Source organism: Tachypleus tridentatus, chromosome 1 (assembly GCF_004210375.1).
Source record: "Tachypleus tridentatus isolate NWPU-2018 chromosome 1, ASM421037v1, whole genome shotgun sequence".
Classification (NCBI taxonomy): Eukaryota; Metazoa; Arthropoda; class Merostomata; order Xiphosura; family Limulidae; genus Tachypleus; species Tachypleus tridentatus.
The window spans coordinates 24096797-24234636 of record NC_134825.1 but is presented as its reverse complement, the minus strand read 5'-3'; the positions used below and the strand labels follow the sequence as shown (position 1 = coordinate 24234636).

Genomic DNA, 137840 nt, shown 5'->3' with positions numbered 1-137840 from the left:
GAGGGAAGGCAGCTAGTCGTCACCACCCACCGCCAACTCTTGGGCTACTCTTTTACCAACGAATAGTGGGATTGACCGTCACATTATAACGCCACCACGACTGAAAGGGCAAGCATGTTTAGTGTGACGAGAATTCGAACCCGCGACCCTCGGATTACGAGTCGAATGCCTTAACCACCTGGCCATGCCGGGCCCGGAAGTTTAACGATATTATTCTTCAATGGAAAAGTGTCAGCATACAATGGGGTGTGTAATGATTGAAGTATTGTTTTTAATGCACATTTCAGCAGATCGATGACACTGCATCACTATGCCACGAATTAGGGTTAAAGGCTTGGATATCAAATAAAAATTCGATCTTAACGTTACGGTTAAATTGTGAAAAGCATTTGGTTTCTTTCGTTAAAAGACAACTAAGTGAAAAACAGTAACATCAAGGATCTGTAACATGGAACTGTACTTAACAAGAATGGAACAAAAACAAAGGAAAAAATAAATGTTTTCGTCGATGTTGTAGCAGTACAGACTTTAACAAATTTATTGCAGGAAATTCTATAGATAAATATGTATGTACGTTGTACGTGGGAACTGCCAAACTGTTGAAGGATATGTGGAATTTCATGGCAGAAAGAACATTTAGTAGCTGCTTCTGTCGAACATATCAGAAAGTAGTGTATATTGAAAACAAATAACAACAAAACAACACCTTTACTTCTCGTGGAGATGTATATTTGAGACACCTGAGCAAAACACATAACGGTTTTTGTACTTTTACAGAACTACTAACGTTGCTTTTTGCTTGATAGAGGAAGGCTATCCCTTCTTGAATTGTGAAAGTCGAAGAATAGCCCTGTTCTCAGGGGCTTTCCTGTCATTTTCAATCATGCTTACTGACAGTGCATGAAGAAAAAATCGACTGGTTTGAAAGAAACGGCATTTCCTATACCGTCTGAAAATTTGTAAATGAAAGTGTAATACCCGACGATATATATACATAGAGCTAGTACGTAACTGGATACTGCTTGACATTCGATACTCTCTGATGATATGTGAAGTTCTACTTTGCCACAACAGCTAAAGGCGTGAATGTGTTTCTTCTGAATCTTAAGTATTTATAGCTTAACAGTTTGAGGCTAATATTGGTAATTCTCACAAAACGAAATCTGTTATGCTATGATGTAAATTTCATCACAATTATCATTCCTACTTACATTCAGATTCAAACGTTAAGCCTAATGGAAACTAAGAGTTCAGTGGCTGAATAATAAAGGTTGTTTGTTATTGGTGGCACTTTACAGAATAGCAAACGTTGAAAATGTACGCGTTTGGTTTTTAGCTGTCCAAGTTATTCTGAGCGATAACAAATTTCTGAAACTAAGTAAAGCCATGCTCTATGCTCTATATAGTTTGTTAGACAATTCATGTTAACGTCTTGCGTGTATACAGCGTATAATTCAATCTGTCGGAGACACGGCTTTTAAATCCATATACATATAAGAAAACTTGCTGTATGTAAGACATGAACAATTTCAATGTATTGGCTGTATAATGAACATTACAGGAACTTATTAAGACAGTGCAAAACAGCTGTCAACAAACTAACCTAAATAAACAAACACGTTTTGCAAATATGGGACAAGTAGGTCTCTATGAAAAACACAACGATGAATTACATCGCTCATTAAATACATTTAATTAATATTTGGACGAATGAATATTTATAAGTAAACTCTTCTAGTACCGACAATAGATACATTATAAATTCTTCCAGAAGGAAAGAGTATATACCACATTCTTATTGTGAAAGTAAGGTCCTGTTTGTTTGTTTGTTTTATGTTAAGCACAAAGTTACAAGATGGTCTATCTGTGCTCTGTCCACCATTTCTATGGACTTCTAGTTTTTAGCATTTGTGGCACTGGTGACAAGTCATGTTGGATAATATTTCTCACAAACGGTGTTGGCTGGTTGAAGGAGAGTTTTTGTGCGTTGTTAAGAACAGATATATACAGAGAGCTACACCAAAGACGGGTTTTAGTGTTATAAGTCCCTGAGCCACTGGGACTAGAATGGTGAATTAGCTTGAAACAACAGCTCTCAGCTGATAAAGAGTGTCCAATACAATCTCAATTAGTGATAAGGTGACCACTTGAACAACGTTTTGGAACAACCCAATGTGTGGGTGAATAAATATTTCTAATCGTTATTTTACACCAGAGGTCTCTGCTAACTATATCGAAATAGTATTTTCAACAACGTAATGCTATTACTGTTGATAAGATACACTAAATTGAATATTCAAGGACATAAAACTATTAAATTTTTTTATATTGTTTTGGTAATTTGTAGAACACAGTTTTTAAACGATCGTATTTTTAATGGAGATAAACTGTATCTTATAACCTAAAATAACCAAGCAGAGTCTGCGGTGTGTTAATTATTTTAATAGCAAATTAAGAAGCATATTATTAAGTATGATGAAGCCATTGCTCTGAAATACGTTGATACACTACACTACCTAAATATGCTACTAGGATCATTAAGTATATTAACTATCACTAAGTATGATGAAGCCATTGCTCTGAAATACGTTGATACACTACACTACCTAAACATGTTACTATCATTAAGTATGATGAAGCCATTGCTCTGAAATACGTTGATACACTACACTACCTAAACATGCTACTAGGATCATTAAGTATGATGAAGCCATTGCTCTGAAATACGTTGATACACTACACTACCTAAACATGCTACTCGGATCATTAAGTATGATGAAGCCATTGCTCTGAAATACGTTGATACACTACACTACCTAAACATGCTACTAGGATCATTAAGTATGATGAAGCCATTGCTCTGAAATACGTTGATACACTACACTACCTAAACATGCTACTAGGATCATTAAGTATGATGAAGCCATTGCTCTGAAATACGTTGATACACTACACTACCTAAACATGCTACATTAAGTATGATGAAGCCATTGCTCTGAAATACGTTGATACACTACACTACCTAAACATGCTACTAGGATCATTAAGTATGATGAAGCCATTGCTCTGAAATACGTTGATACACTACACTACCTAAACATGCTACTAGGATCATTAAGTATGATGAAGCCATTGCTCTGAAATACGTTGATACACTACACTACCTAAACATGTTACTATCATTAAGTATGATCGAATAGTGGGATTGATCGTCACATATAACGCCCCTACGGCTGAAATAGCGAGCATGTTTGAACCCGCGACCCTCAGATTACGAGTCGAACGCCTTAATCCACCTGGCCATGCGGGCTCGGACGCATAATGATCATTGGTAGAGTGTTTCATTGCCTCTTAAGGAGAAATGTTTGAGACGATGCACGAGTCCTAGTCTGTAAATATGACTTGACATCTGGGAGACAACAATAGCTCAACATTATCGTTATGACCCTACTATATAATATAACTTCATTATTCATTTATTCAATACCATAACTATTTAATATGGAAATTTAATATCTTATGTGTTACAGTTTAACACCTGAAAAGGAATGTTTCTTGTACTAAAGCATATAAACTGGAGATATATACAAGCCCCACTAATTACTGGTGATACAGATCGACTTCTCTGTTTATATGTTCATACACTATCTCACTAGTATTTCGTAGAAATGACTGTTCTTCATGTTAACCTTAAATGTAAATATTTATTACGTTCATCGCAGTAATTATTTGTGCACGAGTTAAAAGAAATGTATAAAAGTCTATTTATCGGATAACTTACTCGTCTTTCGCGTTATATGAGTGTCTGGTGGTGGTCACTTCGTTTCGATAGAACCAATATCAGGGTACTACCCTGTGACTTATAAGAATATTTGCGAAACGAAATTTGACTTCTACACATCATTAAACTCGTGTTCATAAATCATAATGATGTTGTGAACTAACGCCGCTAGATGACGCTGTCTCTCATGGATTCGTTTATGGATGACCCGGAAGTGAATTTAGCGTAACGTTGTACATATCAGAGTCATAGGAGCGTGGAGAACCATCATAACATGGATGGTAGAATTCATGTTCGTGTCTTTATAGAATAATCCATTCACTTTGTTTTTCTCCTCCATTCGAGGAATTTTCTAAAGTTTGTTTGTTTTTAAAATTCGCGCAAAGCTACACGAAGGCTATCTGCGCTGGTCATCCCTAAATTTTGCAATGTAAGTCTAGAGGGAAGGCAGCTAGTCATTACCAACCACCGTCAACTCTTGGGCTTCTCTTTTATGAAAAAATAGTGAGATAGATCGTCACCCCTCACGGTTGAAAGGGCAAGCATGTTTGGTGTGACGGGGATTCGAACCCGAGATCTTCAGATTACGAGTGGTGTGCCTTAACTACCTGTCCATGCTAGGCCCGTGTTGAATAAGAAGCTAAATCCGACTGTTTAATAAATTCAAGGCATTTGATTACTAGTTTGCAGTTTAGCTGTATCCATTGATCAACTAGGACGAGATGGTCTTGAATAAGGATGCCACTGTGGTGTATCTAAACGGTATATGTTGTAAGTTGACAGATGCTCGTCTCGGAAGAGGATACGCCCCTTCACTTACAATGCCAACATCAGAACGCCATTATCTGTAAACGAAGATTACGAAACATCTGATTTAAATTCAATATGGTTACAGTAACTGAAAACCTCTTTACAAACACCGGCTTAGTTGGAAACTTCTTTTGATGGCAATTTCTAATAAACACTAAAATTTTAAAATAAAATCGAAAGTTATGTTCCATTTCAACTGTAAATTTTAACACTTAGTATACATTAAATAAGCCATGAGTTAGTATAAACGTTTATTTATAAATCTCTTGTTGCAACTTATAGACGTGTAATTCTACTTGACGTTTGTGATATGACTCCAGAAATTTCTCTCGATCCGTTGTTTGTGAATGTTTGGTATCAGCGCAATGTAGGTTTGTTGCTCTTCATGTTAAACAAAGGAGACAAAATCTCTTTTGTGACACTTCTAATCAAAAGATTTGTGGGAAAGAAGCTACAGTTATAGGAATAGAACTAAAGCTGTTTATGATTTAACCTTCGTGCATTTGATTTTAACTTATTGATAAATTAAATAGCTTAAAAATAAATGACTGTTTAGCTTTTTATGTTATGGGTTATCAGTGTATAGAGTTTGTTCGTTACGAAAAAAAATGCAAAATTCGTAATAAAAATTTTATCATTTTGAACAGTTTGGTTAACCTGGAAGCCATGAGTCGCACAGTAGTTTACTTGATGTTTAAAATGAAAAAAACAACAACAACATAACAACAGACTACTTTCATCGAATATTTGATTTCTTAGTCTGTAAACTAATGAAAACGGTTTGTAGGCAGAATGTAATGTTTACGCGAGACGCACATCACTTTTCCTCAATACTGGCTTTGTGAAAGACGATTTTTTCTTTCCTATATTTTAAAACTAAATGTTTCTTAGAAACATTTGTCACACGATGATAGAGCATGATCCTAAGATTTGTATTTATGTGAATTGTAACATTCTGATGAGTTACGGATTATGTTGCACTCGGTAGATACAAATAACTGAATTGTCGTAAAGTTATTCAGTAACACGTACTATAACAAGCCAAGCATTAATATTTATTTAATTGTAAACAACTTTTATTGCGTTCTGAGCAGTAATAACTAAAATAATAAATTGTTTTACTCTGGTAATGGCGCCAACATTACGATCAGGATACCAGATGAAAATACTCTCAAGACAACAAAGACCTCTCTAGAGAAGTTGGTTTAAATTATCTGAAAAAAAAGTCGTATGTTTGAACTTGTAGATGTTGCTAACTTTGCTGTTCAATCCATAACGAGAAGTCCATTGGATGTTTGGTTGCAGTATGTAATATTTGTAGCCAAACATATTTCAAGTCTTTCCGTTGTAAAGCAAATGCTGCAATGACAGATTTAACTTAGCAACTCTGGTCGTCATTCTGAAGGACTACAACATACTTCATTGTTAAACGATCAAAACTGATATTATGTACTTAAACTATGGTCTCCAACAAGTAATTCAGTAGGTAGTTGTTTTTATTCCAAATAACTGGTCTAAATATAAACCGTTTTTCGTTTGAATGACTTTAGGAAATGCGTCAAGATCGTGTTGGGAGAAAATATATCGTTGTTACGAAGACACGCACTTATGGGTTTATAGATTTTGTTTGTTTGTTTTGGAATTTCGCACAAAGCTACTCGAGGGCTATCTGCGCTAGCCGTCCCTAATTTAGTAGTGTAAGACTAGAGGAAAGGCAACTAGTTATCATCACCCACCGCCAACTCTTGGGCTACTCTTTTACCAACGAATAGTGGGATTGACCGTTACATTATAACGTCCCCGTGGCTGAAAGGACGAGTATGTTTGGCGCGGCGGGGATTCGAACCCGCGACCCTCGGATTACGAGTCGAACACCTTAACCCACCTGGCCATGCTGGGGCCCTATTAAATTTATCTCTTCTAGCACATACCAGTACCATATAGCAACACCTTGTCAGCCTCTAGCTACATAATTAAAACATTCTATGGGGTACCATGACAGTTATTTGAGACTCAATCAAATAGAACCCTTATTACATTCCCTTGAAACAAGTTTATGGTAATTCTAAACAATGATAAATATTCCCACCCTTGTTCATTCAACAGGGATAAATGAAGGTTTACCATAGTGTTGAAATTTACATTCTATAATGGTATGAAATAATTAGTCCCAGAAAGAGGAAAGAATGGCACAATATTCTCTTAACCCTAACACTTTTGCACAGTAGTGTATGTGATCTGAAATTCAAATAATTCTGACACTACAATAGTTTGGCGATATCCATCGGTTCGCTAATAGAGTATTTTAATACGTAAAATTAATATACTATGTATTGCAGTTTGAACAAATGTGTAAGATAATTCGTGGTTTACACGCCCATACACAAGGTGTGAAACCTACGTAATCCTAAAGAAAACTCTTTCTAGTAATAAAGGTATTCAAATTCTAAATATATGTCGTACGCTTCACACTAAGCTTTGTTTGTTTGTTTGGGAATTTCGCACAAAGCTACTCGAGGGCTATCTGTGCTAGCCGTCCCTAATTTATCACTGTAAGACTAGAGGGAAGGCAGCTAGTCATCACCACCCACCGCTAACTCTTGGGCTACTCTTTTACCAACGAATAGTGGGATTGACCGTCACATTATACACCCCCACGGCTGGGAGGGCGAGCGTGTTTAGCGCGACGCGGGCGCGAACCCGCGAATTACGAGTCGCACGCCTTACGCGCTTCGCCATGCCAGGCCTTCTCACACTAAGCAATAGTAACATAGTACAGAATGATTTATCGATTTCGTTTATAACTTATTTAACAGAATTTTACAGACACATATATTCCTTAAGATAGATGTTTTTTCATATCAACTTAAAAATTTATACACAAATGTAACACATGCAAAATTAGGGACGGTTAGCGCAGATAGCTCTCGAGTAGCTTTGCGCGAAATTAAAAAAAACAAACAAACGATGAATTGAATAGTACTCTATAAATAAGTCTTGGTTACAAAAGTATTAAACACTATAAATTAAATTTTGTCATCACGACACTGCCTTCAAATTATAGAAAATTGTCAGTTGCGTTAACGAATTAGCAGTTTTGTTTGTTTGTTTTATTTCGTAAATGTGTGTGTGTATACAGCAATATGTGTAGATATAGTTTGTTATAAACAAAGAAAAACGAAAAAAAACTAAAAACGCTGCAGTAATTATAAGGATCCTAGCGTACAGGCTATATATAATGTGGGATATAAAGTGTACTCTAGATTTAGGATGCGACTGAGAAAATAAAACCCACATTAGAATGGCGGATACACCATCTGTCAGTTTTAATCTCCGTTCGCCAGTCTCACATAAAGAATAATTAAATAATAAATTAAAATAAGCTAGGAAAAGAAATACAAGTTAGGAGGGTGAGATGTGGGTGCTCAAGCCCACAACGTCCCACATCCATATAACCCTTCACTGATGGCAGACAGTTGTGGGCAGGTGACTACTCTCAATGTTAAAAAAAGTAATAAATTAATAAAAAATAAAATAATAATAGGGTACTACAACTTGGGGACAAGTAATTTAAATAAGCTTACCTCCCGAAGTTGGTATTCCAGCCTCTATTAGGATGGTAAGGCACTAATTAGTAGCCCAGTAGACGAATTATACTTGTATGAATGGTTCCAACCAGTTATCTAAACTAGCTAGTATAACTCCCTACTACGGTACATTTTACATCCAACATTATATCTTTCATTCTTATATCTGAAGATCCTTTCAATTGGGGCAGCGTTTTCTATTTATCTTTCTGTTTGTTTATGTTTATAACAAACTAACAACAGTCAGATATTTCGATTTGCTGTTTTTAATGCACTTTCCTATTGATTTTGTTTCGTTTTATTTTACATAAGTCTTCAGTATTAATACTCTTTAGCCACACATACACACGTTAACTTCTTCTGTTACTTTACTTGTAAAAAAATTGTAATACCCCTGGAGAACATCTCTCTGTAAGTTTGTTTATCATTCAAATGTTCTAAAGTTTATTATATCTTTAAACAATACTTAAGTAAGAAAACACATTATGCTGATATAATAATAAAAATAGCCTTATAAAGAGAACAATTTATAAGCATAATACTTTTTTTTTTATTAAAAGTGGAACACACTACAACTATCCATAGAACGCTGGGCTGTCTCCTTCAGATATGATCAGTCCTAAGTGATACAATGTTTATATATTGTTACAAATACAATAGACACAGAGATTAGATATGATGGAAATAGTGTCGGCCACGGGTGACCAGATGTGACCTTTACCTATATCCTGTCACCTACTGACACCATTTTCTTGTGTGCTTTGTCTTTGTAACGATACACTAATTCTTGTGTTACTTCATATCTGAAGGAGACTGGCCAGTGTTCTGTTGAAACATCTAGTACGTTTCACCTTCAATAAAATTTTTCCTTATGCTCATAAACCACTGTTTACCTACTTACTATTAGTCTTAAACAATAATAATAAACACTTTGTTACATTTCTGTTTGAAAATGTTCCATATACCTTAAATTATTGTTGATGCATTTTTTCTTTCATTGGAATACTATCTTCATCTGGGAGAAATTGTCAACCCGTATTTTTTACACGACTACAAATTAAACAAAATCCAGATCACTTCCTTTTGGATTTAAAAAGTTATTACTATTTTATTTGTTTTAAAGATCGATTACTTTTATTTTATTCTTAAAAAAATAATATAAATTTCACATTAAATTCGTGCAAAACGTCTACAGTTTCAATTTCATTTAATTTTTAACTGGGGTAAGTACATCTTCACTCTGAACTTCTAATCCTCGTTTTCATAAAGAATACTTAAATTAATAAAACTTCACTACTGAACCAGAAACATAATCAGGCCCGGCATGGCCAAGCATGTTAAGGCGTGCGACTCGTAATCTGAGGGTCGCGGGTTCGCATCCCCGTCGCGTCAAACATGCTCGCCCTTTCAGCCGTGGGGGCGTTATAATGTGACGGTCAATCCCACTATTCGTTGGTAAAAGAGTAGCCCAAGAGTTGGCGGTGGGTGGTGGTGACTAGCTGCCTTCCCTCTAGTTTTACACTGCTAAATTAGGGACGGCTAGCACAGATAACCTTCGGTAGCTTTGTGCGAAATTAAAAAAAAACAAACAAACAAAGATACATAATCGTAATATCCAATCAGTACTTGTAAATGTAATGATACCACGTGAGACGCTATATCTTTATATGAAAAAGGATATTTATTAATTACAACTCGTGTGCTTGTGTGTTTTCTTATAGCAAAGCTACATTGGGCTATCTGCAGAGCCCAACGAGGGGAATCAAACCCCTGATTTGAGCGTTGTAAGTTCGTAGACATATCGCTGTACTAACGGGGGACAAATTACCACTCCAACCTAGTGAACTTTAATGCTTTGAGTTTTATTATATTAGAAATTAAGTTCGACGTTTATCTAATGTAAAACCTGCATGTGGGAGACAGAATTTGAACAAAGATATAAGTTGTTTTTTTTCAAACAAAAGGTTGGAGATTCAAAACAATCAAATAATGAAGAAAGTGAATAATTATATGAACATTTGCTTAGATTAATATTGGTTTATATAGACAAACAGAATGCCTACAAGTTAGGTTCGCCTGTTACCAAACCTTTCGGATGTGTAATACATTTATGATTCACATATTTATTTACTCATAAAAGTGAATAAGACGTTTCATAAATTTTTCTTTAAACACTTGATTTGAAATTCAAATGGTGACGATTATCAAACAAAACAAGCTATATTGTGTGATATGTGACGTAAAAACTGAAACATTTATAAGAAAAATTCAACATGATTCTATGAACTGTATTTAGTGTGGAAAAGTATTATAACGAAATATTCTTGAGAGTTTATAATCCTATATGAACTAATTATTATAAATTTAAATCACAAACCTTTTTATCTTTAATAAGTAATGATAAGTAACTGAATTATCTGTAACATTCAGATGTTAAAAGTAAATAAAGGTAAATGTAACACAAACGCCAAATTTCATAATTATAGTTGAAAAAATACATATACATAGAATACAGCTGTAAAACACTTGAAATTAAAGGTTTATTAATACATATGCATAGAACACAGCTGTAAAACCCTTGAAATTAAAGGTTTATTGAAATGCTTTAATTAAGTGAAATGAAAATTAATAATTATAAAAAGTCTTAAGTAATAATTCATAATTAAAAACGTCGCTTAATAATTACAAAATTACAGCTAAGTCTAACGTGATTTGAAACGTTCGTAATAACTTATACTTAAAAACTTGTTTATGTTATTACTATGAGTTGTTTTACAAGGTCAGGTAGTTAGGGTGCTAGATTCCCAATCCGAGGGTCGCAGTTCGAATCTTGTCCCACCAAACATACTCGCACTTTCAACTGTGGAGACGTTATAAGTAACGGTCAATCCCACAATTCGTTGATAGAAAATTAGCCCAAGAGCTGGTTGTGGGTGGTGATGACTAACTGTTTTCTTTCTAATTATTCACTGCTAAATTATGGAATGCTGATGCAGGTAGGCTTCGTCTATCTTCCTGCAAATTTCCAAATAAACAAATCCAGATCTGTTTTACAAACCTTTAGCGTATACTAACTGAAAACACTCTTTCTTCTGTGCTGATTTACATTTTTAGCCACGGCATAACGGCTCACAGAAAGGCTCTGATTTGTTGCAAACATAAACTTTTATCTCAGAGCTCCATCATCTCTTGACTTATTTGGTATCCTATTTTAGTTTTGGACTCAAGAGATGAAACACTTTTGCTACACAAAAACTCTCGTAGTTTAATTCACTCTAATCCTGCATAAAATAATTTCATATACCGAGGCTATTGAGGACTCCCTCTTGTTTTTTTTTTTTTTTTAATTGTTTTACGTTTATCAAATATAAGAAAACAGTTTATATTTCAAAATACATAATTTATTTGCTTCTTTTCAGAATTTTAACTCAGTTGTTAACCCTCCTATTATCTGTTTTTTTTTCTCATAAACTACACAGAATTACAAGGTTTTAAAATTTCTGAAGTCTCATGATCAGTATATATCCACAGTAAGTTGAAATATCTGAGTTGTAAGTTACAGAGATCAAACGATTCAACCGTGAACTAATATTGGAGAGATGTGATTGTCTTTCACTCTATCTATAGCACGGATATTACTTAAAACAAAAAATGACACACACAAATTGACAAATAGATAGATAGATAAAGCAACGTTAAGGTAACTGAATTTTATCGACGACTTTTGTAGAAAACTGATAAATAAGTCTTCCTCTTCGGTGACTAACATTAAAAGTTTCATACCAGACGATATTGGCGCTTTCGTAATAATCTTTTTCAGAGACTTAGAAACTATAAGACTTCTCTTCCATTACATACCTACAATAAACATTATAGAACAGACGTCTATAAACATTGTATCCGTGACTTAAATTCGAGTTTGTTTAGAATCGCACAATTTCGTACATCGTAACTATCTTAGTGCTTGATGTATGTTTGAACCGGACATTTAAATACTCTATAACAACTATTTTCCAAATACATTAAATGTTAGGCGCTTTTCTTTTAGCCAAGTGTTTAAGGCACTTGACTCGTAATCCGAGGGTTGCGGGTTCGAATCCACACCAAACATGCTCGTCTTTTCACCCGTGAGGGCGTAATAATGTTACGGTCAATCATACTATTCGTTGGTAAAAGAATAGCCCAAGAGTTGGCGGTGGATGGTGATGACTAGCTACCTTCTCTCTAGTCTTATACTGCTAAATTAGGGACAGTTAGTACAGAAATTCAAAAGAAACCAAACCAAATCATTACTTTGATAGTTAATATATTTCAGATCGTGAAAAAAAACACTTTTCTAAAATATCAACTAGATTATTACGATAACTAAATATTGACTATAGGGCTATCTAAAAGGTACCGTATGTTTGTTTGTTTGAATTTTGCACAAAGCTACTCGAGGGATATCTGTGCTAGCCGTCTTTAATATACCACTGATTCGTTTTATGAGAATAACCTAAGGAAGTTTAGGGTGATATATTCAATATTTGATATATTTCATAGGACATGTGTTTGTAATTAATAATTTTTACCATTCTTCATGAATAACTGATTATTAACCAATTTAACTACTCCTACAAATTATACAGACTAATATTTTTTGTTTTTTGGAATTTCGCACAAAGTTACTCGAGGGCTGTCTGCGCTAGCCGTCCCTAATTTAGCAGTGTAAGGCTAGAGGGAAGGCAGCTAGTCATCACCACCCACCGCCAATTCTTGAGCTATTCTTTTACCAACGAATAGTTGAATTGACCGTCACATTATAACACTCCCCTGGCTGAAAGGACGAGCACGTTTCGTGCGACGGGAATTCGAGCACGCGACCCTCGGATTACGAGTCGAAAGTCTTAACCCACCTGGCCATGGCGGGCCAACTTCACGTGTGGGAAGATGTTGAAGTGCTTCACGAAACATGTTAAACGTTACTTTACATGGTGAGTAGTTTACTAAACGTGATTTTATATATTGAATAATTTACTTTATTATCTATTTTAAAAACATGTGCGTGTGTTAGTGGCACTATAACAAAACATTTAGTGGATGGTGTTAAAAAATAATAAAAGTGCTGAGAGAATATTTATATCTGAAATACACGTTTCCACTCCTTGTGAAAGTTTTACCTTCTCATAATTAGTTTCTAGTCAACAATCACTTTAGGAAATACTTTGAGCAAGTTTAACAACATTTTAAAAGAAACATATCACAAAATTGTTTACATCTCTGAATTTTCACTATCTGTAATTTATCGACAAAAATGTATTTACCATAATTATAAGTTTATTAATGCAAGGCACAGCATTCAAATAATCATAATATTGAGCCTTTTACACAATAGTTTATTTTAATATGTGTGTCTAGTTAAATATATACACCTTTGTTCTGATGCACCATTTTTCGTTAACCACTGCTAGAGTTTAGCATTTACTCTGCTTTGTATTCTTTGTTTCTAGTCAAGCATAAATCTACACAATAGGCTATCTTCGCTCTGTGTATCGCGGAGATTTGAGCCTCAGATTTTGACACTCCAAGTCTGACTTGTTTTTACAAATATATACATGTGTGTGTTTTGGATTGTTCTGACTTGTGTGTGTGTGTGTGTTTTGGATTGTTCTGACTTGTGTGTGTGTGTGTGTTTTGGATTGTTCTGACTTGTGTGTGTGTGTGTTTTGGATTGTTCTGACTTGTGTGTGTGTTATAGATTGTTCTGACTTGTGTGTGTGTTAGATTGTTCTGACTTGTGTGTGTGTGTTTTGGATTGTTCTGACTTGTGTGTGTGTTATAGATTGTTCTGACTTGTGTGTGTGTGTGTTTTGGATTGTTCTGACTTGTGTGTATGTGTTTTAGATTGTTCTGACTTGTGTGTGTGTTTTAGATTGTTCTGACTTGTGTGTATGTGTTTTGGATTGTTCTGACTTGTGTGTGTGTTTTGGATTGTTCGGAATTCTCACATCTCTCTCATTTTCAATTTTAATTTATTTTCAAAGTGTTTTTCTCAACACATAAACCATCTTTATCGCATTCGTAGTTCCATTTTTAAACTGGTGTTACCTGTTATGTGATAGACATTACTATTTTCTTTATATCCATGGCATAGATAAATATATGTGGCTGTTGTAATATCATACAGTTTCTCTCGCCCCTAGTTTCTGCATTCTGGAAGATTTAAAACGCTATCTTACTTTGTCATAAGACGGCTTTCAATCTCATGATACAGATATTCGGTGAGATCTTAGGTTGTTTTGTTTCGTGAAGAACTCTGATACAATTCGTTTCAAGACTTCTGTGGTATAATACTTAAACTATTCGGTGATAAAAAAACGTTTCCATAATTTAAAACTTTTTCTTTCTGAGATCTAGAAGCGTTATCTGATACATTTATTTGCGAATTCAAAGCCATTTTCAGCAGAAGATGTCACGTGATAAAGAAAAACGTCAGTTTCTTTACTCAATAAGGAATAAAATGGTTACAGTTCTAAGCAAGTGAAAATTTTCACACCTTTTTTATTACAATTTCGAATATAAATTATCCTATCCTTCGTTTATAACTGGTTTTTAAGAAATCATACGTCTCACAGATAAACTCAGTAGCAAATATTTTTAAGAAATCATACGTCTCACAGGTTAACTCAGTTGCAAATGTTTTTTTAAGAAATTATACGTCTCACATGTAAACTCAGTTGCAAATATTTTTAAGAAATCGTACGTCTCACAGATAAACTCAGTTGCAAATGTTTTTTTTAAGAAATGAGACGTCTCACAGGTAAACTTAGTTGCAAATGTTTTTAAGAAATCATACGTCTCACAGGTAAACTCAGTTGCAAATTTTTTTCAGAAATCATACGTCTGACAGGTAAACTCAGTTGCAAATGTTTTTTATGAAATCATACGTCTCACATGTAAACTCAGTTGCAAATATTTTTTTAAGAAATCGTACGTCTCACAGATAAACTCAGTTGCAAATGTTTTTTAAGAAACCAGACGTCTCACATATAAACTTAGTTGCAAATGTTTTTAAGAAATCGTACGTCTCACAGAAAAACTCAGTTGCAAATGTTTTTTTTTAAGAAATGAGACGTCTCACAGGTAAACTTAGTTGCAAATGTTTTTAAGAAATCATACGTCTCACAGGTAAACTCAGTTGCAAATGTTTTTTAAGAAATCATACGTCTCACATGTAAACTCAGTTGCAAATATTTTTTAAGAAATCGTACGTCTCATAGATAAACTTAGTTGCAAATGTTTTTAAGAAATCATACGTCTCACATGTAAACTCAGTTGCAAATATTTTTTAAGAAATCGTACGTCTCACAGATAAACTCAGTTGGAAATGTTTTTTTGTAAGAAATGAGACGTCTCACAGGTAAACTTAGTTGCAAATGTTTTTGAGAAATCATACGTCTCGCAGGTAAACTTAGTTGCAAATGTTTTTAAGAAATCATACGTCTCACAGGTAAACTCAGTTGCAAATATTTTTTGAGAAATCGTACGTCTCACAGATGAACTCAGTTGCAAATGTTTTTTAAGAAATCATACGTCTCACAGGTTAACTTAGTTGCAAATGTTTTTAAGAAATCATACGTCTCACAGATAAACTCAGTTGCAAATTTTTTTCAGAAATCATACGTCTGACAGGTAAACTCAGTTGCAAATTTTTTAAAGAAATCATACGTCTCATAGGTAAACTCAGTTGCAAATTTTTTTCAGAAATCATACGTCTCACAGGTAAACTCAGTTGCAAATATTTCCATTTCGAAAAGTTACCGTCATTTTCAAAAAATTGTTTGTTAGGACTTATAGAAACCACAAGGTTAACATAGTGATTTATTCTGCTGCACTATATTTTTCCTTCATGTTTATGTTGCTTTCTACCCTGTATATAAATTCTCCCTTCTAAATAAATTGCCCAAGTATAAATTTTATTTGTTGTAGAATTATACTTTTGAGGGTGGGTCTGTTTTAACGCCAAACTATATGTGACTATCTGTTTTTTTTCCGGAGTCGAGTATCGAACCTAGGATTTTTGCATTACATATCCCTACACCTAATGTTAACCCAGTCGGCTACTTGAGGTGGTGACTTCTACAAAGAAAGGTGTTTTTGATACCTTTCTTTTTCAGTATTCTACAGTTAAAATATATATACAAATGTGTGTGTGTATTGATAGGAGATAAGCTTCTTATGTCTTACGCCTGTTTAGTGAAGCTTATTCTCAATATTAAATGTTATTAAATCCACACTATTACCAGCAGAGAGTCGTGACTTCGATAGAGCTTTTAAAATTTTAAATGTGAAAGTTGTTGATGTTGCCCTGCTACAAACAGACTGTATTTAAGACTGTGAATTATTCAATCTAGCTTCGCTTTCATTTTCTTTATCCTTAAACAAGAAATACAAGTATAGTTATACGACAAATTAAGAAGAAAACAACACATTAAGGTAAATAAACCTTGACGTGATGAGAACTACTTTTTCTCGAATACCTGATACATTTGGGGATACACAAAATTCATTTTCTTCATTACGAAATGTACTATATGATACTTTAAAAGAATCTTAATCGAAAAAAAACGTAGTGCACTTTTATCTATGAGACCATTTATGAGTTCCTTTCAATACCTTTCAGGTAAAAAGAAGTGCTTTTGTAATGGCGTTAATCCGTAATTATTTGTCTTTGTCAGCAGTTAATCAATCAGTTCTTTCTCTCTTCGCATCATGATTGAAAATATATCTTGTAATTCCTAAATCAGTTCTAATCTTTGCTTTCTCCATTAACTAAGTGGTTCTGGATAATTCAGAGAAATTATTATCAATTATTGTGATGTAACAGAAAGAGCTGATAGAATAAATGATTGAAAGGTTTGTCTACAGTTCAGCCATTTAGGTAACTACTTCTCTTGCTCATTATATCAAAAGAATACATAAGACATAGTGAAGGAAACAGGATATTACTGTTCATACCTTTTCCACAGCATCATAACAACGTATTGAAAAAAAAAATTCTTATAAAAATAGTAGATTTTAGTTGAAAGTAAAAAACAAAAGTAAACGTTGTATATTTATTATATCCAGTAAAGGTTGGGTTTAAGAGCCGTTTCTATCCATGGACACATTCGTGGTATGAAAGTATTACTCGTAGTTATGAAGACATCTACTTTCAAGTAATTTATGGATTTTTAATCCCAACTGGATAGACTATTTATCTATGGTTAATTAAGAAGTTTGATTAATGAAAATAAACTGGTAGTCTTTCTTTTCATCACAGCATCTATAAATTAGAGTTAAAAAAAAGAGAAAAGGTTTAATAAGACCTGGGAAAGACCTTGTTAAGAGTTTATGAGTCTATGAAAGGTAAACACCTTATTAATGATTCATTATTTTAAATAAGATAAGAATGAGATATTCATTCTATAGGAAAATGATCTACCTAGTATAAAGATCTGTCATTATTAACATTTATTTCGACAATAGTTTACATCCATGTGCTGCTGGTTTGGTTATAAACATTTTTAGTTTGGTTTGTTTTGAATTTCGAGCATAGCTACTCGAGGCCTACATGTGCAAACCGTCCTTGATTTAACATGATGATGGAATAGAAGAAATGCAGCTAGTCAGCATCACTTATCGCTAACGCTTGGGCTAATATTTTACCAATAAATTGTGGGATTGATCGTGACATTATAACGTCCTGCTGCTGAAAGGGTGAGCACGTTCTGTGCTTGGTATTCGAACCAACCGCAACAGGCGGATTGCATGTCGAGCGCCTTAACCACCAGGCCCCAAACATTTTAGTAGAATATTTAACACTGTTCAGACTCTATTAAGAAGAGATGTTCGACTGTTTGTTTAGCTGTTAAACAGAAAGCTGCACAATGGACTATTTATTCCGCGCCCACCGCGAGTGCCGAAACTTCATTTTTAGCATCATAAGTCCAAACATTTATCACTGAACCACTGGAAGAACTCGATCATATAAAACTGAAAATTAACTTAACCGTTTTGAGCATCTTCTTGTTTCATTTTATTCAACAATACCACAGACATCTATAAAATACAAAATATTTTATGACTCCAGTAGACGGCCCTGCATGGCCAGGTGGGTTAAGGCGTTCGACTCGTAATCCGATGGTCGCGGATTCGAATCCCCGTCGCATGAAACATGCTCGCCCTTTCAGCCGTGGGGACGTTATAATGTGATGGTCAATCCCACTATTCGTTGGTAAAAGAGTAGCCCAAGAGTTGACGGTGGGTGGTAATGACTACCTGCCTTCCCTCTATTCTTACACTGCTAAATTAGGGACGGCTAGCGCAGATAGCCCTCGAGTAGCTTTGCGCGAAATTCAAAACAAACCTATTATACTTTGTACTTTTATGTAACTTACAGTTTCACTTGTGTTATTTGAATAAAAGAAGAAAAAACGAATATAATTTATTTTTAGATTATGTCACGCGAAGAAAAAGGGTAATTATAAGTTTCGAGTTAATTATTTTACACTTTCAAATATTTATTCATTGTCCCTTTGAGGCATTGATAAGCTAGAAAGCTAATAACTTTAAATTTCGGGGATTTTATTTCTTTGGTGGGCACATCATAGATAGCCTAAGGTATAACTCTGTGTTGTACTGCAAGTAAGCACACACACGCTTATTCATGTCATACAGTACAATGAAGAAAGCATACTGGATACAATAGTAATAAGGAAAAAATAAAAATAACACTGGATACAATGGTAATAAGGAAGAAATAAAAAAACACTGGATACAATGGTAATAAGGAAGAAAACGAAAAGCACTGGATACAAAAGTAATAAGGAAGAAAAGAAAAACACTGGATACAATAGTAATAAGAAATAAAACAAAGCATTGGATACAATTGTAGTAAAGAAGAAAACAAAAACACTGGATACAATACTAATAAGGAAGAAAACAAAACACGTTGGATACAATTGTAGTAAAGAAGAAAACAAAAACACTGGATACAATAGTAATGAGAAAGAAAACGAAAAACACTGGATACAATGGTAATAAGAAATAAAACAAAGCACACTGGATACAATTGTAGTAAAGAAGAAAACAAAAACACTGGATACAATGGTAAGGAAGAAAACAAAAAACACTAAATACAATAGTAATAAGGAAGAAAACAAAAACACTGGATACAATAGTAATGAGGAAGTAAACGAAAAACACTGGATACAATGGTAATAAGAAATAAAACAAAGCACATTGGATACAATTGTAGTAAAGAAGAAAACAAAAACACTGGATACAAGAGGAAAAAGGAAGAAAACAAAAAACACTAAATACAGTAGTAATAAGGAAGAAAACAAAAACACTGGATACAATAGTAATAAGGAAGAAAACAAAAAACACTAAATACAATAGTAATAAGGAAGAAAACAAAAACACTGGATACAATAGTAATAAAATCGAAGAAAAATTTAATTTCGCACACCATTTCGGGCTTAAATCCTTCTTCAGGTGATGTTTATTAAAGTCGAATGGACAACTTTCTATTCCGTGTTTTCTTTCTTTTTTAAACGTTGTCTTACAACTTTATATATTTTTTTCTTAACACTATGTGCATAATAATGTCATACAGTAAAACAAATTAGTGTGCGTGCGATTTCTTATTGCAAAGTTACATCGGACTATTTGCTGTCTTCACCGAAGTGAGTCGAACCTTTCATTTTAGCATTTATGTTAGGACAAAATAAACGAGAAACATGGAGATTAACATTGAATTAGATAATGTAATACGTGTGATTAATGAAGCATTATTTTTCATAAGATTTGAAACGTCCATGATACCTGACATTGCACCGTCATATACGGTGAAACCAATTAGTTACATTGCTTAGGGTATCACTTTAAATAAACAGTGATGTAAGAAAAAATTCATTACTAAATGTTCCAAGCAATAGTTTCTAGAGATTTTTAAGTATGCTGAATTTCTGCTCCAACGTAACATAAAATTAAATAAAGCTGAAACTTCAAGTTAAATGTATCAAACAGTCTATTAACAGTGGAGAGAGTACGCTTTTAAGTCATTTACTAATTACCACAGAAACTAGCAAATTGCTTTAATTAAGAAATTTGTCAAACTGAGATAAGTTTTGTACAAAGGAAGCATTGTTAGTATTGTTGGAATTTCTGCCTGTTACTTCAAAATTAAATATATATATCCTATATTAAAACATCTGACAGATCTCTTGCTTGACTAAATACACTTTTATCTATTGAATTTATTATTGATAATTTTAGAAGGACACTTTTCTTGTTCATTTTAATAAAATGCTTCTGAAACGTATGAAACTAGTGATTTTAATAATGCAGTGGAACAAACAAAAGGAAAAATCCGTTAAACATTTATCATTTAAGTGAAAAGTACATCTTATTAAATGACGTTCCGTAATTACTCATCAGATTAGTTTATTAAAACAACTTAAATTTCAACTTTCACTTGCCTTGTACACTATGTTTGGTGACACCTGGTGACGGTGCTCTTACTGAAAGAGAACGAGTCTTCATTATTTCGATTTCCGTTTTTGCCTGATGAGGAATTCGAAAAGCTTTAGTTTATCTGTCAATAACTTAAAGAGAATCAAGTTAAATAGTTAAAAAACAAAACATGAACCTAATTTAATACATCTCACAGACTAAAGACTTCAAACTGCTAGTAACTTTATCAAACTGTTAAGTCTAGTTTTCTACGCAATCTCACCAGTCCTTTTTATCTAGTTTTCTTCACAGAATTCGCCAAACTTTATCTCTGTTCATTTTAGTTCTATTTGCAAAATTTGCTGGTCTTTATCCATATTAACTTTGGTTCTCTTCATGTAATTGTCCAGTTAAGTTGTAATACTCAAAGCGTTACATTTAAACGTTTTAGCCTTATTAAGCCAAGAGAAATGTATATATGTTTAACGACAAATTACTTTCCTCATTTAGTTTTTTTAATTTTAAATGGATCTCCGAAGGGGGAAAATATGTTTCTAGGTTTAGAGTATTGTACAATTACCTGTACAAGAGCTGTGTGCACACAACCACATCTAGTTAACTTAACATCGAAGGCTAGAAGATAGCTAGCACTCACTGCTGACTAATGGGCTACTCTCGTCTCATCGAATAGTGAAATTAGAACGCCCCTGTTATTGCGTAATCTGGGCTCCAAAGTGCGGGGTGCAATTTTGTAACAATGAACTAAATGTCATTAACTCTATTCAAGAATCGGACACGGTAACAACGAGGCATGCGGCCGTCACAATAGCTTCCAAACAAGTATAATTAAGGTATACTGTCTGTATTTTTCCCGTTAGGTGGCGACAGCACTACTTTTAATTTACTACAAAACACTTCTGTCGTATCTTTCTAATCTTACAACTAATTTATTCAAAATAACGTAATTACACATTTCACTGTTATCAACACTATTTCCATAAATTAAGAATTTAATTTAAGATTGTAGATGGTTAAAATACTTATAACAATCATACAATTAGATCCTAGTAGAACATCGATAAATTGAACCACTTAGAAATGGAATTGTATGACATAAACATTAATAAGTAATCTATCATATAAAATTAATACTTAATGAATTATGCTGTTTCATTCAAACTGTTTTAAATATTTTAATATTGTAGTCATATATTTAAGAAAAGGTCATTTGAACGTAAAATAGAATAACAAAAAAATTATTTTGAAATTATAACAGTTTTTCAGGACAAAGTTTGGTTTGAATATCGCGCAAAGCTACTCGAGGGCAATCTAGGCTAACTGTTTCTAATTTAACAGTGTAAAACTAGAGTGAAGGCAGCTAGTCATCACCCCTCCATCGCCAACTCTTCGGCTACTCTTTTACCAACGAATAGTGAGATTGACTGTCACATTATAACATCCCCGCGGGTGAAAGGGCAAGCATGTTTGGTGTGACGGGGAATCGAACTCGCGAACCTCAGATTATGAACGAAGTGCCTTAACCATCTGGTCATACCGAACCTCCAAGACAAGGTTATTCACCAAAAATGTTTATTCCAAACTAAACGAGAAAACTTTTTAATCATTTTTTCTTGAATTTCTCTCAAATTAAATAGTTTATTTTTGTTTGATACATACACTTTTTTTGCTTATTAATAAAGTTCAATAAAACTTCTTATAGAACACTAGAATATCTCTACGTTTTGTGAATATTATTGAAATATTTTACCTACAGTAGTCGCGGGTTCGAATCCCGTCGCACCAAACATGCTCGCTCTTTCAGCCGTGGAGGCATTACGGTCAATTCCACTATTCGTTGGTAAAAGAGTAACCCAAGAGTTGGCGGTGAGTAGTGATGACTAGCTGCCTTCACTCTAGTTTTACACTGCTAAATTAGTGACGGCTAGCACAGACAGCTTTCGTGCAGCTTTATGCGAAATTCAAAAGCAAAGCAAACAAACCAACTTACAGTACAATAACTCTTGTGATACCCAATTGAACTACAAATTAACCATACACCAAACAACCTCCACTCAATGAGTCAACAGTATGTCTGTAGACTAATAACTACTGTTTAAAAAGGGTTTCGATACTCGTCGTGGACATAGCACAGATAGCCACCTGTGTACCTTTGTGCTTATTTACATACAAACAAGTGTTATATGAACAAACTTAAGTTAAATATTTATGTGTAGTTCGAAGAAAGTTGAGAAATAAAAATGCTGCTAATTGTCTCATTGTTTGCAGCAACAGACTTGAATAATAATGCAGTTTTTCTCACGTTGTCCCAAGAATTATTCCTTAATCATAACCAAATCACTGAGTGTGGTATCCGGCATGGCCGGGTGGGTTAAGACGTTCGACTCGTAATCTTAGGGTCTCTGGTTCGAATCCCCGTCGCACCAAACATGCTCGCCCCTTTAGCCGTTGGGGCGTTATAATGTGACGGTCAATCCCACTATTCGTTGGTAAAAGAGTAGCCCAAGAGTTGGCGGTGGGTGGTGATGACTAGCTGCCTTCCGTCTATTCTTAAACTGCTAAATTAGGGGTCGGCCAGCGTAGATAGCCCTGGAGTAGCTTTGCGCGAAATTCAAAAACAAACAAACAAACAAAAAATAACACTGAGTACCGTGTCAAATCTAACGTAGAATATTTTGAACATCAGTATGCTACATTCGCTATAGTCATTATCCTTAAGGTTCTCTTAAGCCTCAGTCATTACGAAAGTGTGTCTGAGACTATATAGCTTTTTAGATGACTTAGATATTCGTTTGAGCCTCACTGTTTAATGTGGTTAGTTATTCTTTATTTTCTATGATTATGATGCACCTTCGTAATAGTTGGTTTCAGTAAGAAACGAATATAAAAATAATAAATTTACTTTAAACTTTGAGTTCATTCAGTTTTTATACAGACACTTTGTAGCTTCAGCGTTACTTTATGTGGTACCTTTAGTAAATATTTCAGTGTTACTTTATGTGGTATCCTTAATAACTATTTCAGTGTTACTTCATGTGGTAACTTTAATGACTATTTCAGAGTTATGTGATATCTTTAATAATTATTTCAGTGTTGCTTCATGTGGTATCTTTAATAACTATTTCAGTGTTACTATATGTGGTATCTTTAATAACTACTGCACCTTATAAAATGGTATCATACTGTAGTGTCATTTTGGTTTAAATAAATTATAGCATGTATAAAAGTTGTTTGATGTACAAAGTATTACCATATGTTACACATTTCGAAATGTTCTTATAACAATTACCTGTAACTTCGTGAATATTGTTTACTGATTTAGTGTCATATGCTGTATAGAAAAACGGTGGTTAATTATTAGAAAAAAAACACGCAAAATGCAGTTAATATTAATGCTGGCTAGATTGAGACTGTTATTAAGACTGCTATATCAAAATTTGTGGTTTGTTTTAATTTTTCGCAAAGTTGTACGAGGGCTATCTGAGTTAGCCGCCCCTAATTTAGCAGTGACAAATTAGAAGGAATGCAACTATTCATCACCACCCACCGCCAACTCTTGGGCTACTGTTTCACAAACGAATAGTGGGATTGACTTTCACGTGATAACACCCCTATGGTTGAAATGGCGCACATATTTGGTGTGGTGGGAATTCAAATGTGCAACCTTTAGATTACGAGCCAAGCGCCATGATTATTTGAGTCATGGAGTGCCTTCTAAAAGCAGCTACGGACACGGTACCAAAACAACAATATACAACCATAAACAATGCATGGAACCAACCAAACAACTATTAACAATGATAAAACAACGAAGGCTATTAAGAAGACTATTCAGGGCAACAGGAAACATTAGAAATAAAATTAGAGCAGAAATTAAACAACTAAAACAAGAAAAATGGGACAACTTCTGCTCTCAACTAAACGAACAAACCGACTCTAGTAAGTTCTGGCCACACTTAAAAAGATTCACAAATGAACCCACGACAAGAAAATACCCTACACTGGAATATAACAACACCTTAGCACAAACCAACAAAGAAAAAGCAGAACCCTTCAAACATCAGTTACAAAACATATTTAAAACACACAATGACTCGGACATGAACAACTATTACTACAATAAAGTAAACAACCACGTAACAAATAACATAGAATTATATAAGCCACACTTTCTAGTCAACATTATAAACAGCAACACTAACAATACATATAACTACAACACCCAACTATTCACCAAAAAAATCACACTAACTGAACTTGAACAAGCAATCAAAAATTCAAAAAACAAAGCACCGGGAAATGATAGAATACAAACAACTCTTCTCAAAAAAGTACTCCAAAATTATTTGACCACCTATTAGCCATACTTAATTTATCTCTATACTCTGGATACATCCCAGTTTTTTGGAAGCAAGCTGATATTTTAATGTTCCACAAAGAAGGAAAACCAGCCAATAAACCAAACAGTTATTGACCAATCAGCCTGACCAGCCGTGTAGGAAAAATTCTTGAAAGAATAATAAGTAATAGACTCTCCACATTTTTGGAGTTTAATTCAAAATTACCAGAAGTACAAAACGGATTTAGAAAATATAGACAAACAACAGATCATTTAATTAGATTAACTGAAACAATAATAAACAGCTTTAGTAAAACAGAATGCACTGTTGCCTGCTTCCTCGATATCGAGAAAACATTCGACACTGTATGGCACAATGGTCTTCGGTTTCGTATGTATGAAATGAGACTACCGCGTGGAATTATTCGCTGGTTATCCAACTTTTTGGAAAACAGAAAATGTAGAATAAACGTAGAAGGAACTTTCTCGGAGTTCTTCACTCCAGAAGCTGGAGTCCCTGAAGGAGGGGTGGTTAGTCCTATTCTATTCATCATGTATGTAAATAATATGCTACTTAAGGACCCAAACCATGGATACACGTCACAGTTCGCTGATGATGTAGAAATTTGGAAAAGTGCCCCAACACCAGAAATAGCAACCACTAACTTACAACCACAACTAAACAGATTATGTAAATACTGCCAAAATATAGAATTAAAATAAACACAGCAAAGACACAATTAGTAATATTTTCAAAGTCTACGAAACATCGAAGAGTTCAACCCCAGACCTACATGAACGGAGAGCTTCTCCAGACTGCTGCTACATGTGCAAAATATTTAGGGTTAACATATGATTCTAAAAATACCTGGATAAAACATGTAAATAACATAAAAACTAAAATATGGCGAAGAATAAACTTTGCTGGGAGTCTAACTCGTAAAAACTATGAAACAACACCAGAAAACATCAGTAAAATATACAAGACATACATTAGACCTGTAATAGACTATGCAGCTCCTGCATGGAATAATGTAAGTGAAAAACAAATACAAACCAAACTCCAAACATTACAAAATACACTAATTACATCAGCGTACAGAGTACCTAAAACCACTTAATCAAAGTTCATGCACAATTACTCAAATACACAAACAATACCAGATAGACTTCTACAGAGTACAATAAAATATTTGGATAAAAATTGGAGAAAAAATGAGTTGTTATGCGAACTGGACAGGTATTGCATATATGATGAAAAGAGACCTGAACACGTCTCTCCGTTAAACTTAAATTAAATTTAAAATAATAATAATAATAATAAAATAGTGCTAAAATAAAACAGACCACCTACGTTCTATACTGATTTAAAAAAAAAGAAAGAGCAATATAAATGGACATTGTCCTGAAAAGGACCAGATTTAAAGTTATGCTATTACTTCAGCCATTTTGTATTTACTCTAAATGTATTAATCAGTCCATTCCAACAAAGTAATGGAAGAAGGAAGAGGTCTAGTGTACCTGACCCTCCTGGGTATACAAATATATATACCCAAACACCTAGAGAGAGAGTCAAGCGCCCTAATCACCTGGCCATGTAGAACCAGTGTTATATCAGAAACATTTATCCAAATTAATCTCCAAAAAATGTATTTCCTTTATGTCGCAAAATACATTTTATGTTATTTGATTTTATATAATTTTAATCATGTTTAATTTTTATTATTATTTCTTCGAATATCAACTATGTCTGTGTTTCATGCAAAACAACTTGAAATGATATAAAAATTATTTAAACTAAGGCGGGAGTTTTATACGAGGTAAAACGTAGTCATATTGTAGTAAAAAATTTGGATAAAATCTGTTAGAGAAGGAATTGAAATAGCAGATGTTTTGTTAACCAGTTCTTGGTAGACTTTATTACGCCAGACACATTTATCTTCAAATAATGATACCAGACTGAAAGGTTTAAATCCTTACCTGTTTGTTCCCAAAATAACTGCAGTGTTATAGAAGTTTCTTTGAGTTTTTCTTTAAGCAAAATATTTAGATCATACTTTACTTACGTGCACTACACAAACTACTCTGTGTGAATCAGTGCAGTTCCGTCAGATCGAGGTCGTAATTTGGATTGACTATGACAGGTGAGGGATTCTTTAGGTCGTACGTTAACATTAAAAACATCGTCACATGATATTTAATATGTTAACCTCTGTTTCTCTATTGTCGGCCCGGCATGGCCAAGCGTGCTAAAGCGTGCGACTCGTAATCTGAGGGTCGCGTGTTCGCATCCCGGTCACGCCAAACATGCTCGCCCTCCCAGCCGTGGTGGCGTTATAATGTGACGGTCAATCTCACTATTCGTTGGTAAAAGAGTAGCCCAAGAGTTGGTGGTGGGTGGTGATGACTAGCTGCCTTCCCTCTAGTCTTACACTGCTAAATTAGGGACGAATAGCACAGGTAGCCCTCGAGTAGCTATGTGCGAAATTCCAAAACAAATAAACAAACAAACAAATTCTCTATCGTCCTCGTGTGTTTCTTTCCCGCTCGCCATTGTGTTAAGATAAAGAATAAATATGTTGTTTGGAGGAACTGAAAACTTCCTGATAAAATGTACTACTTAGTTATACCAAGAGGGTAAACAACTGATCAACGGTACTGCTTTGTTCGTTAAATTTCATTTTAAGACTATTGATCAATTAAGAATGCGCACAATTCAGTTTGGGGGAACTTAATAACTAATTAAGTGAAATTTGTTTAAATTTACAATTATTTAAGTGTCCATAATACACTTACACAAACACAAAGTCCCGGCATGGCCAGATAGTTAAGGCACTGAACTCGTAACCTGAGGGTCGAGAGTTCACATCCCTCTTGCACCGAACATGTTTGCTCTTTCAGCCCTGGAGGTGTTATAATATGAATCTAAATCTCACTGTTTGTTGGTAAAAAAGTAGTCCACGAGTTGGCGGTGGGTGGTGATGAATAGCTGCGTTCCCTCTAATTTTATACTGCTAAATTAGGGACGGCAGATAGCCGTCGAATAGCTTTCCGCGAAATTCAAAAACAAACCTAACAAACAAAGACACACGCATAAAAAAAGCAGTATCTAAGATCTGTTTCTTTGTTTTGAATTTCGCGTAAAGCTACACGAGGACTGACCGCGATAGCCGTCCCTAATTTAGCAGTATAACACTAGAGAAAAGGAAGCTAGTCATGACCACCCAACTCTTGGAATACCTTTTTACCAAAGTATAGTGGGATTGACCGATATACTGTAATGCCCCCACAACTGAAAGGGCGAACATGTTTAATGTGACGAGGATTCGAAACCGCGACTCACAGATTACGAGTCGAGTACCTTAACCACCTGGTCATGCTGGGCTTTTCTAAGATCGGAGTTGGCAAGAAAGTCATAAAGCCAGATTCATAATAAACTTCACTTGATTCACTCTTCATCCTTATTGTTTATATCTTACTTCAAAATCAACTTCATTACAATAAACCGTTTCCCTTTCCTTGTTACTGACTCACTACCGACATTATTATTATTCATTTATAAATGATTGATTAATTTTGTCACAGTTACATTTTAAACGTTACTATAGATTATTGTATTTATTATAGAATAATGGATTTTCGAGTTTGTAATTCATTACGAACGTCCATAATTCCTGACAGAACAAGGAAAGTTCTGCGCTTCAAAGCAACTTTCTAATAACACTGCAGAACAATATTTTGTTATCTGCTACAATGTATAAATTGCACTGCACAACAATATTTTTATATTTGCTACTATATATAAATTACACTGCACAACAATATTTTTGTGTCTGCTACGATGTATAAATTACACTGCACAACAATATTTTTGTATCTACTACGATGTATAAATTACACTGCACAACAATATTTTTGTATCTACTACGATGTATAAATTACACTGCACAACAATATTTTTGTATCTACTACGATCTATAAATTACACTGCACAACAATATTTTTGTATCTGCTACGATGTATAAATTACACTGCACAACAATATTTTTGTATCTGCTACGATGTATAAATTACACTGCACAACAATATTTTTGTATCTGCTACGATGTATAAATTACACTGCACAACAATATTTTTGTATCTACTACGATGTATAAATTACACTGCACAACAATATTTTTGTATCTACTACGATGTATAAATTACACTGCACAACAATATTTTTGTATCTGCTACGATGTATAAATTACACTGCACAACAATATTTTTGTATCTGCTACGATGTATAAATTACACTGCACAACAATATTTTTGTATCTACTACGATGTATAAATTACACTGCACAACAATATTTTTGTATCTACTACGATGTATAAATTACACTGCACAACAATATTACACTGCACAACAATTTTTGTATCTACTACGATGTATAAATTACACTGCACAACAATATTTTTGTATCTGCTACGATGTATAAATTACACTGCACAACAATATTTTTGTATCTGCTACGATGTATAAATTACACTGCACAACAATATTTTTGTATCTACTACGATCTATAAATTACACTGCACAACAATATTTTTGTATCTACTACTATGTATAAATTACACTGCACAACAATATTTTTGTATCTGCTACGATGTATAAATTACACTGCACAACAATATTTTTGTATCTACTACGATGTATAAATTACACTGCACAACAATATTTTTGTATCTGCTACGATGTATAAATTACACTGCACAACAATATTTTTGTATCTACTACGATGTATAAATTACACTGCACAACAATATTTTTGTATCTGCTACGATGTATAAATTACACTGCACAACAATATTTTTGAAAAGTTTTGCTTCCTGAAAAATTTTTGCTCATTGTGACAGGTACCTGGTTGGTATGCACAAGTATAGTTTTGGTTTTGCTTCATCATGTAGGAACTCTGAGAAATAGACAGTTAACTGCTTACCGGCAATAACGTATTTAATTGCGTTTATGTTTTTAATACGCTGTTAAGTTCAACATAATTAAAGGTGTTTTGCTCCTGATTTTCGTTTGTATTAAATGACCGGTGCATCACGTTGCAGTGTCCAACAGTAGTCAGCAAGCATTGACAGATTTCAGTTGTCCTGATATCGTTTTTCCATTGAAGCGAAACTGAAGATTTTCTTGAACACTGTTGGGTGTTCAAGAAGCAAAAACTTTGTTGTCCAATGTATTCATCCCGAATGAAAAATAACGTTATTTGCGAATTACTTTTATTAGTACCAGTACGAAAAATATTGCAGTATGCTCAGAAGGAACAGGCCGTTTTACGGAATGATATTGAGAGATTATATCCATTAATTCTACAGCATGGGTTTGCTTTAAATCAGTAATTTTTTTTGGAGGTATGGGGAGTCAGCTAAAAGTGTTTGAACGAAGTTTTGTAGGCTAAGTGGCAGTAGTGACTGAAATAACATCTGGAAAGTGTGCACCTTTTACGATTATTGTGCAAGTCCACTGCTGTTAATTCGAGTAATAAATGTTTAAAACTGATTATATATTGTACATATATCTTGTCAAGTATATTGAAATGATGTGTTTATTTTGATTCAATTTGCTGATTGTTATTTCACTATTTGCTTTTTCCTTTTCTTATTATTTGTAGACATGAAACGTTAAATTGGGTTTTACTGCCATAGATAGGTCATAACAGTTACTAATTTTGTTACTGTGGTTAAGGTTTTTGTGGCGGTCTGTAGGTCCACATGTGGAAAAATTAAAAAGTACAGTGGAACCCCTCTAAAGCAGCCACCTTCGGGACTGAGACAAACTGGCCACTGTACGTAATTAGGGGGTCTGTAGGTCCACATGTGGAAAAATTAAAAAGACCGCTTTCAAGGGGGTGACCGAATATGAGGGGTGACCGCTTAGAGGGGTTCCACTGTACTATTCCACTGTACTATTCAGATTAAACATCAAAAACCTTATTCACACAAAAGACAAACAGTTATATAAAGGAAGTGTCGTTGCTGTCTCAAACCACAAATCTTTATGATCGTCGTTTTTATTATATTCTATCTTTTTCTTTATTTAGTCCCACCAACGTTATACAATCAACATTTATTAAAGACTTTCCTCTCTAATCTCTCTTAACTAGCAACTTTTTAACCTCATGGATTTTCAAAGAGTACATTCCTTTATATTCTGAAGGATAGATTTTATATCACATCATATAGAACCACACATTGTAGCATCTATATACTTCCTCAGAAAGGGTTTGTTTGTTTGTTTGTTTTGGAATTTCGCACAAAGCTACTCGAGGGCTATCTGTGCTAGCCGTCCCTAATTTAGCAGTGTAAGACTAGAGGGAAGGCAACTAGTCATCACCACCCACCGCCATCTCTTGGGCTACTCTTTTACCAACGAAAAGTGGGATTGACCGTCACGTTATAACGCCCCCACGGCTGGGAGGGCGAGCATGTTTAGCGCGACGCGGGCGCGAACCCGCGACCCTCGGATTACGAGTCGCGCGCCTTACGCGCTTGGCCATGCCGGGCCGTTTTCAGAAAGGGACAATTTTAACATGGTTATCTATAACACTCCTTACATCCATCTAGGTGTGCATTAATACATAATTTTCAAAAAATAACAACACAAATTAGTGTGTTACGATACAAAATAATACGATTAATTGAGAACTTGATATTTTTTATAGCCAGGGGCATGTATAAAACACTTCCCATGTTTAAAATACATAAACATGTTTAATCATATATCCTATATTATCCTTAACCCTCGTCTTTAGCACTGATTTAAATGAGTTCTTGAAACTAAAAAAAAAAAAAGTTTAGTATTTGTTTCCCGTAAATAAAGTATTACATTATCTGTTTTTCATGCCTTCAAGTTTAAGCTGTTTTTGTGTTCTTCTCTAGGAATTATTTAAACAGTTTTATAGTTACAACGTATATGATCTACCTGGAGACGAGACGGGCGCCACCATGTAATTTTTTCCGAGAACCACCGATTACGCATCATCACTCAAGGTGCCCCAACAGTCGGAGGCGATCTCGTACACGATACGTTAAATAATGGCTTGCTACAGAACCCTTTGACGATAAAAGAAATGATGAAAGAACATTATTGATGACAAATATCGTAATAATATAACTTATATTTCGACGACGCATGCGCACACACACAAATGCACATTCACGTAAACGACAATACTAACTTATTACGTTATCTGTAAATGAACAGAAATGGTTTGAAATATTAATACGTATAAACAATAAACCGATATTAATTACATCGCTATTACTCTTTGATATAAATTTAGTTTATCTTACTGATTTATATTTACTCGAAACTAATTGAATTACTTCAATTTTATTAGGTATCAGTGTTGTAAACAAACTCAATGTATCAAACAATTTAATTGCTATGAGATTTTTGTCATTTCTTCTAACGTCTGGTATAAATTTCTCAAATCTCTTAGAAACTATATTTTTTGTACTTACGTATACATACACATATGTACGAGGTTATATGTTGTTGTTGTTTTAAATTAAGCACAAAGCTACACAATGGGCTATCTGTGTTCTGCCCAACACGGGTATCGAAACCCAGTTTTTAGCGTTGTAAGTCCGCAGACATAGCGCTGAGCCACTGGGGGGCAAGGTTATATGTACATGGCACTTCTGTTATCGGGCTATGTTATCAACTTATTGCCATAATAGATAATGATAAGTATATCATTGTAACTCTTTCATAGTATAAAATTCTAATTCATTGTATGAACACACCATCTTTTCATACAATGAAAAAATAGCAAACTTTTCACGCTATAGGTATTTTGTTTTCAATGAACTGATAAATTTACTATACATGTTTACATTATTTTTATTTTTAATTGCAATATAGTTTTAAAATAAATTTATAGACAATTTTTCTACCGAGAAGTACGCTATTTCCCTCTCGGTTAATTGGTTGCTTAAAATCCTTTCTAAGCCTACTAGGGTTAACCTACTTAAGAAATAAAATCAGTACAATACAAAAATAGAGCGCATAAAGTACTAAACACTCAAAATATACATAGAAAACATAATATAAACAGCAAAGTTAGATTGACAGTTGGTGATTTTAATCAATGTAGGTATTAACCCTAATGTTTTTGACTTGGAATGTGATCTCTGGTATGTGAAAGTCACATATGTTTATGTTTGATTTTAAACAAGATAATTGATTCAATGAAAACATAACGTAACCATATAGTCACTAATCAAGAAGTTCTGTTCATGCAGTTTTCTGGTGAATTAAATTGGTTAAAAATTGCCAAAGCTACGAAGAGAAGCCATCGCATTGTCGGGTGGTTAAGGCGATAGACTCATAATCTGAAGGTTGCAGGTTCGAGTTCCCGTTACCAAAGACGCTTACCTTTTCAGGTGTGTAGATATGATAAGATGGCATTCAATTGTACTATTATCTAATCTACACCTGCTAGATTAGGGACGGATATCCCTCATAAAAGGTCGGTATAATTTAAAACTCAACTATGATGAGAGTTGTTATAGTCACCATAATAAATAAGCCACCAAGAACTCGTACTTACAACATATCATTAGAATAAAATATTATTAGTGTATTAAATGGTATTTATGTAAATACACTTCTAGTGGACTAGTCTAGTAAATAGTGCGTGATTAACAATTGTTAATGAGCATGAGGGATTATTGCATGGTGTAAGTTCAACATTAATAGAAGCTAAGTACTTTAAACAATAAAAAGCATCCATACAGGAGAGGGAAAGTGGACAAAGCTGCACCTATCTTATCCCTCCCCACAAGATTCATACCGAAAAATCAATGATGAACTAAACGAGCGAACTTATGAACTTATCAAAATTCTTCTGATGTATCTCCAAAATCCTCTGAAAATTTATGGTAATCGGTGGTAAAATCTGTAAAAGTTTCTTTAAGAACTGACGTACAAAATCAAGATGCCTGATTATGTAAATCTAACTCTCCGTAATAGTTTCTATTCACAAAGTGTGCAGTTACATGATGGATATAAAAATGATACGACATGGTAGTGAAGCTGCTCTTAAGATAAACATCTAGAAACGTATTTGTTTGTTTATGTGAAGTTAAGCACAAAACTACACTATGGGTTGTTCGTACTATGTTCATCGCGGGTATTGAAACCCAGTTTCTAGCGTTGTAAGTCCGCAGACATGCTTAAAAAAAGAAAGAATATAATCGGATATAAGTAATATTTTTATAATTCGTGGAATATGTGTAGGCTTCTTTTATAAATCTTTATCTATTTATTTGTAGCAATAATTTTGTCAGAATCGGGTCAGCACAAAGATATATTTAATAATGCCCAATCAACACGTTATAAAACATTTTTGGTTGCATCTAACCTCGGTGTAAAAACACAACTATTTTGAAAAGCGTCTAATCATTTAAAAAAAATTACGAAAAATATGAATGATCTATCATTAAATTCAACTCAGAAATAAATTAAAACAAAATAATAGATTTGATTACAATTATTATTTGGAATACATACTGCTAGAAACTGAATAGTTGAACATGTTTGTGAATCCTAATGATACGTTTTGAAAAAATAACTTAAAATAAAATATTCTACCTTATAACTCACAATCGTTCAAAAGCAATAGTTTTAGCCTAACTAGCCGAAGAAGATTGTATGGAAACAAATGACACTAAGAGATGTAGTTGAGAAAGATTACGTGGAAACAAATGACACTAAGAGATGTAGCTGAGAAAGATTCCATGGAAACGTAACTGACAAAGATTGCATGGAAAGAAATAACACTAGACACGAAAATGAAATATTAAAGGAGGAATGATGTTCAGCTTTCCAAACTACATCTTCAAATTTGGACAATTTATCACTTTGAATAAAGTACAACATTTTTTCTGTTATGCATAAAAATAATTTTTTTGAACTGATAGAGGGTTGGTGTATTAGTCATTACTATAACTCTTTTTAAATACCCAGTTTGTTATCATGGCCTGTCAAAAGATTGAGTAATTGGTGAATTATTTGGCAGATGCGGTACACTGGTATACTTTTTCTCAGACATGCCAACTTTAATCTTAAGAGCGTGCTTCTGTTACTCTAATTTTCCAGCGATAAAAATCTGCAACCGATAAATCCTGCTACTTGGAGGAATGCTCAAATTACTAGAAAACACTGAAGTTTATCGACCTAGATGAGCTGATGAAACACTCGTGGAGCCCAAAATTGTATCCTTAAATTAGTTAACTTTGGGAGCGAGAGATATGTTTTATGATCCTGTGGTTGTTTTTCAACTAGTTTTAACTTTCTTCATATAAACAAGTCATATAGATGTAATTAACTGGCAAATATACTAGTGAAACGATGGTGCCAGAAATGAAACACTTATTCACTGCAGTTTCAATAACATTACAAATACACGAATCAAAGGAGCAACAATACCTAAACATTTAAGAAATATTCTATAATTATTCTATAAGAAACTACGAAATAAGGAACACATTAAGCCTTGGAAATATAAATATTTCTTTGTAGTTAAGCAAAAAACTATTTAAAGGTTATCTGTGTTGTACCTATCACGGGTATCGAAATCCAGTTTTCAACGTTGTAAGTCTACAGACATAGCGCTGTGCCACTGAGGGGCGGGTATGTGAATATAAGAATATTTTGGAAGCAGTTCATACTTATGTTTTATTAGCCCAGGTAATTGACTTAATATTCAAAGTATTCTAAACTACCACACTCACGTGGTTTTAATAAAGTCAAAGTTGTTAGCTTTAAGTATGAAAAGAGTTTTTACATTATTCAAGATAAATTACAAAGGCTATGAATGAGATAAATGCTATTCGTATAGATTAAGTAATCAACTGAACTATTTAACTGTTAAGAAAATGAACGCTAGATTGCTGGATTGCATTACAACATAGAGTTAGCCATGACTCGGAATCAGTAAAGAAACATAATTTCACACTTCAAGGAAAGTAGACCCTTGTGTTCTGTAATTCGTTCTAATTGTTTTTGTGGTTTATTCTTATGGACTTAGTTCTAAGAATCTCTGACCTCAGGAAGACCTGATTTAAGATTTTGAAATTGTTTTTGTATTATTTCATATAGATATGTTTCTACCCACGTGTGCCAATATTTTCGATATTTTGAGGGTGTGTACTGTTTAAGAAAATGATTTAATCAGCTTCAGAATCTAATATTATCTAAACTATTATTCTGATTGTTCTTAGAAGTTTCCACGTCTGAAACGTAAACTTAAGTCTCGCAATTACACTTTTATTCTGTCAGGTCTTCTTACACGATACGTATATATTTATAAGGTATTTATAGATCTTTATGTAATGCCAGCATATTTTTTCACTTCCTATGACATTTCAGTATGCGAACAGATAAAGACTGTTTTATTCAAAATGCACGAATTAAAGAGAAACTTTAGCTTGAACAAATTCCAAAATATACATAGTATCAAACGATTCCAACATCTTACGTCATCAGAACACGCTGAATAAGAGCAATGACGTTTATTAATCATACCAATACAAGAGCAGTATTAAAAGTTAAGTTCTATACCTGTTAATACCAAATATAGTGAATCCTCCAAATGTTAGGGTTAACGCTTGGTTAGGTTACCATTATAACTGTCAGAAAAATAAACACACTCTTTTCACGTGAGCCAAATTAGGAAGCGAATGTAACGAACAACTGTTCTGACTAAACGGTCGACTTTACTTATAGCTGGATTGTTGGTTCCTCACAAAATAAACATTTCCTCTCCGATACTCTTATTTCTATCTCTCTATCTTAGATTGTTGAAAATGCTCTTCTGAGTGTAAGATGAATACGCTTTCAAGTTTAGTCATAGCTGGACTGTTGGTAGCTTACAGAACAAACAATAGTGGAGCTCACAGAACAAACAATAGTGTAGCTCACAGAACAATCAATATTGTAGCTCACAGAATAAACAATAGTGTAGCTCACAAAACAAACAATAGTGTAGCTCACAGAACAAACAACAGTGTAGCTCACAGAACAAACAATATTGTTTTCTGTTCTAAATCTTCTCTCTACCTAAATTGTCGAAAATACTTTTTATGAAATATTTTCCGAGTACAGAATGAACTTTAATTATTGTTAGTACCTTATACCATACATAAAAAAATATTGGCCAGACGTGACTAAGAAGTTAAGGCACTCAACTTGTAATTTAATGGTCGCGGGATCGAATCCCGGTCGCACTAAACATGCTCGCCCTTTCAGCCATGGAGGCATTATACAGTGAAGATCAATCACACTACTTTAGGGTTAAGAGTAGCCTAAGAGTTGACGGTGGGTGGTGATGACTAGCTACCCTCCCCCTAGTCTTATATTGCTAAATTAGGGACGGCTAGCACAGATAGCCCTCGTGTAGCTTTGCGTGAAATTCAAAAAATAAAATAAATAAATGTTCTATACTTTTCTATATTTATTTTAATCTAGAATTAATAAGAAAATATTACTGGAATGATTAATACTTCTCTTGTTTCGAAGTTTTGTGAATTGTGTATTTACATATGTAAGTATTTTATAAAATACTCGTTTCTGTTTGGACGTTTAAGAAATTAGCACTAAATGTGGTTTTTACTGTATTATCATTAATGTTTGTAATTTGCACCGTTACTGCTGTAGTTTAAATTACAGTTGTTCTTTATTCGTATAGATACCTTTATATATACATATTACGCATATATAATATTTATATGTAGTTTAATTTAGTTTAATATATTTGGTTGTCTTGTACTACACTTATATTTAAGTGCGTTATCATTTGTTAGTTTTGTTCTGAATTACTGAATTGGATTTTCTATCCATGTAATTCGTAACTTACGTGCACAGTTATGTCATTTATTAGGTCTGTTTTGTTTATGCTTGTCTGTTTATATGTCTTTTTGGTTTTCTGTCCATCGACAAATTATTATTCGTATATACATAAAAAAAAAGGGGACCATTTCTATCATTTACAGCAATGACAATAACAAGTCTTCCCATCAATGTACCTCAAATGGCAACACGCTATAATTCATGACGTCACCGTTTGACTGAAGCCTAAAGTGGAGCACGTAACACTGGGAATATCGACTATGTTGAGGCGCTTAGCGCAGTCACAGTTTTCTCGACAGAACTCCTTGAGCCAGCAAAGTGGAACCACACCAGTTCAACAGTCCGGAAAGTCACAAAAGCTCTCTTGACAGGCACTTGGTTGAAACTATTTTGTATAAAACTCTGCATTGATTTTGTCATATGAATTATTGCTACTATTCATAAGTATTGTCTATAATACAATAAGTAGAGTCGATTTAAATCACAACCAACTCACTGAAGGTTCTAAGCAATTAAAAATCTCTCTCTTACAATGCTAACTTTTACACACCTCGTATAGATAAATCTGAAATTACTGAAAAAAACCTGAACTAACCTATAGTCCCACAACCGACCATGGAATGTGACATGTCCGATTGTTTGCCGGTTTCAGCAGGTTCCGTCTACGAAGAGCTAAGCTATAATGAACCAGAGAACCTAACCAAGAACGTTTCCCAAAACGACGAACTTAAGATCTACCATTTTTATCAAGTGAGTAAATTTCTCTTAGCCATTTTAATTTTTATATCAGAGAAAAAAATAATCATAAAATTTATTACAACTTGTATTGCAATAGAAAACAAATACAAAAATACAGATCATGGTCTGAAAGAAAAAAAAAACGAAGTGTTCAGTTCTTTATAAGCTATTAACGTTGGACTCTTAGTAATTTACTATGGCAGGAGGAAAGATAATAGCGCTACTCAAAGTTTTACGAAATCTATAAAACTTTTTTGGTTCTCGTACACATTTCACGAAGTAACAGGAGAATTGAAGCTTTTCACGAATAGACTTGGGACCAAAAGCTTTAAGGACCGAAACAGAAGAAGCCAATAATAAGGGTTAAATGAAGTTTCGAGGTTTCAGAAAAGTGTATTCATTAAGCTATCTTGTATATTTTTATATTAAAAGGCTTTAAACCCAGTACGCAGTTATAACCTCGTGTATATTTACGTATGTCGCGTTTTTACCACATTTAATTTATTATACAGATGAGAATTCTGTATAACTGCATATTAGTACAAAATCATTTATAAATTGTTATAATTATACTTAGCTCTTAAGTAATATATTTACTAAGTTTCTAACATGATAAAACTCAGTTCTAAACTGAGAGTTTTGTTCTATAGCAGTATTATTATACACTAAAAACAATGCCTATGTTTGAGTCATGTTGAACATTTGATTCTAATTTGTTTGATTGCTGTTAAATACTCTGCTATTTTTACCGTTGGTATCGAAACTGAATTTTAGCGTTTGTAAGCCAGAATAATTGCCGCTGAGCCAACGGGAGCCATGTTGAATAACAGTTCTTCTTAAAGAAAGTAGCACAGCGGCATGTCTGTGAACTAGCACTGCTAAAAACTGGGTTTTGATACCCGTTGTGGGCAGAGTACAAATATCCCGTTATGTAGGTTCTTGTTTAGTTTCAAATAATCAGTCTTACAGAAATAACTATTATCTTTGAGTTAATTAACTTTAAAAAATCCTCTGCAACTATGAGTCTATAATATTATGATTGTAATATTAAACTGTTGAATATCTCATATATAATTATCCGATGTATTTTAACAAAGAAGAATTGTTACAAAATGAATTTGTTAACGTTTATGAAATGACAACAAATAGTTTTGAAACGTGATTAATGGTTCCAAAGACAAACTTTGTACTGGAATTAACTCTAGTTTGAGTTGATTTTTATTTGTTTTGTTTTCCTGAGTAACATCTTAGTTAAAGTTATTATATCAGTTGAATTGTGCATACAGGCTCCATCATAAAGCATTTACCCCCTTAAAAACTTCTTACATCATTGTATTTAAAAGTAAAATTCAAAATTATTAAATACAAATAACAACAGTAATATTAATTTCAACTCGCCTCAATGTAAAACAGTAACTACCAAGATACGTTAATTGATATATAGCTTCTTGCAGTATTATAAGTGCAAATCACTATGCACGTTAACCAAGTGAAATACTTGACTTTACAATAATAATACTAAGACGTAAAAACATTCAACTTTATAAACTACTCGAAAAAAAGGTGTAAGACTGTAAGAAAAAAAAGGAAAGAAACTTATTAAATAAGAGTAATTAATAGAAATCTACTGATTTATTGGAACAACAATATTGGAATGAGGCTCCATATATATTTAAAGAAACTCATTACTGTAAGCATCATGTTATCAATATCTCTTTCTGCTTATGTGCATTGTTTTCCCTTTTTAGATTTCGTAGCAGCATTATTGTGCATTTTGTTTGTTAGGGGTTTTGTTTGGAACAATTCCCAAAAACCATAATCAACTAGTTTTTCATCTACGAATGTGATTCGGCAGATGGCGCTACCGTCACATCAGAACTTAATGTACAAAACTCGATATAACATTTTATCATGTTATATCTTATACTTAGAAAAATTGTACTTTATTAGTAAGCTATAGTTTTAGTCGTATTTATTATCGAGATTATATTGTCGTTTACCAGTGACAAATTTATGAGTAATTTGATGGAATATAGAGTTACAAAATTTATAAAGTAATAACATTTTATAACAACACGGAGTGTGAAAAGTGTACATTTCGTAAGGATAGGTCTTGTCTTTGAAACATTTATAATTATTGAATATTCTGGAAGTTTAAAGCAGTCATTTTTTGTATATTATCTTTATACTTCTCCTATAAAATATAGCAGCTACCGAAGTTATATTGCTTATCTTGTATCTATTCTATAACGTTTGGTTTGAGGAGCTCTAAGATCGTGCTTTTTAGATTCCCTTTTGATATTTGTATTAACATCTAACTATTCAAAATTAAAATGTAATTTTCTGTTTAGTTTTCATCAGATCTATAAGTTAATATATCGAGTAGTTACATTATTTTTTTTTATGTACAATGTGAGCAATTAACGGCCTTTGTTGTTTGTGTTTTCATCAATGGTGAGTACGCATCCATATGGTCTGCTTGTCTGTCTTATTATAAAAGCGGAGTTATTAATAAATAATGACTAAATACAATTACACTAATTTCATATTTTTTGCAGTTAATAACATATTATATACGGCATTGTTCCCTCTGGCACTTTCAAATAGACCTCTCACGTGAGAATTTAAATTTCGAGGAAATTTATTTATAAAGGGTATTTTTATGTACGATGCAAATTGTACTTACAAAATACACGATGAATACTTATTATAATCAGCGTCGTTAACTAGAAATTGTGGTCGGTTTAATTACGACGTGAAATAGCTACATTTCGAATTAAATTAATCAAATTCTTCGGATTGTTTTAAATTAAAAACAAAGTTGATTAATCACACGAATGTCACAACTCTTGTTCACATTTTTAAAACGAAAAGAATGCACCTGATATAACGTAACAATATCGGGATATTTCTTAAAAAGTCTTGAAAAAATCAGTTACCCTTCATCACTAGAATATGAGAATACTGACCTGAAAGTGACTTTGGAGCAACTGTTGAGTCGGTTTTACTCTGACACACATTCGACTAGATGAAATCAATACGATAGTTTATAATCATTTACACTGAATATACGTGATACAAGCAGATGTGTTCATGTTCAAAGTTGTCAAACACATCCATCATTTCAGGACAAAGTCAACGTGCGTGTTTAATGTTAATAATTCATTTAATTGGAAACACGTCACACTTACGTGACCAGTTATATCTAAAGGACAACTAAATTTTTTTGATATTGGTGTCTTTGACCTCATTGGGCTGAAGGTGCCTTTGAAGACGATGTTTATTAAACATGTATGATCTGATGCGGTAATACAACCAACACGTGACCTCTGGAGTTATTTTATTGAGAGTTCCAGACAACAAGACAAATTATTGATGCTGAATTTCATTTTCTATCAAAAATAGAAATATATAGCTTCTAAAATTTTGTTGTTTGTTATCATACGTAGGACGAATAGTCCTTGTATTTTTTTGACGAGGTCCATAGTCAGTAGAACGTCCCACTTTTAGTTAGTATAATTAAATAGTATTAATAAAGATTGTTGTTTTTTTATGGCTCGAAACTTAAAATAACACCTTTCAAACATTCTCGTTCCAAACGAGAACTAATGTGATATGATCAACATGGTCAAACTTCAACAAAGAGGAGAAATCTTCGATTTAAATTCAACTCACAATGAACAGGGCATAATGTTAACTGGTTTTGCAAGTCAAAAATATCTTGATCAGGAATTGATGAAATCAGGAGATCAGAGAGCTGAATACACCACATTAATTTACTAAACCGATCAGGCAGGACCAGAGGTTCATTCAAACTCTCTCCGTTTGCTCTAACTATTAAAAAAAAACAGACATTTGTTAACATGACAACATTTCGTTTCTGTACATCATTATATAACATTTTGTTTCTGTACATCATTATATAACATTTTGTTTCTGTACATCATTATATAACATTTCGTTTCTGTACATCATTATATAACATTTTGTTTCTGTACATCATTATATAACATTTCGTTTCTGTACATCATTATATAACATTTCGTTTCTGTACATCATTATATAACATTTCGTTTCTGTACATCATTATATAACATTTCGTTTCTGTACATCATTATATAACATTTTGTTTCTGTACATCATTATATAACATTTTGTTTCTGTACATCATTATATAACATTTCGTTTCTGTACATCATTATATAACATTTCGTTTCTGTACATCATTATATAACATTTCGTTTCTGTACATCATTATATAACATTTTGTTTCTGTACATCATTATATAACATTTCGTTTCTGTACATCATTATATAGATAAAAATTAGTTTTAACTCTTTCCTTAAATGTTGCTTACGAATTAAAATTTTATTTCTCATCTACATATTCCTCATGTGTTATTATCTATTTTATTAAACAGCGTTGTAAAAGTGTTCATAATTATGTTTAAGAAGAAATAAGTTACCGATATTAAAAACAGAATAATAGAAGTAATGCTTACAATGTTGCAAGTTCAATACTTGTACTTACAAAAATAATGAGCAACTGCTAGGAGGCTCAGATTAAAATATATATATATATGTATTAAAGATGTTATAAGTTACTGTTTTGGAAATGTCTCCAAGGGCAAGCCGTCCTTAATTTAGAAATGACAGACTAGATTAAAGGTAACTAGTCAACACTTCCAAGTCTTGGAAGGTTATTTTACCAACGATTAGTGCGATTGGCTGTCATATTATAACGTCCTTATTGCTGAAATGGCGAGCCTGTTTGTTGAAGGGATTCGAACTTTTGACGCGTAAATATAATGAACCGTATATTCTGAAAGCCATATTTGGAGGATGAACCCTGCATAGGATTCAACAACTGGCATGCCATGACATGAGTTGGCATGGTAGTCTTGTTAAAACGAGACATATTTTGATTTATTATATTTCAAACAGACATATGGACACTAATTAGAAAAAAAATATTTTATATACTTTTTATATAGACATTACCCTACGACATAAAAGTGTTTTACAACACATAATTTAACATGTCTGGTAAACTTTAACATGAACGCATCTTAAACTAAATATTGAGTGAACGACTTGATCAGAGACTTAATAATTAACAGACTTAATCCAGAACTGTTTGCCAAAGGGAATGTAAACCAGCTTCGCTTCATAGTCCTTTACACTCACTGAATAGCAGAATCGATTGTCACTTTTATAACGCGCCCATATTTACAACTCCACGTCTCCCCTTCTGTTTTTCCCACTTACGTTAATCTCTCTCTCCTTCAATACGGCTGACCTTCAGAAACGTATTCCTGGCCGTTATATTAGTTCCAATAAATCTGTTTAACTATATTCCTGGATTACATCATTAACTTTGCTGATATAATAACATTTAAGTTTTACTTCTTCGTTTTCTTCGATTCTCCTCGATGGACTCAGCAGATAGCTTCACGTGCTTTTGCTATAATAAAACACAAACAAAGTCGTTCCTTTTACGACTACAACAGTGTATTACATTAACTGACATTTCTATTTACAGCGTAATCAATGTTTTTACCTTAATGTTTAAAAATGAATACTTTGTGCGAAAAAAACGATATATTGATAAAACTTAAACATAGGTGGCGTATTAAACTTTACTATAATGAACTTTAATATACTATTATTTCGAAATATTTTTTTTGTACATACAGAAAAATCAAATGAAGCAAAACTCAATGTTTTATACAGAAAGATGAGTTGGAATATAATTATTCACTTAAACCGATCTGTAATTATAAGCTACAAACTGTATGCTTTTTTCTCATTAATATAAATTATAAACGCAGATACTTTTAGAAAGTAAATCATAGCTACCGCTAACCACTGAATTATCAAAACGACATTGGTCCAGTGTGTGTGACGCAGACATAAATACACATCCTGCAGAATAAAATATAAAAACTTCTTAATTTCAACCAACCATAACGGCAATATAATATAAAACACTTTTTAATTTCAACCAATCATAAAAGCCAAGCCAGTCAGTCTTTAGGTCACACTCAATTTCTCCAAATTTTCCTGACTTACACGAGTCTATCTCTACTGTTTCTCTTACAATACTTCCTCTTTTGATAGCCCGTTCTTAATTTAGTTGAATTTAATCACTAACGCATGCGTAAAGAGCTCCTAACTTTCTCCACTTTCTTTTTGCAAAATGAAAGCCTGTAAGAAGTTTTTATACCAATGATTTATTTAACACTGAGCGTAATTAATATGCCGTTTGTTTTGAAGAGAGCTTTTCGAACGATAGTTGAATATTTACGAGAAATGTGATTTTAAGAAAACTATCGATGTAATGCAATCGATATGATAAAAAAAATATAACTGTGAATGTTGGTAAGAGACATCTCCTAGGTAAAAGAGATCCTGCTCATGATAGGATTTGGATTTCCGAAGCTAGAAACCCCTGTATTTTTCTTATATGTGTTTATGGGTGGAAAACTTGCAAATGCATATTGGAGGATTTAGGTTTGGTAGGCTTTGGTTTCCTGTCATTTTTGACGGGCTTTTAAAGCGGTAGTGTTATGAAAACTCCTGTGGTGGTTCAAAGCGAAGCACTTATCAGAACTTGCATATTATTTTGTTACAAACACGTGTGCATATTGGACTGAAATACTAAAAGATATTTTACGCACTTTCTGAGCAACAAGCACGAATAAGTTATGCTATATTTTAGAGAAACTGCTAACACATGTTCCGGCATTTTATGGACCTAGTGAGTGAAAGTCTCAGTGAGCATGCTATATTTAACAAAGATGCGCTCGTCTGCTCATCTGTTACGGTAAAATAGGATAAGCAACAATGAGTACACGGTTCAGGAAGACGCGTTTAATAAAGCGTTATAGAAAGATACCATACCTTTAACGTCTCTTTAACTTCTACGTGTTTTAAACAAACACTGTTAGGTTTTGAATTCATAAAACGATTATTCAAATTAAAGTTAATTTCGTTTATTTAAATACCGAGAAAAATATTTTTGATTTCCTCAATAGTGGTTTCTCTGCGGCGACACGTATTAATTCTTTACTGAAAAAACAAATTATTTATGTGTCGGATACTTTTTAAGGTGTTTGTTCATAATCATAATTTTCCGGTTAGGACTAATATTAAAATACCAAGAAAATTAAGTGACCAGCATATAAATCGCGTATTGAAGTTGGAATCAACCACTAAAAATAAATAGCTTAGGTCCAAACCCGTGTTTAAAAAAGCTAATTTCCCAATAAATCCATTGAATTGTGTTTTAACTTTTAATTCTAAATGTATCATTTTTAAGCTATATTTAATACTTCTCAATAAATTATTTCACAAATTACAACGTAACCTATTCATAAAGAGATTTATAGAAAATTCCATAATCTTATAAATAATTACTTTCCTAGGACGAAAGATTTTCGTTCTTGGATATCAGAAGAAATGGTCATCCATTAACAAAATTGATTATACCTAACTTATCTGCTTCCCAACTCTGAACTCTAATGTTGCACAAACGTACACACACACACAAAAAAGATGTTTCTCTTCCTAATGGTTAAATTGTCATTACAGCGATGAAAATCAAAATGTTTTATTCTTTTCTATTCTCAGTACGGCTGGTATGGGTATTAAAACTTTATTTACAATAACGTTTCGAACTTACATTTTACTTCAAGTTGGTTTCTTGTATTTTATTTATTACACTGTTTTTCTTTTGTATTACGCAGGCATGTAATTGAAATGTCATTTTTTTAAAAAGTAATATATATAATTAGTCTATGAATATCCTCTTAGACCATGTACAGTGTCAAATATAGAACAACTGGAAATATTTCAAGGGTGCTTTGTTGTAGATTGACCGTTTAATTAATAGCCACAAAAACTCGTGATTTCATTATTGTGATTTAGTAAGTATTTTTACGCATTAGAGCAATTTAGTATTCAAGGTAATAAAGATACTGGCTTTAATGACGCATAGGTTATATAAATCATGTATCAACATGAAAGATGCCTAGTTTCCCTGAATTTTGTAATTTACAAAATTACATACCGTTAAACGTTGTAGAAAAATTCTAAAATGACTCGAAATTTGACGAAATCGTGTGATAGAATTGGAGTAAGACATTATTTTAATTTAAATATAGTTGTTTCAACTAGTGCAGTTCTGTGATTTTTACATATGAGGCTCATTAATACCTTTACAACATACGTACATCTCGATAAGCAATATGCAACGATCATAATTTTTCATACACTTGTTGTTGTTGGTTGTTGGTTTGAATTAAGCACAAAGCTACACAAAGGGCTATCTGTGCTCTGCCCACCACGGGTATCTAAACCCGGTTTTTAGCGTTGTAAGTCTTCAGACATACCGCCGAGCCACTGGGGGCCTTTCGTATATACACACATATATATATATAAATATACCCATACGTACATTTAAATAACGTTACGCGTTATATTTTGTTCAAGAACGTTCTGTACAAATTCTGTAACATCCAGCTAATAATATTAGGCTTAGACTGATAAGAAAATGTAAAACAAAATTTCATGTAAAAAAACAACAACTATTGTTTGGAAGTCTTATTATCATTTCATACAGTTAATTATGTCTTTAGGCCCGGCATGGCCAGGTGGGTTAAGGCGTGCGACTAGTAATCTGAGGGTCGCAGGTTTGCATCCCCGTCGCGCCAAATATGCTCGCCCTTTCAGCCGTGGGAGCGTTATAATGTGACGATCAATCCCACTATTCGTTGGTAAAGGAGTAGCTCAAGAGTTGGCGGTGGGTGGTGATGACTAGCTGCCTTCCCTCTAGTCTTACACTGCTAAATTAGCGACGGCTAGCGCAGATAGGCATCGTGTAGTTCTGCGCGAAATTAAAAAACAAACAAACAAACAGTTACGTCTTATTTACTTGATTCAACACTATAAGTAGCACAACATATGACTCAATATTTTCAGTCGCTGAATATTAAAAGTTATCGCGTATTCAAATTATTTTAATCCCCGTTTGTTTATTTCTTTATAAATTCATTTCAATAAATCAAATAGCTTATATAAACACGAGATTAAAGAAATTAATTTCGCATTATACCTAAGTACATCGTATTTACGTGTGGTTACTTTTTACTTGTTATTACTTAAAAGGCATAAGCAATAATGCCTCCCGCTAGTACAGCGGTAAGTCTACGGATTTATAAAATCAGGAGTTCGATTCCCCTCGGTAACATCAGCAAATGGTCTGATGTGGTTTTGCTATAAAAAAACAACAACACAAGTAATAAAAAGCGGGTGTATTTTAAAATTGCATATGACATTTATATTGTATTGTTCAAATATAGTACTATATAATATGAGCTACTTATACCAAAAAAGGCGTAGAATGGCTCACTGATAGGCTTTTAATAGGCTCCCTATATGAATAACTGCTAACAAAATGAAATTACAAATCAGTTTAATTCCAGTAAACGTCCATGATATTTTTCTTTCATTCTGATTTTGAAGGATCGTTGGTTTGAGTTTCGTGCAACAAAGACTAGAGGGAAGGCAGTTAGTTATCACCAACTGTTCGGCTACTATTTTACCAACGAATAGCAGGATTGACCCTAAACATTATAACGCCCTCACGGCTGAAAGGGCTAGCATGTTTGGTGGAACGGGGATTCGAATCCACAAACCTTAGATTGCGATTCAAAATTCAAACGCCTTAATCACTTGGCCATGCTGGGCCTTCTTTTGTTCTATATCTGTATTTCATTCCTGTATATTATTTAGAAGAATTAAAATGTTCAATATTGACATGAGAACAAAATTCGAATGGTCGACCCTCCGGTTGCGATTCAAGCGCCCTAACCACCTGGCCATGCAAGTCAGACCTTCTTTCATTCTGTTACTATATTTATCCTCTAAAAGCGATTTCTTTGTTTGTTCATTCTAACTGTCAACCATCTCCTCACTTTTTTCATACTTCTCGTTTCTGTACTACCCCACACTCTTACTCCTATTCATACATTTTGTTCTTTGTGGGTACACGTTTCTTTTCAATTTTCTTTCTCTTCTCACGCTTACGTTATCGGTCTTTCTTTTGATATGGTTGACCTGATACATAAATATGTTTACAGTTGGTTCATCAGAGTAATTTGAATAACCTGAAGCTCCTACATACGTTCAACAAACTTCAATTATTCAGTTATGACATATAAAAAAAATTTGTGAAAAATAGCTCTTACAGTTTGTACCAAAATAGAGAGTAGGCAACTCATTGTTATTTTCTAATTATTTTGAAGTTTACAGAGAAATAATGTAGTCTCTCTCAATCTGCACAACTACTCGAGGGCTATCTGTTCTAACTGTTCCTAATTTTGAAACGGTAAACCAGAGGGAGAGCAGCCGATAAACACCATCTAACGCCAGCTTTTAGGCTACTCTTTCACAAATGATAGTGGTATTGACCTTCGAATTGTAACGCCCTCACGGCTGAAAGAACGAGAATGCTCGGTGAGAGAGATTTGGACTCGCGACTGAAGCGCCCTCAGGACCATCAAAGCTATGTCATTCCTATCACTTGAGAAAAACAACTAAATCAATAGATATAATTATATTTATTTTTCTTGTTATCCATATACTCACTGGTGGCAACAATATTGTTTTGATGTTTAATTATAATAAAAATATTGAGAACTTATTTGAAATAACTTTATGAGCAACTTAGATAGAATAACCACCGTATTGGATGAGACTTGGCCCGGCATGGCCTAGCGCGTAAGGCGTGCGACTCGTAATCCGAGGGTCTCGGGTTCGTGCCCGCATCGCGCTAAACATGCTCGCCCTCCCAGCCGTGGGGGTGTATAATGTGACGGTCAATCCCACTATTCGTTGGTAAAAGAGTAGCCCAAGAGTTGGCGGTGGGTGGTGATAACTAGCTGCCTTCCCTCTAGTCTTACACTGCTAAATTAGGAACGGCTAGCACAGATAGACCTCGTGTAGATTTGTGCGAAATTCCAAAACAAACAAAAGCATGAGACTTAATGTCTGTTTTGTCTATTATTATTCTTTACAAACAATGTAAATAAATCTACAAGTAAAATTTCACGATTTACGTTTCGTATATTGATATCAAAGTTAATGTAGGTTAATATATGTAACTGAATAAAATTTATTGTTACAACCACGTATTAATTTTTAATTTTTAAAAACTTTTAAACATCAAATAAACAATGTATAACCTTTTTAGTTTAGGCTTCCATGGCCTCCCAGTACCACAGCGGTATGTCTGCGCAGTCCTACCTCTAGAAACAGGGTTTCGATACCTGTGGGGGGCAGAGCTCAGATAGCCGTTGGAGTAGCTTTGTGCTTAAAAATAAACATAACCTTTAGTAGATTCAGTGATGTCGAGAAAACTCACTTGTAGAGAAATATATACGCAAAAACGGCTCGTTTGGGTTGAGAAAATATTTTACATAGAAGAGCGAACAACGTTTCGACTTTCTTCGGTCATCGTCAGGTTCACATTATAACTAAATCCAGCTGGGGATATTTCGTCTTCGTCATATATCTATTCCTGCTACTACCTCTTTTGCTTATTTATTTATCGTTTCAAAAATATTTTAAGTGAAGCAACACGGAGAAAAATAAAAACAGACGAATATTTAAAACACTGAAACGTGATTTTAGGCCTAACGACGTTGAAACTCAATTTTCTTCAACAACATGACAACTGTTCAGGAAAACTGAAACTTTCTCGTGCAATCGAGTTAAAATACTTCATTATTTTTCAACACTCGCGTATTTAGATACATTTTGAAACATAAAGTCAAGTCAAAGGTAATTTCACTCTCTCTGTTTCTAGAAAGTAGTTATAAAAAAGGTATCAGACGAAATATAAACTTCATTGATGAATAGCGGGAAAATAACATTCTGTAACTGAGACAACCCTAATAAGCATATACTTTAACGTAATATTTCAGTGAATAGAAACGTAGAGTATTGGTAAACAACTATGTTCTTTTAACATATCAAAACTACTAATGAAGACATCTTTTGTTCTACATGTTTATTATTAGATTTTTTTATTTCGTATTATCAAACTCTTGTTAATACAAATAAAATCTCGAAATTTACTGCAACTATGTTTACAAACTAGATTTGTTATCAAGTAAAATAATTCAAATCATAAACTTCTTTTCTCATTTTATCTCTTTTTGAGACTCATTTTCGCTCTCTCTTCTTAATAAATACTTTCTCTATAATGTTCATTCTTTTGCACCGTGAGAAGAAACTGTGTTAATCCGAGAAATTGTATAATGTTGAGGTATGAAATACTGCAAGTAATCTTAATAAATGTGAGGATCTAATTTTAGTTTAAAGAAACTTTCTTAGTGTCGTTAAAGGACTGATTCTGCTATGCGTTGGTTAGTTTGGCGTTTTTTGTTAGTTTACTGAATCTCGGACAAAACTACTCAACAGTTAGGGAGCTGGCGGCCTAACTGTGAAATTAAGATTAGAGTTAAGGCTGCTGTTTAATACTACTTCGCACAAACCGTTGGAGTACTCTTAAACAAAGATTAATGGGATTAACCATCAGTTTATAATGTCCCCTTTGCCGGCTGAAAAGGATAACATGGTTGGTAACAGGATTCGAATCCATTATCATCATTTTGTGAGTCGATCGCTCTGTCTACTACATGACAAGTTTGTCGGCTACACTTTACAAGTGAAAAGTAATACGTTTTATACATAGAGCAGTGGAGCTCCACATCCATGAAAATCAACCCATAATAGGTTGTATAGTTATAGCAGTAGAGCTCCACAACCACGAAAGTCAACCCATAATAGGTTCTATAGTTATAGCAGTGGAGCTCCACAACCATGAAAGTCAACCCATAATAGGTTGTATAGTTATAGCAGTAGAGCTCCACAACCACGAAAGTCAACCCACAATAGGTTCTATAGTTATAGCAGTGGAGCTCCACATCCATGAAAATCAACCCATAAAAGGTTGTATAGTTATAGCAGTAGAGCTCCACAACCACGAAAGTCAACCCACAATAGGTTCTATAGTTATAGCAGTGGAGCTCCACAACCATGAAAGTCAACCCATAATAGGTTGTATAGTTATAGCAGTAGAGCTCCACAACCATGAAAGTCAACCCATAATAGGTTCTATAGCTATATCAGTAGAGCTCAACAACTATGAAAGTCAACCCATAATAGGTTCTATCGTTACAGCAGTGGCGCTCCACAACCATGAAAGTCAATCCAATAATTCACTAATGGAGTACACCCTTATTCTGGTAGACAGCTAAAGTTAGGGATCCATATTTCTGAATCTGGGATCATCTAACCAGATCGTTTAACATACGTGACACGTGATATTAAACAAATATCAAACGTTTCATTTATCTAATTATGTTTCTTATAAGACCGGTAAAATAGTAAAATTGCAATTGACATTAGATATGGTGAATCTTTGAAAGTGTAACTGAAAACGAACAAGGAGAAACGTAGGCTTATTTTAAGTTGTGTATTCAAATAACTCATAATACTGTACGTTTAAAACCATCTCGTTCATCAACAGTGTTACGTAGTAAGTATCAATATAAGATTTGGGTTTCCGCTTACGATTCAAATAACTCACAATACTGACCGCTTAAAACCATCTGGTTAATCAACAGTGTTACGTTGTAAGTATCAATATAAGATTTGAGTTTCGACTTATGATTCAAATAACTCATAATACTGACCGCTTAAACCATCTTGTTAATTAGCAGTGTTACGTAGTGAGTATCAATATAAAATTTTGGTTTTTACTTACCATTCAAATAACTCATAATAATGACTGCTTAAAACTATCTCGTTAATACACAGTGTTACGTAGTAAGTGTCAATATATGATTTGAGTTTCGACTTACGATTCAAATAACTCATAATACTGATTGCTTAAAACCATCTCGTTCATCAACAGTGTTACGTTGTAAGTACAATATAAAATTTTGGTTTCTACTTACGATTCAAATAACTCATAATACTGACCGCTTAAAACCATCTGGTCAATCAACAGTGTTACGTAGTGAGTATCAATGTAAGATTTGGGTTTCTACTTACGATTCAAATAACTCATAATACTGACCGCTTAAAACCATCTCGTTAACCAACACTGTTATGCAGTAAGTATTAATAAAATACTTGGGTTTCCATTTACGAGCTACTTACATGAGAACTACATTCCAGGTTTTACATTGTTTTTCCACCATCACTCTTTCTGCAATTTCGAATAAGAACGTTCTAATGACTCTCTGGTGTATTATGACGTGAATTTCCAAGACGAAATTCATTATCAAATAGCTGCACAAACGTCCACAGTTGTGTAGTCATGCAAGTGACTTCACAGTTACGGTGTTGAATCGTACAGAATGAACTGGTTTCATTCTGCACGGCTTTCAGAAACTTTGCTTATATACGTGTGACGCAAGGTTTTTTTTTCTTGATCTTATTGTATATATATATATATATGTTGGCGTTTGGGAAAACATTGCAGAATTTTCATCTCAAACAACTGATGTTAATATATTATTCTGATAATAGCAGTTCACTGTGGTAATTACACAGTCACCCAAAAATATTTCCATTACATCACCTGGACCATTCTCTGACCTCCTTCGAAAATCTCCACCTCTCTTACTTTACGAACTTTTGTGTTTTGTAAACTTTTTCCGTAGTTTGCTTGTCTTTTGCCTATGTGTATAGAGCGCAGATTCTTCTCTTTTGGTTTATGATTTGTTTGTTTTAAGTGGTCAAGACCTTCGTGAATCAGATACTCAGGTACAGTAACTGAAATATCAACATTATTTTTATCATTCATGCTATAGATAGTTTGGATGAAGGTTCCTGAACGACCACTCTGTGAACTTTGTTAAGGTAGAGTTCTGCTTATGGCGGTCTTACATCCTCGTGGCCAGATGGGTTAAGGAGTTTGGCTCGTAATCCGAGGGTCACGGGTGCGAATCCCCGTCACGCCAAACATGCTCGCTCTTTCAGCCGTGGGGGTGTTATAACGGTCACTTCCACTATTTCGTTGGTAAAAGAGTAGCCCAAGAGTTGGCAGTGGGTGGTGATGACTAGCTGCCTTCCCTCTCGTCTTACACTGCTAAATTAGGGACGGCTAGCACAGATAGCCCTCGAGTAGCTTTGTGCGAAATTCAAAACAAACAAACAAACAAACAAAACAAACATCCTTATATACATGTGCTGAGTTTTTCTTGTCGATTATGTTATTTACAACATGAACCTGGTGTATATTGGAGTTTTGCACCTCTTTATTATTTCGTTACATTCATATCCTCGACAAATTTTTCCACACCTAAGTTAACCCATAATAGCATTGCTCTGTAAAAGTGTCAAGAATTTTCAACGAACCAAGTACGTAGGTGCCAAACATGTTCCTCGTGATGTTATCATATCTCACTCCTACAGTTACATGCTACCGCATTAGTACATATGAATTGTTCCTATAAAATGCAATTAAACTTCTATAAGTTGTTTGTACTTATACTATCCAGGGGTGGCCAAACAGCGGCTTGCGAGGCACATGCGACTCGCGGAAATATGTTGTCTGGGATCTTTTTTTCATCACAATTAATATAAAATGTAAATAAAAAATTTCAAACTTTACAATTATTTACCGGGTATAAAATGAGAATCCACTGGATTAAAATGTAAGTTTAATGTTCATGGGAATTAAATATATTTAAAAATTTAAATCTTAATTTTATTACTAGATATCACTCAGGTATTAAAGAAATTTCGGATCTGCAAGGATTACAGAAGAATTCTGCTGGAGAATCAGTAGTAATACAAGCCGGTGCTGACAATGCTTGTTTTATTGGGCGTGGCTTGCGATCGCGTTATTGTGGCGTGTGTGGCTGTGTTGCGGGCAGTGAATGTAGCGGAGTATTAGTGTGATACTGGGCGCTACAGAGTTTGGTTATGTTGCGCGTGTTGGAGATTATCGTTTCTTTTCACTTTAATTTTTTAGAAGTGTCTGTTGAAATTTTGTGAAGGAAGATGACGTCATCAAATTGTAAGAAACGAAAGTATGAAGATGAAGACAAAAATTTTAAGACAGAATTGGAGGAAAATTTTGCATTCACCGTTAAAGGAGCTAAACCTTTGTGTCTTATCTGCAATGTATTACTCAGTCATTATAAAGCCAGTAACTATAAACGCCACTATGAAGCAACTCACAAAAACATTTCGTCTGATTATCCACCTAAATCAGAATTGCTGAAAAACAACTGTGTTTAAATCATCACTAAAGAGCCAGCATACACTGTTGACAACGTTCAGTAAGGAAGTTGATACACAACTGAAGCTAGTTTTGTTATATCATGGAATATTGCTAATGCTAAACGCCCATATTCTGATGGTGAATTTGTTAAGAAGAATATAGTTGAAGTTGTTGCAGTGTTAGATCCAAATAACACAAAATTTCAGCGACTAATAACACAAACACCAGCTTCACGCTACACTACAGAGATACGTATCTCCAAGATCAGTGATGATGTTGCAGGCAAAATGCAAAATGATTTAAAGAATTCCCTTTGCATTCAGCTTAGCCCTTGATGAATCTACAGACGTACAAGACAACCCACAACTGGCGGTATGTGCTCGTTATGTTTCCTCTGATGTAACTGTGAAAGAAGAGATGTTGAACTTAGTGGCACTAAAAGAAACAACTCGTGGTGTTGACATTAAAAATGTGCTTGACAGAGTCTTAACAAATGCTGATATTCCATTGAATAAACTCATCAGTGTTTCAAGAGATGGAGCACCTGTAATGGTGTGGAAAAATGCAGGATTAATTGCACTTGTGAAAAGTGGTCCCAGCTTTCCAGAGTTTCTTCCTGTTCACTGCATTATTCATTATGAACACTTGGCAGTCAGATACTTCGAGTGTGAAGATGTTATGAAATTTGTCCTTGAAATTGTCAATTTCTTACATTTAAATGAGAAGAACTACTGACAGCTCAAAATTTTATTGAAGAACTTGAGTTTGAGGATAAATCAGGATTTTGAAAACATTCGATATATATATATGTATATGTGTACTTCGTGATTATTCAAACTAATATAAATTAACAGTTCAAAAACTACATACTTGAATAAATATTATTACGTAGATGTATGTCTTAATATTTATATAAAATTTACGTAACAATACGTGCATGTAACAGTAAAAACGTGTGTGTAATATTTGTTAATGTCTTGCGGCTCTCGAACATCTGAAGTTTATCTTTGTGGCTCTTACGTTAAGCAAGTTTGGCCCTCTACTAGTCTATACTTGCAGAGCGTATGAGTAATGTCTCTGATGAAAAACGTGTGCCATTCTACCGTAAGATATAACCTTACTTAAATAATCTTAAGTACTTGTACAGCGTAAGCTTACACATAAAAATACTGTGGAATTACTTGTAGATAGTCTGACTTACAATTTTATAAGATAACGAGCGTAAAAATAAGGAATCAAAGGCACTCATGGAAGGTATAGGCTGTTTGTAAATAAATTGTATACAAAATGTAAGAATATGAACGATGTGTCCTTTGTAAGATTTAATGCGCACTTATATAATACGTCTATGTACAGAATACAATGACTGGCTTTTAAAGTTTTCAGTGAAATTTAACGGGTTTCTATTTTACTCAGGTATATATTATGAAGTGTTTGTTTGTTTGTTTTTTGGAATTTCGCACAAAGCTACTCGAGGGCTATCTGTGCTAGCCGTCCCTAATTTAGCAGTGTAAGACTAGAGGGAAGGCAGCTAGTCATCACCACTCACCGCCAACTCTTGGGCTACTTTTTTACCAACGAATAGTGGGATTGACCGTAACATTATACATCCCCACGGCTGGGAGGGCGAGCATGTTTAGCGCGACGCGGGCGCGAACCCGCGACCCTCGGATTACGGGTCGCACGCCTAACGCGCTCGGCCATGCCAGGCCGTTTTGAAGTGAATATTATTACATATGCTCTAAGGTGTACTTTAAGTAGAGGTAAAGTTCACTGATAAATTGTCTTTTTCTCTTTTTTCTTCCGATAATTATGGAATTTGGAATGTAAGGTGTGAAATTAGTTGGATATGTGGTACAATGAAGTTATTAGAAGCGTGTCTCTACATACATATACTGTGGTGCATACTTAAATAAGATATAGAATGTACCTTTTTAAGGTTTAAGTTGTACTTTGATATCACGTGGACAGTGTTTGTAATAGAAATAGTGTGTGTGTTTTTCTTATAGCAAAACCACATCGGGCTATCTGCTTAGCCCACCGCGGGGAATCGATCACCTGATTTTAGCGTTGTAAATCCGGAGACATACCGCTGTACTAGCGGGGAACGATAGAAATAGAAATGATTATATAGGCTGAACTATCGATGTTGTGGCCTGTATTTATAAAAGGTTTGGTACATACTTATATATATATATAGCACTTGTGACAAATTTAGAGAGTAAACAGACAAGGAAACGCTTAATGGTGAGATTACTACAATGCAGTAATTCGTCAAATAATATATTGAAGCGGAGTAACAACGTAACCCTTGTTCTTACAATGTCATAAGTGCCGATTTCTTACTGAAATGTCTCGGCCTACAAATGTTACTTCCCCCATGTTGACCTTTTCTAAGTTCGATTTCTATCGAAAAGGAAATTGACGACACAAACAGTTAACTGTAATAAGTGGAAGCGTAACCTGACGAGATGCGTTAACGTGTTGTTTTTCCAGTCCCGTTCAGCGTGTAAAATCAGCCTTAATGCGCACGTAATTAGAAATGATCAGAAGAACCAGGAAACGTTCTACTGCTTCCGTGCATGCTGTTGGGTTCACTTAGTGGCCAGCGAACTGTTCTTCTCTTGCCCTGTTGTTCCCGGTAAAATTTCCCACCGCCTTAATCGGTTCAGTCAAGTGACAAAGCTTTCGCGAGGGTTACGTCACCTCGCGAGCTGTAATCAAACCGTTTGAATTTAATTTCAGATCTAATTACTTCCGCTGAGCTCGGATTCGTTCCAAAATAAGGTAATTAGTATTTGTCTGTATAAGCCACACACGCAAATTATAAATTCTAAGCAATTTTTGTGTCAACCAATGAAATGTGGTACACACGTTTATGGTAAACTACAGCATTTATGTTTGTTTACACTTACACACCTATAATTACTAAACACTCTCGACTTACATATTATATACTGTTGCATCCATAATTCTACATGAGCTGAGTCAGTTGACATGCTCATTTAACATTCTCCTGTCATCTTTATAACAATGTAGATTAAAAGTTAATACATATTTACATATAAACATTCAAGACAGTTACTGCACCGAAGCTATCTACTCTAATATTAATTTCACAAGTTATCAATTCATCTGTTATTTTTATTCATATAATATGCAACGATAACTTAAAGTTTCGTGACTTTGTGGGACATAAAATTAACTTGTTTCTTTTTACGTTTCATGGCGTCAAAATTTGTAGTTCATTTTAAAGTATGTTATACATTTTGTAGTGCATATTGATTGTTTTGAATTTCGCGCAAAGCTACACGAGGGTTATCTTCGCTAGTCGTCCCTAATTTAGCAGTGTAATACTAGTGGGAAGGCAGCTAGTCATCACCGCCCACCGCCAACTCTTGGGCTACTCTTTCACCAACGAATAGTGGGATTGACCGTCACATTTTAATGCCCTCACGGCTGAAAGGGCGAGCACGTTTGGTGCGACGGTGATGCGAACCCGCGACCCTCAGATTACGGGTCAAACTTCCTAACCCATATGGCCATGCCGGCCCATCGTATAAATACGAAAGATAATTATAATATACAAAGAAATATATATACAGATTTTCAAACTCCCGTTTTTTCAGTTCGAAGTTTCATTTCAAAGTTGATAATGTCTATATAAATTATACTTCTGCTTGCACTGGAGAAATGTATTCACGAAAATGACTTTACATATGACTTCAAATGTTTTAGTCCCCAGAAAGCACAGAGGTCTGCAGACTTACGAAACTAAAAATCGGCTTTCAATACCCTTGGTAGGTGGATTACGTATAACCCATTGAGTAGTGTTTTGGTTAACTAACGTAAACTAAAACAGAAAGTAAACACACAATGTTTTAATTAAAATATTAATAAGAAGGTTTTTGCATTATAAATTTAACAAATAAACTGCATGATTTGGATTAACAAGTGATAGTGTATGTGTGTATATTTATAAGTTTGTTATAACTTAAAAACAAGCCGAAACAAACGTAAATTAAATAAAACCGCTGGACTAATTGAACAGAATCCCAGGGTACAAAGTATAATGTGGGATTATAAAATGTACCAAACGGTAGTACCTTATTTCATTTCTCTTATTTTTAGTTCAGTTAATTTTTCTTTACTTCATAGAACAGTCACCTGCCCACAACTGTCTTCAGGCAGTGGAAGGTGATATAAATGTGTGACGTTGTGGGCTTGAACACCCACATCTCGCTCTCCTAATTCCTATTTCTATATCTATTTTTGCTTTCTTATTTCTTATGTGAGACTGGCGAACGGAGGCTAAGGCTGGCAGACGGTGTATCCCCACCGAAATATCGGTTCTACTTCTGCAGTCACCTCCAAAACGTAGGATACATTTTATAATACCACATTAAGGCTTTTATTCTATAATCCTTTCAATTAGTCCAGCGTCTTTATTTAATTTATTTTTTGTTTCACTTTTTTCTTTAAGTTACAACAAACTAACATAATTAGTAAGAGGTTTGGATTTGGCCCGGCATGACCAGGTGGCTAAGGCGTTCGACTCGTAATCCGAGGGTCGCGGGTTCGAATCCCCGTCGCCCCAAACGATACAATTAACCAGCTATTTCCAGTATTAGAATGTTTTAATACAAGTCGTCGAATCATTGTTTTTGATTCTTTAAAATAGACATTTAGGCTGACAACGTCTTCTGAGAAATAACTGAAATGAAACATTCTTAAGTACAAGATAATTACTGTTTTCTCAACTACACAACAGCCCATCTGCCCTATGCCTATCGCGGGAAGTCGTACCCCGGAGTTTTAGCAGTGTAAGACGGTAAGATTACCGCTGGCACACATGAAGACTGTAAAAACATATTTGTAGTATTGGAGTGCCTTCTGTAATAAAATAATTAATTAATTTGACCATTTGTAAAATTTTCAACATTCTTTGTTTCGAAAGGCTTGGTTTTTCATTACTTTAAAAAAATGTCATTCTTCCATTGTTGTCAATAACATGTTCCATGTCGAAAATCGTACGGACCGTTTATATTGGTTAGGTCTACTTTTTAAAATCACTTCAGTGGCACAGCGGTATGTCTGCAGACTTACGACGCTAAAACCCAGGATTCGATGCCCGTAGTGGGCAGAGTACCCATAATCCTTTGTGTAGCTTTGTGCTTAATTACAAACGAGCTTTTAAAATCGTTTTAGTATTTCAACTGATAATCACAAGTGAGTATTTATTGAGTAATTTATCGGATTAATTTTTAAGTGTCTTCTTAAAATCACTTATAACTTTTGTTTTGCTCATACGTTAACAACATTAATCACACGAAATCTCAATGCTTTACATTCCACTGGTTAAAGTAATTGTTCTAATATATCCACTGTTTATACAACGAAGCGTCTGTAAAGTCGGTCACTGTTGGAATGATTATATATATATATACTACGTATGTAGGAAACACAGTTTTATCATGATAATCAGATGTGTAAATTACTATAAGTTATCTAGTCTGTGATATTCAGATTAGGTCAGTTATATAGAAACATAAAACAAGTTGTTTGTATTTAAAACATCATAAGAAGTTTAATCTTCATTTCATTCACGTTATTCAAATGATTTTCTTATTACATTGAAAATATTAAAATGAGCTCAGTTTTACCACGTTTTTTCCACATTGTTTAAGTTCTAGTCTTGCAGATTCTTTGGTGTTATGCGGAGAAGCATACTGAAAGAAACAAACACAAGATGTTTACAATGAATTATTATCCCTTTCAAGAGCACGTCCTGTTTCAAGTATTTCTATCAGCTTTCTGAGAATTTAACATATGACATTTTTGTTGGAGGTGACTCTCAAAACGAACACTTGTACAGATCAGATGAACAAGTTCATCGAGTAGAGAACACATATTGTCGATTTATGCACCCAACATCATGTAGGTGGAAACTAATGAAGCTTAAAGCGGCGTAAGAAGCTTAGGTGGGCTTTATTGACTAGAAAGAAAAAAAGGTTTTCTTTTGAAAACAAGATATTTATTTCACCAGAGTCCCATGGGATGTCTTTATGTTCTTCCATCAACTTCTTCTAACAATTATCATCAAAGGTTTCTAATAAATGTATGAAATTTTCATTTAACTTTGCTTCGTCAAACATCGTGCCAAACCTCTCATGTAGTAAAGAAATAAAAAAATTTGTAGTTGCTGATTGTAATTACAAAATTTCTGTTATTGACTTGTTATTATGAATCGGAATACGAAGAAGAGACTCAGGGAGTCTTGTATAATGTACATCTATGTTTTAAGTTATAATTATTTATAGTATGGTTCGTTATGAACTTCAAGTACGCGTGTGTTACCGTTTACAATAGGTCTTACGTGATGATACAATTGTACCGCTGTTGTAAAACAGCAAACACTTGTGAAATAAAGGTGATACCTTCAGAAGTATTCTGAGTTTTTTCTGACACCACTTAGGGCATTAGTGATGATAGATTTTTGTATAATACAACGCAAAATTTAAACCTAAAATTAGAATTTATCAGCTAATATGTTTTAGCTTTAAGCACTAAAAACGTAGAAAACACACAGAGCCAATAAAACAATCTTTAGAATCACATTTCAAGTTAATAACGCGTAATAAATCTTACATATATCACTACCTTCAATCCACATCCTGTTATCTGGTAATGTAAGTGTTTCGTTTTACTGTAGGCGTGGGAAATAAATTTCCATAAGAATCAGAAAAACAGGTGAAAGTAACGTGTAGGTTTAATAGCCAACAAAATATTCACAGCAATCTTTGTATTTACTATCAATGTGGAGATTAAAAGAACAGAATAGGATTGGTGGTTTTAACTGCATCGTTTTATCGGCAATAAAGTCTGTATCTCCAGTTATAAAACGAGATAGTAAGCGACTCATAAGTTCTTTATTTGAGTTATCAAAATTTCTATTTGAAATACGTGAATAAATATTATATGAAAAATAATATTGTAGAAATATGGAACGTTTTGTGTTCTTTTCACTTTAAAATTTCAGTCGTACGTTACAATAAATATGAACATCCGACATCTTAAGAATATAAACGAAAAATGTAGTTTTACTCTCCAATCCATATTACCAATACGGTGGTTGTTATGTTTCAAAAATCATATTTCATTAGTAAGACTACAGGAATGAGAATAATAATATTTCATATCATACAAAGACTAACATAGAATATTTCATAATATACAAAACTAACAATTAATATTTCATATCATACAGACTAACAATTAATATTTCATATCATACAGACTAACAATTAATATTTCATATCATACAAAGACTAACAATTAATATTTCTTATCATACAGACTAATAATTAATATTTCATATCATACAAAGACTAACCATTAATATTTCATATCATATAAAGACTAACAATTAATATTTCATATCATACAAAGACTAACCATTAATATTTCATATCATAAAAAACTAACAATTAATATTTCTTATCATATAGACTAATAATTAATATTTCATATCATACAGACTAACAATTAATATTTCATATCATACAGACTAACAATTAATATTTCATATTATACAAAGACTAACAATTAATATTTCTTATCATACAGACTAATAATTAATATTTCATATCATACAAAGACTAACCATTAATAATTCATATCATACAAAGACTAACAATTAATATTTCATATCATAAAAAACAAACAATTAATATTTCTTATCATACAGACTAACAATTAATATTTCATATCATACAAAACTAACAATTAATATTTCTTATTATACAAGACTAACAATTAATATTTCATATCATATAAAGACTAACAATTAATATTTCATATCATATAAAGATAACAATTAATATATCATATCATATAAAGACTAACAATTAATATTTCATATCATATAAAGATAACAATTAATATTTCATATCATATAAAGACTAACAATTAATATTTCATATCATATAAAGACAAGCAATAATAAATTTCAACTTTTCATTAGTGTTTATCACAATTTTTTCTTGGTATAACTAGCATTCTATTATAGATTTTGCTCCCTTTTTCACAAACCTTTCAGCCATCTACAAATTTTAGGAAAAATAGCACGAAAAAAAAACATTAAGTAAATCTACATGAACACCATAAGTCAATAAGCAGAAAGAACCATGTTACGAAGTAATGCATACACTTGTACATGTATTCAGAATGTAAGCATGGTTTGTAAGAACATCAATAAATCAATTAGTAATTTACAGACTTATGTGAAGTCTAAATACGAACATGCACTGACCTTTAATGTTAGCTAAGATTTCGTGGCATGCTTCAGTTCCCGTAGAGGGACTTGACGCCCACAGAGACGTACACAGAACAGAATAGCTAAATCGTTCTGGGTTATTTGATTCAAAATAAATTGACACGAAACTTATTGAGTTCAATTTTTAGTTGTTGTTTTTCTAATATCGTGCTTTTCTCTTATGAACTTTCCATAATTTTTTTATTTCTAAAATACGTGTCTATTTGTCTTACAGAACACAAATTTATTTTGTACATATACAATTTTACATTGATTCCCAGCTTAACTAATGCCCAGCTTAGAGATTCAACAATAAATATTCAGTGAACTGTCTCCAGTAATCCGCCTTTATACTTATAGATCTGCGTGCAAAGACACAATTTCTATATACTTTATTTGAGTTTAATTTATAGTTTAGACTTTTCCTTAAACAACAATGCCTAAACTTTAGTTCAACTCAATTAATATCAAACAGCATGTATTACTTGAAAAAATAAAATATAGAACTACTATGTTAATGTCAATTGTGTATGTCATCAGCAACATGAATATTTTATATTATTAAACAGTTCTTATAGAACAACTATGTTAATGTCAATTGTGTATGTCATCAGCAACATGAATATTTTATATTATTAAACAGTTCTTATAGAACAACTATGTTAATGTCAATTGTGTATGTCATCAGCAACATGAATATTTTATATTATTAAACAGTTCTTATAGAACAACTATGTTAATGTCAATTGTGTATGTCATCAGCAACATGAATATTTTATATTATTAAACAGTCCTTATAGAACAACTATGTTAATGTCAATTGTGTATGTCATCAGCAATATGAATATTTTATATTATTAAACAGTTCTAAATAAGACATTACATTACTTTCACTATCTTATCTTACTTTCGTCTAGTCTTTATTAAAACTACCGGAATATAAGTGGTTAAAAATGGCCATGTTTAAAGCATTTCCACATCAAACCTTCGTATATATGTGTTAATTTGTTTAATTATAATGTAAAGTATATGTGTTTTTTTCCCTTTCAAGGAAAACGAGTACTTTAAAAGTTTCTGGATTGCCAAAGTATGTGTTGGTTACGGAAATATCTACATGTTCACTTGTGTCTTGATTCTGATAAAACTGAAGACATAGATTAATATCAATCACTGTTTAAAACCAACTTCATTACCTCAGCAAAATGTATTATAAACGCTAAATATTGAAACATTTGTTAACATTAAAGGGTTGAGCCTTAAACAGTTATACATATTACAGGGTCAAGCCGTAAACAGTTTTGAATATTGAAGGTTCGAGCATTAAACAGTTATAAATATTGCTAGGCTGAGCCGAAAGAGTTATAAGTATTAGGGGATCCAGCTGTAAATATTTTTAAATATCAAATGTTTGAGCCGAAAAAAAGTGTTATAAATATTACAGGGTCGAGTCATAAACAGTTATGAATATTACAGCTGTATAAATAATATAAATACGAGGGTAGAAACGTAAACTGCTATAAATATTACAGGGTCGAGCAGTAACGTAGCCGAACATGCTACACATCTTGGATAAGGCCTTGTTTCGGGGAAGACATACATAAAACGAACCCATTTATATAACATTGCGTAGAAAGCAGTCAGCGAATTTCACTTATTACACGTAATTATAATTCATGAAACGGAACCAAATTTCGAGATGTCTTTTTTTATTCTCGTATGTCATGTGCCTAAACGTTTACTGGTAGAACAATTAAAATTTGCTTTGAAAATTTTTCAGTCAAAGCAGCTACAAGGTACCTTTTTTTTTACATACACATGTACAGGGTGGCCCGTAAGTCCCTACCCATCCATATGTTATCATGTTATATTCAATTACGCATGTAATATAATTTTGTTTCTTTTTTGTCAGAGAAACATGGCCGATTTAAGCCCATTTACACTTGAAAATGTCTCACAGAACATGGCGTCGCATAATATTATGCAGCGAGAATGAGGGACAGTACACAGATACACTGGGCATATAAGATATATGGATGTGTAGGGACTTACGGGCCACCCTGTACAGTTCGAAGGCTCAACAATTTCTAAATAAAGAAATATGTCTTTTTCAGCAAGATATTAATCAAAATAATCCTCGAGGCAATAAACGAAACTCTAAAACAAATGTTTCTTTGTCCATTTTTGATGACTAAAGCCTATTATTCCATTTAATAAACAAAACAAAATTTGTGTGTTTCTTTATCCATTACTGATGACTAAAATTTATTATTCCATTCAATAAGCAGACAAAATTTTGTGTGTTTCTTTATCAATTTTTGATGATTAACGCCTATTGTTCCATTTAATGAGCCATACAATATCTTGTTTGTTTCTTTATCCATTATTGATGGCAAAAGCTTATTGTTCCATTCAATAAGCCATACAAAATCTTGTTTGTTTCTTCATCCATTCTTGATGACTAAAGTATATTATTCCATTCAATAAACAAAACAAAATTTGTGTGTTTCTTTATCCATTACTGATGACTAAAATTTATTATTCCATTCAATAAGCCAGACAAAATTTTGTGTTTTTCTTTATCCATTATTGATGACTAAAGCCTATTGTTCTATTCAATAAGCCATACAAAATCTCTGTGGCGATAGATGTTTCTTATTGGCTGTGTTTTCTCTTGCAAGTAGTTCAAAATCGTAGAGAGCTATGCCTAATTCCTTGTCTGTTACCCTTCGTGCTGATAAAGTACCGTTGAGTTTGTTTGTTTATTTCTGAATTTCGCGCAAAGCTACTCGAGAGCTATCTGTGCTAGCCGTCCCTAATTTATCAGTGTAAGACTAGAGGGAAGGCAGCTAGTCATCACCACCCACTACCAACTCTTGGGCTACTCTTTCACCAACGAATAGTGGGATTAACCGTAACATTATAATGCCTTTATGGCTAAAAGGGCGAGCATGTTTTGGGTGACCGGGACTCGAACTCGCGACCCTCGGATTACGAGTCGAACGCCTTAACGCGCGTGGCCATGCCGGGCCCAGTACAGTTGAGAATAAAATATTTCTACTTCCTGAATCGGGTACAGTAAATAGAAACTTAGCTTTTTGTATATTTAATACTAAAATTTATCAAATCTATTGGTCAATTTCAATTTGTGTTGGCCCGGCATGGCCTAACGCGTAAGGCGTGCGACTCGTAATCCGAGAGCCGCGGGTTCGTGCCGCGTCGCGCCACACATGCTCGCCCTCCCAGCCGTGGGGGCGTTATAATGTTACGATCAATCCCACTATTCGTTGGTAAAAGAGTAGCCCAAGAGTTGGCGGTGGGTGGTGATGACTAGCTGCCTTTCCTCTAGTCTTACACTGCTAAATTAGGGACGGCTAGCACAGATAGCCCTCGAGAAGCTTTGTGCGAAATTCCAAAGAACAAAGAACAAACAACTCAAAGCAAGAACATTTCCACATGAAAGGTACACTCGTGTATTGACCCGTTTAAGACATCTACGTTCCTTGTATTTCTTGAAACACAATTACTTTATACCTTTCTCAGTAGACGAAGGCCCAGTATGGCCAAGCGTGTTAAGGCGTTCGACCCGTAATCCGAGGGTGGCGGGTTCGAATCCCGGTCGCACCAAACATGCTCGCCCTTCCAGCCGTGGGGGCGTTATAATGTGACGTTCAATCCCATTATTCGTTGGTAAAAGAGTAGCCCAAGAGTGGGTGGTGATGACTAGCTGCCTTCTCTCTAGTCTTACACTGCTAAATTAGGGACTGCCAGCGCAGATAGCCCTCGAGTAGCTTTGCGCGAAATTCAAAAACAAAAACAATCAGTAGACGAAATATATTTTAGGTTCAGAAAAGTTTGTTTGCTTATACATTCCTAGAACTTTCTATTAATGATGACAAAGTTTCATTAGTCGCCGTAGCCACTCTTCGCATGTATACTTCACAACGTCACCCAAATGTTTAGTAAGAACAACCACTAGAAAATGAACTAACATTTCATAACACGAAGTTAGCAACGAGAGAGAAATCAGTTTACCATAAATATATGTTTAAGATAAAAAAAACAACACATACGATGAACCAATTTACTGTATATTGCTTCCAGCAGTTATTTATAACTGCTCGTTACATATAATTATAACTTACGAGACTGTAACTAGAATTTTAGTTTCTTAATAATATTTAGTACCTACGTAATGAGTTTAAACTTACGCTAGATGAACAAGTGAAACATTCGTTAAAAATTCTTCCGTCGAGGCAACTTTCTGGTTTCTGCTTGAGTAAACACGTGTAACTCAAAAGTTTAAAAAATTCGAAATGAAGACCTGTGTGGCTTAAGTATGTAAGCGAATAATTAAAGATAAAAAATACATTTTTCAATAAACAACGATCTATTGTACACAGTTCTATAAACCAGACCGTTTACAGTCTCAAAACTACAACAAAACATTAAATGACTAAATGTACAGAATGGTCTGGCGTGGTCAAGTGGTTAAGGCACTTGACTCCTTCTCTGATGGTCGAGGGTTCGAATTTTGGTCACAGCAAACATGCTTGACTTTTCAGTTATGGGGACGTTAAAAGTGACGATTAATCCTACTATTCTTTAGTAAAAGAGTAGGCGGTGAGTGGTGATGAATAGCTGCCTTCCCTCTAGTCTTACATTATTAAATTAGGGATGGCTAGCGCAGATAACCTGCGTGAACTTCAAAACAAACGATAAATGCAACTGCTATAACACAGTCCCATACATTCAGTGTGCGTAGCCGTGTTTATTGCACCATTGGCACATGTGAACCATTTTGAAATATACTTTTAACTCCTAAAATTATCGACAGGGTCCATTTGGGCTCCTTATGGTTTTGAAACGTATTTTTCTAATTCATTTATGAATCATATTGTCTTTAACTTTGACAGCAAGATCCATGATAGCACAAAAGTGAACAAAGCATGTTAAATAATGTCAACATTATAATTAATCTCACTAGATATTAACGGGAGGTTTTCTGTATATTTTACAAAATTCGAATCAAATAATTTCACCCGTTTTTGGTCATTTCTTTACAATGAGTGTTATCAGAGGAAAACAGAGATATATGAATTTTATATATTATATATCTACTTTGTACTTTGAGGGTTAATATTATTGTATTTAAGAGATGAGACTTGTTTCTTATCTCCGGAACAGCACAGAAAACGTATTTCTGAGTACCGTACAAATGTAATTTTACTACCTATGAATGAATGTCTACATGTGACTTTTGTTAAGCGTGAAGCATATAATCATGGCCAAAATGTTTCCATACTTTTCCATATTGATGTCAATATCCATGTGCATTGAGTATTTATTGAGTAAATGTCCAAGTAGTAACAGAGAAGATGGAGTTTCATCGGACAAACATGTTCGAGTTGTTATTCTGCTTTGTAAAAATTGGTTTTGAGTATTTATTTTTCAGAACATACATACTCGTCTATTTTGCATAAAAGGGTGTGTTTTTGGTATAATCTGGGTCAAAGCTTTGTTAAGACGGTTTCTCTGTACCTGGCGTAAAGTCATACCTTGTTATTTTCCAGAAGTTATAGAATGTCAAATTATTCGACTGTCCAGAATTTGTATGAAGTAAATTATGATTATTAGAACAGTAGGGTGTATCAAGTACACTGTATCCAGAGTCCTGAAACGTCATTGGACTACAGGAAATGTTGCTCCAGAAATCTCCACTGGTAGATGCTAATAAACTAATGCCCAATATGATGTTTTAATCGGGTTAACACGTCAAGGCCGAAAGACATCTTGCAGCGCCTTACGATAACAATGATATCAATTCACTTATTCCAAGGTATACAGAAGAAGAGTGTGTAGCAGACTGACCAAACACGGTATATACCTGAACCGATATATACCAGAATAGAATTCACTGCTTTTAGCGTGTTATTTGGGCCAAATATCATGTCAATGTACACCTAGGACACTGTCGACATGTCATATTTTTAGACGAATCATGTTTGTGGTTTGTTAAAGTTGATGATGTTTCATCGTATGCCTAGAGAACAGATAATGGAAGAATGTCTTTCCCACAAGAAAAACATAGGAGGTGGTGCAGAAACTGTTTTGGCAGCTGCTCATTCTGGTGGAAAAGCTTCTCTTCATATCCTCTAGAGAAATTTCAATGGCATCTCCAACAGGTATCACATGGAGAAAATATTTCTGCCATGTGCTAGAACACGGCTTGGCAGTAACTTTGTGTTCAAGGTTGACAATGTCACTGCCCGCAGTGAGCATATTGAAAAGGATTATCAACATTTGTACAGAATAACATCACAAGAATAACACTAGGGACACCAAAGTTTATATATTTTAATCCCATTGAGAACTGTTGGACAAAACATAGTCGGAAAAATACGAACCTAGATACAGAACAGCTACTGTAGTTGAGTTGCAGCGCCTTCTAGTGATAAGTTAGAATGGAATCAGGGGGTTTGCATCAATAACAGTATCTACAGCATTTTATTAAAGTACGAACATCAACCGAATACTGAATGTTTAACATTAACTTATGTAAGATTACGGACATTATGTATAATACTGTGTTATTATATTTTATTATTATGTATGTTATGGTACGATTTTGTTATGATAGGTGGGTGAAATGCTGAATTACATATCTCTCTACAAGTATCTGACAAAATTGTTTGTTGCTATAATAAATCATTCATGATGTCTGTAGAAACTGTCTAATTAAACAAAATACATGTGAAAATATTTAATATAGTGTAGGTTTCTCAGTTGAACATTGGTAAGAGTAACTGTATTCCATTTCAATAATTACACTATGTAACACAAATTTTGTTCCTGTATAGTATGTGTTATTTTTTAATTGCTTATGTGTTGTGAAAGTATATAAAATGGCCATGATTCCCTTCAAACTTTGCTTTTGTGACCTGGATAATGAAATTTAGAAATTAACCTATTTTTTATGTAAAAACGGGCAAATTTGTATATTTTCATTTACATAAGGTCTGAATAAAACAACATATGAATTAAGATTTACATGTATTTATATTAAAGTTACACAAAAATGTTTAAAAGTGAGTAGTTTTTCGAGATTTGCGACTGTAATGTAAATCACTTCCACGTATCAGCCCCCAAATATAGTCTACCATCACGTTTTCGTTATACGTTCCCAGATTACAAAAGCAAAGTTTGAAGAGGAAAATAGGTCTTTTCCATTTACTTTAGGCAATTGAGAAATAACATTTTCTGCCCAGGAACAAGAAAAGGTAAAATTTTTGTTACATAGAGTAATGATCATATATGGTACAAAATGTGCAAACATTTTTACCAAGACTGTAGGAACACACAACAACCGTCTAAACCCAGACTTTGCGCCCATTCATTGAAAAACTTTCGATTGATGATTAGCTATGAGATACAGAGATGATAGCTTTTCCTAAAGCGTTCCTAACTCAAAAGAACAATAAATAACATAATGTTAATTAACTGATCTGAAGCTTGTCATTCAGATAATGTATAATGTTTAAATATTTTTTGTAAACACCAAGTTCCCGTTATTTCTAGTCGAATTCACCAAGTAAAATATAAAGTATTTAGACCAGCCAGGAGGCCGTGATTTGTTATTCAAGAAATAGTTCAGCAAAGTTTGTGTTATTTAACTTATACGGTTTGCTGACAATGTTAATAAGTTATGTGTACTGGATTAGCGAGAAGAAGGTAATTTGAATAAGGAGAAGCGATCTGAATATTAAATAATAATAAATTAGTTATAAGCTTCTTAGGTAAGTATGCATCTCCATTAAATAATCGAAATAATAAATACATACCATCAATGGATTTACACAGCTTGAAGCCTTAAAGAAGATTTGTCTGTTAAAGGTTATGTGACAATGACTATACCAGTAAAACATAATTATTTTCTCATTTCGATACAAAGAGTCATTAAAATATAATTAGTAGAAACTAAAGTATTCAGAAAATATGCTTTCTAAGTCAATACTCTAAAATAATTTACTTCATAGGATAAACACTCGACGTAGGACAAAGATGTAAAAGAATTTGAAGCCAGCTTCAATAGCCAGGTTGTCATATATTTGTTTGTAGACTTAATCAAACAAACTCGTATTCAATTTCTTAAACACTCACTTTTAAAAAGTTTGAGCTTTTATTCAATAAGACAAAATGTTACATGACGTAGATTACATTTTCAGGAAGCTTAATTATTACCATGTGCCTCTTATTAAAATAAATTATTTTCATAGAATTACACAAAATATGAATTTCTCATTAGGGTGCCGTATTTCATCTGATGTTCACAAATTCAAATCTTTTGTTGTAAAATGTTGTTAAACAATCTTTATTCATGACTTATATTTTTTAAATAGATATTTTAGTGATGTCTTATCATTGGTAAGCATAAATTTAAAAGCAAGAGATTTTTCTGGTTTGAATTTTTGCGCGAATTGCATGATGGCTACAGCGCTATCTGTTGCTAATTAACAGCGTAAGACCAAAGAGGTTTGGTTTCTTTTGAATTTTCGCCCAAAGCTACACGAGGTCTATCTGCGCTAGCCATCTCTAATTTAGCAGTGTAAGACTAGAGGGAAGGCAGCTAGTCATCACCACCCACCGCCAACTCTTGGGCTACTCTTTTACCAACGAATAGTAGGGTTGGTCGTCACATTATAACGCTCCCACGGCTGAAAGTGCGAGCATGTTTGGTACGACCGGGATTCGAACCCGCGACGTTCGGATTACGAGCTGAACGCCTTGTGCTTGGCCATGCCAGGCCATGCCTAGAATGTAAGAAAAGTTAAATTTTCCGATGAAGGAGAAACTGATAACTGAGTAAAGTTTAAACTTAAAATGAAAACATTTTAGAACATTTGTAAAAGCAAGAGAAATGTTCGGTTGAGGCTTGAGAAAGATTTTTTTTGTCAATTCACCATCACTGTATCCGATATAAAATTAAATATTTACTTCTGCTGATAAGCAGGTTTGCGATAAGATCGTTTAAGTTTGCTTCTACACTTTGGACCGCGTTAACTGCTTACTTGTTTATTATTTCTAATTTCACTTCTTAAAAGTAAAATTGTACCAGAACTTTAGTTTCTCTTTGATCCGAAGGTGCCCCCCACTAGAAGAGCGGTAATTCGACGGACTTACAGCGCTAAAATCAGGGGTTTGATTCCCCTCGGTGGGCTCAGCAGATAGCCCGAAGTGGCTTTGCTACAAGAAAGAAAAAAGCACTCATCAGAAAGTAATTGCTGTATATGTAGTTTTAAACAGCAAAAACACTTTTGTATTGTACTCACATTATTCGTGTTTTGTTTTCTTTAATTACATACGTTCTCAAAAACATTATTTCAAATATGTTAACCAACAACATACCTTTGTGATATGCGACAAAATAATTTTTATGATTCATAGACTTTTTACTCCCCCTTCTAAAAAAAAAGACATTTGTTTGCAACTTTAAGATTTTAGCTAGTTGTAAACTGATTGCTCCGTGTAGCACAGCAGCATATTTTCGTACGTACAACGCAAGAGACCAGGTTTCAAGTCGTTGACAGAACACAGGTAGCCCATTGGATAGCTTTGTGATTCTCCATAGATCATTATAAAAATTGTGATAATTTATCAACTGGTATTCAGTTCCTTTCAAACAGTTTATTTAAGTGGGTAATAGCCACGTGAAATCAGCTTATTTAATGTGACTAAAATGTGGAATATTAATTGAATCCAAGAAGAAAAAAATATAATGTGTGTATTTTTATTCATCAGTTAAAAACCTGAAATATGTATTTCTATGTTTAATCATAACAATGGTTCGTACAGGGAATTTAAGTTTTTGTTTTCGTGAAGGTGGGTTTCTCCATATTAAAAATGTATATATCCATATAATGGACTCTAAACATACAGTGGCTGTAATGAACTAATAATAATAAATTAGTAAAGTAATTAGAATAAAATAGTCGACACCAATTGCAACTCGCTCTGTTAAAATATAACACTTTGTTGTGAGCTATCTGTCCATAGAGTCAATGAATTTCGTTTTCACTTATATTTTCTTAATCTTTCAAGTCAGCACTTTCGAGCTAAGTCCCTTAATCCTTTTACTTATTACAAGAAGTTCAGAAGTTCATGTACCGTTAATTCCCCAGCAGAAGATAAGACATATAATGAATAAATCTTCTCTTACGTCACAGAAGTAACCTTTAGCAGACTGTCAGCAAATCCATTTTTACATAAGGTCTCATGTTTTAACAGCTAAGTACAGAACCTATATCATCAGAGCACTTTGTAGTTTCCAGATATCAGTGATATTTAACATAAAATTTCTCGAAACACCTTTCCGAAGGATATCGTATTTGGTTTGCCAAATATGTAAATGGTTTGACATATTAACCATTTTAAGACTTATTGTTTCGTATCTCAAAGCTATAATTCTCATTTCCTACATTGGATCAGCAGTACGTCTGTACATTTAAGTGCTGAAAATTGCGTTCCGTTGTCATGGTAAGCACAACACAGATCTTTTCAAGATTTCTGTAAATGTAATGCTACAAAAATGCACATTCTAACTCAGGAAAAAGTTAGGACACCCTTCCCTCTAATAGCTTGTGTTACCCTCTTTGGCTGAAATAACTGCAGTGAGACGCTTCTTGTAGCCATCTACCAGTCTCTGACATAGGTCTGGAGAAAGTTTGCCCCACTTCTCAATGCAGAATTCTGTCAGCTGTGAGATGTTTGAGGGTTTCTTGCATCTACAGCCCGTTTCAAGTCACCCCACAGCATCTTCATGTGATTAAAATCTGGGCTTTGACTCGGCCATTCCAGGACTCTCCATTTCTTAGTTTTCAGCAGTCCTTGGTGGATTTATTAGTATGTTTTGGGTCATTGTCGTGTTGCAGGGTCCTGTTTCGCTTCAGCTTTAATTTTCTTGCAGATGGTCTCACATGATCCTCAAGTACCCTCTGATACACAGTAGAATTCATGGTGGATTCTATGATTGTGAGCTGTTCAGGTCCTGCTGCAACAAAGCAGCCCCAAACCATGACACTTCCACCTCCATGCTTCACAAGTGGTATGAGATTCTTTCCTGGAATACTGTATTTGTATAATTCAATTTTAGATTCATCTGTCCAAAGAACATTATTCCAGAAGTCCTGGTCTTTGTCTACATTCTCTTTGGCAAACTTCAGTCTGGCCTTGATGTTTCTCTTAGAAAGCAAAGATTTCCTCCTTGCACACATCCCATGCAAGTTAAACTTGTGCAGTCTCTTTCTGATTGTAGAGGCATGCACTTTCACATCAACAGTAGCCAGAGCCTGCTGTAGGTCCTGTGATGACATGTTAGGGCGTTTGGAGACCTTTTTCAGCATCTTGCAGTCTGCTTTCAGGGTGAACTTGCTTGTACGACCAGACCTGGGCATGTTGGCAGTTGTTTTGAAAGCCCTCCACTTGTTGACTATTTTCCGGACAGTGAAATGGCTGATTTCAAAATCTTTTGGGATCTTTTTAAATCCCTTACCAGGCTCATAAGCTGCTACAATTTTCTTTCTGAAGGCCTCAGACAGCTCTTTTGCTCTCACCATGGTGCTCACTCTCACTTCAACAGTCAGGAGCACACCAAACTAAATGTCTGAGGTTTAAATAGGGCAAGCCTCATTCAAAATGCTGAATAACGATCTTCTAATCATGTGCACCTGGTGTGATACACCTGTGTGTGAGTTCAACCATTTTAAGTGGGAATAAATGTGGGGGTGTCCAAACTTTTTCCTCAGTTAGAATATGCATTTTGGTAGAATTACATTTACAGAAGATCTTGAAAAGTCTTTTCTTCAGTTTTAATTGTTTAGTTATATTCCTATAATCTCTCAGTATTGTTAAAATTGAGATTAAATATCTATATATCCAAAAATGTTACAAAAATACACAGGCTTTCATAGGGTGTCCTAACTTTTACACATGACTGTATATATATATATATATATATGCAGGAAGAAATTAAAGAAGTTAGATTAATTTTAATGTGTTCTAATCAGCAAAAGTGCTTTGTGCTAGTAGTTTCATTCACATTCGAAAATAAAATTGTTAGATTATTAAGTTAATAAGATAATAAATAAAAATGAACAAAATATAGAAAGCTGGCCCGGTATGGCCAAGTGGTTAGGGCACTCAACTCTTACTTTTAGGGTCGCGGGTTCGAATCCCGTCACACCAAAGATACTCACTCTTTTAGCAGTGGGGGCATTATAATGTGACGGTCAATCCCATTACACGTTTGTAAAAGAGTACCCTAGGAGTTGACGGTAGGCGGTGATGACTAGCTGTTTTCCTTTTAGTCATACACTGCTAAACTAGGGACGACTGGAGCAGATAGCCTTCGTGTAGCTTTGCGCGTAATTAAAAAATAAACAAACAAACAATACATAAAGCGATGGAAATCTATAAGAGAAGAATATGTTTTTTGATGATTAAGTAAAACAAAATAAATACCGCTTTGCTTACTGAAGTATGAAGACATAAAAGATAAAAAGAGAAAATCTAATATATTTTTCCAGTAAACTATCAGGGTAGGGTGACAAATATACTTAAGCTTGAAAGGCGAACGTCTAGTGGTTGTCAGTAACCAGTCTGGAGTTATCTAGGGTTAATTACTTTTGTTAGACGTGAGAACTACACGAATAACGAGACAGAAGTGTTGTTCCTGTTTCCCAGACAGTTAGAATCTCTGGAAAACTGTACTCATCTGAAGTGCTGAATTATTTTTGTTTAACGAAAGCAAAGACGATGGAAAACTACGCTAATTACTCTTCGACTTCCAAAGCTGCTCAACTGATGGATGCTTAAAGTAAGCAACAAATTAATCCAATAGGTGTCTAACCTTACAGCACAATGTATGAGCACATTATATAACATAAGACTGATAATAATTTAAAATAAATCTCTGTTTACTGTCCTGCACGGATTTCCAGTAAGGTCAATATGTATAATAACATGTCAATTCGTATGCTTGTGTCCTGAGACCAGATTTTCGCAGTTTTTTCTTTTTTTTTTCCTATATGATTTTTTCCTTAGAATTAAAACATGTTCTTTCGGATGATCCTAATGCAATCAGAATCCAGCGTGCGGCAGTGTAACTGGCGTTCAGATCAAACCTTTCTAAAACTAATTGAAATATTCTAACCTATAACGTATTTTCCTCAAAATACTCTGTGGGAGTTATTAAATGCGAGTCATGTTTTGATTTTGAACTTTCATATTAAGAGAAGCCACCCGGAAGTAATATTTGAGAGTAACACGAGGTAATTTAAGCACTCATAGAGAGTGAGTTTAGAGAACCAGAACCAATGTCGATATGACACGAAATATTATAATTCAATTGGATTGGGCAAGTGTATTGTTTAGTGGAGACTTAGAACATGATTATCATACCAGAGAATGTTGGATATACATTTCTTAACAAGATTCGTAGTAGGCGTTGTTGGAGTAACATTTTTTAAAATATGAATACATTGCAACTTTTATTGGCAGTCTGTTAATAATTTATCGTAGAGCCCACTGTTCTTCTCAAAAGTATGAAATTTACACCACTAGGTGTGCATTTGGGGTAAAAAAATTAAGTAACGTAATTAGCATCTACAATAACACATGGATTTAACCGAAACTAGGTAGGTGGTGTGTGGATATATAGTTGTTTGTTTGTTTTTTGAATTTCGCGCAAAGCTACGTCAGGGCTATCTGCGCTAGCCGTCCCTAATTTAGCAGTGCAAGACTAGAGGGAAGGCAGTTGGTCATCACCACCCACCGCCAACTCTTGGGCTAGTCTTTTATCAACGAATAGTGGGATTGACCGTCACTTTATAATGCCCCCACGGCTGGGAGTTCGAGCATGTTTGGCGCGACAGGGATGCGAACCCGCGACCCTCAGATTACGAATCGCACGCCATAACACGCTTGGCCATGCCAAGCCGTCCCAAAAGTTAATTTTGTATGTGTTGGAATTCAATTGGTAGTTTTATAATTACAAATTTGGTTTGAATTTCATGCAAAGCTACACGAATTTAGCAGTGAAAGACCAGAGGGGAGGCAGTTAATCATCACCACCCGTCGCCAACTCTTGAGCTACTTTTTTACCAACGAATAGTGGGATTGACTGTCACTTTATCAAACTCTTATGGCTAGGATGGTGATTCGAACCCGCGGCCCTTGAACTGGGAGTCGAGTGTCCTAAACATATGGCCACCCCGGCTCATCATTTGAAATTAGGTGTAGTATCCATCCATTTGTGGAATTACTATGTTTTTGACTGAAATCAACTTACTATGCTTGGTTTCTAGGTTCGCTGATTGTGTCAGTTGGATATAGAAAGATTCTTTATTTTTGTTTTTTCTCGTATTTCTTTCGCATCTAATTATTTTTGGATATTCTTGTCTGACAAAAAGACAACCGGTATTACGATATTACCGGTATCTATGGTGAAACTGAATTCAGACATTTCTTGACATTATCGTTTCTCCAATTTGATGAAGTTCACACATTTATTAAGTGCGATCATACTGTGCTGAAGCTTATGTAACTCGTTTGATCTTATGTTGTTTTCATGCGTACTACTAGCCTAAAAGTCAATGTGAAATTATTTTTCTATGTTGCTCCTGAATCCACTACATGTAACTGAGCGAACATGGTACGTATTGGTGTCTTTAGATTAAAGACTAAAACATGTGATAACCATGTGATTAGAAACACATCTGTTCTTCTGAATAAATCTCGTCCTGTTCACTACAGATGATTGGTGTCTTTAGTCTGTTGTGTGTGTGTGTGTTTGCGTTTTCTTATAGCAAAACCAAATCGAGCTGTCTGCTAAGCCCACCGAGGGGAATCGAACCCCTGATTTTAGCGTTGTAAATCCCTAGACGTACCGCTGTTCCAGCGGAGGACTTAGTCTGTTTTAATAAAGGCATTTCGGTAATAATTCCCAAGGAGACCTAAGTTTTGACTTATTTCTTTTGCAGGTTTTAATAGAGTACAAATGTGCTTCAGTGCCTCCTATCACGCGAGTCTTCCCAGCTTTCCTATCCGGATCTTTCTTAGACTGACTTCATGATGATCTGGCGTCACACAGGTAACGCCATGCCAGATCAGATCCTAGAAACTACATCCTGACAGGCTTTTATATTGTAGAAAAAAATACTGTAGAAACTACATCCTGACAGGCTTTTATATTGTAGAAAAAAATACTGAAATTTAAGAACTATTTACGTCTATGTTAGCGAACGAATACATCTAAAATGGGAACGGAAAATTAAAAGAGGAAGTGTTATAAGAGAAAAAATGGATTTGGATTCGTGTGACTCACGAAATCCTGAAAAATCAAAAGTAACTGATCGACCAATCGACACTTGGCTTTTATGATAACGGTTACTAAACAGTAAAAAAGAATTCTTATAGATTTGCACGAGAGAATTTATCTTGTAACTGTTTTTAGATTATTAATTCACGACCATAATAGCGATTGATATTCGAACTCTAACACTTTACCGCTCTAAATCCAGTACTATAAAATTTTTTAGTTAAAAGAGCTTGATATGTTAACTAGAAAATTCCGTAAATTAGAGTATTATTATATGGTAAACATTTTTGTATATTTGCTTGGGAGAAGTCAACGTGTTTCTGTTAGTATAAATACAAAGCTATGCTAATTTAATGAATTGTCATTTCGTCACGATGTGTTTAAAATAAGTGTTAGTTTAACACAGTAATATTCAATTATTCTTTTTAATAAAAGTGTTTTATTCATCATTAAACTACAACGTAAATTATTAGGCACAATAGGGTTAGTTTTGTCTGTTCGTTACATTTTGCCCAAAGTTACTAGAGGGTAATATGCACTAGCCATTTCTACTTCGGAAGTAGCTGTGTGTTTGTTTGATCTTTAGGAAAAAAAAAGTTATCTGTCGTGTCGACCGCGGAGAACCCCGGATTTTAGAGTTGTGAGTCCATTAGCTTACCGCTTTAAAATGATAGACTAAAATAAAGACAACTAACTAATAACATCCACCGTCAATTCTCTGGGTACTCTGATTGATTAATCAATAATAATATCCTCATTGTTGAAAGAGTAACCATGTTAGGTAAAGGGATTCGAACCTGTGAATCATAGATTACGAATCGAATGCTACCTTACCATGCTGGCCAATAAATTTCGATTAATGTTAATAGCGCTAATGACATTAAGACAAACCAAACATTAATTTAAAATACAGTTATGGTTATTTCAGCATTCAAGGCTATGCCATGTTTATGGTTCGAAGCTGTTTTCCCATTATATGAGAAATGCCATATACTTGGGCAAAGTCAAAAGACAATTTGCCCAAACCTGCTCAAAACCAGTTTTATAAGCTTGTTCTTTTACAAGGATGTAATGAGCCAATTCCAAGGATTCCAGTGTTTTCTTTCAACAAACGTAAACCACCACAGTGTTTTAACTAATCTATAGTCTAGTTTTAAACTACCATAAAATTAACCCATTTCGTTTATTATAGTCCTTGACTCTATTTTTTATGTGCAACTCTTATCGGACATTCACAGACCTGAACCTTAATATCTAGCACGAAAATGAGATTCTGTAATCACCGTAGCTTCAAAATTCTCCGTTATTTACAGTTAGTATGAAATCGAGGTTTTACGATCATCCTAACTCCAATATTTCAATATTCAAGCAGTGCTAACTCAACGTTCAGATGTTTTATACGATTTATTTATGAGCCTATTTTCCTTACTATTTATATTTAACATAATCTTTGTAGTCATAATACTTTTATGAGGCATTGTTTATCAAGGTTTGATTCAACAACATATTACAATTCTCTATGGGAAGTCATCTTTCAGGTATGGTACTCAAGTATGAATAATATACTAATGTTTAGGAGTGTACAAAACATGAAATCCCATATTACTTATCACTTCGTTTTTTTACGTTGCAAGTCAGAGAATGAGTAATTATTAAGAGTAGCCCAAGAGTTGGTGGTGGGTGGTGATGACTAGCTCTCCTTTCCTCTCGTCTCACACTGCTATATTAGGGACGGCTAGCACAGATACTTCTCTAGTAGTTTTGCGCGAAATTAAAAAAAGCACAAAACAAGCAATGGATCACTTTACCGTCCAGTAACACCAGAAATAATATGGCTATTTAGTAACTTTCAGATGGCCGATGAGCCCCAGTCCTTTTAAACACTTATACAAAGAATTACAGTGGGTGTATCTGAGATTTGAGAACAAGGGTAATGTATGAGCGCCTCCTATTTGAATTTTTATTTGTTATGGAGTGAACATAAAAACGTGTTATTAGTAAAGACACTTTTCAAATAACTATAAAAGAAGAATGATGAATGAAAACACACAAAGAAAAGTTATAAAAATTAATTATGGTGAAAATTCGTCAAGACAACCATCTCGAATGGCAGGGCTTTAACGATTTTTTTAATCGATGTAAATTTCAACTAAAATAAAAACTTGCCACTTTCACGCAAAGGATACTTAAATGGCTACTGTTTAAGTTTAAAAGCAAATACATAAAATATATATCTATAAAAACTATTTTTGTTTCAGTATGTAACACTGCAAAAATAAATGTTATTTGCCAAGTGTATGCTGAAATAAATGGTTATAAATCCACACATTTCTATATAAAATTTGGACCTAATTATTTATATAAACAATGAAGTACATTCCGGAATTATTTTGTTTTCTAACTTTAACTTATTATATAATTGCAAAAATAAACGATTAATAAAATTTGTTTGTTGGATTTCGTGCAAGGCTACTCAACGGTTATTTATACTAGCTGTCCATAATTTAAGACAACAGATTAGAGGGAAGACAGCTAGTCAACATCATTCGCCTCAAACTTTTGGGTGCTGGCCCGGCGTGGTCAAGCGCGTTAAGGCGTGTGACTCGTAATTTGAGGGTCGCGGGTTCACATCCCCGTCGCGCCAAACATGCTCGCCCTTTCAGCCGTTGGGGCGTTATAATGTGACGGTCAATCCCACTATTCGTTGGTAAAAGAGTAGCCCAAGAGTTGGCGGTGGGTGGTGATGACTAGCTGCCTACCCTCTAGTCTTACACTGCTAAATTAGGGACGGTTAGCACAGTTAGCCCTCGAGTAGCTTTGTACGAAATTTAAAAAATAAACAAACAAACAAACTTTTAGCTTCGCTTACCAACAAAAATGTGATTAAATATCACATTATAACGCTCCGCGGATGAAGAAAAGATCTTATGTTCGATGAAGAGACTCGAACTTACAACCCATAGACTACGAATCAAGTGCCCTAATCAATTAATAAACACATTCTTTTTTTATGAATTCACTTCACAGAAATATCATTTATAGAAGATATTATTGTACATATTGTCAACACTGTCTAAATATTTCAATTTGCTTAATAGAAGAATTGTGTATTATTATTTATACATACTGCGTAAAATTACTTAAGAATAAAAGAAAATATGACATTTATTTTCTAAATGAATAAAGAATAATGAAGTTAATCGGTATTTTCAGATCGAAACACATCTTATTAGGCAAGTAGGCTAAACAACCATGCTGTAGATCTTAGGATTCAGGTCTGACCGTTCATAATTTCAAACTAATGACTTAAAGAAAGAATGTTCGGCATGGGCAGGTAGTTAGCCCAAGAGTTGGCAGTGGGTGGTAATGACTAGCTGCCTTCCCTCTAGTCTTACACTGCTAAATTACTGACGTCTAGCGCAGATAGCCCTCGTGTAGCTTTGCGCGAAATTAAAAAACAAACAAACAAAACGAACAAACATCTGACTAGTTAACGCAACGCACAGTGTGAAAACCATTCACTTACGTAGATATTACACTTTATATCTAATAACTGGAATGAATATTTTCTCTTTAAGGTACCTATAGTTACATCTGAAAGTACAAAGGAATTCGGTATCAAATCGTGACTCGAAACTTCAATCTTCTGTTCCTTCTCGCAGAGGGCGAACCGCTGTGAAAACCAGGATTCGGTATTAATTCATATAAAAGTAAATGCCTTCTTGATGCAAAATCATAACATTTGAGGGTGTGAATACAGAATGACCAACAGGGTCTGCTTTATGTGCAATTAGGTATAATATTGTAGGGTCTGAAGCAACATCATAGTAAATATTCATCGTGAAGTACCAGTGATTTTTGTACTATTAGGTATGATATTGTAGGGTCTGAAGCAACATCATAGCAAATATTCATCCTGAAGTACCAGTGATTTTTGTATTATTAGGTATGATATTGTAGGGTCTGAAGCAACATCATAGCAAATATTCATCTTGAAGTACCAGTGATTTTTGTACTATTAGGTATGATATTGTAGGGTCTGAAGCAACATCATAGCAAATATTCATCTTGAAGTACCAGTGATTTTTGTACTATTAGGTATGATATTGTAGGGTCTGAAGCAACATCGTAGCAAATATTCATCCTGAAGTACCAGTGATTTTTGTACTATTAGGTATAATATTGTAGGGTCTGAAGCAACATCATAGTAAATATTCATCTTGAAGTACCAGTGATTTTTGTACTAGTAGGTATGATATTGTAGGGTCTGAAGCAACATCATAGTAAATATTCATCTTGAAGTACCAGTGATTTTTGTACTATTAGGTATGATATTGTAGGGTCTGAAGCAACATCATAGTAAATATTCATCTTGAAGTACCAGTGATTTTTGTACTATTAGGTATGATATTGTAGGGTCTGAAGCAACATCGTAGTAAATATTCATCCTGAAGTACCAGTGATTTTTCGGTGCATTTTCTCTGATGTTGTACTCCTATAGTTTGGAAATTATTTATTAATTCTTAATGTGTGAAGTCTCTAAAGTATTAATTGGTTGAAGCTCGACTGATACAAGCAGGTAACGATGGAACATGAACCGAGTGTTACAGTGCACTAAAATGAAATGAGATCCAACGAAATAACGTAAAAGCTAATGACAGTCGCCATGAGCTCGACCTTATGAAATATAACATTTAGAACATCATTGCTAAATCGTACAAATGAGTAACTCTGTTATAACAAATTCATCCTCGCACGTTTTGAGACTTCTACTAGCCTGTAATACTAAGTTACGTCACCTGGTTGAGTGTACGACGACAGCCATCATAGAAGCCATTGAAACACTTTGTCTCATCAGTAAAGAGAACTGGATACCAATTACGTATCGCCATCTGAGACAGTTCTGACACCACATTATTTGAGCTTGCTGCTGTAATGGAAGACGTCTTGATCGTTTTATAGAGTAATACGTTACTTTTGATTCTAACTGTCTTGATGGTTATGTATATTGATTTCGAACAGCACACACTAATTAGTCTGTCGAACCAGACTGAGGTGTTGCTTCGTCGAGCGCGTGCCATTTTTGGCATTCTGTATGGCTGTTGGTAGCCTGTTCTTTTTAAGCGCCGACTGTTTATTAGATACCGTGGTGTTCCAAAGTCAACCAACGATAGATCTTTAAGTACACTCACTCGTAGGTTAAAATATTTTTGCCAGGTCGTGAGGCCGATGAGCCATTCTATTTTACTACTTGCAGGAACACAGTCAAACGTTTAAAAACGTTTATTTAGAACATTCTAACGTATTTTCTCAATATAAGAAATGTATATCACGTTTTATGTTTACTGTTCAGTAGTTTAAAGGAAAATGGTTATGATTTATTTTTAACTTTCAAAATTATGAGCGTTTACAAAAATCACAAGCTCTTAAGCTGTTACAGAAAGAAAAAAAGTGCTCAGTAGTTATAAAGGAACTCCTAAATTTAAAATTATTAAATACTCAAATATTATTCCACAAAGAGAACTAAAACTGCATCAGAAACTAGTTCAAAATTATAAGATCTGTTCAAAAGACTTTAAACATGATACAAAGTATTTCGAAATTTTGCTCCGAAGGTGATAAATATGTTTTCCCTCATTCTCAACAAGCACGTGAATCATATCATGAACAGAGTTAATCGATTATGCTCGCAATATCTTACATTCTGATACGCATGTTATTTCATTCAAATCAACAGCCTCGTATAGTTAAAAAACGCAAAAAAAGGCATAGATAGTGTTGTTCGGTATTTCTTAATACTCTTGTGTTTTTCTTATAGCAAAGCCACATCGGGCTGTCTGCTGAGCTTACCAAGGGGAATTGAACCCCTCATTTTAGAGTTGTAAATCAGTAAGCTTACCGCTGTACTAGCGGGGAGCACTTAATACTCAGTGCTTCTGCGGTGAGTTTTTATTTCCACTAGGTTTAGTTTGGTTTGTTTTGAATTTCGCGCAAAGCTACACGGGGGCTATCTGCGTTAGCCATCCCTAATTTAGTAGTGTAAGACTAGAGGGAAGGCAGGTAGTCATCACCACCTACCGCCAACTCTTGGGCTACTCTTTTACCAAAGAATAGTGGGATTGACCGTCACTTTATAACGCCCCCACGGCTGAAAGGGAGAGCTTGTTTGATGTGACGGGGATTCGAGCTAGTAACCCTCAGATTACGAGTCGAGTGCCTTAACCATCGTTACAGCATATTAGTATTAACAACCTGTGTTAAGAAATCAAAAAAAGAAAATTGCTTGAAAAGACAATGTACTCTTCTATCAAGAGAATGTACTCTTCCATCAAGACACTGTTCTCTTCCATCAAGACACTGTTCTTTTCCATCAAGTCAATGTTCTTTTCCATCAAAACAATGTATCCTCCATCAAGACTACGCCTCATCTCTAACTGTGTGATAATTTGAACGCTATCAATGATTTTGGTTTCAGTCATCCGCTTACTCACCGGATTTACTTAAAGTGACTTGTTTTCTCTTTCCTAACTTTAAGATCCTTCTGAGAGGATGAAGGTTTCAGAGTGAAATTAATCTCATAGATAACGTCAACTCATGGGTTGAGGATTAACAAGAGATGTTATTTGGGAAGATCATAAAGGACTTAAAAACACCGCTGTTGCAAGTGCACAGATGCAGAGGGAGTTTATATTAAAAATAAACTATAATTGAACTGATGTATCTTTTCTTCATAGGTCGGGCCACAAACTCTTTTGACTCCCTTTGTATTACAGTTATTCTAAAGAGTAAAAAATCATATTGTTTTACAGCATTTCAGGGATTATTTTCACAAACCTAGAGTAGTCATCTTAGCACTGAGCATTTGTGGTTTCCGTAACAAGGTACATAAATACAGTTTTATTATATTGAATATTTAACATGATTAGTGAAACTTGTTTCCTTTCAACTTATAATTTTATTTCTAATCATCCTTATTGTTTTTGTAACAAGTCATAAAACGAAGAACTTATAACCAAAACAACTTTTAATCAAAATACGTAGTGAATCTATAAATAAAGTTATTAGCGTATTGTATACCAGTTTATAAAGTATAAATACTAGTATTTTCTAGTTACTAGTTATTTTAAAAAAATTGATGTCATCCTAAGAAACGTTTGTTTTTTTTTTTTTGTTATCACATCACTTTTGTTCACTGTTGAATATGCCAAAGCACCATTTCCTAAAGTTGCTTTTAGGTCTTGGTGAATGACTTGTGTCATCCATTTTTTAACAAACCATTTTATCAAGGAAAGAAGTTTGATCTTCTCCACAACGGTTAACACTGCCCACAATCCTTCAAAAATCCTCAACACCTAAAATAAGCTAGTTGAGTACAATACGACACCATATGATCTGAGAGCTTTGGAAAAGTGGATCTTTCATGTTCAGGGGAAAACGGAAAAGGATCTTGCAAAGCAAAGTGTGAGACAATAAAGTTTAAATGACATCATTCACGTTACCATGGAAATGAGGAAGTGTTTAGGGTAGCTTTTAATGTAATGTGATATGTTTTTCTCATTTCAAATGCAATGCTACCGAAATCAAGAATGTTAGACATAAAGAAGCTATAGATGTATTATTATCAAACAGAAAAATAGTCAACAGAAAATAGACTACGTGTTGATAAAGTAAAATACAAATAAGGTGTGAAAACTGAGTGAAAAAGGAGGGTTAAACAGATATAATTAAAATACTATTCGGAAATTATTATAAATATATAATACGTACTGAAAAGATCACGTGCACTGATTGAGAATTCACACTACATGAATAAAAAACAACTTTACTTTTCTAGGAGAGAAGAAATTAATGATCAGAAATCACTAATTATAGGATCCATGGGTTGAACTGTATTTTAAATTTCAATCCAATAGCATTCTCTTATATCTCTGTCGACTCTACTTTTCAAATCGGTCTTAATTCTGATGAAAGTCACATCAATAATAAAGTGACGTAATTGGTTATAGTGTTAACCACTAGGTAAGTGTCTTGGCATGGTCATGTGGTTAGGGTGCTTGACCTGCAATCTGAGAATCACGAGTTCGAATTCCCATCACATCGAACATGCTCGTCCTTTCAGTTGTGGGGTGTCATAATGTGACAGTTAATCCTACTATTCGGTGGTAAAAAGAAGCTCATGAACTGGCGGGCGGTTGGTTGTGATGACTAGCTTTCCTTCCTTCTAATCTTTCACTGCTAAATTAGGGAAGGCAAGCGAAGATAGCTCTTGTGTAGCTTTGTGCGAAATTCAAAAGAAAACAAAAAGAGGAACTGTTTTTAGGTGTTAATAGAAGATTTACTGTTGTGGAAAAGCTCTCTAAAAACCGTTTAGATCTGCCCTACATCTGATGATTGCATTTTTTTTACACTGTATAAGGCAAATGGTATTTTGTGATGTGTGTGTAACTTTAGAAACTTTAATGTGTTTATGGTCGTATCTATCGCAAAAAAAACTAAATTGTTTGTATAAAACTGCAGATTAGACAACGAGCTATATTACATGGATGACAACCGTTCTTTGACGAGGTGTGATTCACTTTTGCACGGACAATGACTTATTTAAGACTTCTCTTCCGGAAGGAGATGACGTGTAGCTTTGCGCAAAAACAAACAAACAATCTTGTAACAAACTCACTCAAAAATATTGTTTACTGGATGGTGGTTCAAGTTATGATTAAAAATTTACCTTCTACTTTTCTCAAAGAAACTAATAATAAAACAATACATTTGTGATGCACTTCACTCCAACAAAATTATGTGCTGTTTTATTAACTTCTATTAAAGGAATTATTCTCCTCTAAATATACCAAACGATATTAAGAAACACTTTATTTTGAAATATTTAAATTTGATGATAAAAATGTATTTGATTGTCTAAATAATGTAAAGGATTCTGTAATATGTTTTGGAATTTCGCACAAAGCTACTCGAGGGCTATCTGTCCCTAATTTAGCAGTGTAAGACTAGAGTGAAGGCAGCTAGTCATCACCACCCACCGCCAACTCTTGGGCTACTCTTTTACCAACGAATAGTGGGATTGACCGTAACATTATAACGCCCCCACGACTGGGAGCATGTTTGGCACGACTCGGGCGCAAACCCGCGACCTTCAGATTACGAAGCGCACGCCTTAACGCGCTAGGACATGCCAGGCCCTCTGTAATATGTACTTACTGCTATAAATTTAATAAGGAATGTATCTAATACAATTTGTTTGCCATTAATCAAGCATAGAGCATTTCCATAGAACGTATGAATTCTTCTAGTGTAAGAATAAGCTTACAAGGCGTGATAATGAAAGTATGCAAGAGACTGAAAGAAGGTTAAAAAAATTCAAATATATAATTAATGTTATACAATACATTCAGAGATAGGAATGGACAAAGTGCTTAATCGTACCAAGGGTATGTGAAGCAGCTAGCTATAAAAACCCAGAAAAAAAGGCATTTGGAGCTTTCTAACTGCTTTTTACTTCAAATATAGTTCAAAATTTTATTTTTTAATTAAACATGTTTAGTATCGGAAATATGTTATCGATGAAGTGTCCTTAGTTATACTGTTTTAAATTTGATTACCTAGAATTTATTTTTTTTCTCGCTAGGTTATATCTACCTCTAGCATTTGGATTCGTTCCTAATCTTGTTTGTTTGTTTTAGAATTTCGCGCAAACCTGCACGAGGGCTATCTGCACTAGCCGTCCCTAATTTACCACTCACCGCCAATTCTTGGGATACTCTTTCACCAATTAATAGTGGGATTTACAGTCACATTATAGCGCTCACACGGCCGAAAGAGCAAGCATATATGGCATAACGGGGAGTTGAACCCGCAACCTTCGGATTACGAGTTGAGCGCCTTATCACCTGACCATATCGGGCAATTCCTAGTGAACTGATAATGGAATATTTGGACTAAAATAACATTTCGACTAGGACTACAGATCTTATGAGAACAGTAGAAATCAAGTTAATTTTGTAACCAGTGAAAACACAATTGACAAACTGTCAAGTAATTTACACATTGGTACCTTGTACCAAAATATATCTTACTGGTTTATTTTCATAAAACCAATGTTTACATTCTTTAAAATAACACAAACACATTAACAAATACTGTATGACGAACTATTCCTTGAAATGATAAATTTACTAATAACTCCATAAAATATCTGGTAATGCTTACCAAACTATATTTAAATTATTCTATTTCACAAGTTAGTTGTAACTTTTTGTATTTTCAAAGATAAAACAAAAACATTAAAAATCAGAAAATATTGTAAGGCGAAGTACTTCTTTGAACAATAAAATGTTAGGAAATTTATTTGGAGAAGAAGTGGCGTATACATAAATACATACATACTAGTTCAAAACATTAATTTGTTAAAGACGAATTTTACGAACTCATTTAGAATTAATACATGCAATTTTGTTTTTCTTAGATTTACTGTTAATGATTTTAATGAACCGATCGAACTATTTTAAAAGTTATAAACTGAAAGTTTTAAAAGTTTATTTTCTCCCAGCATACCTTTTTTTTTTACCTGCCCTAATTTCTGTCAATTATCATAAGGAAGTATGAGATAGTGTGGTAAGTAAATTCCTGATTTGCATCAAGAAAGAATCTAAGAACAGCTTTCTATACGTAAATCTGTAAAAATATCCAGATAAGAGCATGATCAGTAAGGATGCAATTTATTATATAAGACTTGAGATGAAATAAAACAGACTAGAAACAATTATAAAGCAAATAATCCTATATTAAAGTTTTTAGTTCAGGTGCTCGAGTTTCACATCTGTGTTTTTCCCACGTTATTTGTGTGTAATATCATTTCTTTTCATGAGTTTTCATTTTTTTTTTCCTTTCTGAAGTACTTACACGCGATCTAATCTGAATAATACCAGTATTCACCCTATGGAAACATAATATATTGAATTCTTATAATAACTCTCTTAAGTACCTTTTTTCGTTACCGACGTATTAGATCACGCTTTGTAGCATTTTATCAGTGTTATTTAAGGTTCCTCTTCCGAACTTGATTTATTAAAGCAAGTAATTAGCAGCTTGACCGAAATGTTTGGACGGCAAAAGCAAGCTCACTAACTAGTAATTTCGTTTGGCTTAGATATTCGTGTAAAGCTACAGAAGGGTTACCTACCCCAGTCGTCCCTTGTTTTAAACGTATACACCAAAGGAAAGGTAGTCAATCAATAGCGCCCACTGAATAGTGAGATATGATTGACACTCTAATTACGCACACATAGCTTAAAGTGACGAGCGCGATTTTGCTTCAATGGACCACGGATCTTTGGGTCCACATTTCGGCACTCTAACCAACTGGTCACAAACAATAAATATTAAACGATTAACAAAACTGCTCTAATAATATAATGTACCAATAAAACCAGAATCTTAAATAAATTACTTCTTAAAGTGTTTTGTCTCACTTTCTCTACTTTCCATCACTACAAGAACTTATCAACGCCTACAGTGTTGGTGTGTGATTAATAACACACAAAAAATAGTAAGTATTGAAAAACTGGAAACTTAGAGGTTTAATTACTCGCCGTAAAAATATTAGATGAAAAAAGGCTTAATCGATTGTACTTGTGCTGCATACATTTTGCTGTCCCAGACGTGGAGCTGCTTTGTGTTATAACCTCCATAAGGTGTCCTCCATTTATCTTTCTCGTATGATAAAATCCGACTGGGAAGCAATAATACAGATTTTTGCTCGTAACAGAAAATTGACGGATGAAATGAATAACACATCTTTTCTGAACACGATGGCTCCATACATAAGAACGAGTTTACAGATGTGAACCTTAAAATTCTAATAATAATTTTCATTCGATATAAGGAAACAATATGAAAAAAATTAGAATAAGATGAAACTAGTATGTAATTAAGAAATCATTCACTGCCTTTCATTGATAAATTGCTACTCCATTTGCTGCGTTTTATATGATTTTTTTTTCTAAAGCAGATAGGGATATCGTTTTATTTCTCACTTGCTGAGAGTTTCAATACAATAAAAAAAACATTATTTCTGTTTGTTCTGTCTGTCATAAAATACATTAAAATTATTTCAATGTAGTTTTTTTTAGACGATAAGGAATAAGAGAGGAATGAAACTGATTAAGGGTTAACGAACGGGGGCCCGGCATGGTCAATTCGATTCGTAATCCGAGGTCGTGGGTTCGAATCCCGGTCGCACCAAACATGCTCGCCCTTTTAGCCGTGTGGGCGTTATAATGGGATGGTCAATTCCACTATTCGTTGGAAAAAGAGTAGCCCACGAGTTGGCGATGGGTGGTGATGACTAGCTGCCTTCCCTCTAGTCTTACACTGTTAAATTAGGGACGGCTAGCGCAGATAGCCCGCGAGTAGCTTTGCGCGAAATTAAAAAACAAAACAAAAAAAAAACAATTAACGAACGTAAACATACAAAAGATGGCTTGGGTAAATGGTTAGGGCGCCCGACTAGCAATCAGAGAGTCACAGGTTCGAATCCTCCGTCTTACCAAGTACACTCGCCCTTTCAGCCGTGCTGGTGTTATAAATGTTGGTCAATCACACTATTCGTTGTTAAAAAAGTAGCCCAAGAGTTGGCAGTGGGTGGTGATGACTAGTTGTCTTCCGTATAATTTTCCATCGTTAAATTAGGGACGGACGATAATCTTTGAGTAGCCCCAGACGAAATTCACACAAATATGCAACAAATCAGTAGGCTAAAGTGAACTATGTGGACAACGAAATACATTTGTTAATATCCAGCTAATATATGTTTCTAAACTTTGAAGGATCTAGTGTTGTAGCCATTACATATATATTATATTTTTATTATATTCTATTTTAAAATAACGCAATATGACTGATTTTTAAAACGAGGAAATATCAGATTACTGAAGCTTAACTACTTACTGAAGAAACTACTTCTCGTAGGTAAAATTAACTTATCTTATTTGAAGAAGACCTTTCGTCTACCATACGTAGAGGTCCCTAATCTTTGAAAACGACTTTCTGTTCACCACAGAATGTCTATTAACATTGAAAATGGCCTTCTTTTTTACTACAGAAAGTCTATTAAAACAGAAAATGGCATTCTTTTTTACTACAGAAAGTCTATTAAAACTACAAACGACCTTCTATTAGAACCGGAAAGAATCTTTTATTTCCCACAGGAAGCCAATTAAAGCTAGATACGGCCTTTTGTCTAACACAAGCATAAGAAATCCGTTAAAATTCGAAATGACTTTCTGAAATATTACACGTGAAAAGTTTATAATGGTCAGTTTGACAAATCTTGAGAAAAAGGAAAAGTGCTTTTAATATATATATAAGCGTTTCTTAGTTTGAATATTAATTAATGCACTGTTCTTGACGTACTGGGTCATTAGTTCTTAGCAAAATTAAAACAGCAATAAATGATGCCTTTAGAGTTATAAAGCAAAGTTATTTTAAAAGATCTGATACAAATTTGCATAACTAGAGAATAAATTCGACTCTTGTAATAACAATAATAATGAACATAAATACTTTAGAATTTAGAACAATTTTTAATCTATTTCTCTTTTAATATTTAGTAATTTAATAATAGAATAACTAAGAAATGATGTTGCAATAATATAAATATAATTTCCATTAAAATTAGCGCATAACCCTATAAAAATGACGGGACAAGTCCTACAGTCCTCACTCCAAAGTATATCCTAACCTGATATTTTATGGCTAACTGAAAAAAATAAATTTTGTGATATCAAGAATGGCCAATAAAGAGACATAAAAGTGCAGTAGAGAGAGTCAAACGTCAGTAAATTTCTTTGTGAGCTAATCAGAATAAAGATAATTCATGAAATTAATTCGTGACGTATTCATAAAATGATTATTGTCAAAAATCAGTTAGATTACCAAATTCTAATATCTAGAAAAGCCAGAGTATTTTAGTAACATTACACTATAGCAATGGCTTTTATGTTATGTTGCTAAGCAACAATAGTATAACCTAACAATATTGTCGTTAGTCTAAGTACTGAAATTTTAAAATGGAATGATAGACAGTAAAACTAGAAACAAATATTTGTCGATTTATTGAATTAGAGTCTCTATTGATTAAACGTGTTGTGTTTATTAAAGCCGTTGGTGATATAACAGAAAAAAATTCAGAAATGATTTAAGTTTAAAACTGAATCGATATTTTTACTTTCATGATAAATTTTATGCACTTATCTCCAGGCTAGATGATCCAAACACTTACTTCACTTAAAGGGTTTTACTGTAATCCCATAACATACCCGTCACTAGCATCGTAGTAAACAGACAGTAAATGAACTATTCTATCTGGAGAAGTGCAATTTGGTTTTTATGACTCCTCCTATTTCGAGAACTCAAAAGTGATATGGTGTGATACACATATTAAAATTAAAAATAAGAAACAAACATTTATGATTCTGTTTTGTCTAGTTATCACCACCCACCGCCAACTCTTTTACCAACGAATAGTGGGATTGAAGGTCACATTATAACACCTTCATGGCTGCAAGGGCGAGCATATTTGGTGTGACGGGGATTCGAACACGCGACCCTCGGATTAGGAGTCAAACGCCTCAACTCACTTGGCCATGCCGGGCCGTTTTATATTTAACATAATTAGTAGAAAACGTTTATCGTATGTTATGTCATTACATCTATTTTATTGACCTAATTAGATAGAAGTGTTTTAAATTAAGTTAAAACACGAATTAAGTAATAAAATGTATTCCAAAAGATTGATCTCCATCAGTAAACAACGGTTCGTTTACTGACGTACAGTGATAAAATCTGATGTTAGATTTCCGTGGTGGACACAGTAGGTAGTCCAATGTCACTGTTCTAAAACAAACGAACCAACCCAGAGATTGCTTTTGAGTGAAGATTTTGAATTTTAAATATTTCTTAGAGTACTATATCTCCTTGTTTTATCAAGATAACCTTTTTAAAATACTTTGATTTTACTAAATATGGTTTTGTGTTCCATAAAAAAAATTTTTTGTTGATGTATATTTTGGAGATACAAATGATCATCTACGTGTCATAAGTTGAAACATCTTTGTTATTTTAGACAGAGCAACTGACGTTTCTATGGATTCTCTTTGTCATGATCGTTCTGGGAAACGGATGTGTTTTGGTAGCACTGTTGTTGTCTAGCAACAGGAAATCCCGGATGAACTTCTTCATAATGCATCTAGCCATAGCAGGTGAGGCTTGAATTAACGAGTAGTCTCTACTTTATTGAAATGTCGAATTGAGGTTGGTGGCTCATTAGTATATATCAGTTTAAGAGTTATTAGCCACAGAAACCGCTTTGTTACATTTTACTTTGAAGGGTTACACATCAGAATAGATTAAGTTAGTGATATATTAGTTTAATTTTTGTCTTTAATGCAATATATGTTTTTCCCGCAATTTAGGTGGAATTGAAAACATTTTTCTTATCGTATTTTTATCACAGTTTAGAAGACTTGCAAAACACAGTATAATATAACACACTATAAGCTAAAATGAAGTAGGAATCACACTTAAATATCAATAGGTCTGCATAGAAACTTAAGAACATATATTATTGTATTTTCTCATCGCTAAATTTAATACTGTTAGCACCTTATGCACAATAAGTATAGAAACTTTAACTTGACTGTATATCTCAGTAAATATAAAAATGTTCGCCGGTGGGATCTCGTCAAGTCCACACCAAGATGCGGAGCTGGAATGCCCCCTATGGATAAACAGATAGCCCAATGTGGCTTTGCTATAAAAGAAACAAACAAAATGTACGAATAGAGCACGTAAAACCCATTTTACTTAGTACATATATATATATATATATATATAATAATGATATAAACTATTATTGTTGGAGTTAATGTGAAAATACTCATTAGTAGAAAAACTTGTTAGATAACATATCCCCACACTGACATATATATATATATATATATATAAACTAATCCCTGTTGGATTTAGTGTCCACCTTCTCAATCCATCTCTATCCTCTGATATTCTTGTAACTTTCACTGTCCACATTTCCAACAGCCTTCTTATTTCATCACTCCACATTATGACCGGTTTTCCTTTTTTTCTGTTTTCCTCAACACTTTTTTCCACGATGTTTCTCTCCAGGCTGGTTTCGTCTCTTCTTCCGACGTGTTCAAATTATGACAGTTTCTTAGTAATCGTATCTTCCAACGATCTTCTTTCATCATCTTATTTTTCAGAACCTATTTATCCATTTTTTTCTCTCAGTCCACGATGTTCTCTTGACTTCCCATTAAAAGTAGATGGCATCCTAGTGAGCCAACGACAATCCTATGGTAACCCCATCGTATTATCTATCTCATGAAGTCACTAAGAACCAGGACCAAAGCTGTTAAATAATGTGTAATATCTTTTTTCCAGTTTTATTTCTATTTTTAAAAGTACTATCGTTGCCAGAGTATGTTTTATATTTTGCTAAAAACTATTTTGATAATTTATCTACTTTGCGATAAAGCTTCTATGTCTCGTATAACCAATTGCAGGGTTACAACAAGAGCTCTGATGGTTTCATTTAAAGGAAAACTGAGAGACCATATTAGATTTTATATCTTTGCACGAAACCAAAGTATTCGTATATGAACAGAATGTCTGACTTTAAAACAAAAGATAAGCGAGAAACACACTAGTGTTTATTTTTTGAACATGAAAAACACAAAACTATCTGCACATCACACGTCTGATGCGAAAATGATTATAGGGGATATTGTGTCTACCCCCCGTCCCAAATGAAACGAGACTTTCTTCGTAACCAAAAAAATCTTTAAGTACTTTTTCAATGTTAGGCTTAAATTACTTTTTATAAATTAATCACTGTTTAATTTATTTTTAAAGATTTTTTTAAATAAATATTGTTTTTTTTTTTAATTTCGCGCGAAGGTACAGGAGGGCTATCTGCGCTAGCCGTTCCTAATTTAGCAGTGCAAGACTAGAGGGAAGGCACCTAGTCATCACCACCCAACGCCAACTGTTGGGCTACTCTCTTACCAACGAATAGTGGGATTGATCGTTACATTATAACACCCCCACGGCTGAAAGGGCGAGCATGTTTGGTCTGACGGGGATTCGAACCTGCGACCCTCGCATTATGATTCGAACGCCTTAACCCATCCGACCATGTCTGGCCGGAAGGAAAATAATAATATTAAAGCTAATTAACATATTTGATTGTAGTTAAGTTTCCCTACAGCATGTTATAATGATACTCTCTTGAATTATAGTAAAAAGAAAACTGGTAATTGGTTCTTCCTTACTCTAACTCTACTTGTTATTTTCAAACATATTGTATGAAAATAAACGAATAGTTTCCATAAAACACCTATCTGCATAGCTATAGTTTTGTGTGTATATTTTGAAAGCAAGTATTTCTTCTCGTATTACACTTTAGTATATAATTCATAATTTTCACTTAGTTACTTTTGGTTTTCATAATGCATTAGAACATATACATATATCAGGTAAAATTCGCGTTGTTTGAAAATGTAATATTTTTCAACATTTTAGTGAATGAAATAATAAAATTTCTGCATGAAAATTTAAAAAAACAACACACAAACAAACATGAAAAAGAACAAAGCTGAACCCTGGTCACAGTTCTATCTGTTTCAGTTAACGAATCTGAAATGTCATAAAATTTTGTTAATGTATAAATAGAAGGCATTTTAACAATGTCGTTTCGTCGCTTAGTGAGATTTGCAAAGATCATACATTTCATTATGTACCTCTGTCAGCACTGAGATTTACACTTGGTCACACTTATAATTCAACAGTCTATTGATATCCGTGGCTGGCAGAGCAAAGCTAGCTCATTATGTAGTTTTGTACACTATTATAAACAACAACAAATGACATCTGTCAGTGTGATTAGTGTGATGGAAACAAAATTTGGATGAAGCCAGATAAGAAGGGAATTTTCTATGAGTTCTATTACGAAAATGTGATAACGTATCTGGCCATAGCACAGATAGCTCAATATGCTTAATGACAACAGAACCGATAATGCATCGCTTATAAAGGCTACTATGTACGTTACATAGAAGGTTTACACACCAATAACCTAGCTACTATATTTATTTACCTTGACCAATGTGTCATTAACATAATTTCTCTCTTACCTTATGTGTTTGCAACATGAACATAAATTCCCCAGGTTTCTATTTCTTTCTTGCTTCATGTATTACTCTTTGTACAGCCAGTTAGATTCAATTACACCGAAGACTTTGCCTCTCGTGGATGGTCCGGCATGGCCAAGCGTGTTAAGGCGTGCGACTCGTAACCTGAGGGTCGCGGGTTCGCATCCCCGTCGCGCCAAACATGCTCGCCCTTTCAGCTGTGGGGGCGATATAATGTGACGGTCAATCCCACTATTCGTTGGTAAAAGAGTAGCCCAAGAGTTGGCGGTGGGTGGTGATGACTAGCTGCCTTCCCTCTAGTCTTACACTGCTAAATTAGGGACGGCTAGCGCAGATAGCCCTCGAGTAGCTTTGTGCGAAATTCAAAACAAACAAACAAACAAATCGCCTCTCGTGGCATCAATTGTATTAAACAGTGACCTTATTATCGATAAACTAGATAGATCGATGTACCGAATAAAGTCTTTATTTTTGCTCTGGTTTTTGTTTATTGTTACATACAGATAAACACAGTTAGTTTTACTTGTCGTCGACAACATAAACTTTAGAAACATGGATGTACAGAAGAATATATATTTTCAAGCACACGGCCACATCTGCCGAAAACCTTATTACAAACACAAAGATGTAGCGATACTCTATTACACTTCCTATCGATAAAGTAATTAGATCATTTCATAACACAGAAAATGTGCTCACTGTACAGGCAACACAGTGAGAAAGTGAATGAAAGCTCTGTTATCGTAAGAATACGACTGCATGTTGTCAATAATTGCCTATTAGCCAATATTTGGACATGATACGTGCAGTTTCGATGTGACATTCCACACAAGTTGCCATTACCTGCAAAACGCTAGCTCAAGTGTTAACTACAATTGATGTCACTGTGTTATTACGTAATGGTAGGCTTAGGTACTTCGAACTTAAATAAGAATTTTTTTTTCTTTATTCTAAGTATTATTTGCAATTCACCTTTCGATGTGAACTCTCTGAAGCATTTATATTAACATAGGTACAACAAATAGTTCAATATTATATATATAAACTAATATATATTAAATTTAATAACAATATAATTAATAGTTATTTACTTACTATTCACTGGTGTAAATCCCTCATTGAAGACTTATAACGCTTAAATCGAGGCTTTGATACTTGAGGTTGGCACAGCACAGACAGCCCATCAAAAACAACAAGCAAATTTAACGTAGCAGTTAATGTCTCTTTCACTCACGAAACGTTTAAAACATAGAAACTTACGTTATAAGATGCTTGTATACAACCCTAAGCATCGTCGGCACATACGTAATATTTCAAATTACTCTTTAAATACATTTATACAACAGCTATACCCTTTGTAATAATAATAATAAAGAATCCATTATTAACTTTCTAATCAAATGAGCTGTTTTTCTTTAATCACGTGGTATTGTGGTTAGTACGATGGATTATAGATTTGCTGGTCTATCAGTCGAGTTCCGTTAAAGGAGAATTGTTTGTTTTTGAATTTCGCACAAAGCTACTCGAGGGCTGTCTGTGCTAGCCGTCCCTAATTTAGCAGTGTAAGACTAGAGGGAAGGCAACTAGTCATCACCACCCACCGCCAACTCTTGGGCTACTCTTTTACCAACGAACAGTGGGATTGACCGTCACATTATAACGTCCCCACAGCTGAAAGGATGCGAGCATGTTTGGCGCGACGGGAATGTGAACCCGCGACCCTCAGATTACGATATACAAGTAATAAAAGTATAAACCTAGCTTTAAAGCTGAACAAAATAAGAATTTAATTCAAAATTATAGGAGCAAACATAACTGAAAGACGTCCTTTATATTGGTTTTACAAGGACGAAAAAACTGAACCCTTATTGAGATACAAATAATATGTTTTTATGATTCGTTTTGTCATCTTTTAAAAATGATTATTCACAAGAACACTCAGTGTCTACTGCCTTTATTTATCTCTTAGCAAGTTTTATAATTTAATTTATTTTTATTTCTGTAGTATTTTAAAATTTATGGATTATATTTATAGCGTGATTAACCATTTAATTTCATCAACTATTCGAAATTCGAAATATCTTTAGTAATAAAGACATTACAAAAATCGTTTAACTGTCAAATCCCACAATGCCAAGATAGTTTAGAACAGTTTAAGAAGAGTATCACAATATTACGGGTCCGCCATGGCCAGGTAGTTAAGGCACTCGCCTCCAATTTGAGGGTCGCGGGTTCAAATCCTCGTCGCACCAAATATGCTCGCCATTTTAACCGTGAAGGCGTTATAATGTGACGATCAATCCCCCTATTCTTTGGTAAAAGAGTAACCCAAGAGTTTTCGGTGGGTGATAATGACCAGCTGTTTTTCATCTGGACATACACTGTTAAATTAGGGACGGCTAGCGTAGATAGCCCTCGTGTAGCTTTGCGAGATATTTAAAAATATAACATCAGAAAAATATTTTATCGAAAACAAGTGTATTTTGCTAACATCGTATAAACACAATCTATTTGTATAAGACTTTACGCGTTATAAACTTCTCAGAATGACAAATATTTACATAAATTCAAATTAATATAAACCGTCCCCCACTGTAAACGTACACATAAAAGTACTACACCTGTTGTAAATACACAGCTACTCTTGTCATGTGCCTTATAAGCACACAGAACTGCCGTGTAGGACAGAAATTCATACATCATACACTGTGTAAATAGATTCACTTTAGAAACATGCTGTTAGGTTAAAAGAACATAAGTATGTGTGTGAAACAGTTCTTTATGTTACATGCATGAAAAGAAAAAAAGGAACGAAAACATTGTAAACACCAGAGTTCACAGATGAGTGAACTCCACACGTAACAAACGTGCGAGCGAGTAAACAGATCACTGAATCGCCTGCAAACATGTAGATTAAAGTTCACAGATGAGTGAACTTCGAACATAATAAACGTATGAGTAAAGAAACTACTGAAAGAGATTAAAAACATGCAGATCAAAATTTTCGGCACATTTCAGATATAGGGACCAATCTACATAAACACTGGAAATACGTAACTCTCTACACTGGGAACTCGAAGAAATTGTTCGTACAGTAGGAAGTCAAAAGTAAAAATCATTTCATAGAATGTTGGTAAGCGAATAGATTGAACCACTTCATGGAATATAAATACATGTAGAAATAAAAACGTTATATATTGTAAAAATGCGAGACCGAGTTATATACTGTAGATGCATACATGTATGAGAAAGTGTACAACATTTTCAACACACATACTTTCATCTGTTACTACCTCACAGTCGATCACTGGTACGTTTGTAGGCTTAAGAAACTAAAAATCGAGGAAGAGTGCATATAATCCAATGTATTGGTTTCTTTGTTTTCGAATTTTCGCGTAAAGCTACTCGAGGGCTATTTGCGCCAGCAGTCCCTAATTTAGCAGTGTAAGACTAGAGGGAAGGCAGCTAGTCATCACCACCCACCACTAATTATTGGGCTACTCTTTTACCAACGAATAGTGGGATTGACCGTCACATTATAAGCCCCAACGGCTGAAAGGGAGAGCATGTTTGGTGTGAGAGGGATTCGAACCTACGACACTCAGATTGAAAGTCGAGTGCCTTAACCACGTGGCCATGCCAGGTCAGTGTATAGGCTTGTCCGTAACAAAACCGTAACAACTGCTATTCATTGTAACGATTTATTTTACTAATTATATCAAAATATATGAAACTTAAACGTTTCTTTTTGTTAACAGTTTGTTTGTTTGTTTTTGAATTTCGCGCAAAGCTACTCGAGGGCTATTTGTGCCAGCCGTCCCTAATTTAGCAGTGTAAGACTAGAGGGAAAGCAGCTAGTCATCACCACCCACCGCCAACTTCTAGGGTACTCTTTTACCAACGAATAGTGGGATTGGTTATCACATTATAACGCCCCCAATGCTAAAAGGGCAAGCATGTTTAGTGTGACGGGGATTCGAACTCGCGACCCCCAGATTACGATTCGAACGCCGTAACCCACCTGACCACGCCGGGGTCTCTCTTGTTAACAGATCACACAATTTTTTTATTTTTATTAGCATCATTTTTCGATTGATAAGATCCGGAAGAAGCATAAATAGAAGATGGAATTATGAAGCGTCATCTGGGAAAAAAGTTTGACCTAAATGAAATACGAAAAGAATTAATCATGCTGTCAACTAAAATATCAAAATTTAAACTGCAGAAAATGTATATTTGATTTTAATGGTTAAACTAATTTCAAAAAGTTACATTTCTCTTACATCGTGCTCTGTTAAAGAACTGATAAGAGATGAGACACATTACAGACTTCATGTGTCGTAAAGAGAAAAGTAAAATAGTCTGTGAATAATAATTTGATGCGCATAATTAGGTAGTGGTAGGTATTCACTGACAATTACTTTAATAAAAACACGTATGCTATTTTCCTCTGTTGTAAATCTGTACAGAAATAAAGTGTAACCTTCAATTAAGGATTATTCACTTTCCTACTCTATTTGCCTATCTAAAATCCATAGGAACGACTTGCTGTATTTAAATGTAATTTTGTTTACCTATAGAAGAAGTACATTCTCAGCTCATCTTCATGGGTAAGTTATAATTCAGAATGTTTAAGAAACATGGGTCTGAAGATGAGCACAGAATGATGCTAAGGGTAATTCCATTACTTTTCATTATTTCATGAACGCTATTTAATTAATTATTTTTGTTATTCTTTTCAACAAATCGCAGATCAATAGATATTAGCATCTATTTTTCGCTGAGATATACACTGCCTTGCCAAAAATATTCGATCACTGACTATTATTTAATTAACTTTTGTTTTCCTTTTCAACAAATCGCAAATTAATAGATATGAGTGTCTACTTTTTGTTCAAATATACGCCATATTGCCAAAAATATCCGAGTGTTTTTGAACGTTCACGACCTAACATGCTCCATCGAGATCCGCAGTGAGTGAAAGCAGTTAGGTAGATTAGTTCGTTTGTTTGTTTTTGAATTTCGCGCAAAGCAACACGAGAGCTATCTGCGCTAGCCGTCCCTAATTTACCAGTGTAAGACTAGAGGGAAGGCAGCTAGTCATCACCACCCACCACTAACTCTTGGGCTACTCTTTTACCAACGAATAGTGGGATTGATCGTCAAATTATAACGCCCCACGGCTGAAAGGACGAGCATGTTTGACGCGACGGGGATGCGAACCCGCGACCCTCAGATTGCCAGTCGCACTCCTTAACCCATCTGGCCATGCTGGGCCAGGTAGATTAGTAAAATCAAAGTTTCTATGAGACGCCAAAATATTCCGAATTACGTAAATTTGTAAAAAAAACATTATAATGTGCTAACGTACCGATACGTACAATGATAGTATAATGTTTTTGCGCATAATTTGTTGAATATGTAATTACTGTATTTTGTTTTTTCTTATAGCAAAGTCACATTATGCTATCTGTTGTGATCGTCGAGAAGAATCGAACCCCTGATTTTTGCGTTGTAAATCTGTACACGTTCCGATGTACCAGCGGGAGACCTTTGGTAGTGAGATTTTTGGATAATTTCGAACGTAAGAGTTATGTGTTATGAAACATACAGTTCACCGATATTCATGTTAAGATACTCCAACCACTATTTCGATGTCGTCCCTCCTGAATTCACTCACAAATTCGTGAATGAGTGCTTAATAATTCGAGGATGCTTGTTTTATAAAGTTCTGCCCAAAGCTACACGAGGGCTCTCTGCGTTATCCATCTCTGTTTTACTAGTGTAAGACTAGAGGGAAGGCAGCTAATCATCACGACCCACTACCAGCTCTTAGGCTACTCTTTTTACCAACGAATAGGAGAATTGATAGTTACATTATAACGCACTCATGGCTGAAAAAGCAAGCATGTTTGGTGCGACCGCGATTCGAACCCACGATCTAAAGAGTAGGAATCAAGTGCTTCAACCCCCAGACTATATCCGACCAACGTAAGCTAACAGACAAAAACACAGTACATATCAGAGATAGTTGACTTAAGTGTCTATACTGTACAACTGTATCTTTTATTTGTCTATTTTAGGAGTTGGATCATTTGTTTGTGCTTGTCTCTAAATTCCTCGTGAAATTAGAAACGTGATTGCTCTGGAACTTTTAAGTTTGTGCTATGCAGACGTGTCGTATATTTTCAACCAGCGTCAGTGATATAAACATTTCAAAACGTTTCAGTTTATTTAATGTATATGTATTTTTAATATAAACACGTGGTCTGAAATGTCATTGTGACTGTTCCCCTTTGATTGCTTTGTTTCTTTAGTTTTAGTGCACCTTAGTGACACAGCGGTATGTCCGCAGACTTGGACGATAAAAATCAGGTTTCAGTACCATTGTGATATCTCTGCTGACCGTATAGTTTTGCGCGCAAAGTTTGAAATGAAACCAATTAATCATTTTTAAAACGACAAGTTTCAGGAAGTCGGCAACGTATAAAACAAGGAAAGTCACTTGAAATCCCTTGTCTTAGTGAGGGAAACATGCCACGTGATTTTATTGTTATATATTTATAACAAAGCTATTTAGATGAACGACCAATTTCAGCATTTCATGGTTTATTTCAAACTGGTTGAAATCAGCAGTTTATAGAAGTAAAGAGGTAATGTTGTAGTCCCTTTTCACAGTGAAGGAAACAGGTAATGTTGAAGTCCCTTTTCATAGTGAAGGAAACAGACCGAAGACATTAAGTGTTACGTGATCATAGTAAAGCTTATTAGATTATTACAAGAACAGACCGAAGACATTAAGTGTTACGTGATCATAGTAAAGCTTATTAAATTATTACAAGAACAGACCGAAGACATTAAGTGTTACGTGATCATAGTAAAGCTTATTAGATTATTACAAGAACAGACCGAAGACATTAAGTGTTACGTGATCATAGTAAAGCTTATTAGATTATTACAAGAACAGACCGAAGACATTAAGTGTTACGTGATCATAGTAAAGCTTATTAGATTATTACAAGAACAGACCGAAGACATTAAGTGTTACGTGATCATAGTAAAGCTTATTAGATTATTACAAGAACAGACCGAAGACATTAAGTGTTACGTGATCATAGTAAAGCTTATTAGATTATTACAAGAGAGCCTACACTAATGCTTCCTCTTTACTTTCATTTTGAATTTCTCAATAAGACATTTAACAGCATAAAAAATATTCTACTTCGTTTCTTTCAAAGACACCTTTTTGTAATGATTCATTAACGTGAATCAGTGATACTGTCTCCTACCAAATGAAATTTGTAGATTCAAGAACGTCTAACAGCTATGCTGGTAGCTATCGAGGCTTTTCCTGATAATGATAATTTTGCCGTAAACTTTAAGTACTAATTACTGATATTCAACATAGGACCAAGCGCTGCTCAGTTGTTAGAGCGATGGAATATGGAACCGAATTCCAGCGGATCGTGAACACCAAAACTAAATCGTGTTGAGGACGCTTATGTATTATACGAGTGACAGTCAAATCCCACCGTTCGGTCTGAAAATAGCAGTAGAAGATATGATATTGACAAATGCCATATCGTTAGTCTAAAACTTCCAAACTAAGGATAGTTAGCTTAGCGTAGTTTTACCCAAAATACAAATTAACAAACAAACAAATATATATATATATATATACCACATGTACTCATTTTTAGATTTAAATGTTCAAACTTAGTGATGTGATACTGCCATTCATTAGTGTATTGATTCTATATATAAAATTACAATATCAACAATCTTATATCACTCTTTCACTGCCCTTGTTTAATCGAATAGTAGATTTGACTTTGTGACGTATTACAATTTCAAATAGCCTGAAACTGAATTAAATTATCATTTATATTTGGAAGTTCAATATTTACCGATATGTATCCAATTTATTATACTTTCCAATAAGATTGATACGCACAGTGCTCTTTCCTTATAGAAATATATTTCAATATACAAAGAACAATACAATTACAATATTTACAAATAATGATCTATGTATAAAACGTTTACAAATTTAGAAACAAAATTGAGTCTTCTACATGATCCAGAAATATTATCTTATTGAAGGCTCACGATGAACAAATTAATTTCGAATTGATTATGATACAATTCACTTAACCGGGAGCTAGCTAGCTCTGTGTTCTTTTTTTGCCTGACGCAAATCGAGTTTTTCTACAGGTCAAATCATTTGATGTTTTCGTAAAAGTATTAATGTTCGATGTGAATTCACTGAAGTTAAATAGTTTGAAATCTGCATAAACATTCCTGGCCAAAATATAAAGTTCTAGATTAATAAGTGTCAATCACAGTTGTAGCTTCCAAAGTTTATAACTGCAGCAAACCAATAATATAAACTGGGTCTTGATGCGTAACATTAGTTACATTTATACACATTAGAAGAGTTTGTAGAAATTTCAGCCTGCACAACAATATTGATGTTATACTAGTGTTTACACACATTTATATTGTTGGTTCTTGCATTAGAGAATATTTTACAGCTTTAGTGAACATGTAAGAATTCTGCAATACAGATTTAACAATATAAGTTATATACATTTCTAAATACAAATTTAACTTTAAAAACATCGATATTGAAATAGATATATAGTAGTAAATCTAGAATTTGTCCACAAACTCTAGGTTTGAGATAAATAGTTTTAATTCTATACACTTTTATGACGTTTAATATCAAAATTTTGAGAAACATAACTTTTTAATAAACGCCTTTAATAAATACCGCTTTAATTACTTATAAAAATTATTGATCAATTTGTTTATTTCAGATTATAATTAAAAACATGTTTATTGGTGTTCATATATTTTCTATTTTCAAAGTATTTTTAAATTTTGCTATTATATTATGACTATTATACAAAAATTTTGAATTTATAAAAAAACAATTCCTGTTCAAACGACAATGAAACTATAACATTGAAACTGATTCTCGTCTACTGGATATAAATATTTTTCCCAAAAATATTCCTTAATATTTAAGGTTAATATCTCATACAACTTCTAACACCGGTCGTGTAAGACATTTCGGCTAAATTTGTCGCTTATTCGTTTTCACTCTTGTTATGAAAATACGATGTATATCTTCCAATCTTTCATTTCTACCCTTCTTTAGCAACAAACAAACAAGTAGTTTTGTATCAGTTAATTTTGTAAGCCATGTCTGTTTATATCTCACAATGTAATTTGGTTTTTGATTAACAGGTTTACATTCCACGACTCAACCTTTACTGACGTTAAAAGCTTTCACAGTAGATTAATTGTTTTCTAGATGTTCAGTTTATGTCTGGTTTCCTCTGTAGCAATTTCATTGTCGAATGTTGTCTATATGATGGATTAATATCTCCATCGATTCTTATGTACCATATAGTAAAGCCATTGAATTTCATTTTCAGCTTTTGCGTTTCGTTTCTTCTTTATCCTATTTTCATCATTGAGTTTCGCTGATGATCTTTGAACACACAACCTCACAATGGGTCCAAAAAGACTCACTGATTTACTACCTCCATCTGTAAACCAATAAAATCTTATGCAATAATTTGATTTTGCTTCATCCTGTGCTATGTATGTTTCAGATATGACAGTAGGTCTGGTCAGTGTGCTAACGGACATCGTTTGGAGAACCACAGTGGAGTTCCATGTTGGAAATATTGGGTGTAAGATCATCAAATACCTCCAGGTAGATGTCATCACTTTCGATTAATCCTATCAGAACATTACAATCATCTTGTTTTTTAACATTCAATACAAACTTGCTTAACTGTATTTTCTGTAGCTATTTAATTATATATTTTTGGCAAATTGTGATTTAAAAGTTTGCTGGCATTCGACTTATCTGTCTTTTAATACCCAAATGAATTCTTATTTTATCAAGTCCAACATTTTGTTTATGAAATCGTTACACTGTAGTGTCTAAAAGAAGAAACAAAAATAATCATAAAAATCCTACTGTTCAGATTTTATTAATATTTTACAAAAATATCTAATTTTTAATTAATTAGTTTAATTATGTTAAAATGTATTTTGTACACAAAAGGACAACACGAGTTTGGATTGTTTTAGTTCCTGCTAACTTTAAAATTCTTAAGAAAATATTTCAGGTTTAAAACTTCTGTTTTATTTCAGTAGTGTAACAGGTAATGTTGTGCACGCATTTATTAAGTGAAGTAAGCTACTCACTTATATTTTAGTGACGTATTCAGCGTAAATATATATATATATATACATTTAATAAGTATTATCTACAGGAAGGAAAATAAGTTTATTTAATAAATGATACTCTGCAATTAACAAAAATAAAACTGGTTTCTTCATAATATCTTATTTAGAACCAACTATACCAACCATCTCGTACCAGCTGCATGGTAATTTTCCCCGTCTTTTAATTTTTTGTTATTTTGGACGCACAGTTATTCTCCTGGTTCATAACTGGTAAACTTGAAGTTTAACGTGGTAAACATTTGTGCTTTTTGAAATAGTTACTCTCCCCAAATGTTACTGTTCTCAGGAAAAATCTGATAAGCGTAAACACAAAGCTGTATATTATTAAATAAAAAGTAAAACACTTATACAACAAAGGAATTGTATTTGTGGTTTTCTTAGAGCAAAGCCACATGGGGCTATCTGCTCAGCCCACCAAGAGGAATCGAACCCCTGATTTTAGCGTTGTAAATCCGGAGACATAACGCTGTACTAGCGTGGGTGTACAATAAAGAAACATTTAAAATCCAGTAACATTCGTTAGAATGTTTTAAAACAGCCACTGTTTTCAACACATAGAAAAACAAAACATGAAAAATAAACTACGCTATGATAAAGAAACAATTAGAAACCGAGAGACTTTGTTTAAAACAGATAACCTCAAGAAATATCTCGAAGCGTTCTTGGTTCCAAATATTTGTTAACACCGATATGCTGCCTGATATTAAGTGTTAAAATAAAGCCCATAATGTGGTACATTTATTCAAAACTAGGACTTTCAATTAATATAATTCGGATTATTCAAGAGATCTATGTAATGCCCAAATGTGGTATGTATCTAATAATGCACTTGAATCCATACATTTTAGAATGTGGTACGTATCTTATTGAAGTGTTTCAGTTTTCAGTTTTTTTATGTAATACAAACGTGGATACACGTACTTCAACAAAACTCTATCGGTGTTAGTTTTGTCGCACGATTTATCATAAACTGTAACAAAATACATTACTATAATCACTCATTTCTATAGAAAATAGATAACTAATCGCTTGTCTCTTGCTGGTTATTCACTGTAAAATAAATTATTACCATACTTGCAATGTAAATTAAAAGTAATTATGGTTTTAGAACGAAAAAAATTAGAGTTTTTTTTTTTTTTAACTAAGAAAACCGAGATAAACTACAACAGGTATACAGTGCTGGTCATAATGATATGAAACGATAGAGCTTTGGTATGGCTTATAAAATTGCTTATGGAATGTAGTAAGTTAATCAAAATGACAATTTCTTTGAGAGAAAGGAGGGGTGTATTAAAGGAACTTAAGAGGGTCGAGGTGGCTTGTCACATGAAGGATTAGCTTTAACTCATTAACTGACAAGACAAAAGGCACAGTATAAAGAACGTAAATAGAACAATAAGAAAGCACATAAATATAATGACATTATATGGATATTCTTCAGAAAATGATTTCACTACTCTTTTATAAATTCAATCATTATGACAGTTCGTTCCGGAAGCTAACCTTTACTTTAATCAAAAATGACTTAAGTATTCACCGTACACATGAACTATACGTGTAGTTTATGTGACAAAGTACATATAACATTAAAAAGTAATTGGTTTTAAACTAATTACTGCCACAAATAACATAGGGAGCAAAGAGTGTCAAAAGATTAATTAATTATTTTTTTTAATGTTTCGAAAGAAACTTTCAGACGTTCAGAAATAAAAAAAATGTATATTTAGGACACCTGTACCCTATGAACTACTTTTCAGAAGAACTAAATACTAAAGGCACACTGAGAATAATGACATGGTGTAAGGTGTTTTACAAATTATAACAATATATCAAACCTATCTTAAAATGAACCTATGAATATTGCGGGTGTAAACTTGTGTTCTAAAGCAACTGAACCTGTTTGATGAAAAATAGAAAATTATTTAAAGCTTTGGACACAATTGCGATAACCAAAAATGTAACGAACAAGTGGAATTGTTGCTGCTTACTTGCTTGTTTTTGAAATTTATCGCCAATATGTCACAGGTGTCTACTGCAAAGAATCCGTTTCATACGTACGTACAAACAACTGACAGTGGGCTATACTGATAGACATTCCCTTAACGAAATCCCAGCTCCAAAACTCTAAATGTGTAATTTCTGGAGATCTTCTCCATCGAGGTGCTGACCTCTGGTTTTCTCTCTGGAATTACCATTTAACGAAAGTGAAGATAAAATTATTTTGATACCATAGTCGAACTTAACACCAATCTCGTGTGTCGAAGGAAAAAAAATGAAAATAATGCTAGTTGCTATTAAAGCGATTTAGATATGCATTATGCAATGTAGTATAAATTATATTTATGTATGACAATTAGGATTATAAATGGTCTTAGTAAAATTTTGTTTCCTTAAGATGATTAATTTTTATGATGTAGTAATTTTAAATAAATACGTGATTTCCCAAATAGTAATCCTGCATCGTTATCATACGCAAATGTCAAAATGATTTGTTACAATTCATATAAACGAAATAAAATTATTTGTATTTTACGCATAACCATAAATTGAAATACGTGCACAATTATCCAGACATTTTTATACATTTATTACATAGATCTATAAATGTTCAGCAAATCATAAGATCGAAAAACTATTTTTATCAAACCCAAGACTGTATGCTTAAAGAGAAAAAATACTGCAAAATCAGATAAAATAATGATACAAACAACAGAAAGGAAAAACTACATGAAAACATTGTTCCTATAATCTTGTTACAGATTCATTCTGTACGTTATAGGCCAATAATAAATTCTTTATTCGGGATAATCCTATACTTAGAAAAAAATAAACTCCAAATAACAGAATATTCATCTTATTAGGTTTTATCCTCCAGAGATTACTTAAATGAATTGTCGGAATTTTTAGCTCAATTTGGCGTGCGTGAAACGAATTTAGTAACTCTTAAGTTTGTTTGTTGTAGCAGGAACTACAGAAGCTGCCAATCCTTGTTTTTATGTTGAAAATTCCAACCTGTTTTTCTTGTTTTACAGAGTTTCATTTATTTTCGATAAACTAAAACACACCGTATACAGGTACGCGTATTATTTAGTTTCTTTATTTCTATTTGTTTATAAAGCTGGAAAGAATTTTGTCTTTTAGATTCCGCGATATTAGTGAAAAGTGTTAACAATAAATGTGATAGAATATAACATTTATATGTATGATAAATATACAATATACTATCAATATACAATATACTATAAATATACAATATACTATCAATATACAATATTCTACTTTCTGTTCAGAAGTTACATATTTTAATAAGTATAGATATTACAACTGCTTATTTAGTCATATGAAAAGTTACTGTCATAAAAAAAAAATAATTCAGTTAATGACTAGTACTAAATCTATGGAAAACAAGAACAGTAAAGAAACACAAACCATGATAGAACATGAATTTACAGTAATGATAGCCAACTGTTTAATTTTCATGTTCACCTTGTTTTATATTATATTATTTTTCTACTCATCACATTTTTGTGTTCTGTTATTTTTAACGGATATAACACATGTAGTAGTTGGTTTTGATTTTGGTCAACAAATCTTATCTTGTTCCTTTTTTTAATTCCATTCTTTTCCATAAGTTTTGCTTCACAAATAACTACGTTTTTATTTAACTGTGCAACACTTATCCACAGGCTTTCTTAGAATAACGCGTGTTCTAGTTTCTCTAAAGTTTTCTGAATGGGTGAGTCAAGTGTGAAATGAAAAAAATAAAAATTCCAGTAGTCGTAACTTGATAACATGTGTGTGAGTGAATGTATACTTTTTGCATACTTATTGTTTTAATCTTAGTTATAAAAATGTAACTAATAAGTAATACTCATTGCACTTTGTCAATTTTAATCCCAGATTTTAGTTACCTATTCCTCCACGTACGTGCTTGTGGCGCTGAGTATTGACCGTTATGACGCCATTATTAACCCAATGAAGTTCTCAGGAGGATGTAAGAATTTCTATAATATGTTATTTAAATAATAGTAAAGAATTAGCTATAAATTTGTTTCTATATACAAGTGCATGTAAATAAATGTACTATGTCCTACTTTAGAAGTTCAGGTATTAAATAGCAGTATTTTTTCTTCATAAAACTACATGTTGAATTTCGTTTTAGTTGTTTATAAACACGTCATAACATAAGGCTTCACTATTACACTTTTCTTTCTGTATCGATTTGTAACCCTATTAATGTAGGTAAACAATGATAAACTTACAGTTCTCTCCAACAGACACTATACACTACTGGTATATGAAAACACATTAACAATCAGATAATGTTTTTTTTCATATACCAGTCGTGTAAAGTGTCTGTTGGAGAAAATTGAAAATTTATTCTAAATAAAGTTTCAGTATCCATACCAGCTGTCTTAAGAATACATTTTTATTACAAGTGGGTTTCTTGTCATCATGAATCCGAGGTTTTTCAAAATATATTAGAAATTGAAACTATAAACAAGAAATGAATACTTCTAAAGTAATAATTTTGAACTAAACTTTGCCTAAAGCTACACGAAAACTATCTGTGCTAGCCATTCCTAATTTAGCAGTGAAAGACTAGAGGGAAGGAAGCTGGTTATCACCACTCACAACACAATCTTAAGCTAGTCTTTTACAAACGTACTGTGGGATTTATCGTCACTTTATAACACCACTACGACTGAAAAGGCGAGTTTGTTTGTAGGGCGGGATTTCAAACCTGTGACTCTTGTTTGAGATGAACAAAGAGCCTCTTCTACTTAATAAGCTAACGTTTCAAAGATCAGTCTTAAGAATGTTTAGTTTGATACGTGTTTGTTTTTTGTCTTGCTCTTGTACTTCTGACACACAACTATTTTTATGTATTTTATACTCTTAGGGAAGAGGGCTCGAATACTTGTTATAAGTGCTTGGGTCCTGAGTGCTGTGGCTTCTGCTCCTTCTTTGTTTTTGTACAATGAATCCAAGAAAAGTGGCAAGTTTCAGTGCTGGGCTGAGCTTCAACCCTGGCAGTGGAAAATTTACTTTACCCTGGTGGCCATCTCAGTTTTCTTTCTCCCAGCAGTTATTATTTCCATTTGCTACACTGTCATCGTCTGGACTATTTGGACCAAAAGTGGACCAATAACGTATTCAAAGCAAAAGAGAACAACCTTTCTATCTAAAGGTGAGAAAACTTTTAAGGTCATTCTCTGAACAGAACATATACACGTCAAATTAACTATAAAGGAATTCTGTTAGAAATATGCGTTCACAATTGTCTATGAAATACAATTTGAAAAGTCCGCAATCAACAATATTTTTCAAAGTTGACATATTATATTAGGTGAAAGCTGTAAAGTAGAAAACTGGTACCAAATAACAACACATAAAAGTAGAACGTAAGAAACAAAAAGTTACGCCTGCGAGTAAAGTATTAAGTTTCGTTATATAGGGTTCCCAAAACTGTCTTTCATATTTTGAAATTTAATAACTTAATAATTAAAGAAATACAATCACGCAGAATTCAATATATTGTAGCCCGATTCAAATAGATTTTATTGAAATGTCAGCTGACTTTTATGTGTGCACCAAAAGTGGCTCTCAGCAAACGTTATTCGACTTCAGTTAAAGTTCACTGCAACATGTCTAACAGTAACAGTAGCGATGGTTCTCGTTATCGTGATCTCTACCTCTGTGGTGTTGTCTGTAGGTGTGGGATAAACGATATCCTTAACATACCCTCAAAGAAAGAATTTTGGAAGAGTAATGACTAGAAAATGCGGAGGCCACGGAATTAGTCCAACTCGACAAATACATCGCATTAAGTCTTTTCTTGCGTGGTTACCCTCTGGAGTAAAACAATAAAACAACAACATAGTAATAAAAACTGTTTACATAGGCCTAAACGATGTTGAAAACTGCACGGTTGTATTTATGTAGATATTTAATTAATAAGTTTTGAAATATAAAATATAATTTTCGGTGACCTTGTATATATTTTACATATCTTCGCATGAAATTCGTCGATCTTTCTCTAACATCTGAGTTAACCTTATTTCTTAAAGCATTTATGAGGCTCAGCATGTCCAGGTGGTTAAGGCACTCGAGTCCTACTCTGAGGTTCGCGGTTTTGGATTCCGTGGGGACATTATAATGTGACGGTCAATCCCTCTATTTGTTGGTGGGTGGTGATGACTAGCTGCCTTCCCTCTAGTCTTACACTGCTAAATTAATGATGACTAGCGCAGATAACGTTCTTCTAGCATTGTGCGAAATTCAAAACATTGACAGACCAGCCAAAAGGCAGTTAGGGATTGAGACACTTAGCCTTAGCAGCTTTGTCAATGACAATACAATGAAACCGTCTCCTCGACATTGTTTGTTTGTTTTTAGAATTTCGCGCAAAGCTACTCGAGGGCTATCTGCGCTAGCCATCCCTAATTTAGCAGTGTAAGATTAGAGGGAAGACAGCTCGTCATCACCACTCACCGCCAACTCTTGGGCTACTCTTTTACCAACGAATAGTGGGATTGACCGTCACATTATAACGTCCCACGCCTGGGAGGGCGAGCATGATAGGCGCGACCGGGATTCGAACCTGTAACCCTCGGATTACGAGTCGAACGCTTTAACACGCTTGGCCATGCCGGGCCCTCTTCGACATTCTTCTAAAAGAAGCTCATACATTTTTTTTTCTCTGATAATCTAACTTTTATATTCTTTCTCAGTTAAGATAAAGTAAAATCTTAAATACGTTTTCAAATGTAAACACGGAATAAATATATTAGTTAAGATATATTATCATTATTTCTTTATTATAGTGAAGATAAAGTTCGTTATTTCTGTTTTATATTTAGTAAATTAGACTTCGTATTATGATTATATTCGTTAAAAGTGTAGTGAAACATGCTTGTTTTTTTATGGAGGTATTGAAATGATACGAAAGCTTCTTCTTAAAGCAGTGGGCCTGGCATGGCCAGCTGGTTGAAGCACTTGACTCGTAATCCGAGAGTCGCGGGTTCGAATCCCCGTCACACCAAACATGCTCGCTTTTTCAGCTGTGGGAGCGTTATAACGCGACGGTTAATCCCACTATTTGTTGGTAAAAGAGTAGCCCAAAAGTTGGCGGTAGATGGTGATGACTAGCTGTCTTCCCTCTAGTCTTACACTGCTAAATTAGGGACGGCTAGCACAGATAACCCTCGAGTAGCTTTGTACGAAATTCAAAACAAACCAAACCAAACTTAAACCTGTGAAGATGGCGTATCAAAATAATAGACTTTTCCGTAAAACTTTGATGTTACAATAAATTTATTAATTTTCCAGCTTAACCTTCCAGTAAAGTCTGGTAATGTGTTTATAGGTTATTATGTCTATCTTAACAACTCTCAGAAACATAATCGTATCCCTTCAAACTATGCTCTTTAATTGATATTAAATATTTTCATTAACTGTATTTAAGTGTAAAAGATAAATTTACGAATTCTGTTAGTTCATCAGAAGTTTTATTAATTGAAAGGTCATCAATTGTAATTACCTAGTTTGGAATTATGAATTATCGAAATTGAGTAAGGATATTGATTGAGGTCTGTCATCGGTCATGAACCACGTCAGTGATTCATAATAGGATTTGCTCAGGAATTTCACAAAAAATGAATTTGGACATTTCGGTAAAATCCATCTTAAAAGCAGATTTGTTCCCTGAAATTACACTCAAAACCTTTTATCTCAATGACTAAGTCTGTTATAATATTGATAATACCCAGAGAGTTGATTTTCCAATTGTCAGAAAAAATCCACATATTTCGTCTCAATATCACTAATCATCCTATATTTGTTTCACAATCCTGGAGAAAAAACAGTTATGAATGTTTTAGTAAAACCTGGGCAAACTTACTAAAAAAGATTCTTCAAAGCGAGTTTATCAGTTTTTAATCTGTGATAATGGTCAAGTTTCTTTTCGAAGCCACTCAAGTTCCGATCCATGCAGCAAAAAATGGCTAGGTATACAGTGCGCCATTGTCTGTGTACAATTTACAATTATCTAACTGCTTGTTTTATTGTTTTAATTTTTTATTTAAAAAAATCAAAGAAAGCTACCACTGAAGCCAAAACCAAATTTATCGACAAAACATATTAAATTGAGTTTACATGTATATAATAAAATTTTTGTTTTTCGCGCAAAGCTACTCGAGGGCTATCTGCGCTAGCTGTCCCTAATTTAGCAGTGTAAGACTAGAGAGAAGGCAGCTGGTCATCATCATCCTCCGCCAACTCTTGGGCTACTCTTTTACCAGCGAATAGTGGGATTGACCGTCACATTATAACGCCCCCACGGTTGAAAGGGCGAGCATGTTTGTACGACCGGGATTCGAACCCGCAACCCTTGGATGAGGAGTCGAACGCCTTAACACGCTTGACCATGCCGGGCTATGTAATTAAATGTTGTTGTTGTTGAATTAAGCACAAAGCTACACAATGGGCTATCTGTGCTCTGCCCACCACGAGTATCGAAACCCGAATTCTAGCGTTGTAAGTCCGCAAACGTAATATAATTAAATGTAAAAATAATTAGGCTACGATACAACGCAAAAAAACAAAACAACAAAAACAAGTTTTATTTCAATTGTTATTATCATTATCATAAACAATGTTAATATTTTAGGTTTTTGCTTTGCATAGAGAAAAGACGCCATTTTGATATATATTAAAAAATATCACTGAGACATGTGATTATTCTATAAGTCGTTTATTACTAAATGAAATTAAACACATAGATTTTAAAACACATTTCACATCTTATAACGTAGTTTGAGGTGAATGCTTCGTAAAAATAAAATAATTTGAGGTTATATAACCTCACATATAACTATCTATCTATTGTCAGTAACATTTTAATAATTGATTTACGAACATTTTAGTTTCACTTAAGCCAATATTCTCATTTTTGATACGTAATGAGGCCCAACACAGATCCGTTAGGTTTTGAGAGTCACTATCGCAAACGTTGTAATGTAGGTATTTCACATGCTTCATATCCAACGAGGACATCATTACCATTAGCAGTGCGACTGTGAAAAGAATTCATTTCGATTTTTCGTGAGTGCATTATACCTTTACCCGATACTTTGATCGTTAGACAGCAAATTTTGAAAGCATAGTTTTTCAATAGATTTTTTTAAAATTTGAAACAAGGTGTTATTAAATTTACGGAGCTCATCTGTCTGTAAGTATTTATGATTTTTAAAATATAATTTCTGTATCTTTCTTATATTGCAAAGTATTTAGTGTGTGATTAATTAATTTGAAAGAAGACATCAAGAAAACGTTTGGCTTAACAGGTGTGCACTGTAACCACCATGTAAACTAAGTACTGTTATGGTGTGAACTGTAACCACCATGTAAACTAAGTACTGTTATGGTGTGAACTGTAACCACCATGTAAACTAAGTACTGTTATGATGTGAACTGTAACCACCATGTAAACTAAGTACTGTTATGAATTATCACTGAAATTCAAATACCTAAAATTAAAACACAAACTCAAGAAGATTTTTCGTTTGTTTTGGTTAAGCACAAAAATGCACAATGAGTTATTTGTGCTTTGCCTACTGCGGGTATTGAAACCGGCAATTCAGCAGTGTAAGTTTCCAGTGCTTACCAACTTATAGCAGTGTAAGATAAGGAGGCATGTACATATTAATAATCTTAACTGATACTTTGTATACCAGAGCTTAAGTATATCTAACTTTCTAATGCAGAATTGATGCTTATAATAAAAATAGTTGAATGACTGAACTTGTATGGACAACAGTATTTTTCTCTTTATGATTTATTTGAAAATTCAAAATTGTTCTTATTAATGGATTATCAGTACCTTAAGAGGAGCTTTTCATAATTGTTATCTATTTGATTACTAATGGATTATCAGTATCTTAAGATGACCTTTTCACAACTGTTATCTATTTCATTATTAATGGATTATCAGTATCTTAAGAGAACTTTTCACAACTGTTATATATTCAATTATTAATGGTTTATCAGTATCTTAAGAGGAGCTTTTCACAACTGTTATTTATTTGATTATTAATGGATTATCAGTATCTTAAAAGGAGCTTTTCACAACTGTTATCTATTTGATTATTAATGGATTATCAGTATCTTAAGAAAACTTTTCACAACTGTTATATATTCAATTATTAATGGTTTATCAGTATCTTAAGAGGAGCTTTTCACAACTGTTATCTATTTGATTATTAATGGATTATCAGTATCTTAAGAGAACTTTTCACAACTGTTATATATTTAACAGATTTTTTTTCTGGAGTTGCTGATAAACGTTTCTGCCCGGCATGGACAAATTTTTAGGGTGATCGACTCGTAATCTGAGAGTCGCGGATTTGAATTTCCGTCACACAAACATGCTCGTCGTTTTAGCCGTGAGGGCGTTATGATGTATTAAACAATCCCACTCTTCGTTGGTAAAAGAGTAGCCTAAAAGTTTGCGGTGGGCAGTGATAACTAGCTGTCTTCCCTCTAGCCTTATACTGGCAAATTAGGGACGGCTAGCGCAGATAGCCCTCGAGTAGCTTTGTGCGAAATTCAAAACAAATTGTCTGGTTGGTTCTGACGAGTCAAGTTTATCGAGGATGTAGTTTTTCGTGAAATTCAAAAACAAGCAAACAAATACACATTTCTTCATTCATTGAATTTCGCGTAACTCGACTGCAGGGCTATCTGTGTTAGCCGTCGCCAATTTAAAAGCAATAAACCAGAGAAAAGCTAGTCGACTTCAACTGTCGCAAATCCATGACTGACGTTTTACAAACGAAATTGGAACTGGCTGTCACATAACAACGCCCCCACAGCAGGTTCAGTGAATGGGCTCACGTGCCCAAGCCATGGCAAGTATTTGGCTTATACAGCTAGTGTAAGCGAACGGGAAAAAATAAAACAAATTGACTTACTCCGATTTTTTAAAAATTAATTTCAATCAAAGTGCCCCACGCTAGAACAGCGGAAAGTCTACGGATTTACAACCATATAATCAGTGGTTCGAGTCCCCTCGGTGGGCTCAGCAGATAGCCCGATGTGGCTTTCCTATAAGAAAACATACACACACTCTCTCAATTTTTTTTTCACCTAACTCAATAAATACTAAAGTGATCTGATGAAAGTAAGACGAATTATCTATTTTTTATTGACATTAAAATGACTGAATGCATGTATATATATTGCGTAATTTTTCGAGAGCTAAGTTTTAAGAATCATAAAAGCAGTTTGTTTGAAGCGATACTTCAATAAAAGTAAGTAAAGGCTTTATGTGTAAATTTTTTCTTGCCTTAAAGACTTACAGACATCAAAACGTGAATCAGCAAGGGCTAGTACACAGTATAGAAACAAAGAACTAAACATACAAGTTATAGGCCTCTTGAACAACTCTTGCCTGAAACTTTGTTCTCAACAAATCTATTAAAATTTTTCAGTCATAATTCACTCTAAAATTCTATCTAATTAACTTGAAGTACATTTAAATATTTTTCAAACACTTCTTTCTCAGTATGTCAGAGGTTTTGCTGACGATATAATCTTTACTGTACGAATTAGATGCCTCACCAAATTTAGAAGAATAGAACACCGAAGGATACCTATCGTATGTAACATGAAAAGTTTAATTTACGCTTTAAAATCGTACGAAGTATAAGCGTTTTAAAGAAAGAGACGAGTTCGCTGTGAGCTGTTTTAAAAATAACTACTGTTTATGTTAACATAACATTGAAGACCGCTGTTTAAAAAACAGTCACATAATAGTCTAGAAACTAAACATTTACCTAGAGCGTAGGTGCAAGACACAGGCAGTTTCAGAAAGCTGTATTAAGTTAATTTTGAAAATGTTGAGATGGCATATAAGGCTTAATCAGTATTCTTCTTGTTTTTCTTTGTTGTTAAGATTTTAATTTATTGTACATGTTGGATTCCATGTACAATCCTTTTGGTAATAAAGTGATAGACAAGAGGATATGGTTTGGTTTGAATTTCGCGCAAAGCTACTTGAGGGCTATCTGCGCTAGCCGTCCCTAATTTGGCAGTGTAAGAGTAGAGGAAAGGGGACTAGTCATCACCACCCACCGCCAATTCTTGGGCTACTTTTTTACCAACGAATAGTGGGATGGACCTCACATTATAACGCCCCCACGGCTGAAAGGGCGAGCATGTTTGGTGTGACGGGGATTCGAACCCGCGACCTTCGGATTACGAGTCGAGTGCCTTAACCACCTGGCCATGCCGACAACAGGAAAACTATTTAGTCACCACCAGTCATCATCAACTCTTGAAGTACTTGAAATTATTTATTGAATGTTTGACAAGATTTCTCTTATTTCCTTGGATTTAATTCATTCTACACTCGAGTAATCCACTATTTGATAACTTCATTTTAAATCTACTTGTAAAAAATCTCAATCAGGATTTGTTCGTAAGTATATATCTTTTTATACATTTAAACTTTTAATTTTTTCACGCACAAAAAAATACAAAATTACATAGAACTGTATCATATTGTATTGGCAGAATCGTATGAAACAGCGCTTTTTGGCCAACTATGTAACATTAAATACGTGTTCGTATGCTTAAAATGCATAATTATTATACGGCAACAGAATATTTAATTACATTTAAGCAAGTTGAGTAAGACTTAACATATTTTATGTCAATCATGTGTTTCCTTTCAAATAGCCACCCCTCCTAGTGGCTCAGCGGTATGTCTGCGGACTTCCAACGCTAAAAACCGGGTTTCGATACCCGTGGTGGGCAGAGCACAGATAGCCCATTGTGCTTAATTCAAAACAACAGCCTATTAAATAATAAAATGTAATTCTAGCGCGTAAGATGATATCAATACAGGTCGGGCTCATATTGTTAGAAATTTCAAGTATTGAACATTAGGTGACTTTAAGTAAACTCACTGATATTGTTGAATAATCAACAATTTATAGAACTGATAGTTTCGTCAAATTTAGGAAGCACAATAAAACTCAGAACAACCGTTAGCGTAGAAGAAAACCGAAGAATAAGTTCCAGAGGAATCATCCCAAAGGCTAAAGTGAAAACCATCAAGATGACAATTGTGATTGTGCTAGGTAATGTCTTTTTGTTGACGATCACTTTAAAATGTGGTACAATTTAGTTAAGACTATAAAAATACTCATGTAATTGTGCATGGTCTTTCTGGGTACTGGCCAAAATCGATAAAGAACTGATAAAAAAGTACATTTTAAGGTTCAAATATGTTTTTTATCGATTAGATTGAGAAAACACCGATAATTATACAAGCATTTCAAACTTTTCGGAGTGGTCTTAAAGTTAATGTTGTCTCGTTTTGTGGATGTCACACAATATCTTTATTTCTAAAAACAAAATGGTTCGTGTAATTTAATCGTTAGTTTGGTAAAACTAGGTGATGGATACAGATTCTCAGAGGAAGTCATACCTCGAGGATTCTAAAGTATACCTATATTGGTTATATTTTTTCTAAAACTCAAATGATTGATGCCTAAACTAAACTCACTGTTTAATTTTAATAGCACTAAACTCACTGTTTAATATTAATAGCACTAAACTCACTATTTACTTTCAGTAGCTGTCACCCATATTTAGTTTTGACAGCCATCACCTGTCTGTGGTTTTACAGACTTCACGTCAACTACTGTATAGTTTTAACAGACTATTTACCGCAGTTGTCACACAACTCTCATATATCCTTTTTGCCTTAAATTAAAAACAAAGCGAAACACCCCTTCTTCCAGAAATCTGACTTACATTATTTACTTTATACAGTAAAACGTTATTTATTGACTATTATAAAATATGAGAGAGTATATCATTATAATTACTACTTTTTTAAATAACATACCGATAACACTTGCTTCTAGTTAGTGTAAGTTTTAGAAGTAGACTCAGTCATAATGGTTGAGATGATACAATGTTTTATTGGTCTATAGAAGAGTGCTTGATGAATTTGTTTCTGGTTTTGCTCTATAATTTGTTACATATTTTATTTATAATATTATTATTGATAAATTTATTTGACATACATTTTTTTTGATAAAGTGTCTTTATGTTGTTAAATATGGAGCAAATTATCACTATGTAAAAGCTTTAATCACAATCAAATAAACAATAATTACATTTCAGCAAAATTGAAACACACGTAAGGATCTCATTTGTTACGACGTTTTTGAGAAAGACACTACGTCAACAAAAAAAAACATTAATAATATCCATTATATAAATGTGTTTGTGTGTTGTTTTCTAGTGTTTATTTTGTGCTGGAGTCCTTATTTCGTCTACGATTTACTACAAGTGTTTGGATATATTAGACACAATCAAACTACGATTGCGATTTCGACATTTGTCCAGAGTTTGGCACCCCTCAACAGTGCAGCTAACCCTATCATTTACTGTTTCTTCACTACCACTCTTTATCGGAATCTGAGGTAAGATAATCTAATCTTATTATTTTCAGTTTATTTATCACTACTCTTTATCGGAATCTGAGGTGAGAATAGCTAACCCTATAACTTACTGCCTCTTTACCACCACTGTTTATCGGAGTCCGATGTAAGAATAGCTAACCCATTCAGAAACTGATTCTTTACCACTATTCGTTATCTGAGGTAATAATAATAATAATGACAGGTTTGCTACACTGTAAGTAAAATCCTGAGATCTGATATCCGGCGGTACGATTATTCAAAGAAGACGTTTTGAATGGATATTACAATACTTTCAGGCATTTATTGTTTGCTCAGTCCTATACTGTACCGACGCAAATATCAAGTACTATCACATGTTTTTGTTATTTACTACTAAAGTCTAACCTACTACCCTCTGTCATAACGTAAGTGATTTAGTTCGTTTTGTCTTTCGCGCAAAGCTACTCGAGGGCTATCTGCGCTAGGCGTCCCTAAATTAGCAGTGTAAAACTAGAGGGAAGGCAGTTAGTCATCATCACCCACCACCAACTCTTGGGCTACTCTTTTACCAATGAATAGTTGGATTGATCTCGCATTATAATAGCCCCACGGCTGAAAGGGCGAGCATGTGAGTGCAACGGTGATTCGAACCCGCAAACCTTGGATTACGAGACGAACGCCTGAACCCACCTGGCCATGCCGGGCGCTAGAGAAACATAAGTCAAAATTTTAGAAAATTATTTTGTCGCTCGTTCGTACGCGCTCTCTCTATTCAAACTCCTAGCTTTGTAGATAACTTAACTTTCTAAAATACTAACGGATTGTGTGTAGTTGTTTTGTTATTCCATAATAGTGTTATGTTCGTAAGTTTCTCTGACAAACCCTGTTCGAATAAACGTAAGGATTCAAGGTTAAAATGTAACAACTATTTCGAAACAGATGTACAGTTTAACGTAGCATAATACGCTAACATGTCATCTCACTATTGTATATGATTGGATAACATAATCTAACTCATATATATATATATATATGTATTTTAACTTTAAATAAATTCGTTTCTTTCAGAAAATTACCATTCTGCAACTGGCTTGCAAAAAGCGTCTGTTTCTGTTTCCCATCAATGCAGCGCCCTCTAAGAGAGGCCACATTTTTCCGAACATCAGAGAACACCATGTCAGAGTCGTTAACCAGGTCATCCCGAAGAAATTCTGGATCCCAGTTTTCGCTCAAATCCAACCCATCTAATAGCACTACTCCTAAGCGACACATAGTGGACAAGAATAGAACCAAAACATGTATCTTAAGAACGAGTCAAAACCAGATCTGTTCAGATGTCTGAAGTTGGTATTTTTATAGTACGGGAGCTACTATATACGACAATTTGATTTGTTGTTATATTTATATTTGTTGTTATGACGTAATAGATAGAGATTTTGTGATGAATTGAGATGTGAATGTTTTTGTATCGTATCTTAAATATCATGAAACAGATAATCCTTTGTACCGTGTAACATCCATTTCAACAAACAAACCTATAGCTTGTTGTTACAGTTATTCATGCTTAGCATTTGTCATAAAGGGATAAAAAAGAAAGTTCTTAACAGGCTTTTAAGAAGTTTAGTTGAGAAACTGTATAAAAGAAATAAATTGAACACATTTTGACGAAACTGGGAGTAACGGCGGGTGAAGTAAAATGTTGTGTTATCTGAAGCGCTAAGCGTTTGATCTTTGATAACTTTAAACCACATAGGAGGAAAAAACAATAGACTTTGAAACTAACAATGCATCTTAATATGTAGTAAGAATTCTGTTCCTATTTCTAGAAGAGTTCCCCACTAGTATAGCGACAAGTCTACAGATTCACAACTCTAAAATTGAAGGTTCGATTCCCCTTGGTATACTCAGCAGATAGCCTTCTGTGGTTTTGCTATAATAAAACGCACACGCATTTCTAGAACAATAATAGGAATATATAACATATATATTTAAAGTATTTATTTGGATTTATGTCATTTGTAACCAGGGCCCGGCATCGCCAAGTGATTAAGGCACTCGACTCGTAATCACACCACACATACTTGCCCTTTCAGCCGTGGGGGCGTTATAATGTGACAGTCAATCCTACTTTTCGGTGGTAAAAGAGTAGTCCAATAATTGGCAGTGGGTGATGAAGGCAGCTAGTCATCACTGCTCAATTAGGGACCGATAGCCCTCGTGTAGCTTTGCACGAAATTCAAAACAAACCATTCGTAACTGAATACGCTTCTCTCTCTGTTACACATAACCACATTGTTTACTTTCTGTGTAAAGTGATAATAGTTTTCCAGTGTGTTATATTCATACAATTCTTTACACCAATCCTAAATCTATCTATGAAGTAGCTAAGGAAAATACAGATAATAAAATATCGTATAATTCTTCTAAATTCTTGAATAATTGAGCTTCCATTTACTAGTTAAGGAGTACTATTCATATAATGTTAATAGTGTGAACATGTAATAAATGTCTCCATAGACAAGTGGGTTTGGCGTTCGACCCCTACTCTGAGGGTCATGGGTTCGATTCCCCTTCGCACCAAACATGCTCGTCCTTTCACCTGTGGGCCGTTATAATGTGACGGTTAATCCCACTATTCGTTAGTAAAAGAGTAGTCCAAGAATTGGCGTTGGCGGTGGGTGGTGATGACTAGCTACCTTCCCTCTAGTCTCACACTGCTAAATTAGGGACGGCTAGCACAGATATCCCTCGAGTAGCTTTGTGCGAAATTCAGAAACAAACAAAAAATTTTTGCTATTACAATCGTAACATTTTTCTTATTCAATAGAAATACCTTTGAAATACATACTATAGGTAAATAAAAGAAATGATTAAACATTTAAATATTATGTGTGACAGTCGTAAATACGATTTAACATGGATTCCATTATTCAGGGTGTAGGTGATAGCAAGATGCAGAAAAAAAACATGTGCATTAACCTTACAGACATAAACCAATCTCTAAAAGCTATTGTACCATACTCGAGACAAATAAACCATTAAGATTAATCCAGAAAACACATTTTTTTTAGCTATAGCACAAAATCATGATTGTTTGGTTTGTTTTGAATTTCACGCAAAGCTACACGAGGGCTATTTGCGCTAGCCGTCTCTAATTTAGCAGTGATGACTAATTGCTTTCCCTCTAGTCTTCCCTCGCAGACTTGAAGACATTAAAATGTCACGATCAATCCCACTATTCGTTGGTAACATTTTAATGTCTCCAAGGCTGAAAGGGCGAACATGGTTGGAGTGACAAGGATTCGAACCCACGACCCTCAGATTACGAGTCAAGTGCCTTACACCACCTAGCCATTCCAGGCTTCAAAAAACATAATAGGATGATGGTAAGTTTTCTACTTGCATCAAAGACATATGTTTAATGTTTCCACAGTGTACAACAGGTTCATTTTTATTGTTTAAATTTAAAGTTTCTCTTTCGTACTGTATATATATTGTTTTTCCAGTCTGTTGGTTTTCGAGCTTATCTATTTGTTTAGTTTCCGTATTTCCACTGTATGAAGAACGGAATTAGTAGTGAGAGAGGGCTAAAGCTGTATTTCAGTTTATAAGTTTTAAATACCACTTCTGCTCTGTTGCTTAATCTTGTATTTTATGGGTTGATAATGGATTTGTCGTTCTACTAATTTCACACATAAAAATGTATATGCTTTCCTATCAAGGTACTTTAATGTTAACAGTTGGCTAAAAGAAGTGACTCACTATGTCACACTTAACTGAAGAAGGAACTTAACTGTTAACAGTTTGATTGGTTAGAAGAAGTGACTTACTATGACACACTTAGCTGAAGAAGGTACTTAAATGTTAACAGTATGATCGGTTAGAAGAAGTGACTTACTATGCCACACTTAACTGAAGAAGGTACTTAAATGTTAACAGTATGATCGGTTAGAAGAAGTGACTTACTATGACACACTTAACTGAAGAAGGTACTTAAATGTTAACAGTATGATCGTTTAGAAGAAGTGACTTACTATGTCACACTTAACTGAAGAAGGTACTTAAATGTTAACAGTATGATCGGTTAGAAGAAGTGACTTACTATGTCACAGTTAACTGAAGAAGGTACTTAAATGTTAACAGTATGATCGGTTAGAAGAAGTGACTTACTATGCCACACTTAACTGAAGAAGGTACTTAAATGTTAACAGTATGATCGGTTAGAAGAAGTGACTTACTATGTCACAGTTAACTGAAGAAGGTACTTAAATGTTAACAATATGATCGGTTAGAAGAAGTGACTTACTATGCCACACTTAACTGAAGAAGGTACTTAAATGTTTACAATATGATCGGTTAGAAGAAGTGACTTACTATGCCACACTTAACTGAAGAAGGTACTTAAATGTTAACAGTTTGGTTGGTTTTCTTATAAATATTTATGTTCTTATCAGTTTAGATCTCATTGTAAAGTAACAAATTATCCAAGAGTAAAGTTGTTGTTTTTATTTAATTTGCTAAACAAACCATTATAATAGACTCACATACGGGAACTTCTGTAAGTACTTAGATATTGAACACTACTTGTTCATATACTACTTCTAAGGGAGTGAATGAAGGCGGTAATGTTCGTCATATTCACGTGATTACATAGTTGATAGTCTAAGTAATTTTTCTGGTCTGAGAATTCGTAATAAACTTACGTATTTCACTGTGGAACTTCTTCACATTGATAATCTTACATTTACGTCACCACTGAATTGATTCGTCTTCGTCTCACACGATCTATGTGATCCCAACTCCCCGTCCAAAGTTGCTTTTCTTTTCTTTCACTATTCACCTAAATAATCTTCTTTATGCCATTTTTAGTGCTCTACACAAGTTACTTCATTACTGTCACAATGGGCAGTCAGTTTCCTTTACTTTCTGGTTAGACTCATGTAAATAAACTTTATTTTACTTTCTGGTTAGACTCAAGTGTATATAAACTTTTTTTTACTTTCTGGTTAGACTCAAGTGTATATAAACTTTTTTTTAGTTTCTGGTTAGACTCAAGTGTATAAACTTTATTTTACTTTCTAGTTAGATTCAAGTGTATATAAATTTTCTTTTACTTTCTGGTTAGACTCAAGTGTATATAAACTTTCTTTTACTTTCTGGTTAGACTCAAGTGTATATAAACTTTCTTTTACTTTCTGGTTAGACTCAAGTGTATATAAACTTTCTTTTACTTTCTGGTTAGACTCAAGTGTATATAAACTTTCTTTTACTTTCTGGTTAGACTCAAGTGTATATAAACTTTCTTTTATTTTCTGGTTAGACTCAAGTGTATATAAACTTTCTTTTATTTTCTGGTTAGACTCAAGTGTATAAACTTTATTTTACTTTCTAGTTAGATTCAAGTGTATATAAACTTTCTTTTATTTTCTGGTTAGACTCAAGTGTATATAATCTTTCTTTTATTTTCTGGTTAGACTCAAGTGTATAAACTTTATTTTACTTTCTAGTTAGATTCAAGTGTATATAAACGTTCTTTTACTGTCTAAAAATGTGTGTAAACTTCTTCATCACCACTGCTTGAAAAGTCTTGAAACCATCTGGTATATATTTCAATTTTCGTGTTTTTCTGTGATTTGACCTTGTCATATCAAATAGGTATTGTTAACTGTGCAAATTGTGGCATACGTAATGTAGTTCAAGTAATGTTAAAAATGATAACGTTCATTATATATAATTACTTCAAATATATTGAGCGTCTAAACTAGTTTTACTATGGGCATCATTCAGTATTGACTTTCTATTTTTTTCAACTATTAACAGCGCACCAAACAAAAAAAATAATATTTAACTAAAATATACCCTTGAAGGAGGTGGTACAGCAGAAAATGTGACGTAAATGGCGTGTTTTTTTTAAAGATAAGTGTTCAATAGTTATCATTATAACACGTAATAAGTTCTAGTCAGTTCAGATTTACAAGTAGTAAAAGATAACATGTCATCACGATATTCTTTAATCGAAGTGTGTGTATTACTTATATACTATGTATTTCTATAATAGTGATAATAAAATAGAAAAGTATGAAACAGTGAATTTTTCGTTGTTCGAACACTAGAAAAGTAAAGAGTCTTGAAAGAGCGATTTCGAAATCAAGTCTTTCTTCTCATATGGTAATTTCTGTAGAATCAAAATAAGAAGAGATAATGTCTTTGATATAGGTGTTCCAACTGGTTAATAAAAGCTTTTGAAGTGAAGTACAATAGTAGTAGAATACACTATAAGGAAAATAACGTTTGAATAATTATACATTATTTGATTCTTTAACTCAGTCCATCTACACCACTCTGAAAAACAGTGAAAACTACTTTATCAGTAATGTTTGGTAAGAAAGAACTGTTCTTTCTTATTGTTTGGCCACAAAGATGTGATCGTGCTCTTGATACTGATAAATTACTTACAAAGAAAAAAGCATTTTGAACTTTATTTTGTTGTAAAAAAAAGAAGTTTATGCCGAGGTATTTATGACATGTGATAAATAGTAAACTATTTATAGATATATATACAAAACATTACTAATCAACTTGGGCATAATAAATAGACTGATAATTCCTCTCTATTGTTTTCAGCCCTACAGTGGCTCAGTTGTATGTCTGCGGACTTACAACGCTAAAAACCAGGTTTCGATACCCGTGGTGGGCACAGCACAGATAGCCCATTGTGTAGCTTTGTGCTTAATTCAAAACAACAACTATTATTTTTAAATAACAACTCTATAACGAGCAAGCAGTATGAACAATAGTTATTGTAAGAATCCATCAGAATGGAACAAGGGCATGTCTGCGAACACATAAGACTAAAAACTACGTTTCAATTCATGTGGTAGGTACAATACAACCCACTTTATAGATTTATATTTAACTACAAATAGCGTGTTATAATAATGTTTTACGTACAAAAATAAACACTTTGCTTCAAGTAGATACATTCTAATTTTATCTCGGATGAAACTGTAAAATGGTGAAAATATAGTGTTTCTAATGAAATAAATATTGTCAAGTAAAACACTGTGTTTGCATTGTTCATTAAACGCTGATTTGGACGAAAACGATAAATTTAGTGTTTTAGTGATTATAATTGATATTTGATACAAATAAATTTTGGTGTATTATTTAGATGGTAGGTAAAAATACGTGATGTTCTTAAAATATTTTACACTCAGTTTTGTAAGACAGTAAACTGAAGGTTTTAATTAATGAAGACATACAATATCTCAAACCATGACGATAATTATAATTTAAATAATTTAAAATAAAAGTTTCTAACATTTTGCTCGGATACAGTTAATAATATATATTAAAATATAAATGTTTTCACTTGAATATTACCCTGCAGTATAAAGTTTATTGTCTGATACTAATGTTCAAGTGTGAACTGAGGAAGTGCATTACAATTATTAAGAACTCTCATTTACTTTAAAGGTTATGCCTGAGAAATAAAGACTTCTTAAACCTAATTTTCTTTGCAAATACGTTTTGGAATTAAACAGTTAAGCCTATTTTATTATAAAACGTTTAATTTTTAATAGGCTGATAAAATAATTACCATTGTTTATGGTGCGAGAAACGTCGCATTTTCTTTAATACAATCGTCTTTTTGTGATAAGTTTGTTTGTTTGTTTTTAATTTCGCACAAAGCTACTCGAGGGCTATCTGTGCTAGCCGTCCCTAATTTAGCAGTGTAAGACTAGAGGGAAGGCAGCTAGTCATCACCACCCACCGCCAACTCTTGGGCTACTCTTTTACCAACGAATAGTGGGATTGACCGTCACATTATACACCCCCACGGCTGGGAGGGCGAGCATGTTTAGCGCGACGGCGGTGCGAACCCGCGACCCTTAGATTACAAGTCGCACGCCTTACGCGCTAGGCCATGCCGGGCCTTGTGATAAGAAACATACATAATAACATACCACAAACAGTAAAGTACAGAATTCTATACAATTATTCTTTTATTTTACTACGCAATTTGTTGAATTATTTTAATACTATTTTACATCACAAATATATTTCTTCGCTTTCTTTTCATATTTACTTTTAATTTTTTTTAATTCAGACTTTTGTTTCACACGTGTCTGTTTGCTGAAAATTATGAAAACTATAGCAGTGTGTTGCATATTTAATCTGAATAGTCAGGCGTGCTTTTTTTGTTTATACAGCACAAATGTTTACACAACATCAATAGCATATTATGAACAACATTTTTCAGTCGTTAAACCAATTTGTTGTACAGGTGTTTCGCAACGTTGTTATTTGTTGCTGTTTTATCACTTTGCGAAACCGCATCTCATATCAAATTTGGTTATGTTATTTTAAATATTTATTATATCGCTTGTGGGTTTAGAAAGAACATTTTATAAGCTAAAAATACACATTTCACTCTTTACACATTACGAACTACTTACCATGCAAAATGATGTTGCAATGAGTTATGATTAACCTTTTACGTTTAATAATTCCTGACAAAAATGCTTTTGAAATAACAATCAGTTAAATGAGTAATAAGAAAATTTTGTTATACGTAACATTAAGTTTGATTGGAAGTATAATAACTGTTATAAGTTTTTGACAAAAGCCTAAACGTAAATATGATATAATTTTGAATTAACATCTTGCTTTCAACATTTCTTTATGACGTATAGAACTAACAAATGCTACTGTTATGTTATTTTACACATTTATGACATTCTATAGAATTATTTCAAACAGTAATAAAATACAAGAACGTGGTTATCTTTATTGCCGATGTATTTATCTTTCACGGTAATGTTCACACTAGTACATTTTTGTAATAAAAAATAAACAACATTTCCAAGAGCCTGCAGAGATGAATAATCGTGTTCTAATGTGAATAATTTACATTCGTATATTTGATAACAATTGAAATTACTTCTGCCACTTTTGGTTTACTACCAGTGTAAATTGGTAGTATGTTAAAAACCATTGAAGAATATATCAAACGTGCTGTTGTGTACTAACATCTGTTATCTCTTTTTATACGATCTATATTTACTACATGTTGAATATACAATTATATATTTGACTGTATTTAAATACTCTAAGGAATACTTCAAGTTTTCTTGATATTTTAACCACCAACTTTAACTTAACAGATATTTCTGACTTACATTTAGGGTTAACACGTTCTGTAGAGTGTGTGTTTTCTTTTAGCAAAGCCACAAAGGGCTATCTGCTCAGCCCACCAAGGGGAATCGAACCCCTGATTTTAGCGTTGTAAATCCGGAGACATACCGCTGTACTAGCGGGGGGCCTTTCTGTAGAAGAACAAACTTTCCAAGTAGTCAACATGAAACTAATTCGACGTAAAAGCAAATACAATCAAAAGTATATTTATTGTTCATGTCGATAAAAGTGTTGTTAAAATAAATTAAAACCCTACTTAAATGGTCTGCACACAAAGAAATATTTTAAGCAAACTATAGAGGAACAATTGTCGCATAGTAATTTTAACATGAAACCTTGTCATTGTTAACTTCTAGCGTAAACGATCACTAATGTAACTGCATGGCTAGGTGATTAAAGCACTCGACTCGTAGTTCGCGGGTTCGAATCCCCATCACACCAAACATGCTCGCCCTTTCACCCATGAGGGCGTTATAATGTGACGATTAATCCCACTATTCGTTGGTAAAAGAGTAGACCAAAAGTTGGCGGTAGGTGGTAATGAATAGCTGCCTTCTCTCTAATCTTACACTGCTAAATTAGGGAAGGCTAGCGCAGACAACCTTCGTGTAGCTTTGCGTGAACTTCAAACTATTGTAATTACTAATTCATTTTTTAATTTCGGCCCCAATCATTTTTGTAGTTCCATAGCAAAAAATCACTAAATAAATTATTTAGTAAATCTTTAAAGTGTAATAACCCCTTCCAACGTATTTTAAACAGACTTGCATTAATTATATAATAAATTTTATAAGTTTCTAAGTTGGAAAACAAATATCCGAATAATAGCGAAGATTTAGGAAAGTAATAGACACACAAAAAAAGTTATAGTTCTAGTTTCGAAGAACATTAAAAATCAATGAGGTAATATTGAGTTTCCAAGAGAGAAGTTACCAAGATAATAATATATATATATCGTCAGATTAAAAGTCCTAGTTCAAAAACTAAAGAAAATCAAACCGATAATTTCGTCTTGAAATAAAGCATGTGGATTGTGAAGAGCTGTATTCGTTGTAAGTGTTGGAAAACTTTGAAACGATTTCATATAAACAGAGATTAAAAACAATGATTATATTATGTGATTCTAACATATGTTAACGATACAGTATTAAAACATGTTATATTTTTTTGGGAGTGAAATTACCAAGTTGTTCTTTATGTTGTGTTTTCTTTCAACATAATTTCATTCTTTTCGAGTTTCTTTTCCTATTTTATTTATTAAACGAAATTAAACATTTTAAAAGATTTGTTTTTAAATTAAAATCTACTAATTTGTAGCTACAACAAGATTTCCGTGGGAAAAAAAATACGGACAGAGAGGAGGAGAACAAACGACCATCCAGATTTCCGTAATCATAATACGGATGCAAAACTGGAATAGGAAAAATATATTTGTGACGACAATATTAAAATGACATTTACCTGAAGAAGAGGCACATGTAGGACTATATTTTTGTGCGATAGCTGACAATATTCTAAGACGGTAGTTCGGATGGAAGATTGATGTCGAAGAACCAAATGTCTACTGAGATTACAGGACTTAGCCTGAGATTTCAATAATCGTGAGAATATGATAGTATGATTATGCGGGAGAGTGAAGGTCAGGTTCTATTGAGATGGTAATAAATGGGTGTGATAGTGGAAAATAATAATGTAAAAAAAAAATAAAGGATAGTAGTGTGAAGAAATGCAGACCAAATTATAATGAAATAATACTTGGATATGTAGTCAGACAAAACGATTGTAAATGATAAAAGTATGGATGGGCGGAGATGGGGAAACCAAGTTATTCTGAGAAGTATGATACATATTTTCGGCCCTTATTTGAAAACTAGATTTCAGAAAGATATAATGAGGAATGAATTCCAGTGAGAAACTAATATCAGATATCCAGGACTGAACAGTGTGTAATACTACCCACATCGCAAAGAATGAAATGCTTGTTTGTTATTAAGCGCTAAGATACACAATGGGCTATCGGTGCTCTCCTCACCACGAGTATCGAAAGCCTGTTTCTAGCTCTGTAAATCCACAGACATCCCGCTGTGTTACTGGGGGACAGAATGAAAGATAAGCGAACGTAATGAAAAATATTATCTCATAATTTTACGTTTGAATGGAAATATCACGTTTAACACTAAGATACTTTCTAAATGTATCATGGCATGCTCAGGTGGGTTAAGGCGTTCGACTTGTAATCTGAGGGTCGCGGGTTCGAATTCCCATCACACCAAACATGCTCGCCCTTTCAGCCGCGGGGGCATTATAATGTGACGGTAAATCCCACTATTCGTTGGTAAAAGAGTAGCCCAATAGTAGGCGGTGGGTGGTGATGATTAGCTGCCTTCCCTCTAGTCATACACTGCTAAATTAGGGACGGCTAGCGCAGATAGCTCTCGAGTAGCTTTGCGTGAAATTAAAGAAAAACAAACAAAAACAATTAATAGAGCAATTAAATGTATTCATTTGCATATGAAATATAAAACCAACCAATTAAACGTGACTAAAACCAACTGCGGTTTCAGATGTGTTTCTTTGTAGTTAAACGAAAAGCTACACAATAAGTATCGAAACGGATATTGGCGTCATAATGCAAATTTTAGAAGCACGTGCTTTCCAATGAAAAGTAACGCATTCTAAGCGCATAAAATAATAAGTCTCGCACTTGTGGTAATGAGATATAATAATTAATTACAAGTTCTTGTATTACACTAAGAAAACTATCAGTCGCAAAATTTTATTTTTTGAAGATATTACGTAATAACTTAATGCAGTTTTGAAGCGTTAATAAGTTGTTTTCGGAAATCATTTATTGAATAAAATAAAATATCTTAATCTCAAAACTACTAAAATACCTAACCTGCATCAACTGAATAACTTCTGTAATTAGAAGGAACTGGCCCGGCATGGCCAAGCGTGTTAAGGCGTGCGACTCGTAATCTGAGGGTCGCGGGTTTGCATCCCGATCGCGCCAAACATGCTCGCCCTTTCAGCCGTAGGAGCGTTATAATGTGACGGTCAATCCCACTATTCGTTGGTAAAAGAATAGCCCAAGAGTTGGTGATGGTTGGTGATGGCTAGCTGCCTTCCCTCTAGTCTTACACTGCTAAATTAGGGACGGCTAGCGCAGATAGCCCTCGAGTAGCTTTGTGCGAAATTCCAAAACAAACAAACAAACAAAGAACAGAAAAGAAATGTTTAATTTGCTCCTCTGAGAAAAAAAAATTCACATGGAATCGAAGGCTGGATTTAAATGTTTCAAGCCCTGAAAGTTACCATTAACTCATAGGCGGGCCAAAAATTTGTAGATATACCCTATTAGTAAAGATAAAAAAGAAAACCGTAAGATAATTACCAGACCAGTTATGCTGTTGTTAGAATGGAATTTTAAAAAATATATTACATGCGGTAATACTGTACAAAATATTTATCAACCTTAACTATGCAATGCATTGTGTAACATTAACAACCAATTATAGCTCTGGCGTGTAAGATGTATACGGGTGAGCGCATCATATTAAAACCATATTGAATATGCAAATCAGCGAGCCACGATACAACCAACCAAAGCTTGTATAAAGTCACGAAAATACGTTTGATTATTGTTGTTGTTGTTTTTTTGTAGATAGTTTAATAACACCAACAATTGATTATTTTTATGAAGAGTATGTCACAGCACTTCCCGAGGTTGGATATCAACACAATCATATCACAAACGTGTCTTCAGATCAGGGACTTAGAATCCCAAGATGGGTTTACACTTTATAATTAATGGCATGACAAAAAAATGAATAAATCACCGAGAATAAGACCTGAAACACGTCACACTACAGACGTAGTATGTAAAGTGCAGCGTCTTGTAACAGATGAAAATATAAGAACATAATTATCAGAAACAAAAGCCGTCCACTGCTCCAGGCAACAAGAAGCTAAGTAATAAATGTTTGTACAGTAGTGTAGCTCAGAAACCTGATAACCATATTTCTTATCAGCAACAAAAATATTGCTTAGTATTTAGCGAATTAGTTACATAGTTGTATTGAAATTTCGCGATATCTAAATGAAAATGGCGATTTCTTGGAAATTGGTTTGCTTTTAAATTTCGCGCAAAGCTACACGAGGGTTGTCTAATTTAGCAGTGTAAGACTAGAATAAAGTCATCACCACCAACCGCCAACGATTGGGCTACTCTTTTACTAACAAATAGTGGGATTGACCTTCACATTATAACGTCTCCACGGCTGAAAGGCCGAACATGTTTGGTGTGACAGAGATTCGAACCCGCGATCCTCAGATTATGAGTCGAGCACTCCATCCATCTGGCCATGCAGGGCCATTTTTGGAAATGTTCGCAGTTTGTAGGGCCGTTTTCTAAATTGTTTCAAGCTAATTTAAACTTTTTAAATACCGTTTCGAAGTGATCGAACTATGATACTCGATATTCGTTTTAAATTTTAATTCTTTAAACTAAGAGTCATTTTCACTTCAGTATATTAGTCCAATACCCACGATGTTCATTATTTAAATTACTAAGAAAAACCAAACATCGCTTACAAATTTGATTTACATATTTTATGAATCTATTTGTTCTGCTGTTGTTTTGTCGTGAATATTTTCGATAAATATTAAAACAGGTTTCTCTATATACAAATTAAAGTATTTGCTTATTAAAATATGCAACCGGTTTCAATATTTGTTTCCGTATATTTTTTGTCCAGATAAAGCTTCTGAAATAATTCCAATAAAATCAGTTTATAACCGACGAGAACTACTCTACTATAAATATCTGTCTTGTTTTAGGCACTTTCCTTCCGACAGAGATACGTTATCTCCGGTATGCACCCACGTGTATAGAGGCTAGAATTCTACTGTACGTTTGACTCAGTCTTCATTCTTTGAACTTCTAATCAATGACTCTGTATTGTCAAGTCTAATTCCTGCTATATCCGTAAATACATTTTATGTGTACCATCTACATGCTTTATTATTTATCGAGTGTTCAGTTACCCAACCTACGAAATTCCAAAACACCCTCAGATTGACTGTAGGAGGATAATGATCAATCTCGCAACCGTTTCCTTCACAAAGGAGGCTATTAGAATTTCCTCTCTTTCCTTCAAATAAATCTACCTGTAACTAAACGGATATGCTGCCTGCAAGATCCTCTCAGATACACTTTTATTATAACCTTGATAAAAAAGAAAAAAAAAAGTTACTTTTATTCGGTTATTTTAAATTGTGTTCCTCTTAGTTATGTGAAACACACAACATATAAAACATTACTTAAAATTTAAATCAGGTTTTACTAGCTTTTTGATCTTTGAGTAATACGAGTATAATTGCACAAGATAAAAAGTTAAGCGTAAAATACTACTTGTGGACGTTAGCAGTTTCTTCTTACGTGCACCCCAGAAGCTCAGAAGTATGTCTATGGACTTCCAATGCTAAAAACCGGGTTTCGATACCCGTGGTGAGCTGAGCACAGATAGCCCTCTCGATAAATAATATTGCATGTAGATGGTACATATAAAATGTATTTACGGATATAGCAGGTGATACAGAGACATTAAGCTTTGTGCTTAATTCAAAGCAACAACTTCTTATGTTTTTCATTTATGTTATAAATATATGTTTCATTATATGAATTTTCGCTCCTTCTGCACCTTCCAGTCGTCTTGATACATCAGGTAAAACATATATACATTATTGTACTTGGATTTTCAGTGCAAAGGTGCACATAAAACGTAAACAAAACACTATATTTTACTATTTAAAAAAAAAAAATCAGATAATAGCATTAGTGTGTATTATCAGCTTAATAAGTTATTTTAACGATGATATTTATACATATTCTGAGTTATTCATTAGAAGCTCAAACTAAATAATCCTTACAACACTAAAATCAGGGGTTCGATTCCCCTCGGTGGGCTGAGCAGATAGCCCGATGTGGCTTTGCTGTAAGAAAAACACACACACTAAATAATCCTTATATTTGAATAAAACATTCAGGTGTTTTTGAATTTTCACAATTTTATTGCAAGTTTATCTTTATTAAGTGTTTTTCTTTAAGCCTTTCATTATTAGTGAAAGATTTCTGGTTTTTAATTATTAATTTTCTTAATTTATACTGACATTGAGAATGTTTGTATTCTTACATTAGTGAAATCTTAATACGGTAGAATACTTTAAAAAAAAATCGGATTTCTAGAAAACAACCACTTAGGGCAAATGTGACCTTCACGAAAATTACTCTAGGATCAATTTTAAATCAGATACACACAAACACTAAATAGCGAACAGTATGTTTTATTCTATCCGTTTGTATGAGATTTAGTTAGGATTCTCAGCTATTACAGATAAGTAACTCAAATGGTACAGTATGTTTTTTGTTTGCTGAGAGTTAAGCAGAAAGCTGCATAAAGGGCTAGCTGTACTCTGCCCACCAGGAATATCGAAATCCGGTTTCTAGAGTTGTACGTCTTCAGACGTACCGCTGTACCACTTGCGGGAGGCAAATGGTACAGAAGGGAACGATGTATTTATTTTGTGATCAGACTACCACGTCAGAATTACTCTTACATTAATATCTAATTAAAATACGTTGTTATAAAGAGGTATTATTGGTAGCCCCCCAGCTAGTACAGCGGTATGTCTCCGGATTTACAACGTTAAAATGAAGGGTTCGATTCCCCTAGGTGGGCTCAGCAGAAAGTTCGATGTAACTTTGCTATAAGAAAAGCACACATGTATTATTGAACGTTTAGATAAAGTATTTTAGTAAGTTTACGGTTATATATACATCGTAAAGCATTTATGTGCTTCAATTAGCGACAAAAATACTTACCTAACAGTAAAAATAAGAGTAATGAAATGAGTTACAGTAAAAAAAAAGTCTCAAGCTGAACAGTTACTTAAGCGAAACACGTTAAAGAGACCAAGAAATTTTCTTATTTAATGCCAATGTTTTC

General features: G+C 33.9%; 1 protein-coding gene across 1 annotated transcript; it reads left to right on the top strand.

Moving 5' to 3' along the window:
- The first annotated feature begins 38211 nt into the window (after positions 1–38211).
- Positions 38212–127687, top strand: LOC143244565 (cardioacceleratory peptide receptor-like). The gene is made up of 8 exons (XM_076489496.1): positions 38212–38669; positions 93784–93919; positions 106510–106613; positions 111056–111149; positions 112059–112346; positions 120181–120300; positions 121476–121656; positions 122704–127687. The coding sequence occupies exons 1-8, from the start codon at positions 38535–38537 to the stop codon at positions 122975–122977; spliced, it is 1332 nt and encodes a 443-aa protein (XP_076345611.1). The 5' UTR covers positions 38212–38534; the 3' UTR covers positions 122978–127687.
- The last annotated feature ends 10153 nt before the right edge of the window (positions 127688–137840 follow it).

Coding starts and splice junctions, on each gene's coding strand:
- LOC143244565 (XM_076489496.1), top strand. CDS start 38,535: ATGGAATGTGACATGTCCGATTGTTTGCCGGTTTCAGCAGGTTCCGTC. Junction 111,150..112,058: donor AATGAAGTTCTCAGGAGGAT/GTAAGAATTTCT, acceptor TTATACTCTTAG/GGAAGAGGGCTCGAATACTT. Junction 121,657..122,703: donor ACTCTTTATCGGAATCTGAG/GTAAGATAATCT, acceptor CGTTTCTTTCAG/AAAATTACCATTCTGCAACT.